At 45.7% G+C, this 144,179-nt stretch overlaps 1 protein-coding gene across 1 annotated transcript; it reads right to left on the bottom strand.

Annotated features, from left to right (window-relative positions):
* Positions 1 to 79,972: 79,972 nt before the first annotated feature.
* Positions 79,973 to 143,444, bottom strand: AQP10 (aquaporin 10). Its single transcript, XM_086946400.1, has 6 exons — positions 143,300 to 143,444; positions 107,676 to 107,802; positions 107,095 to 107,232; positions 92,028 to 92,146; positions 84,015 to 84,232; positions 79,973 to 83,799 (listed from the first exon to the last, which is right to left on the bottom strand). The coding sequence occupies exons 1-6, from the start codon at positions 143,396 to 143,398 to the stop codon at positions 83,526 to 83,528; spliced, it is 975 nt and encodes a 324-aa protein (XP_086802526.1). The 5' UTR covers positions 143,399 to 143,444; the 3' UTR covers positions 79,973 to 83,525.
* Between the last annotated feature and the right edge of the window lie 735 nt (positions 143,445 to 144,179).

The following is a 144,179-nucleotide window of genomic DNA, read 5'->3' as shown; positions in this document are numbered from 1 at the left end:
GGTGAATTGGTGTCCACTCTTGATGGTGCAAAATTCTTCTCGAAGTTGGATCTCAAGAGTGCGTACCACCAAATAAAGTTGCATGATAGTTGCAAGCACCTCACTGCTTTCATCACTACTGAAGGGATTTTTCAATTTACCCACCTTCCGTTTGGCCAATTTCAGCGGGCAGTGTATTCTAGCGTATGGTGCTGTGATTTTTAAAGGGATACGGAAGGTTGTGTATTTCCAAGATGATATTCTTGTCTTTGGTAACTCAGTGGCTGACCATAACCGTGTACTTAGAAAAGCTCTGCACAGGATTTGGGACACAGGTCTTACTTTACGTAGGGAGAAGTGTTCATTTCTGGTAGAACAGATTGAGTATCTTGGTCATGAGATCTCAGCTTCTGGAATCAAACCATAGAAAGATCTATTGGAAGCGATACGCTCTGCCCCATGTCCTGTAGACAAGGATCAACTTAGATCGTTCATGGGGTTGATAGAGTATTACTCTAAATTTGTAAACATTTTTTCAGGGAAGAGAATTTGTTTGAGAGCACTATTAAAAAAAGGTTGTAAGTTTGTTTGGGGTTCAGATCAGAAATCAACTTTCAACCAGATAAAAAAGGATATATGTGAGGCTAATGTACTTGCATCCTTTGATACTAAACGTGTTTCGATATTGATGGTAGACGCAAGCGCAACAGGTTTAGGTGCGGTGCTTCTACAAAAACACAGTGAGGGTGAACGTCCAATTGCTTTTGCCTCGCAAACATTATCCTCGTCTGAGCAGAATTATTCTGTAATTGAGAAGGAGGCATTGGCAGCTGTTTGGGGCACACAATATTTTCGTACATACCTTTGGGGGACAAATTTCATTCTAAAAACAGATCACAAACCCTTAATTCGAATTTTATCTCCTGGTGGTGCAATTAGAGGTTCACCGAGATTGGCGGGATTAGCTGCAAAATTATCATTTTGAGATTCTACATGTCCAAGGCTGGCAAAATTTCCAGGCAGACTGTCTTTCTAAACTCTCTATTAATGATGTTAATCCGAGTGATGATGCTTTAAACTTCAATGTTACGGATGAAAGTGTAGCTTGGATCCAGGATGTATTGTCAGTTAGCAAAGGTTCTTTCTCGCAGGATGAATGGGTCAAAGCTATGCAAAATGATCACATCTTAAAAGAAGTTATATGCATGGTTAAACAAGCTTCAAAAAGGGAGAGTTGTCTCCATGTCTCTGTTCGCCCTTATATCAAGGTTTTAGATGAATTATCTACTTACAGTGACAATATTCTATTGCGTTATGACAGATTGTTCCACCTTCAGAACTTAAGAATAAGCTTTTTAGTATTGCACATGAGGGACACCTTGGTCAGACCTTAACTCAACAAAGGTTGAAAGCAAATTTTTGGTGGCCAAGGGTAGACTCTCCGGTTTCATTGTGGGTTGAGAATTGTGAAAAATGTAAAGAAGGTAAAAAGAGACTGAAAGTTGCTGTTGGTACAACAATGGGAAAGATAGTTTCTCAGGATATTCCTTGGCATACCATTTGCTTAGATTTTATTGGGCCTATGGAAGAACTTAATTTGCATCAACGGTTTGCCATTGTATGTGTGGGTGTTTTCAGTAAATGGTTGTTTGTTGAATTTGTAAGAGACATTACAACTGAAAGTACTATTAAATTCTTAAAATCAGAGGGGCGTGGCTAGCAGCCAACGATGGCGGCCGCAGCTTAGGGAGGCTCCCGGGTAAAGACGGCTTTCCACATCAATCCGCACAAATATCCTGATCCACTCCGGCTCCAAAGGGGGAACCGGACCCAGAGACCGTGCAGCGACCGTCTCCAGAACTTTCCGGTGCGGCGAAAGCCCGAAACAGCACATTGCCGCAGGCCGAAGGCGGAGGAGGAGCCGGGCCTACACGCGGCCACGGGACCACGGAGCCACAGCCTGGTAGAACCCGGCCGGAAGCAGCCAGCAGTCGGGACCGAAAGACCGGAAGTGCCGGCTCAACGATCGCTTCCTACCGAAAGCCCGCGAACTCTCTCCGAAGCGTCCGGAGCTCGTGTGCCCGCCCTCCAATCACCTGTTGACCCTCTCCGGGCATAATCAGCGCTGCAGGAGACTCAGAAGACGACGGATCCTCCAGGTTCGTCGCCGCCATTACCCGGCGAAGACGACCGGGGAAGTCACTGTGCCGCCTCGACAAGAACCACGCCATGTCGCACAGAGGCCCCAAAAACACGACAACCCAGGCTAAGCTGGACAAATTTGCATACGACCGACGCTCGCCACCGCAAGACCAGCGCAAAACCGTTGGAGGGAAAATGGCGGAGGCTGAGGTGGGGAAGAAAGCCACACTGGACGATGTCCTGGCGGCGCTGGCGCAGGTACAAGAAACTGTGGGGGCCACGGCGACTGAAGTCACCTTAATCAGGGCGGATCTGCAAAAGATGAACGAACGGGTCAAGCAAGTCGAAGTGGTCACGAAATCATTGGTTGAGGACGTGTCCGAACTGCAAATTGCGATGGAGCGCCTGCAAACGGACAACAAACTCCTTAGGGACAAGCTGGACGACCAGGAGGGTCGCTCGAGACGCAATAATGTCCGTATTCTAGGCGTTCCGGAATCGGAAGACACGGGGGCCCTAGACCTGTATGTGGAAGATCTGGTGAAGACTTGGCTCCAGCCTAAAGGCCTATCAAACTTCTTCTCGGTCGAAAGAGCCCACCGAGTTCCGGGAGGGAAGCCCAGGACCGGAGGCCCACCGCGACCAATACTGGCGAGGCTGTTTAATTTCCGAGACAGAGACGCCATTTTGCAGGCTGCAAGAGTGGCGCCGACCATCCAGATCCAGAACTCCAAAATCGCTTTCTTCCCGGATTACACAGCGGAGGTATCGAGAAAGAGGAGAACGTTCCTGGAGGTTAAGAAAACCCTACGGGAGAAAGAGCTACCCTACTCAATGATATTCCCGGCCAGGCTACGGGTGGTAGCGGACAAAAAAGTATGGTTCTTTGACTCCCCTGACACAGCCCGGGACTGGCTGGAGGGCTGGCACACCGTTGGACGGCAGCGCAGGACGAACAGACAGGAGTCGGATCGCAGAGGAGGCAGCAGGAATGGCTCGCAGGCGTCAGGGCACGTGGAGGGTGCAGAACGCTCGCCTTCCCATGGATTTGAAGGGGGAGGCGAAACTGAGTGACTCCGGCGACGGCCACCGAACTGCACTAACTCGCCAACCACCGGCCTTAATTTGTCTTTCACAGCAGCACGTTGACTCTGGCATGGCAACCCCGAGAGCCTACAGGGGAGCCGCCAACCCGGGGAGGCGCTCTCCCCCTTACAAGCAAGTACTGTGTTTTTGGGAAGGGTATTGCACTCTGCTCAGTTGGGGTGGCGGGCAGTTGAAGGTCCGTTAAGCAGGGGGGCAGGGAGGGGGGATTGTTTTGAATGGTTTTTGGTAGGAATGGGTACAAGGGGTCGAGGACATTGTTTCAGGGCTTATGGAATTCGGGGGACACTGTTGAGAACAAACTGTGACACTATGCCCCCATGAGGACTCTGACCGCCTCGCGGCGGCGCAGCCAACAGATCAGTCCCATCTCTGGGGCGCTACAGCATCTGTCCCATACTCCCCGATGGCTAGTAATACTGTACAGACAGGGAGATTGAACCCCACAGAAGCACAGTGCCCACCGATGACCTTGCTGTCCTGGAATGTGAGGGGCCTGGGTGATAAGGTAAAGCGGGGATTGGTTTTAACTGCTATTAAGCGCCTGCGGCCTACTGTGGCCCTACTACAAGAAACGCACCTGATGGGGGGAGCTACTAAGGCCTTAGATAGGCGCGGTTACAGAATGTGGGCCCACTCTGCCTTCACGTCCGGCTCCAGGGGAGCCGGCGTCCTAGTGCAGAAGAACTCACGATTCCTGCCCCTGTCCACCAAAACTGACGACCAGGGCTGCTTCGCGGCCGTGCAGGGACGATGGGAGGGGAAACTCCTCAATCTAGTGTCAGTGTACATCCCACCGGCCTTGCACTCAGTGCACCTCCCGAGACTAGGAGAATTCCTCCTGACTCTCCCCGAGGGTGCGATCATTCTGGGGGGAGACTTCAATGCTGTCCAAGACCCACAACTGGATAAATACCCCACCCCAAACCAGACTGGGGGGGAAACATATTTCCGGCGCTTCACCACGGCCATGGGCCTGACCGACATTTGGAGACACCTACACCCAGGCATGCAGCAATACACCTTTCATTCCGCGGTGCACGGTAGCCTGTCACGCATAGACTACTTCCTATCACTAGGGGAGGCTCTTAGCCAAGTAGACACTTCAGTGATTCACCCCCGAGGTATTTCAGACCACTCACCGCTCACACTGACGCTTTCTCTACAGACGAGAACACGTAGGCGCATTTACCCCCTGCACGCATCTTATCTCAAGATCCCACAGGTTCGCAAGGCACTTAAACAAGCCACGAAACATTACTTCCTCGAAAACCCACAGTCGGTGCGTTCCCAAGCGACGCTCTGGGAGGCCTACAAAACGGTTCTGCGGGGCCAAGCCATTAACACTATAACCGGACATAAGAGGCAGCAATCACAAGAACTGGCAGATCTAGAGATCGCCTTGCAGGAACGGACCAGGGCTCATGAATCCCACCCTTCCCCCTCCACCCTACACGCACTTACTCTCCAGCAACAGCTCTACAATGACCACCTACGGACGGTAGTTAAGGGTCACATCGCCGACACTCAGAACAGGGTCTACGAAGTAGGGGATAAGGCAGGGAAGATGCTGGCGTGGCTCGACAAGCGTGAGGGCAGCTCCAGAGGGATCCAGAGCCTAAAAGATGAGCAGGGGGTGACACACACTGACCCGAGACATATAACGGAGTTGCTAGCGACCCATTTTGAACAAGTATACACCCCAACACGTCAGGTTACGTCGGAGGAAGCCAGGGCACTCCTGGCGCCGATTGCAGTCCAGACCCTGTCACCAGAGGCATCGAGCGAATTAGAAGCGGACATTACAACCAACGAGGTTCGGATGGCCATTGCGGCATTGAACCCGGGCAAGGCCTCGGGACCGAACGGGATACCGGTAGAATGGTATCAGGCAATGCCGGACACCCTCAGCACATACTTGTTGGGAATGTTCAAGGATTGTCTGGAGGGGGGCTCCCTTCCGCTAGACCAGCGTGTGGCGACTATTGTGACAATCCCAAAACCGGGCAAGCCGCCGGAGGATTGCTCCTCATATCGCCCTATTTCCCTCTTAAACGCGGAGGTGAAAATCCTGGCCAAACTCCTGGCGCAAAGACTCCTGCCCCATCTGTCCTCGATTATACACCCGGACCAGTCCGGGTTTATGCCGCACAGGAACACTGCTCAGAATCTGCGACGGCTACATGGTGTCCTGGCTCGATCTGACACTATCACAGAACCTGCGGTTATACTGGCGCTCAATGCCAAAATGGCATTTGACCTGGTGGAGTGGGAGTACCTCTTTGAAACGTTGAGGCGGATGGGGTTTGGACCTCGCTTCCTGGCATGGGTCAGATTGCTGTACACGGCCCCGGTGGCCCATGTAGTGGCAAATGCCCATATATCACGCACGTTCCCGTTGGGAAGGGGCACACAACAGGGTTGCCCACTGTCACCACTACTGTTTGCTATCTCGTTGGAGCCCCTGGCGACTCTCATACGGGCCTCTCCCCTCCTCAAAGGTGTACCCGGGACCGGGGGTTGGGAAGACCGCCTGTCTCTATACGCAGATGACATGCTAATATATCTTACAGAACCTGAGGAGAGCATACCGGCCCTCTTGCGCATCTGCGACACATACGGCAGGATCTCCGGCTACACGCTGAACTGGTCCAAGTCGGAGTTGTACGTTTTGCGAAGTCCGGCTCCGAATCTAGACGATACTTGTCCACTACGACTGGCGGGATCGTCCTTCAAATACCTAGGCATACACGTTACTAAAGATGCGTCGGAGTTCATGGATAAAAACCTGAAACCGCCCTTGGATAGGCTCAAACGAGATGTCGAGTTCTGGTCGAGCCTGCCGCTGACACTCCTAGGTCGGGCAGCCCTTTATAAGATGATGGCGCTACCGCGCTTCCTCTATGTCCTTGAGAATTCACCATACCCGGTGCCTCCCAAATTCTTTCAGAAGGTGGCAGCACTGGTCTCCAACCTCCTTTGGGGCGCCCTCCCGGCAAGAGTGGCACAACCCAAATTGCGCAGGGACTGGTATAGCGGAGGAATTGCGCTACCAGACCTAAAACTATACTACTGGGCGGCCCACCTCAAACCCATTAACCAATGGATCCACGCACCACACACCGAGCCGGCATTTCAATCCGACAGGGTGCAGCTGGGCACGGAGGGCCTATTGGGTCCGCTGTACGATCACCGCAAGGTACGGACCTTGGTCGGCCCCACCAAATTAACAGTACAAATATGGCACGCGGCGACGACAGCTCTAGGCTGGAAAGGGAAGATCACGAAGATGACACCACTGTGGGACTCCCGCGCACTGGGCAACCTTAGGAACACCAAAGGGTTCACACAATGGGACACAATAGGTATCTCTACGGTGGGCGATCTGTGGGAAAGGAACGAGGTGGTCCCCTTTGCCCGCCTACAAGAACTCTATGAGCTCAACGACAGGGAACTATATAGGTACATTCAGATCCGCCACGCCCTGCTTGCGGCCATCCCAGCCAACACACCACTACCAGAATCCTCACCCCTGGAGGACCGCTTACTCACAGACTGCATGATAGAACGGGCGACGTCCCTCACTTACCGTAAATTACGTAATAACACCCCGAACCCACGTCACAACTGAAAGAGAAATGGGAAGGGGAAATTGATGACATGGACGAACACGAATGGAACGAGGCACTTGGGTCCCCCAAAGATGTAGGCATCTCAGCACGCATGCGACTGGTGCAATTAAAGATCCTGCACAGGGTTTATTACACACGGACAATGCTGCACCGCATACACAGAGCACCACACCCCTATTGTCTGCGAGGGTGCGGGGAGGAGGGCACGTTCTTCCACACCATATGGGACTGCCCCAAGATCCAGGAATATTGGAAACAAATACACCGCACACTCTCACAGACACTTAATCAATCTATACTACCTAACCCAAGACGGTGCTTACTGAACATCTGGGAACCCACCGACTTGTCCCGATATGAGCAGCTTTGGGTCACGGCGGGGATAATGGTGGCAAAGCGGGACATAGCACAACGCTGGTGGGCAGCGGATCTCCCAACTAAATCTCAGTGGTGCCTTAACATGGATCGTGTGATGTTGACCGAACGGGCTGTCTACTCTAACCGAGCCTGCCCGATTAAATGGAATAAAATATGGCTGAAGTGGAACGAATATAGAGGGGACATTTGCGAGCCCTTGCGGGAGGAAGATCTGGATGACTCTGATGATGAGGGTGAAGAAGGGTAACTTAGACGGGATGTAGGGGTGAGATGGCGGCCCTACTTATGGCGGGAGGCAGCTTATGGGCACCTGCACTGTGGATCTGTGAGGGGGGAGGGGGGTCCTTGGGACACGGAGGCATGCAGGTATTAACCAGGGACACCGAATCTTCATGTTCCCGAGGGACGATTGTAATCTATACTGCACTGATTCACACCAGACCAAATGGCCATTCCTACCTGTTAATGTTCTGTGTTTGTTGTTTTCCAAAAAACGAAAAACTCCATCAAAACCTCAATTCCTGCATTGAATAATTGCTCAACATGCACTTTTACTATTCCAGTATGTCTTGTCATGACCTTAATATATCTATAACTTTGATACTTGTTTTACTGGACACACTCTATGCACTGACCCTTAATAGCGGCCGGCCCGCAGGGTTGTAGGCATTCCGCTGTGTACTATGCAAAGTGCAATAAAGGTTTTGGAAAAAAAAAATAATAATAATAATTCTTAAAATCACTTTTTCACGGAGAGGGTTATCCTAATGTTATCATTATTGACAATGGGACGCAATTGGTGTTACAGAATATGTGTTCTTTTCTCTCTGAGTGTTGTGTGTCACATCATTGTACCTCCCTATACAATCCACAGGGAAATGGACTCTGTGATAGAGTCAATAGACTTGTAAAAGGAACAATTCAATAAGCACTCTCAAAGGATGATAATGTTTTGGATTTTGTCCAATAATGTGTGGCAGAGTCCCAGGTACAAACTGAATCCTTCTTGGTTGAAAGATATGCTTACCAAAGATGTTACTTTGAGCTCAGAAGTTTGAGTAAGGAGTTAACTTCTATAATTTCTAAAGGTGATTACGTAAAAGTTAAACCAGGAAGAATTACAAGAGGACTATCCAAGTTTATGGGTCCTTATTGTGTTAAAGAAGTTTTCCCTCATTATGTTGTCCTCTCCAATGGTGAGAAATGGAACATGAGGAGAGTTGCCTTGTATCAGAAGTTGTGATGGTGGAGGTGATGTCTCTGATTCAAGTTTTTCAAATGTTCCAAGTGACATCACTAATTCCTCTACTTCTCAAAACTCTTCCTTTGATATGAATGTCAGAACTTCAAGGTATCGTAAACCACCTACCTATTTAAATGATTATGTGTGTAATTAATTTGTTATGCATTTCACCATTGTTGTTCACTTAGTTATGGTTTGCTTTCCTGCATTTTGTAAAGAAGGAAGATGTGTTGTAAATACTATCTGTATTTCATATCTCTATGATCCCTGTTCTCTATGTACTCCCCACATTCCAGAATATGTATTACTGGCACTCTACACTTCATGTTCTCTTTGTGGCAGTTTGGAGTCTGGTCAGCAGGCGTTGGGTCACTCTCTGCTGTTCTCCTGAATAAACCACTTCAACAAGCTACTATGCTTTGTAACTTATTTACTACATATCACTATTCTGCTGAGTCCATAAAAACAGACATCATAGCAATAAATACACTGATTCAAAATCCAGGTGGATTAAAAAGCATAACGTTTCCTAATGTTAAATGCCACTCATAAAATTTACCTGAGCATAACAAATGTCGAGTGAATCTAAAAGCTGCAGAAACACATCCGTATCTTTGTCTTTTGTAAAATAGGCAGTGGTGGGTCCTCCACTAAGGGGGAAGAGCATCGTCCTACTGCTCTGCAGCAGGAAACATAAAATGATAATAACTTGTGTTATTGTCATTTAAAATTTCCTTCTGCTGTACCAGCTTTCTGGGCGGGGCTGCTCCAAGGACAGAGGAGCAGGGGAGGAGGGTTTTGCACGCTCCTAAGTGCACATGACTGTTTGGTCTGCCTTCTCGGTCCGCCCAAAGCAGTCATGCGCACTTCCCATATTCTCCATGCAAGGATAAGCATATGAGCAACTTGCTGGATGAATCCTCTCATATCAGCATAATAAAGTACTAATACATGTTTGTTGTACTAATTTACACAAATTTCGTACACAATGTAGAAGCAGGGGATGCTTACCTATGTGTCTACTAACAAGTTACTGGATTGAGACTAAAATGGCCGCTAAAACACAGGAATTGAAGTGTGCATGCGCCAACTGCATGATGTCATAACGTTTTTGAGGGAAAGTTTTGCTTCTGTGCACTAACGTCCAAAATGGCTGCTTCAGAACTCGCATGCTAAGTATCTGCTCTGCTTGAAACTAAATTGTGTTTTATACTAAGTGCTAATGCATAAAGAATTATTTTGATTAAATGGGATTAGAGTAGACATAAGTGGTATGGAGTGAAACCATTTTATTTGAATCTAACGTCTTGTCTTTTAGATTTCTCTGTTAGTTCGTAATGGGCTTAAAATGAGTGACGAGGCTTAAACCCACGTGGGTAATGCGCGCAGTCACAGTGAGCAGCAACCCTGGAGTCATGATCTCAAGTCTTGGAACCTGATCAAGGACAATCTTTTCTTATAGGCAGAAAGATGATGGGGCATCCTGAAGACTCAATGAACAATTGTATAAATGTTATACAGTGTTTAAAAATTAAAATGAAAATGGGTGGGAATAAAGCTTGGGTGAAACAAATTAAATGGACGGGAACATAAGACAATGCTCTTAAGAAAAGTAAGAAACTTAGTATGGTGTGACGATCATTCCCTAGGCTTGCCCAATCAGAATATACAAATTACACAAATTTGAAACATTTTGGGGTGGAATATGCCACCTGAAGGTTTAATTGGGATAGTTAGCTAAATGAAGTAGCCTGATCGCTGCCAGAACGCTGAGAGATAGAGATGCTGTCCGATTGCTGTTCGATTTACTTGAAAGCAGACTTAGAATTTTACAAATAAAATTTAGGAACGATAGTGGGGAAGAGGACCGAGGAGGAGAAGGAACTAGGAGCGAGATGCGGAAGATAGTGGAGGAGGGAAACTAGTATCAGATAGGCATCAAATCCTGAAGAGGTGACCTGTCCGATCCTAATCCTGTCCTGAACCTGTTACCTGTTATTTCGTGGGGTCCAAACTCCTGGCTAGAGGGGTCTAATCTCACACCATCTCAGGTGAATATTAATGTGTATTGTGTCAATGTGCCTTTTCTCTCTGTCCTCTCTTCCTTAGGTACTCGTCATTAAAATTTATAGTCTAATTTACGTAACTGAATCTTACCTTTTTCAGAGTGATGGAGTCAACACTGTAATTTGTACTTGATTCACTAAAATAATTCAGATAAAACTTAAAACTGAGTCTGTGGTTATTCAATGAAATAAAAATAGGTAAATGTTTTAATGTCGTTAATTACCAACTCTAACTCAATAGATCCATGAGTAAGGAAGGGCTTAGTAATAAAATAGGTTAAATTCTTTAGGCAAATGGACATATACAAAAGCCCTAAATTTATTCCCGGCGGGGTTTCCATCAACCGGACACTGTAAGTGATAGTGGTTTGTGAGCCCGAATGTGTGTATTTTAGTAATACTTGTCCGCAGGTTGGTGTCCCACTGGATCAACAGTCTGCATGGAGAGCATGCCCAGGTCCCCATTCCCAGGCTGAGCGCCGATCCACAGGGCTCAGACCAATCAGCATTGTTATTGGTTATCAGGATCTGGGTGCTTCCTGCTGGTTCCTGTATCCTACTGGAACCGGAATCAGGAAGAAGAAGCCGGAGGAGAGATGGCCGTCACAGGTAAGTGTTTTTCAAAATATTTCTCACCCGACTTCCTTGCATCCGCCCCACACCCCTCCCGAGCCCAGTAGCAGCCGCTATTGAAAATAGGTGCCTAAAAAGAATGCATAGGTGATGAATACAAGTGACAGAGCAGAATTAGGTGGCTAGCATTCTGCAAGGAGACGTTATCGCAGTAACATTGGGAAAGATCATGCTGCCAAACCCCTGAGACAGAGAAGGCAAATTTAAAATGCAACATGCTTACCCTTAGAAGAGTGAAGAAATAGTGATAGGTAGGATCTGTAATTTGAACCAAATAGGGATCCAAACTCCCTGTGGTTGACACCGATGAGTAGTTTATTATGGACTCTTTAACCTGGGTTTGATCAAAATGAGCGTTCATAAAGTAGTTCAAATAACGCTTTGTAGTTTTTTACCAGAGCTTTATGTTCCAAACTAATTATTACAGGATTTTTTAATAGTTTGGGAAGTCCAATGTTCTCAAAGGTGTCCTCTGTATAAGAAAGCCACGGAATGTGGTGCACCCCATCTAGTGACAAGCAATCAGGAATACAAGTTCTGACCAGTCCTGCCACTAGGGTTCCCCAACATTTAATCCACTATAACAGGGGGGCTAGGCCAATCAAATCCTCCAGATAAGACATGCCTAATTCTTCATTGTATATAAAGGTGGCAGTCCCCCTAGGCCTGATGGTCTTCGCATACATCGGTTTTCAGCTCTCTGGATGGTTCCCACATTAGAGCAGCCCAATAGGCCAGCGCCATGAATCACCATTGAAGTGCATTTACTTTTATACAATGTCAGCATCTCAGCAATTGATTTGTTTTTTAGCCTGCCAGCAAATCTAAATTGGGACTCTATATTTCTCTTAAAATGCTGTTTTTAAAAAAAATTAATAAAGGAGTACAGTTAAAAGATGGGCTAAAAAGAATACCTAAATAATTTAAGGATTTTACCTTTGATAAAAAAAAGTCCTCCATAGCAAAACGTTTAGATTTCATGCTTGGTCCGCCGGATTTCATTTATGCCCCTTTCGTGGAACGTCCTTACCATTTTCCGACAGGAATGTATGAAATCCATTTATATAAAGCAGGAAGAGGTAAAAAGCCTGAATGCGCCCTTGTCTGACACCTCAAGTTGAGCTAATGTGGGGGGAGCATTCACCAGAGGGATCATAACGAACCCTTACAGAAGGGCCTTGGAGTAGGCGCCTGATAAGAAGAAGTAGTTCTGACTGTACCTCCACCCGGATCATCAGGTCCCATAACTTGGTGCAATTCACCAAGTCAAAGGCACTTGATAGATCGATTAATGCCAGATGTAAGGAGCCACTTTCAGCCTTTGCCTATTGCCCCGCAATGAGGTAAAGATTTGGACATTGTTGGACAGGTCCAATTCCAGGTCTAAAACCGTATTGAACTTCCATCAAAACCTTATTCTCTTCCACCTAATCTTCCAAGCGGGTCAAAAAAAGATATCCCAGAATCTTTACGCTAGAATCTAATAGAGATAGATAGCATAAAGGCTGAGATCTGTTCCCTTTTTAGGTATCTCCAAGCATTGTAGCGCATGCGCTGCTCACTTTGCGAGGCATGCTGTATTAGGGTATTTTTTAGAAGTTGTGTGGAAGCCCCGACTATATTTTTCATTGGCTGGCATTATTGTCCATGGTAAACGTTGGCTTCCGATTGAAAATGAGGCTTCTTAGTCTCTCCTTGATACCGCCCTATCTCCTTTTGGGACCACCCATCAGGACTGAATTGTTTACCTGCGGTGTTACACTGTCGACGTAATTGTAGTTGGTGAGCACTATATTCTTTCATGCGCACACTGCACTGGGGAGCGGTACAGGGCGGGACAGAGGCGACATGGCCACTTCACTGTGCAGCCAAAGCGGGTCTCCTCGTCTTCCTCCTACGGCTTCACCATGGACTCGCCCGTGACCCCCACAGAAGCCGGTAGGGAGCAGCTCCCCAGCGGTCCCCGCTCGGGCCCCTCTGCATCTGCAAGGGAGTGTGGCTGGCTGGAGAGGGCTTGTTTTAGGTTTCGAAGATCAACTGTGAGTGACAGCATTGAAGTTTTATAAATACAGTTTCAAGAGGCTTTATGGTAAATTGGCAAGACATCATGACATTTTCTTTTTTTTATTCAACTTTAGTGTTTTCTATTCTCATTTACGCCGTTTCGTGATTTTTGTCGGCAAGGCATGTTTTGTATTTTCTGTTGGTAGGGCGTGCACTTGTTTTGGTATGCGAGAGCGTGCCCCGTCTAGTTGCTGGTCTTGCAGCACAGAGCTGCTCTAAGACGTGTTCCACCCATGGCGCCGCTCATTGTAACATCGTCAGAGATGACAGGCAAAGCTCCACAGCGACGTCCTGTCACTTATAGTATTTTTCTGTAAGTTAAGAAGTGAATCTCCGCCCACTTCACCCTCCTGAAGCTTATCACAATGCAAAATAGAATTACAATCCTTTTCAAACCGCACCCCGAGGACTCACCGAACCCCATGTCCCTTCAGTATTTACTAGTACCTTATTAAGGCACACACATCTCCCCCATCTCCTTGCATTTAGCCACTATCCAATACACAATGTAGTAGTTCATTTACCCCATCGCTGCCGCACCTGAAATGCAGTCTCCCCTTAAGTGGGCGTGAATTGCACAAACTTAGCATCTGCCCCAAGGTCCAGCAATTGTTGCACCAGAGAACAAGGCGTCCCAACAGGCACCAGGCACAAAGGGCAGTAGAAGTATAGCTGTGTTTCCAGCATATCGCACACCTTCTAGACACCCTCGCTGTGTTTTTGTGCACCCCTTTGAGTTTCGGGCTGTAAATGATACGCTTCATTTCGCACATTCTATGAAACTTTCTGTGCACGACCCTGGGCGCCGGTACTCACGGGCGGCAAGCACTGCTCCATGTCCTCGGTGCCCGCCACAGCGATGGGCACTTTCTCTGAACTCTCTGCCATGGCTTTAGCTCTGGGTCTGGACCTGGGCCCCGCTTCCCGCAATGCAGCGAGCGGCACCCGCCCACTCCATCCACCCACTTTGGTCCCCCTCAGCGCCTGTCCGACAAAGCCCTACCTCCTTCCCCCTCCAGTGCACCCCCTGCCAGCAGTACACCTCCTGTCTTCCATGATTCCAGACGACCCACTGCCAGGCTTGCCACCTTTTCAAAAGAAACAAGCATTTGCAATGCAATAGGTCTTGCATTTATGCGAGTTTAAGCTATTGGCATTGTAAATGACAATGCCTCTTATTTATGTTTTAAAAACAAAAAGAAAAGGCATAGTTATAGCTTTGCAAGTCATGCTGTATTAGGGTATTTTTTAGAAGTGGTGTGGAAGCCCCGCCTATATTTTCCATTGACTGGCGTCATCGTCCATGGTAAACACTGGCTTCTGATTGACAAAGAGGTTTCTTAGTCCCGCCTTGGTATCGCACTGTCTCCTTTTGAGACCGCCCATCAGGACTGGATCATTTACTTGTAGCGTTACACTGTCGACGTAATTGTAGTCGGTGAGCTCTATATTCTTTCAGGCGCACACTGCACCGGGGAGCAGTAAAGGGCGACGCAGAGGATACGTGGCCACTTCACTGTGCAGCCAAAGCGTATCTCCTCGACTTCCTCCTCCGGCTTCACCATGGACTCTCCCGTGACCCCCATGGAAGCTGGTAGGGAGCGGCTTGCAAGCTGTCCCCGCTCGGGCCCCTCTGCATCTGCAAGGGAGTGTGGCTGGCTGGAGAGGGCTTGTCTTAGGCTTCGAAGATCATTTGTGAGTGACAGCATTAGAGTTTTATTAATACTGTTTCAAGAGGCTTTATGGTAAATTGGCAAGACATTAAGAATTTTTCTTTTTTTATTGGACTTTAGTGTTCTCTATCCTCATTCAAGCCGTTTCTTGATTTTTGTAGGCAGGGCATGTTTTGTATTTTCTTTTGGTAGGGCGTGCACTTGTTTTGGTATGCGAGAGCGCGCCCCTTCTGGTCGCTGGACTTGCAGCACAGAGCTGCTCAGAGACGTGTCCTACCCGCGGCTCCTCTCTTTGTAACATCGTCAGAGATGACAGGTGAAGCTCCCCAGCGATGTCCTGTCACTTATAGTCTTTTTCTGTACGTTAAGAAGGGAATCTCCGGTCACTTTACCCCCCTGAAGTTTATGACAATGCAAAATAGAACCACAATCCTTTGCAAACCGCACCCGAGGAATCACCGAACCCCATGTGCCTCCAGTGTTTACTAGTCCCTCATTAAGGCACACACATCTCCCCACATCTCCTTGCATCTAGCCATTCTCCAGTACACGATGTAGTAGTTCATTTACCCTGTCGCTCCCGCACCAAAAATGTAGTCTCCCCCTAAGTGGGTGTGAATTGCACAAACTTAGCATCTGCCCCAAGGTCCAGCAGTTGTTGTACTGGAGAACAAGGTGTCCCAACAGGCACCGGGCACAAAGAGCAGTAGAAGTATAGCTGTGTTTCCATCATATCGCACACCCAGCCTTCTAGACACCCTCGCTGTTTTTTTGTGCACCCCTTTGAGTTTCAGGCTGTAAATGATACGCATTATTTCGCACGTTCTATGAAACTTTCTGTGCACGACCTGGGCGCCAGTACTCACGGGCGGCAAGCACTGTTCCATGTCCTCGGGCCCTGCCAGAGCGATGGGCACTTTCTCTGAACTCTCTGCCATGGCTGCAGCTCCGGGTCTGAACCTGGGCCTGCTCTGCCTGCAGTGCACAGAGCTGCGACCGTTCACTCAGTCCACCCCCTTAAGGCCCCCTCAGCGCCTGTCCAACAAAGACCTACTTCCTACCCCCTCCAATGCACCCCCTGCCAGCCGTACACCTCTTGTCTTCCATGATTCCAGACGACCCACTGCCAGGCTTGCCACCGTTTCGAGAGAAACAAGCATTTGCAATGCAATATGTCTCGCATTTATGCGAGTTTAAGCTATTGGCATTGTAAATGACAGTGCCTTTTATTTATGATTTAAAAACAAAAATGAAAGGCATAGTTATTTGCAATGTCACTATCTCAAACTTGCGTAAATGCGAGACCTATTGTATTGCAAATGCTTGTTTAAAAATGGGGACGATAGTCGAACCCCGGAATCTGGGATAGGACCGTCCACCTCAAATCTAAAGATATTTGTCTGTGAGGGGGCCAAGATGTTCAGGTCAGTCTTAAAAATGTCAGCAGGCTTACCATCCAGGCCTGGAGCTTTTCCTGGTATGTACTTTTTGATGAATAGGGGCACCTCATGGACTTCAATAGGTTCCAAGCGGGTGTCTAACTGCTGAAGATTCAGACTGCAGTGTAAAATTGGACTTACTTCCAGACTAATTGGAGAGAAATGTTTTGAGAAGTGGGCCACCCAAGCACCAACTAGGATTAAGATTTCCAGCTTAGGTGTATTTGTCTCCGTGAAGAAGGGTCAGTTGATGACTGTAGGAAAGTAGGATCTGCTTATTATGGTTACCCCCACTTTTTGCTTGATGTTGCACTGTTTTTGACTAGTCTGACTGGGATCCTGCTAATCAGGACCTCATCCTATCTGCTTTCTCCTTTAAATTGACGTGCATTTACCTTGGTACATTCCAGATTGGATACTGGGGTAACCTTTTAAGTCCCTAGTACATGGTTATCATGTACCCAGGGCATAGGTACCCCAGAGGTCTCCCATGTGCTGAAACATGTATTATGCCACCCATGAGAGGCCATGAAAAATGGAACTACAGCTCTGCCACTGCAGCCTGTGTAAGCTGGTGCTTGCACCACTTATTTTAGATATAGGTTCACTATATCTATAGGTCACTATTTTTCAAACTTAAAAGCCAGTGCTATAGCAGGGCTTATCAATCCTGAAGGCAGGGCGCTGGGTTTTAGGTGAAAGGGTGCCCCTGCATGAGAAGAGCCTCTCTGCAGCCTTCGGAGACCATTCTCTCGGGTTGTCTGTGACTCAGCCGGACCTGTGGGTAGAAGTGCATTATAACCTCTCGGTAAATGCTATCTAGAAAAGGCCTTCATAGAATGCGATAAAGTAGTCCATACGAAGTAGAAGCTTCTGAGAATATTCATAAACAAAGTTACCAATCCATGATAAGAATGTACACTGAAAGTAAAATTGTTGATCACCACTGGTGGCAAAGCAGTCCGCTCGCAAAGAGTAAAGCCATTATTGTTTATGAATATTCTCTGAAGCTTCTACTTCGTATGCTGCATATATATATATTGAAGATTGTGCCTATTGGAGCGAGATACCTTGCGGCGCTCAGCAGGCAGATTGTTAACCAGTGATTCTTCAAGTTACTAGTTGTATACTATATCGCATGTGGATTTACGGGTAGACCACCGGATACACATAGGATACTTCCTATGCAGTCTGATGCACTCTGTGCTTACACGTCATTTGAATCGACTGTCGCCGCATCCCAATTCCGCCTTGAAAAAGTCTGAGCACAGACGAAACACGTGTCGGCTAGATCGTGTGCTGGGAATCTTTTAGAAAAAGAGCAAATAAAGACAAGGATCTGAAAATTGTTTGACTTGGTTTTTACTGTCTGTTGGTGTTGAACAACATTGATTTGATTCAATTTTCCTATATCAACTGGACCAATACATGAATTTTGCTAGTGTTTTGAATTCTTCCCCTACTAGGGTTGGAGAGATTATTGTACATAAGGGTGTGCTGTATAAGCTTTTTTTGTGTTTATATCGTTTTTGGTAGCAAACACCTTGGAATCATACCTCCACACTGGTAACCGGTATGAGAGGTATGATTCCACCCTTCTGAAGCGAGCTTCGTGGGGTCCCTGGTCTATCCAGTGCCAGCCTTCTCAACCCGGACAGCACAAAATGGATGCTGCCGACCAGAGACACATTTCTTCCCTCCTGCTGCTGAGCCAAGCGTGAGCAGAGGAAGGCAGCACAATAGGCATCCTGTCACAAGGAGGTGTGACCACCTCCCAGACAGGATTTAGTGTACTGGGGCTGGGGGGGTGCTCTCTAACAGTGCCTGAAAGTCTGCACCTGTGGCACATTTGGTGTCCCTGTGCATAGTCCTGCTCAAACCAGTTATGGGAGCCATTGGCTCCTGCTCTGGCATGAAACTGGACAAAGGACAGGGAAGTAACCTCCCCTCTGTCCTGCCTCTCCTCTAGATGATTCCCCTGAATCTGTCCAACCCTCTCTCGTGGGTACAAAAGGGCTTACCAGGCTGTAAGACTTTAGATTTTACGTGGACAAGATTCTACAAGAAGAAATCACTGACCTTCGACTGTCTGGACACTCTGGACTTCGACTGGGCCTCACTTTGTCTCCCTCTCCGTCCAAACCTTTGTCTGTGCCCTTGCTCCATACATGCTCCTTGCAGGACATGTGGTGCACTAAGGACAACTGAAGAATCTCCCTTGGGGTGAAGAGTTACTCCCCTGCATTTGCAGGCAACTCAACGCAACTGACCGGTCTGCTGATCCTGAGCTCCTGCGGACTCTGAAGATTTCAGTAATGCAGGAGGTAGGTTACGAAAGTACCTGAGGTTGAATTGCCCTCTGAGCAAGTTTGAGGCCAGTTTCCCTTGTGGGGACTGTATAACCCAAACCCCTGTGCATTTGTATATGCTTGTTGGTAATTCCCGAGCTTGTGCATTGGACTCTGTGTAGTCCTGACCCTGAGCAGTATTTACACCAAAGAACTCCGGCCTCCTCGCACCGAGTGCTCAGTGGGCTGGTGCTTTACAATCTTGCTCGAGGTCCCCTCGTGATTCCTGGTCATTCGGCCTGGTCATTCTGCCTGTGTGTCCTCCTGAGGGTCATATTGATTTATGTTGGGCTTTCTCTGTTGCTCCAGACGTGCCCTGACTCCCCATTGCTTGGTGAGCCCCCTGGACCTTGCTGGTCCACACCTCAACTTGCCTGCCCTTCCTGCATGGGTTGCTTTTGCCAAGGCTTGTTGGTGCGCCAGCCAGACATCAACCCCTCGGCACTCGACATCCTTCGTGGGACATCTGGCTCCTGGTCAACGTCTCCTGGTCCTCGTGGCTTCAGAGTCAAGCATCCCCTCTTCGCACCTGAAGCCCCCGACATCGGTGGGCATTCGTCTACCGAACCCCTGGTCCCTCTGAAGTGACCCAGACTCTGTCCCCTATGCTTCCAGGTTCTTCCCTTCTTAGAATTCAGGCTTCGACTCCACCAGACCCTTTTCACCTTCACGGCAGCCTTACGTCTTCATAGCCCTCCATTGAGAACGATGGCGTTTTCCGACACCACTCCAGACCTATGCGCCCGGCTCCTCTGGGATAGGTAACTCGGGAACTACAGTATCCACGGGAGGGGTGGCTCTCCAACCTCTTAAGTTCCAAAGGGTTTGCTCGAAGTCCTCCTAGAAGGGTCCTTAAACTATACAATTCAAAACAGTGACTTCCCAATAGAATTGTACGGAGCCCGCGGTCGTATTAGCACACTGCACCCGTCCTCCGTGGGATCCCTATCTACTCACCTTGGGTGGTCCCTTGGGGTCCCAGCGACTCTATGTGCTCCAGACCTTGTCTTGACTCAAGTCATGATTTTTATACCACTATTTTAGTATATGGGTTTGGTCTCCCCATTGAGCCCACTGTGTATTGTGCTACTTATAACTGTTCTATTGATCTTGTGTTGTGTGCGTTGTGTTCTATCCTCGTGTAGAGGATAGTAGAGAGTGTTATATTAATAAATACATATTTTTATATAACTACTGTGTGGTTCTCCTTCATTTAATTAATTCAGGAGGTGATATTCTGGTAAAACAAGCTGCTTTACATTCCTTCAAGATTAAGCCTCAAGGCTGCTCTCCACAGCTACCACTAGGATAGCTTTCAAAAGGTTATTTTGACCTCATACATCATAAGGGTCGTTTGGACTGGTGCACAGTGCCCACATTAGTGAACATCACCTACCAGGCAACTTCTCACAACGACTTCCCAAAACAATGCACTATCCCTTAACTTCCCAGCTGCTATAAGATCTTCCGAGGCCTTGTTTATGAGCACACCTTTCCTTCCCTCCAAGGTACACACAGATACATTTTCAAAGATGGACTTACAAATGTTCTTGTTTTCGAATTGGATCGTGGCAGGCTCTGACTCCTCCGTTAAGCAGACTATAAAGGAATCCAAGGTATCTTTCACAATATCATTACAAATGGCAGTGGGATCTACCTTGTCCCATTTTAGCCTCATTCCTTTATTTTTAGAAAACTCTACTTTATCCTTTCTAATTGAGTTCCTGCCTTTTAATCGAATGTTTCATGTAATAATAAGATGGTTAAGATCACTAGCACAGTTAATTATGTCAAAATCTAAAAGAAGTGGGAATAACTCCGCTGACAATAATATGTAATCGATGGTGCTCTCCCCACGATTTCCTACAAAAGAAAGGAAAAGTATGCTTTCTGGGCCACTAATATCACTGGTGTAGTCAAAGTTATTCTTCAATATTAAAGAATTTAAAGGCCTCACTGTAAACCGTGTGCGTAAAATGGGTAGCAGTTTCATTGTTTGAGTTACTAAAACCACACTCTCGATTATCATGATGATTACATAAAACAATATTAAAATGTTCTCCAACCCAGATTATGTGAACAATGTGTCTTACATTTAAAAAGAAGTCCCCTGAAAAATTCTCTAACTGGGCAATCACATCGCTTGTTGACTGATTAAAAATATTATGACAAAAGTTTAACAACAAAATAAAAGGTTCAACAGCAAAAGTTAAAAGAGTGATCAGAAATTGAGGAGAGGATCAGCACTTCGAAGCATGGAAATCTGAGCATCGAACTAAAAGGAAGGTGGATAACCAATCCCCCCCCACACCCCTGCCCCACCCTCCAAGCTCTCCCTGAGTTAGATGGCAGTGCTGGTTGAAAAAAGGAGGTGTGATAACCATTAATGTAGAAGTCTTCTGTCAGCCAGGTTTCTTAACAACAAGTAATTGACAAAGGTACTCCAATGGGGATTCGAGATCTTTAAATGTGCTCCCTCAATGTTCCATGAGATGAGGCTGAGAGGTTTCTCTACATAACTAGCTGGGGAATTTTATAGAGTGGTTCTATCGGGTAGAAACACACCTAATTTAAAATTGCTGTTAATGCAATCCAAGAACAACCTCTGAAAACACACAAGCAGGCCCTCACAATGAAAGAACAAAAGACCTGAGAACAATTAGTTGTACTTTGTATTTATGTGAATTAAATTCATTCAAATTGATGTTTCATACAGTATGTACCATGACTGTCAAGATGAGTTCAAAGTGTAGAGATTCTTATTATTTCTTTCAGTTGTGTACAATCCAACTGAAAGAAATATTAAGAATCTCTAGATACAAACCAGTACATGGCCCCCAGAGAGAAAAATACTTGTATATATTTGTATATATTGATTGTATTGGATTGACTTTTCACTGTATATACTTCTTCACCACATGATCACTATTCACCATTGTCGCGTTTTTGCACTTTGAACTCATCTTGACAGTCATTGTACGTACTGTATGAAACATCAATTTGAATGAATTTAATTCAGATAAATGCGGGAAACAGCCGTTACAACGCAACTATTACAACGCACACCGTTACAACCCACACCATTACAACGCAGGATCCTTTACAACGCATGCCTTTACAACGCATGATATTACATAGCAGATGCTATTACAACGCATGCCTTTACAACGTAAGTATAGGTAAGTATATCATTTTATTTAACCTTTTTTAATTTAAAAAATATTAAAAATAATTAAAATAAATTAATTAAAGTTATTTTTTATATATAGTTTGGGTTTTGGGGTACAGGGGTATTTTTAGGGATCAAGGTTGGGTTTGGGTTTTGGGGTACAGCGGTATTTTTAGGTTTCAGGGCTGGGTTTGGGTTATGGGGTACAGGGGTATTTTTAGGTTTCAGGGTTGGGTTTGGGTTCTGGGGTACAGGGGTATTTTTAGGTTTCAGGGTTGGGTTTGGGTTTTGGGGTACAGGGGTATTTTTAGGTTTCAGGGTTGGGTTTGGGCTTTGGGGTACAGGGGTATTTTTAGGTTTCAGGGTTGAGTTTGGGTTTTGGGTTACAGGGGTATTTTTAGGTTTCAGGGCTGGGTTTGGGTTTTAGGGTACAGGGGTATTTTTAGGTTTCAGGGTTGGGTTTGGGTTTTGGGGTACAGGGGTATTTTTAGGTTTCAGGGTTGGGTTTGGGTTTTGGGGTACAGGGGTATTTTTAGGTTTCAGGGTTGGGTTTGGGTTTTGGGGTACAGGGGTATTTTTAGGTTTCAGGGCTGGGTTTGGGTTTTGGGGTACAGGGGTATTTTTAGGGTTCGGGCTGGGTTTGGGTTTTGGAGTACAGGGGTATTTTTAGGGTTCAGGGCTGGGTTTGGTTTTTGGGGTACAGGGGTATTTTTAGGTTTCAGGGCTGGGTTTGGGTTATGGGGTACAGGGGTATTTTTAGGTTTCAGGGTTGGGTTTGGGTTTTGGGGTACAGGGGTATTTTTAGGGTTCAGGGCTGGGTTTGGGTTTTGGGGTACAGGGGTATTTTTAGGTTTCAAGGTTGGGTTTGGGTTTTGGGGTACAGGGGTATTTTTAGGTTTCAGGGTTGGGTTTGGGTTTTGGGGTACAGGGGTATTTTTAGGTTTCAGGGTTGGGTTTGGGTTTTGGGGTACAGGGGTATTTTTAGGGTTCAGGGCTGGGTTTGGGTTTTGGGGTACAGGGGTATTTTTAGGTTTCAGGGTTGGGTTTGGGTTTTGGGGTACAGGGTATTTTTAGGGTTCAGGGTTGGGTTTGGGTTTTGGGGTACAGGGGTATTTTTAGGTTTCAGGGCTGGGTTTGGTTTTTGGGGTACAGGGGTATTTTTAGGGTTTTTTAAATACCTAATCTATTTTTAAAATATATATATATATATATGTACAAAATTATTAGTTAAAAATAATTTAATTTATTAAATTAATTTAATTTTAAATAATTACATTTTTTAATAAAATAATATACTTACCTATACTTACGTTGTAATGGCATGCTTTGGAATAGCATCTGCTATGTAATGTAATGCGTTGTAAAGGCATTCGTTGTAAATGCATCTGCGTTGTAAAAAATGCGTTGTAACGGTGTGCGTTGTAAAAGTTTGTGATGTAACGTCATACATCCGATAAATACATAGTACAACTAATTGTTCTCAGGTCTTTTGTTCATTCACTGTGAGGGCCTGCTCGTGTGTTTTCAGAGGTTGTTCTTTGATTGCATTAACAGCAATTTTAAATTATTTGTGTTTCTACCCGACAGAACCACTCTTTAATTAACCATTAAATACCCAGGTTCTGAGGGACACAGAGTCACCCCTTTTTTCTTAATAAAGGGGGAATATTATAGGCAAGGCCTCTTTATGCTGTGGCTGCAGTAAGATTTCAGGTGCAATACCAATTGGAAGAGACTGGAGAGGAGATACGCCTTCATTGCCTGCAAAGTGTTGTCTTCTGTTTTTGAGCCGCCCCATAACAAGAGCTATATTGGGGAATCGTCAATCTAAATCTTCTAAGCTGGGTAATGGCTCAAACAAATTATGCGTTGGTATTATGAACAACGGGCTGTTCAAACTGTGCAGGGTTTTGCTCACTGCCCCATGTGCTCTAGGCAACATGGAGGGCCTATAGAAGTAATCCAGCTGTACCCCCTGAACACCGCCTGGTAGATGGCGGTGATGGTGGTGATGGTGTCCAAGGGAATTCAGGAGAAATGTTACCAGCAAAGGAGATCAGGAGTTAATGGTCACAGTCTACGCTGTCCTCCTTTATACCTGGCAGATCCAAGGGTTTCTCCTGACCATTCGATTCTAGGCATTTAATCCGGGACCCCCCCTCCACCTCCCACTTTACTTTAGAGTCAATAGGTTGATTTGTTGTTTAAGCTGTTGAATCCTCTTATGTATTTTCAGGGAGTAGCGGGACATCTTTTAACACCAACACATATGGTATACCTTCAGGGGTGAGTTGGAGAAAAAGGAGCTATTTTGTGCCATTATTAATAATGATTTCACCAGATAATCTGCCCATACTGCTGTCTTTGTCCATTCGGGCTTTCTTTGCAGCTCGGTCAGAGTCCGATAAGGTTGACAAAATCAGATTCAGAAGGATGTGGTCCACATGGGCCTATACTGGAAGAAATTGAAATGTTGTGTGGTGTAGCATTAGGGTTAAGACCTGTACAATGGGCAGCCTGTGACTCCAAAGTCCATTTACGGGCAGCATGGGGCGAGATTGTGTATTTAATTAGATTTTTATCGCCCCAATGAGCATAAATAGGTTCAAGCTTACTCTCCAAGAATTCCTTAAAATCGTTACAAATAATTTTCAATTGGCCGAGAGGGGATCCCCAACAGCTGTGTCCATAGTTGGCTTAGGGGCAGGATTTAGGGTACATGATCTCTAGGGCTTAGGGCCAGCAACAGCCCTCTTACTTTTTCCCACCTGGCCTCTGGTTTTGGGGCCACTGGGTTGGGGGTAATTACTTTCACTGGTGAAGCTGCTAGGGGAGAAGCACTAGTGACTGCTGTCTCAAAAAGTGCTGTGCAGCAAAGGAGATGGTTTTGACACTATAACCCAGGCTTTGGGCTTCCGTCAGGGGTGGGTAGGACTTGCAATTGATGAAGGAGGGGAAGAGAGTGAAATACGGTGCTCAGAAAGCTTAATTTATTTGCCAAAGGCTCCAAGCGCCCTTTTTAGGAACCCATCGAGTGTAGACTCTGGGGCCCTCGGAGGTATCACCGGGGTCTTACAATCTCCCATGTTACCAAAATGTCACAAGGAAGAGGGTAATATATTAATAGTGTCTTTGGGGCAGATGAAAGGGGGGTGACCTAGCCCAGCCTCTTCCAGGTGATGACAGGCGTGGACGAGCTCGCCCTTGGCCCAGGCTTTCTCAGGCACATTCCACGCAGAGAGTGTTGGTGCTGTAGGTAGGGTGACTCTTCCCTGTAAAACCGTTGGCACCTCCTGGCTCAAATGCCTTATGGGACTGGAAGTTCCCAACCTGCCCCTCTATATGCTGCAGTTTTGACTCATAAAGGAGCATATAGGGTTAATGTGTCTCCTTTAAAGCTCATTCTGTAATAAGCAGATCACCATTATTTATTTTATGTAGATAGGAAGGCGGCTTACTTCTTTGGACATATAGGTCCTCTTGTTACTGCAGACAACCCCAAGCCCTGTATTACCCTTAAAATCCTGACACTGTGTTTCTTCAAACTATGCACTCTTATCATATAATACAAGAGAGTAGCCAGAAAATTAAAATACCCCCCCCCCCCACCACTTTGAACCAAAGCTCTGATGGCACCAAGCATGCAATGCAAGAGAGCCCGAACTTACATAGAAAATCTCTGTTTTCACTTCCATACAAGCATCTATCCATCACCATTTCACCTTTCACCTACCTTCTGATATCCACCTTTCTGTCCTCCATTCTCTTATCCATCATTCAATCTTTCTCCATTTCATATATCCTTTAGCCATTCGTCCATCTATCATTGTTCACACATCCATAATCTATACATCAATCTACCAATACATCCATCATTTGACTTACCCATTCATCAATAAAGCCTTTCAGCCATTAATTGTTCTTTTTGCCCATCCATCCATCCATCCATCCTCTCAGATTTTCATTTACTCTGCCATCCAACCATCCATCTCAGATTTCCATTTACTATGTCATTCTTTCATCCACCCATCTACACATCCTTTCACTCACTCACCCACCCATCCTCTGACCCACCCATCCACTCAACTAGCCATCTTTTCACCCACTCATCCATCCTTTCGCTTGTCCATCCTTTCACATACTTATCCATCCTTTTACTCATCCATCCATCCAACATTTCACAAATCCATCCTTTCACCCACCCATCCATCCTTTTACCCACTCATACATCCCTTTACTCATCCATCCTTTCATCCATCCCTCCTTTCACCCTCAAGTGAACCAACTTGTTCATCTTTCTCTCCCTTTTCTAGCAATCCAGCTTTCCCTATTGGTTTTACTTAATTATGACCCCTTATCTGCCAAGTTGCCGATAAGAGGCCCATAAAAAACCTATCCCCGCTTTAGCTGCCAAAGCGAAGGGTTCACTACGCCCCTGATATAATGCCTTCCAAAAAAGATTTACTGTCAATTTATAATGTGTGCATGTGATGTAAAGAGCCCTAACTCTGCATATTGGGATGAGTAGTGCTATTAAAAGATTTAAACAAAAATATAAATATGTTCTATTTTAAATTGTTACTTGTGTAACTACTCCAACAGACTGATACATCTGACAATCTTGCAGTGCATGCATGTCTCTTATATACAGGAGTGGAACAAAGTAAAATAACTGCACCTCCTCCCTTGAGCTTCCACCAGTTTGCTGTCCATATGTGGTCATATTGTCCCTGGTCTAAGCACTATCAAAGAAGAAACCACTTCTCAGCTGAAGAATAAAGTCTGTCACTGGTTGACTCAATTCACGGTACCTAAGCCGCACGAATATAAGGATAATCTTTTTGTACGAAGAGTTGGGGGGATTGGTCCAACTGCTAAAACCAAGAATGGGGATTGTGTTTTCATCAATTGTAGATATCCAAGGCTTGCAGAGAGATTAAGGCTGAAAAGGGGTTATACAGATACTAGCTAGTGTCAGCACTGTCCCCATAGGGTTTTTTTATAGGCACCTAATCCCATCTCACTTGACATCAAATGCAGGAAGAGGCTTTGGTCAAGGCCAAGGAGTTAATGGATGACACCTTACTGTCCCTGTTTATAGCAAGTTGCAACTTCTCTCAGACCTCGAAAGCCCAGGCTGACGTTTAGAGAGTCATTAGTCTCATTTCGAGGCAGTTTTTGGACACCAAGAGATGTATATTTGGGTGAATGAAGAGAATAGAAGGGTAAGCAGAAGCATAGAGGTGCACTCATGTTTTGTTGAATGCAATGTAATAAACCCCACCCTGAGTTTTACTTCCCCCACTCAATTACCTAGACCGTTTACCCATTTTGGCCAGGTGCATCCTGACGCTAACATTATAGAGCAGTTATACCCCCCCATCACATTTTAACGATTTGGATGTAGTTCCTAAAGAACCCGGGTTTTCTATCCAGATTTTTTCATGGAACGTGGCTGGGCTTAAAGGGGAAAAAGATAGACCTTGAGTGGGGTGCCTTCATTGATAAATATTAAGAACAAATGATGGAAGGAATGCTGATCAATGCAAACATTCACACCCAGTCACGGATCTGGGTTTAATCCATCCTTTAATCCAAACGTTTTTGTTTACCACCCCAGTTTGGACCCAGCATATGCAAATCAGCCTGATCCTCCTGTGAACAGTTCAGACTGAACTTCCAGGCCAGGTCCGCGCTGGACTGGAAACAAGCATCTTGAGACCGGTTTCAGGGTATCACCCTGCATCAACCAGGCTAGCTTGAATCCAGTGACACAGTGAGCAAGGGACCCACGTCTGGGCATACCATTTTCACTTAGAGCGACAAAAGCAAAAATAACTTATGATGGACTGAATGCTAAACAATGCCAACAGTCACTGATCCGGGTTTAATCCATTGTCTTTTTGCTGACCACGCCACCGCAGTTTGGACACAGCCACATGCAAATTAGGCTTGACCATGCTCCTCATGGGAACAGTCTATCCTGAACATGCCTATGTTGATAACAATGACATAGGTATTTTACAAGAAACATGGGCTGTGGACAAATCACAAAGGCTAGGTTATTCGAACTTCAGTATTGAAGCAATGCCTTCTTAAGGCGAGCATCCATCCGGGGGCCTTTTAATTTGGGTCAAGAACACATTAGATCTATCAATAAAATAGACAGAATATTAATAGCAATGACCTCCTGAGAGTATCCCTAATGCGAGGGAAGGCCCCCCTGGGTGCACCTCTAATGTATACAACCGTACTGTACAGCAGAACAAACGATCTGCTACACTACTTTTGTTTGGTAAACAACCTTCATGCCGAAAAAAATTTCGGCATGAACGTTATGATTCTGCATACCATTACTCCGCAAGTCGGAACAATGACTTGCGGAGGGGGCGGGGGGAGGGAATGTGTTTGATTTAAAATCCAACACCTTCCATAGTGTCCGCACAGACTGGAGTTGGAGTAGTAAATTATACTATTGAATGAAGACGCATTTCCATAGCGCATGGCTACTCAAGAGCACCCAGCGCTTGAAGGGGATAACCATCAGAACATCCAGAGAAAATTTCAAGGAAAGTCTTAAGTTGTTTCCTGAATATAAGATAATCAGGTTGAGACCGAACCTGGAATGGAAGAGTATTCCACAGCTTAGAAGCATTAACCGAGAAGCGTCTGCCCCCAGCGCGATATCTCTTTACCCTTGTGAGTGCCAGCAGCATTTTGTCGGTGGACCTTAAAATTCTAGTGGTAGTATAGGGTACAATCATAGATTTTGTCAGCAGCGGGCCTGTACCATCGAGAGATCTGAAAACCGTACACAAGGAATTAAATTGCACTCTCTCTGAGAATGGTAACCAGTGAAGTTGGCTCAGAGAAGTCCTGGCAGACGATTGAGTGGGGAGGTTCAGAAGCAGACGTGCTGCACAATACTGCACCTTTTGCAGAATCATTAGGCTTCCATGGGGTGCCCCCAAGTAGATAGCATTGGAATAATCCAGTCTTGATAGAATAAGGGCCTGAACCATAAGACGTCGAGCCTCGAAGGATAAAAGGGGCAGGATAGGTCTCAGCATTCTCAGCAGGCCGAAACAAATTGCGGCCTCCTTGGATGCCTGTACTTTAAGGTCCAAGATAGGGTCTAACCATACTCCCAAACTTTGTATCTGTTTTTTGGGAGCAGGGGCGGACCCAGGCAGCTAGGCCAGAGATGGTCAATCTCCTCAGGGGCAGAGAAACCAAAAATCATAAGCTCAGTTTTTGATACATTGAGCTTAAGAAAGGATTGCCCCATCCACTCCGAGATTTTCTGTAGACAGAGAGGAAGTGCGGCAGAACTCGATGAATCAGGTTGATTGAGGGAGATCACGAGCTGGGAGTCATCAGCATAGGTCACAATGTGAATCCCCCAGGGCTCAACCACCTCCGCAAGTGGCTGCATATAGACATTGAACAACGTGGGGCTCAATGAAGAGCCCTGAGGGACTCCACACTGCAATTGCATCTGCCTCGAGGAAAATTCATCCTCAAAGACAGAAAAAGATCTGTCATTAAGAAAAGACTGCAACCAGCAAAGTGCATTCCCTCTAACACCCAGCTCCCTAAGTCTCTGAATCAGAAGGGAGTGGTTGACAGTATCGAAGGCTGCGCTGAGATTAAGTAACCCGACCTGACCTGGTCAGAGCCGGTCGCTCCTCCCGCCGCGTGGCCTACCCCGAGTGTGCCCGTTTTTCGCCTGCCGCCACCGCTGCCGCTGCCAAGTTGGTATCCTGCCCCCTGAATTGTGCCTGTTATTGTATCTTAGTCCGTTAACTGTTGTACCCCTGCTCAAGTTTGCTTTGCCCCCTGCATTGTGCCTGTAATCGTCTTCTTTTGTACCCCTGCTCAAGTTTGTTTCTGCCCCCTGCATTGTGCCTGTAATCGTCTTCTATTCTCCATCGTGAACTGTGTACCCCGTGCCCCTGTGCTCTGTTATCGTTCCCTTCGTTGTGCCCCTGTTCGTTCTGCGACCCCACCTCCGTTTCTGCTGCTGAACCCACCCCGCTTCCTGCCGCTGCTCCCCCGCAGCCCCACCCCCGTTCCCTCCAGCATCACGTTCCCCTCCCCACTCGCCACCCCGCTCCCGTCTCCCAGCTGCTCCTCCCTCCCACTGAACACAAAAGGTAAGGCCCGTGAGGCGGGGAGCTGTGACCCGACCTGACCTCCGACCTGACCTGGTCAGAGCCGGTCGCTCCTCCCGACACATGGCCCACCCCGAGTGTGCCCGGTTTCTGCCTGCCGCCACCGCTGCCGCTGCCAAGTTGGTATCCTTCCCCCTGAATTGTGCCTGTTATTGTATCTTAGTCCGTTAACTGTTGCACCCCTGCTCAAGTTTGCTTTGCCCCCTGCATTGTGCCTGTAATCGTCTTCTTTTGTACCCCTGCTCAAGTTTGTTTCTGCCCCCTGCATTGTGCCTGTAATCGTCTTCTCTTCTCCATTGTGAACTGTGTACCCCTGTGACCCTGTGCTCTGTTATCGTTCCCTTCATTGTGCCCCTGTTCGTTCTGCGGCCCCACCGCCGTTTCTGCTGCTGAACCCACCCCGCTCCCTGACGCTGCTCCCCCGCGGCCCCACCCCCGTTCCCTCCAGCATCACCGTTCCCCTCCCCACTCCCCACCCCTCTCCCGCCTCCCAGCTGCTCCTCCCTCGCTCCGCCCCCACCACTCTCCATTTATGGCAGAGTCCGCGCGTGTGCGCAGCGCTCACGCGCAGCGGGTGCGCCAATGGTGCGCCGAAGGCGCGCCAAAGGCAAGCCCATCTGCGCCCGTCCGCGACTGGACGGCGCCCAGCGCCAGACCCCATGGCCCCCGCAGATGCCATCCCACCCGCCGGACGTAAGACGCCGCCACCCTCAGCGCACTCAACACCGGACGCCTCCCCGACTGCCACCGAGCCACCCCAGGACGCAACCACGGACCCTTCACCTGCCAATCCTGCAAGTTCACCTGCATCAGGACCTGCAACCCACCCGCACCCACCAAGCCAAACACCAACAGCAACCACCTGAAGTGCATCCTGCTCAACACCCGCTCCGTCCACAGACACCCCGTGGAACTGTGGAACCTGCTCGACACCACATCCCCAGACGTCGCCTTCCTCACAGAAACCTAGATGAACGCCTCCTCAGCGCTCGACATCGCCATCCCGGATGGATACAAGATCACCAGGAGGGACCGCACCAACCGCACCGGAGGAGGCATCGCCATCGTCCACAAGAACACCATCCGCATCACGACCAACTCCGACGACACCCTCACAACCGCCGAACATCTTCACTTCCAGATTCACACCGACCCCAAGACCACACTCAGAGGCACCCTTATCTACAGACCCCCAGGACACGGCACTCAATTCAGCGAAGACATCGCAGACTTCATCAGCCCACACGCCCTTCCCTCCGCCGACTACATCCTCCTAGGAGACCTCAACTTCCACCTGGAGAACTACAACAACAACAACAACACCACCACCCTCCTGGACAACCTCGCTAACCTCGGACTCAAGCAACTGGTGAACACCCCCACCCACTACGCCGGACACACGCTTGATCCAATCTTCTCCTCCAGCAAGCACATCTCCTTCAGCCACTCCACTGGACTCCACTGGACAGACCACAGCTGCGTCCACTTCAGCTTCAGAAAGACCACAGCCCACCACCTCCCACAACAAGTTCCCCGCAGGAACTGGAACAAGATCACGACCGACCAGCTCACTGCATCATTGAACCAGAACCCTCCCGCCAGAACCCATCCCAACAGGCCCGGAAGCAAAAAAGCCCAGTGGTTCAACGACGACCTCCTGAACTCCAAGAAGAACTGCCGCACCCTCGAGAAAGCCTGGCGAAAGAACCCGACCACAGACAACATGACCGGCCTCAAGCAAGCCACCCGCAAACACCACCAGCTGATCCACACCACCAAGAAGACAGCATTCAAGGAACGATTAGACAACAATGCACACAACAGCAAGGAGCTCTTCAGCATCGTCAAAGAGCTCTCCAACCCCAGCACCGGTAACAACGACATCACTCCCTCACAGGACCTCTGCGACTCACTCGCCACGTTCTTCCACAGCAAGATCGCAGACATACACAACAACTTCGGCGGACAGTCCACGTACCCAACCACAGAACCGACGCCCCCCACCACCACCCTCCGCGACTGGGCCCCAGTCAACACAGAAGACACCATCCAGACGATGAACACCATCCACACCGGTTCACCAACCGACCCATGCCCTCACCACGTCTTCAACAAGGCCGACTCCGTCATCGCACCCCAAATCGGGGACATCATCAACTCCTCCTTCAACACCGCCACCTTCCCGGAGAGCTGGAAGCACGCCGAACTCAGCGCCCTCCTGAAAAAACTATTGGCAGACCCCACCGACCTCAAGAACTACCGCCCCATCTCGCTCCTCCCGTTTCCTGCCAAAATCATCGAGAAGACTGTCAACAGACAGCTGGCTGCCTTCCTCGAGACGAACGGATCCCTCGACCACTCACAGTCCGGCTTCCGAGCCAATCACAGCACCGAGACCGCCCTCATCGCAGCCACTGACGACATCCGAACCCTGCTCGACAACAGGGAAACAGCGGCCCTCATCCTCCTGGACCTCTCCGCAGCGTTCAATACTGTTTGCCACCGCACCCTAGTACAACGCCTCAGCAACGTCAGAATCCAAGGGAAGGCCCTGGAGTGGATCATCTCGTTCCTCGTCGGCAGAACCCAGAGAGTCCGCCTCCCCCGTTCACATCTGAGGCCGCCAAAGTCATCTGTGGCGTGCCATAAGGATTATCACTCAGCCCCACCCTCTTCAACGTGTACATGAGCCCCCTCGCAGCCATCGTACGCCAACACAGCCTCAACATCATCTCCTATGCCGACGACACCCAGCTGATCCTCTCCCTCACCAACGACCCGCCACCGCCAGATCCAACCTACACGAAGGGATGAAAGAGGTAGTCGAATGGATGAAGAACAGCCGCTTGAAACTGAACTCAGACAAGACGGGAGTCCTCATCCTTGGACCATCACCGTCTGCCTGGGACAACTCCTGGTGGCCCCCAGCCCTAGGCAGCGCACCCAAACCAACGGATCACGCACACAACCTGGGCTTCATCCTGGACTCCTCCCTGTCGATGACCAGACAAGTCAACGCTGTCTCATCTTCATGCTTCAACATCCTACGCATGCTCCGAAAGATCTTCCGATGAATCCCCACCGAAACCAGGAAGACGGTCACCCAGGCACTTGTCACCAGCCGTCTAGATTACGGAAACACCCTCTACACCGGAACCACAGCCAAACTGCAGAAAAGACTCCAACGCATCCAGAACGCCTCCGCACGACTCATCCTGGACATACCACGCCACAGCCACATCTCCGGACACCTGAAAGACCTGCACTGGCTCCCCGTCAGCAAAAGAATCACGTTCCGCCTCCTCACCCACGCACACAAAGCCGTCCACAACCTATGCCCCAGGAACCTCAACGACCGCCTGACCTTCTACACTCCCACCCACCAACTACGATCGACCAGCCACGCACTCGCCGCTGTTCCACGCATCCGAAGAGCCACCATGGGAGGAAGATCCTTCTCCTACCTGGCAGCCAAGACCTGGAATACACTCCCCATCAAACTCCGTCTTACCCAAGACCACCTCTCCTTCAGGAAGCAACTCAAGACCTGGATGTTCGAGCGCCTTGAGACCCTCCGGGTGAGTAGCGCGCTATACTAATGTCTTGATTGATTGATTGAGTAAAATGACAGCAGCACAGCCTCCGCTATCTAGAATTGTTCTAATATCCTCCATAACAGCCAATAGGGCGGTTTCTGTTCCATGCTTAGCCCTGAAGCCGGTCTGGGTAGGATGGAGAAGATTATTACCTTCAAGAAAAGTTGCAAGGGCAGTATTGGCATGTTTTTCTGCAAGTTTGCTTATAGCTGGGAGGAGGGATATCGGCCAGTAGTTGCCCCAGTCACCGGGATCCAAATTGGGCTTTTTTAAGAGAGCCTTCACTCTCGCTCGTTTCCAGGCCCGCGGGACAACGCCCGTCGTAAAAGAGGAATTGATCACTTCCTGAATCACGGGAGATACAATCGGCGAGACCAAATTCAGAACTGAAGGCGGGGCAGGATCGTCCGGAGAGCCGGATTTCAGCTGTTTAAGAAGGGCTTGTGTCAGAGACAGGGTAAGAGGAGGGAAGGATTCCAATAATGGCTGTTTTTTTAATATTGTAATGTCGGAGGGTTCAACATTCTGGGGGAATAGCTTATAAATGTTGTCAATTTGATTGGCAAAGAAATTAGCAGTTTCATCACATCTGCGTTGTGCTTCGGATTTGTTGACAGGCAGACTGGGAGGAGTAATGAGTGCCTTAACTATTTTGAAGATTTCACGAGGAGCATTCGCGGTCATGCTAAAAATCTCTTTGAATAGATTTTTATTCCTCTTTATACCTTCTCAGAGCCTCTCTATAAGCAATTTTTGGGGCTCTAAATAATTCTTTCTCCATTTTCTCTCTAACTGTTTGCAGGCCTGCTTTATTGTCTTGAGTTTAGATGAGTACCAAGGCTTTTTGGCCGTGCCTGTATGATGAGAAATAGTGGTCTTTGGGAGGACCACGTCCAAAGATGACGAAAGCCAGTTATTAAAATTTTCATACGAAATTCATTAGAGAGCGGGATGACAACATCCAGCGCCCACTCCGCAAGTCGTTGTTCAGACTTGCGGAATAATGGCATGTGGAATCACAACGACCACGTTGTAAATCCATGCGGGGGATAGGACTGTGGGACAAAGAGATATATTCCTTTTGTTCTCTCACCATCTCGCCAAGAGAACAGATAGCTATGCGCTCATAGCTGCGGGCAATTTTAACAACTCTTGAACCACAAGAGGGCCTAGTGACAGTATAACGTATAGAACAGTGATTCTCAAATCACGGCCCGGGAGTCGCATGCGGCCCTCCTGACCTTTACATGCGGCCGCCTGGACAGCAGCAGCATTGGGGTGCTGTTTATCCGACTCAGCGCTAACATGGAAAACATTTTTAAATATACAGCAATCACCTGTTTAAAGGTTAATTGCAGTTGGGGAAAGGAAGTAACTAGACCTTTAACAAGGAACACCTTCATTTTTAAAGACAGCCACAAGATATGCATGCTTTGCTTCCCCTACACCCACTTTACACCCCCGTTGGCATCAGTGGGGGCCTCTGTCACACCATAGATCAAACTTTGCGCCCCGGGAAAATGTTTGTGAGTACCCATGGTATAGAAGATGAAGCTAGAGGTATCCCTATGATGGAGCAAGGTTTCACACGTAAAGTGACTCCCTCGTACTCAACCCTCTTGATAATAATATTAATGTACTAACTAACATGGTTTGTCTTGTTAATATTGCATTACACGACATATTAGATATCTAGGGGAAGCTTGCCAATGTGCTTTTACTAACTATAATCCGCTTACACTAAAATGGCTGCTGCTACACGGGATTTTCTACTGCGCATGCGTCTGTCGTGCCCACGTGACATGCTTGGTGGGAAAACTTTTGCTTCTGCGCAATAGAACTAAGATGGCCGTTATGTGTCCTAATGTGCAAGAAGCTTGCATAGCTGCTTTGCTAAGCTGTTTGTTTCCGCTTAACATTTAACGCAAAAGTTAAAATAAAATAATGGGAATAGAGTAGAAAGAAATGGTATATAGTGCATTAATTAATTCTGCGTTTCTAAAACTGTTTATTTTCTATTTTTACATGTTATCAAAATTATGGACCTAAATGCTTTGCTGAACTCCATCTTTGGAGAAACTGCGCCTGTGCGACAAATGTCCTGAAGCCACAGAAGCTGTAGCCTTGAATCATGGCCAAGACGGACATGGAAGGCGGAGAAGAGGGAACTCCTTGCCTTGCCAGAGGAAGCTGAATTGATTAAATTGTTTTAAAATTGTTCATTGATACATTTCACTACTGGGAGGAATAAAGAACATGGGTAGATAAAGTTATGGGAGGGAACGACTTGAATACATGATTGACAAGTTGCTTCTAGAAAAGTATGGTGTGATGGCCACTCCTCCTTCTTTGTCCAATAAAACTGTGGGATTCACACATTTGCAACATTTGGGGGTGGTACATTGACCTGAAAAATAGTATAACTAGGGTAGGCTTAGTTAGTTAGATTGTCCGACTTGTCCGAATAGCTGTCCTGTCACTGACCCAACGCATTCAATAGGTGATCGGGAGCAGAGTTGCTTGTGGAGCACTTTGTCAGAAGATTCGATAACCCAATCTGGGTTCTGGGGAGGAGATCGATGACCCAATCGGGGTTAGACTGTTAGCTGCAGAGAGGGTTTACAATGCTGGCGTTTTGAATTTTAACTGTGGTGCTGGTCTTTGCCTGTGGTGGTCCTATCCTGATCCAATTTGGTCCGTAACCTGTCCTGATTCTGGCTTGCACCTGTTCTTTTCTGCTGGCACCTGTACTTTGGGATTCTAATTCTTTGACTCAGCCTATGGCCAGGGTTGGTCATCACACCGAAATAGGTAACTATTAAGTGTGGGTTTGTCATTGTACTGTTTTCCCTTTTTCTCTTACCCACCCTCTGTTCAAATGCTTAACGACAATTTCTCTCCAAGTTATTGCAAATGTTGTTTTTAAAATCTGCATTAGTCCGAATAGAATAAGAAATTAATTTGATTTTTATGTTTTATACGTTTTTCTTAAGATCTTACTTAGATAAAGATTTTAAACCTTTCCAGAGTTTGTGGTTATTTATGAAATGCTAAATGTTATTATTGCTACCTATTTTCTCTCTAACTCCCTTGATCCTTTAGGACTATAGGTATCGGTGACTTGGATTGGTAAGATAAATGGTAAAAATCCAAACGGTAAACACCCCAATTGATTTGAGTGTAGGTTTACCTGTTTTAATGTATATATAAACATATGGGCCCAGATGAGTATGTAGAGCAGGTGAGCCTGCGCTCTATCAGTTATTTTGGTAGCAGAGGATGGTTAAGGATTAGTGTAGATAGGTAGATAGTAAATATTGATTATTAGTTATTGATTTGATTGATTTTATGCATTAACCAAAACTGTTCGTACCTGTTTTTATGTTTTGTCTGGAAACCCTGGGGGCAGAATAACAGGTGGTAAATGGAAGCCATTCTGTAGTGAGGTCACTTGTTCGAGGTAGTAAGTGCATGGTTAGGTAAAACCGGAAGCACTGTTTTAGGGATTTTTTTGTATAAATGTGTGAATAATTGATAGCAAAGAGTTCGCTAGTAAAACTTTGGTGTGATATCACCTGTGGTAGCTACACACCTATTATCTATTACACTGAACTTTGGTGTTTGTGCGTGTAATGGGTGGTTTCTATCTGATAGGAAATGTGCCCAGACTTTTGCCCGTGGTTCTACACCTAGTAGAATCGACTATGTCTTTCTAGATCTTGACCTCTGCCATTTTGCACAGCATTTTGAGATTCATATGCGGACATATAGTGATCACAATGGGTTGAGAGAAACACAAAGTCAGTGGCAACAGATCTGAAACTATTGTAACTTTAGGTAACTACGGGAGGACGATCAAATTGCCCAAACTGAGCTTCAATAGGGAAACCCTAGTTGGTATCGACTCCGATTTTATTTCCATTTTGACTCAGTTTATAGACAACCCCGGTAACAATTAATCACTGCTTGACTGTCTTGCAGCCTTATTTGCTTCCCTGAAACAGCATTGCACTAAGAACTGTGTTGGGACAAAATCTCCGTGCACAGTCACCCGATGGTACAGTAAGGAATGTCATAGGGCAAAGGGCGACTTATTACGGCCATTAAAGGAGGGGTTCTAGAGGATGTCTGGACTTCTCAAATTAAATATGAATAGATAATCTCCTACTCTAAACAACGTTGGGTTGATGAAAATTGGGTAGCGCTTGTACAGGCATCTAGAAGTAGAGATCCTAAGACCTTTTGGCCTATTCTTCTATTCTTGCCCATGGCTGCCCTAAATCCAAAAGCCCAGTAGAGCTAACAATTCAACACCAACAATGGGTGGAACACTTTCCCATATATATTCTTCAATTAGCCCAGAGACAGGAGTCGTAGGGACATCAGTCAATGAGGTAGAAACTGTCACTGTAGCCAATCCTCTCCATTTCACACTACAAGAGACTCTCTGTGCTGTACAGGTTATGCCTTCAGGTAAATCCCCAGGGCCTCATAGTATTCCAAGGGACCTGTTTCATGCGGAACCTCTTGTTTGGGGCTCTTATTAAAATCAACTCACAAATGAAATAGCAGCACGAGGGGCTATTTTAGAAACGTGGAGTAATGCTGAAATTATACTTCTTTACAAAAAGGAGATACCACCACCACTTCACCGAACACCTCTACGATCTCCACTGGCCCCCTCATCGAAAGAAGAATAACCTTCAAGCTCATCACCCACGCTTACAAGACCCTCTACAACATCGGTCCAGCATACCTTAATGACCGCCTAATCTTCAACGCACCCAAGAGACACCTCCGATTAGCTGACCTCTCTCTGGCCTCCATCTCGTGTATCTGCAAGACCAGGATGGGTGGGAAGTCCTTCTCCTACCTTGCAGCCAAGGCCTGGAACAAAGTCCTCCTCTGCCTCCGGCAAACCCCCACACTTCCCCAGTTCCGGAAAGACACCAAGACCTGGCTCTTCGGATGACCCCATAATGCCACGGACTCCATAACCCCATACCGCCTTGAGACACTCACGGTGAGTAGGTGCGCTTTATAAACCCCTGATTGTTTGCTTGATAGAGGTATCCCTAATAACTACCAGCTGATATGCCTTATTAATCATCTTCAGAAGGCTTTCTGCCATCAGATATTAGCTAGATTACAGGATTGCATTGACAAAGCTACAATTCTTTCACCCTTACAAGCTGGATTTCTGGCAAGGTGAGCACTATTGACAAAATCTTCTGGTTTGCTCTTATAGAGGCAAAATAGCTGAGGCAGGCGGGGTTCATCTTTATTTGGCTTTTGTGAACCCCTGAACAGCCTCCTTTGATTTAATTCACAGGCAGCACCTGTGGTCCACTCTAGCTAAAATGGGCATGGATCACAATCTGTTGGATGTGTTGATAAGACGCCACAACAATAGACCTGCTCAAGCTAGATGAGGGATGAGTGGTAATAGTTCAGTTCAGAAAACTTTATTCGGTTATATTTCATAACCATAAAAGTACATAAAATCATGTTAACATTTTACAGTCATCAAACATCAGTTAACAATCAGTTTAAGAAAAAGTGAGAAAACATAAACAAATCTATACAAAATATTTATACACAGGCAAAAGTCATATTATCATCGTCTTACGCAGATAAAATACACTTTTAAGAAACGCCACCACGGAAGAAACGGTAAAAATGTCTTCAAGGGTCTGTATGGCCAGAAATGCAGGACGACACTGTCTCAAATTCATATATTTTAGAATTGGCATAATCCATCTCTTTCTAGATATCATGTAAAATCTACAAAAAAATAAGATATGAATGTCCGATTGGTCAGAGACATTGTCGCAAGGGCATATACACAGAACTGTGGACCAGTCGTTTGTAGCTGGGAAACTGAGTAATCTGTACAATAATCCAAATAAATCTTATCAATAATAACCTTTCATGTTCATTCATTTGTAAGTTAAGATAAGGCTGAATATTCCCTCCTTTAGTAATCATTTGTTGGGAAATCACAGTCTTTTTTACCATTTCAACTGATTTTCTTTGATTCACCATAAAGTCCAGGCACAGTTGTTTAAGTGTCTTCCTAGAAATGTTGAACATGGTTTCCGGCTCATCAAAATACTCCGGGTGCTTGATATTATTAAAAACAGTTTTTATGTAGCGTAACCATTTTATCCTTTTGGCCCCGTCCAACTTTAACACATCTCCTAAAATAAGTCGGTTTAAATGGCATCTCTCAGTAGTCCACACCCGATGCCAAAGAAGCAACGGTTGAATTTTAATTAAATCTTCCAAAAAGCAGATACCCAATTCCGTGTGGCAGTTATAGTTTGACGTGCTCGAAGGGAGTGACAATAGAAATCATAAGAAATTATTTTCACTTGTTTGCAAACTGTTAACATTTAGATTTCCCCAAATACCAGCCCCATATAATGCTACTGAGACACAGCTGCTGTTATAAATATATAACAGCTCTTTGACTGGCTTTTTGCCCATCTTTTTGCTAAAGGACTTAAGGGCCATTATAGCTTTGGAGAATAGTAAATTCCTGGCCTGTATTGCCCTGTTCCAGTTCCCAGTATGATCAAAGAGAATCCCCAAATACGAAAAGGTCAGGGTATGTTGTAGTGGGGTTGATCCAATAAACATTGTTTTCTTCTTTTGTCAAACATTTCCCCCACAATAATATAATAATATAACAGAGCATATTTCAGTAAAGTGGGGAGTGCGGCAAGGGTGCGTCCTTGTGCCAACAATCTTCTCATTATACATAAATGATGTGGTTATTTCGTTGAGTGAATGCATTCATGATTCCCCTAGGTTCCCTGGGCCCCTCATCCCTGCTTTACTTTTCACCAACAATACCCTTTTGTTGTCAAGAATCCCCATTGGATTCCAAAACCTTTTAAATAATTGTACACAGTTTTGTGATTCAAGTGGCTTAGAGGTTAATACTTCTAAAACTAAAATTATGATTTGAACCCTCAAAGAGCCTGCAGGGACAATTTCACAATTAAAGAAGAACCACCACAAACAGTGGACCAATTTGACTATCTAGGGATTTGAATTGATAAGCGCAAAACCTAGAATTCTCATATAGAAATGAGTAAATTGGTGCTAGTACACTCTGCTTCATCTTTTAGTAACAGATTTAAGGCAACCAATCCCAAATCTATATCTCCAGCAGGGGAAATATATAGGGTAAAAGCAAAGCTGTAGCTCTCTATGGGGCAGAAACTTTAGGGATCACCAACGTTAGGAGCCTGACTATTACAGAAACTAACTTTATAAGATCTCTTTTTGATTTGCCACAAGTACCCCTACTTAACCTCTATTTTTTGGTCCAAGGCTTAAAGGGGTGTGAGACCTGGTGATGCTAAAGCCCCTTTTTGTACTGGGTTAGGCTGGGATCTCCTAGTGAGCGACACCACTACGAGCAAGACCACTGACCTGGTCAGTATGACTGCGGTCCCCCGTGCAGCTCCACCACTAAGTGCTGCCCCGAGCTCTGTTGCATGGTGTTCGAAACTCTCCCCCACCTGCAGGCTTCTGCTTGCGCTCATCCCTGGTGGTCCAGTGGGAGAGCACTCTACTCTTCTGCTTCTTTGTCTCTGCCTCTCTTTCCTCTTTCCTTTTGTGCCCCTTTTCCTCTTTCCTTCTTTCTGCCCCTCTGTCACTTTTCTCCTTTTCACTTCCCACTCTTTCCTTTGTTTTCACTTCTTCTCTCTTTCCTTTGTTTTACCACACCGATGCTGCCCCTGCAGCCCTTACCCCCCTCCAGTGTGTCGTTCCCACTCCCGCCTCCCAGCTGCCTCGTCCTCTCCCCGATCCCTTCTTAATGGTGGCTACTGTGCAGCCGCGCCAAAAGTAAGCCCGTCTGCGCCTGCTTCGAATTCACAGCCAAGGTCTTCGAAAAGGCCATCAACACCCAGCTAGCAAACCTCATCGAAGCTAACGTCTTGGACAGACCCCAATCCGGATTCTGAAGCAACCAGAGCACTGAGACCACCCTACTTGCCGCCACCAAAGACATCCGCTCCCTCCTCGACCAGGGCGAAATAGCAGCCCTCATCCTCCTGGACCTCTCAGCTGTGTTCAACACCATCTCCCACTGCACCCTAGCCACCAGACTCCATGACGCTGACATCCGCAGCAAGGCCCTCGACTGGATATGCCCCTTCCTCACTGGCAGAACTCAGCAGGTCAGATACCCTACCTACCTCTCAGAACCGACGAAGACCAACTGTGGAGTGCCCCAGGGCTCCTCCCTCAGCCCCACCCTCTTCAACTTCTACATGGCCCCCCTTGCAACATCATCTCTTATGTTGACAACACCCAGCTGATCCTCTCCCTCACCAACGAACCCAATATCACCAAACACAACTTCCAAGAAGGGATGAAAGCCGTCGTCACCTGGATGAAGAGCAGCTGTCTGATACTCAACTCAGAAAAAATACAGAAGTCCTCATCCTTGGTTCCACCCCATGGTGGCCCTCCGCCCTCGGATAACCCTTACCCCGATGGACCATACACAAAACCTCAGCATCATACTAGACTCACCAATCACAATGAATTACCAGATCAATGCCGTATCCTCAACCTGCTTCAACACCCTCTGCATGCTTTGAAAGACTTTCAGATGGATCCGAACCGCATCCAGAAAAACTGACATGCACTCAATCATTAGCAGCAGATTTGACTGCGGCAATGCTTTCTACGCCGGAATCGACAAGAAACTCCTTTGCAAACTCCAGACTGTCCAGAACGCCGCAGCCAGACTGATCCTCGGCATCCCCCATAGCAGTCACATCACCCAACACTCAGCAATCTCCCCTGGCTTCCAATTGAAAGCAAAATAACCTTCAAACTCCTCACCCAAGCATACAAGGCCCTTCAGAACACGAGATCTGCAAACCTGATCAGCCGCTTTTCCTTCAACGCACCCAAAAGACACCTCCGATCAGCCCAGCTCTCTCTGGCCAACAAGTTCCGAACGGGAGGAAAGTCCTCCTACCCCACAGCCAAAGCCTGAAACACCCTCCAGCAATTTCCCACATTGCCCCAGTTCAGGAAGGACCTCAAGACCTGGCTCTTCAGGCTGCCCCAGAACTCATCTGAGCAACCCCACCTCAGTGCCTTGGGACCCTCATGGGTGAGTAGTGCGCTTTACCAACCCTGATTGATTGATTGATCACTACAGTTTGGCAGTGAAGAAGTTCTGAACTTGAGTAAATCATATCTATTTCCCTGGTTCAAGTTGGTAAAACATCATTTTATTGACCTTGGATTAATCTAACTTCAATTAAATCAGATGCCAAGAGTAGAGTTATAACTGCATTTTGGGAGAGGAATATCACCAGAAGGATAAGTCAGGGAGTGTGGTGGAGGATTTTTTAATCCATAAACTATCCCCAGTAATCCAATCTCCCGCACACTCTACATTAAATTTAGGTTGGAGACACTGCTAGTTAATACATTTATATGTAACTAGAAGTCCCAGCCATTAATGACAGCAGCTTGTAGGTTTTGTAACCGTGCCATTGAGGATATTGAACAAATGCTACTTCTCTGCTCCAAGTATCAAAAGCTGAGGCAGACTTGGCTTAAACCCTGTGAAATAATACTGGGGTGAGACATTATAGGTAGGCCCATAGTATTCTACACACAGATACAGACCAAGTCATTGTCTTTGGAGTAGGTTGGTACCTTCATGCCATAGGGATGCATAGGAATAGGTGGGAGTGATATTCTAATTTTGTCTTTTGCATCTCTGTAGATTTTTAATATGTATATACATTCTTCTGGATGCCTTGATGAAAATAACCTACAATTGAATTTATGTTTTTAGTGTAGTCCTGTTTATGTCTTTTAACTGCTTTATTTTTGCAATATGTATGTTGAATTTGTGGGTATCTTTTTTTAGAGGATTGCTATCGCTAATGTTTTTGAACTCTTTTAACATATGTAATTTTATGTTTTTGGATTATTTGATGTGTTTTATGGGCAGTGCCCGAAATAAAATTACTTGATGATGATGTAGATCAGTGTAATAGGGCGTAATAGCTGGCTGTCAAGCAAGTGGCTACATATTCCGAGATAAAGTCAGCTAGTCCTATTTTTTTCAGTTAACAGCACATTGCATTTAGAAATTGGAAGCCTGGGCTCAAAAATACTAAATCTAGGATGAAAGATAAGCGGCTAAAAATGCTCAACTAAACAATTAGAAGATTAGAAACGCATAGCTTCTGACTGATTGCTTATGACTGGGTTCAAACTGAGGTGGCATGGTTTGCAAAATAACAATGGATTGGGATGCAGCCTGAGTAAATGCCAGTGGCTGAGATTAATTCAAGCATTCCATCCATCACTTTTTGTATACTTCAGTGTGTCATCCGAAGCGGGACAGGTATGCCCAGATGTGGGTCCTGTGGACAGGGCGTCACAGGAACCAAGCTATACCTGGCCAATGAGCCCTAATCAGGGTGACACCAGTCCTAGGTTAATTGTGTTCTGGTTCAGGAAGGACCTGGATTGGCAGGTCAGGCTGGACTGTTCCCATTGGAGCAGGGTCAAGACTGAGTTGCATATGGCTGAGTCCAAACTGAGGTGGCATGGTGTGCAAAATAGCAATGGATTGGAATGCAACCCGGGGAATAGTCAGTGGCTGAAAATAATTCAAGGATTCCATCCATCAAGTATTGTATACATCAGAATGTAACATGGCAGACATCTTAGTAAATCAGCAATCCTAACAAGTTTAGAACTACAATTGAATGAGTTGTATCTTTGTTGGGAATAAGGAAAAAAATGGAAAATGCTTCTAATCTGAACTTCATCTGTTTAAAGTAACACCGAAAAATAAGAGGAAACTACTCCTACTTCAAAATGTCCCTTACTCTTATGTCATCAAATGAGTGTGTGTAATATGCAAAGGATACACTATCATAACAAAAATATATAGGGCCCAATTATGTTTTCGGGCGGAACCCCACCGACGAGCTGTTGGTGGTGGTCCGTCCGACATTTGGTGGCACAGTCCGACCGTCGAATTATGATGTTTGGATTTCGGAAGCACCAAGCATAGGATCCAACCGACTCTTCCGACAGGCTAAAGGAGAGCGTCCGCCCATCGGTCGGAACGTAATACCTTACAATGAGGCGGTGCCTGGTCAGGCACTGTCGTAGGGATTACAATGGCCCATTCCGACTACCTTTTATTGGCAGTTCGACCTCCATGAAAAGTCAGCTAGATTTGGACTTTGGAGGCCCCTAGTAGGGCCTCAGCCCCCTTTGGCCTCTGCTATGGTCCCAGGGGGGGCACCTGTGGTGCCCCACCCAAAATTCCGTGCCACATGTGCCAGGCACCACATGGTGCCTGGCACACAGGGCATGTATGTTTGCAAACATCCGTATTTCCATTGCAGCTTGTGCTGTGCCCCTTTTCGAGCAGCAGCACAAGCCGCAATATAAAAAGTTATGATTCCAATCCCCTACACAGCGGTCACATCATAATTAGGTGGGTGGGACCTCCGACTACTTGTTGATCAGTGCTACGATGTTGGTCGGACGATAATTTGACCTGCATTGTAATGAGCCCTATAGTGTAAAGTCATTGCTCATCCTAAGATATATACTTTGAACAACCATTTAAATAGACTTTTCTCAGAAAGCTCACAAATTTTTATTTGACTATAAAAGCTGGAGGCTAGAAATATGTCCTAATCCCTTTTACTTTTATCTGAGAAAGATGACCCCATTCTCTTGGTAGCAGCTCTATGACTCCTATCTTGTCGCAATTGGAGGGGAGAAATTTTCTCCTGCGAGAAAGCAAGGATTGTTGTTGCACAATTTGGAATAGTGGGTCAAAATATATATTACAGTATTGATTTAGATACCTTTATGGAATTGAGAAGGAGAACCAAGCAAATTCTATAGATCATCATGAAAATGATTGAGGGACATTTTGGGTCTCACATTAATGTAGTGCTGGAGCCACATGAATTCTTTGCTAGGACACATGCATCTACAGAGAATGCTGGCAATTATATTGCTAGTTTAAAAATGCTTGCACATGCTTGTGAATTTGGAGACCCTAATGACTATATGACAAGAAACCAGTTGGTAAAATGTACTGATGATCCAAGAGTCTAGTAAAATCCAGGAGAAATTATTGACAAGAAATAAGGGTCAGAAGTCATTTGGGTCCACTGACCCCCTTAACTAATGCTTGATTACAAACTCAATAATAGAATTGCATTTAGGAGGCACCATATATATATATATATATATGTGTTTGTCCTCATTTATGCGATCTTTATTGTTTAAGCAACAGGGTAACCTCACACTGAACGCCCTAGAGTGTGAGGTGGGAGCCATGTCTTAAAACAAACACTTTCCACAAGTTACGTATCACTGTTCCAGCCGCTATAACTCTAGAAGTTACGATCGCGTTTGTTTAAATCATTGGACGTCCCTTCCTACCCTACTGCCTATAATTATCCTATAATTCCCAGTGTTTTGTGCGCTTACAATCCCCTCTAGCTCTATCCAAATTCCTACATTTTTCTATTGATTGAACTCAGTCATCAACCTTAGGAGAAAAGGGAAGAATCCAATTTATACAAATCTCGCGTCTAGCAAGGAGTATGAATGTAAACAAAAGGTATTTCTGTTTTTGTGTCAAACAATATTGGAATCTTCAGAATCCAAAATACTAGTTAAAGCTCTTCCCTTAATAATCTTATTTAAACTCTTATCAATAATCTTACCAATTCCGCTCCAAAATAAATCAAGGTGGTGACAAGAGTAGAACATGTGAATATCATTTGCATCCTTCTCACCACATTTTGGACATTTTTTTGTCACCTAGGAGCTCATTTTTGACAACCTTTCGGGGGTCCAGTAAGATCTGTGCAAAGTAAACACATGATAATCCTAAGAGTTGTGGAAATTATAATGTGCCATAAATAAGTGCAGGATACTTGCCAAGCTTGTTGCAAGTCTTGAGCTGGAAAAATCTTCTTCCATTTGAGGTCTGGAGTGTAATAGTCAGCATCCTCTTTCTCCACCAAATCACAGTACCACTTCGATACTTCTTTCTTCCCAGTGGCTTTATGGAATTCACCCTCTACGTTAGCAACAAAGCCTGGCAAGTTGCTTGTTCTTTAGACAAGCCAAGCAAATGGTAACATTTAAATCTGGATATTTCATTCTTCGTCATTTCCATTATCTCATCCCATGCTTTTAAGTCACCAGTTTCCAAAAGATCTCCCCACTTGGAGATTCCAGCTCTTTCCAGAGGCACTGCTGGTGAATCTTTCAAACATTCGGGAGTTCCAGGAGAGTTCCCTATCGGTGCTTGGGGGCTATAGTATGGGTATTGCCTTATTTTCCTTATGTCCGACCATAGCTTAAAAACTGATTTTGGCACCTTTAGTTTGACTTTTTTGAAGAACTTTTGGTGGCCAAACTTGTGAAGGCAGTGATTATGTTTAGTTTTTAGTTACTGCTTTCCAGTAGGCGGGATATGACTCATAATCTTGAAACAGATGCCTTATATTCTTAAAATGGAAGGCTTTATAATACAGCCCTAGATCCGGACTAGCTATCCCTCGTCAATGTTTTTTCTGGCTCATTTTTTTCCAAGCTATCCTGGCCATTTTGGATGACCAAATAAAAGTATTCAGTTCACTTTGTATCTTTTTAATATGCTGTGACTTAAACTCCAAGGGGATTGTATTGAAAACAAAAGTGAACTTTGGTAGGATGAACATTTTTATTACATTAGCCCTCCCCATAAAAGTGAGAGAGATAGACAACTCCATGAGGAACCATATTTCTTGTACCAGAGGTACCCAGTCTCTTATCAGTTTCCCCTCCATGAGAAGCTTGATGTTATCTGGATGACCCTATCAAACGATGGGAGCCACACAAGTGTTCAACTATGCATGCCGAAATATGACAGCAACTGTCCAATGGAGCACTGGGTGCAAGAATTTTCGAATTGCATGAATCAGAGAGGACCCTTCTGACTACAATGGAATCAAATCCACTGACGGTGCTTCATGCTGCTTTGCAATCATCTCAAGTAGTGTGACAGTTACCAGTGGTGTAGCTAGGCATATTGCGGCCCGTGGCGGCCCCTGCGTTTGCCGCCTTGCTGCGGCCACATGTAGGAGTGGGGGGTGCTGGCGATTCCTGATTTTGCCACCCCGCGACAAGCGCAAGTAAGAGCAGGGGGAGTCGCCTCCCCCAAAACTCAGGGCGGACCTCCCCCCCATGCCCCACGCCCTTGCCACGCCACTTGCACATGCAAGAAAAACAGGATTTTTAAATGAAGGATGACCGCGCTCAGAGGGAATGAATACCAAGGGCCAGTGAACTGTTTATTGACTGGATTAGCTATTAGAATAAAGGGAACATTTAGATAGCTGAAAGAAATGATGGCAAATCTTTTCAGAGTAACATATAATTCAGGTGCAAATTGTAAATATGAGATAGGACGCACCTAATTGCTGCAGCAAGGTCACTCTAAGCACTAAAGCACACCAAAAAAGAGAAGTAATATTTATTTCTTCAGATGCCATTGTCACATCTTTGACTTCTGTTTTTCTTTTGCTGAATGCCCCTTCTGGTGGAATATTTTCACTCCAGTTTTCCATGACTGATCCCACCATACTAAATTATAATTATAGAGTATGAATGGCTTAAAATGTGCATACATTTTAGCATTAGTTTTAGTGGTATATTGCACCATTTTTCAAAATGTGTTTGTGATTTCAAAGATAAGTTATTTTACCATAACTGTTTAAAATACAATTTCAAGATGAATGTCATTTAAAATTTGGTAGAAAACAATTCAAGAACAGTATTTTTTCAAACTTGCCCTCACGTGCTTCTTAAAAGTTGTACATCTTATTCATGTCAGTTTTCTACAACGTTCGCTTCACTTCACACCCTGTCCTTCCCACATCATTTTGCTGAGAAACATATTGTTTTTTTATTTTTTTATTTCAGGAGTATTTTATTGAGCAATTTTTCATAAGCAAATGAACAGGGAGAAAAGGACAATCAGAGAACACAAGGGTCCAATTTAAGATATACAGTTCAGATGTGTAGAGTCCTGGAGGGTTTAACCGTGACCTGAGGGTCTAGATTACAGAGCAAAATCCAGGTAACAGTTGACAAGTGAGAGCCAAACAACATCTGTAAATTAGATAAACCTATAAGATGTATGATATGGCATTAAATGAAATGATAGGTATAAAGTGAAAGGAGAAGATAAGAGGAAAAAGATGGGGCACAAGTAGGTATAGAGATAAAACACATGCATCAGTGGGAAAATCAAAGGAGATCTTAACATATATAAATGCAGGTGCATTCCAGATAGTATGCAATACTCTATATAAGAGTTCAGCTCAGGGTTTTGGAAGATGGTGATATCAGTTCTAATTATCTCTCTTATTTGTACCCATGCGAGAAGAGAAAGGTGTTCAGGAGTATAGGGGGTGGAAGGAAGAGATTCACAGTGGTTTAGAGGTGGTGAAGTAGTTATCAAGGGAGTTCCAGATAGATAGATTGCGCATAATCTAAGGGGAGTTTTGTAAAGAAGTGTTATCTGCTCCTCTCAGAAAGGAGATGCAGTTTAGCCAGGGGCGGATGGAGGTGGAGGCTGTGTTCTTCCAGTTAGTTAACATAGATTTGCAGGCAGCAGTGGCAGTAAGAAGGATATCGATTAATAGACTGTCGTTGTGGAATCTGATGTTTGGGTCTAAAAATCCTTTGAGAAGTGTTAAAAAAGATTTTTCTAGAGAAACTCCACAGTTAGAGTGAATAAAGCTAAATACTGAGTCTCAACATGGATGTCCAGCTCTACTGTCAAAGAGAAGGTGAGGGAGGTCTCCCATAACGTCAATACGGTTCCAGCAACCTGGAGTCTCTCTTATAGAGAGTTTGTGAAGGCGTGCTGGGTCCAGAAGGTCCTGTGTAATAACCAGAATTTCGTCTGTGCAAAGGAGGGGGATATTTTATATGAGACCACTGACCGCCATATCTGGTGCCAGGAATGTGACGTAATTGTTTCATTGGGATCCCATTTAGTTTGGAGTTTAGAGGATGTGGTGGAGGACTTTGGTTGTATAAGATGGTAGAGCTTGGGGGCCTGGTGGCCGGGTTGATTAAAGGATAGGATGATCTTGATGAGGGAAGGGTTGTTGCTTGTAAGCTTTAGTTTAGATACAGCAACCTTAAGCTACAAAAAATTGTTAAAATCTATGTTTTGCAGGTTAAAGCGCATTTTCAATTCTCTAAAGGATAGTGGAGTTTGGGAGGGCCCTAGGTCTTTCAAGAAGTTAATCCCCTTAGAAGCCCAGGGAGACCAGCAGACTGGGGAGCCTTGGATTCTGAGTTTTGAGTTGTTCCAAAGGGAGATCATATCCGAGTTAGAGATCCGGATTTCTAGTTTTCTATCGATTTTCAAGATGGCCCTCTTTGTGTTGTAGAAAATATATTTAGCTGAGGGCGGGGGTTTGGGATTGCTGGATTATTATTATTATTATTATGTTTGAGCTTGTAAAGCGCACTGTTGCCCGGAGGTTTCCTGGCGCTGTGTAACGCTGGGGAACCCGTCCTGGCTTTCCCTGTGGGATGGTCCCTGCTGGGAGTCCCCAAGGTGGAGCCAAGCATCCCCGGCGTTGGAGGGGCTGTTGTGGAGATTAGGCAAGCTGATGCCCAGAGTTGCCGAGTGGGACCCCTGATTAGAGTAGGCACCGGAGCAAGAATTATCGAGTCCGCTGACCAAAGTCCACGACCCTGCCGCGTCGGGAATTGAACCCAGGTCCCGGCCGACTTCTGCTCCCGGGTCTGCCGCCTGTAACCAGTGAGCCACACCACTCCACTAAAAGAGAGATTGGGTGAAATTTGCGTAGAAACTCCTTTTCTACAAATAGCCATGTGAGAGTATAGTCCGGAGATTGAGTGAACCAAAGTGAGCCCTGTCTCGCCATGAAGGCGGTTTGACAGTTCTTAAAAATCCGCTAGATTAACACAGCCGAGGTGAACTGGGAGGCATCGTTTTTTTATTGAGATTCTTGGTCTTTTGTTTTGCTAAAGGAATTTATTTAATAGTTTGCGAATCTTTTGTATAAATTCCTTTGATAGAGTTAAAGGAAGCATATTTGCAAGGTAATTGATTAAGAAGGTGATCATCATTTTGATGGTCTCAACACGGCCCCACCACGTTAGGAATTTAGGATTCCAGCCCTCGAGAAGGGATTCAACCTTTATTAAAGTTAGTGCCTCATTATGTTTCAGGGATTCCAATAAATCAGAGTTGAACTCCAAACCCAGATATTTTGCTAATTTTAGTTGTCAGGAAAGACCTGTATTGGCGAACAGGTCCCTGGAGCAGGGACTATTCAGGGCAAGAATTTCAGATTTATCTTTGTTAAGTTTATAGTTAGAGACTTAGGCGTATTCTTCAATTGTTTGGAGTAGGGCAGGGATAGATTGGGAAGCCATTTAAGACATTATTGAGATATCATCAGCATATGCAGAGACTTTCACGTTGAGATTATTGAAGGCGATGCCATGATTGTCGGGATTAGATCTGATCTTGTGTAGTAAGGGTTCAAGTCTTAGGATGAATAATGAGGGGGAGAGGGGGCAACCTTGCCTCGTGCCACTTTGTTGGTTAAATGCAGAGGAAAATAAACCACTGGACCTGACCTAAGCTGATGGACCACTATACAGGGCCATGATCATTCTGGTTAAGGTATCTCCTAAATCAAATTTCTCAAGAGCATCACAGAGGAAAGTCCATGAGACCCTATTGAATGCTTTTTCAGCATTGAGGGTAACCGCTACTGTTTCAGAGGGGGCCAATTTAGCCTTTTCAATAATATGGCAAAGGAGCCAGGTGTTATCATTGGATAGCCTATGGTTCATGAAGCCAACTTGTGAATTCCCAATTAGTCGAGGGAGAAGAGGTTCCAGTCTCTTACAAAGTATCTGGGCGTAAATCTTTGCATCCAGATTAATTAGGGAGGTTGGTCTGTAATTCTTGACTTGTGTCGTGTCTTTCCCATCTTTGGGAATTACAAAGATTGTGGCTTCACTGGTGGTGCCGGATAAGGTGCCAGAGTCAGCAAAGTGTTGAAAGAGGGACAAAAGAGCTGGTTTAAATATATGAGCAAATGGTTTTTTAAAAATGGCCGTAAAGCCATCTGGGCCGAGGGCTTTGTTAGTTTTTAATGAGCTAATTGCTAAGTCTGTCTCTTCCATGGAAAAAGGAGATCTTAGCCTAGCCTTTTCTTGATCCGAGATGGACGGACGTGGGCTGTCTCTAAGATATTCCTCACAGGTAAGCATGGGCGAATTTTGCGAATCTCGCGTTCGCGAATTTTGCGGATTTGCGAACTCGCAATTCGCAAAATCCGCAAATTCTCGCGAATTTGCGGATTTTTTTTTGTGTGTGTTCGCGCGGGTTTCTGCCAGTTCGCGAGGGTTTTGTACAATTTCGCAAACGCGAACTTACCTGTCGGGTCGCAAGTTTCGCGAACTTGTTGTTTCTACGTGTCCAGCCTGTTTGGGACACTCTTCTTCATCACTGCCACTCTCTGTCACCACTGCCACTCTCTGACTACTCATGCCACCCTCTGGCCCACCCATGCCGCCCTCTGTTTCATCACAGCACCCTCTGGTTGTCCAGTCAGTGTACATTATTGTGGCAAAGCAAGCACACCTTCCCTGCCTCAAGTGACCTGAATTAATTTGGGGCTGATTAATGTGTCACAGAATATTTTTTTAGCTGGCACCTGCTTCCTTAGTGCTTCCTGATTAGTGATCTTTTGCACTTGCTAAGTGCTTTCATTGTTGCAAAATTAGTTACAACACCTGCCCTGCCCCAACTGACAATAATGAATTAGGGGCTGATTAATGGATTTGAACTTCCAGCCTGGCTCCTGCTTGTCTCCCTTAGCTGTAATTCAGGACCTTTGTGGCATATGTGTAACTATTCTGAGGTTCAGAGCAGGGTCACATAATAGTTGCAACTGGCAACTGAACTCTGGAGGGGCCCCTCAGGAAGCACTACAGGAAATGGCTACTAATGATGAGCCTGAACTTTTGAACCTGGTAAGTAGTTTCAGTTTTGCTAAGATCGTATTTCTGCAATTTTGAGCTTATTCGCGGGGCGCGAAGTTGTACTGGGAAGCCGCGAACTCACGCGAACAGTGCGAGCAAGCCATAAAATCCGCTGCTCGCGGATTTGCGGATTTTGCGGGAGATTCGCGAATCTCGCGGATTGCGAATTTACCGAAAATCCGCAAAATCCGCGAGCGAAACAGATTTTCCGCCCATGCTTACTCACAGGCGGAGGCGTTTATCTCAGAGTAGTCTGTGTTTAAAGACTGGTAAAAGTCTATTAGTATTTCTAGTATTATCTGGGGTCGGGTGTGTGTGTGATGTTAGATTTATCCGTGAAGGAATCAATTCCCTTGCGGTTTTGCTTATGTTTTAGGTAGGAGGCCAGAATTTTCCAAACCCTTGTTTTCATTGCACAGATTTAAGCTTTTGCATTTGTTGTCCCATATGCCCGCCATATGATGTAGGATTCTATTGAACTCATATTTCTTGTTGGTGAGTTTGGAGAGGGTTTGAGAATCCAAGTCAGACCTGTGGGCAGCCTCCAGAGATGTAATGTCTTGTTCTAGAGTTTGGAGATCTTTGTTATGTTCTTTGATGACCTTAGTTTGTATCTTAATAAGGGTGCCCCTTACTGTGGCTTTCACGGCGTTTCAGTTGATGGAGGGGTAGGTATCAGTGCTGACATTGTCTTCCAGGTAGTTTAAAATGGTTTTCTTGATCTTCTCTTTTGAGGCCGCACCTCTAATCGATTCATCATTGAACCTCCAGATCTTACTCGGGGTATTTGTATTGGTGCAGGTAAGGGAGAATGATATAGCTGAGTGGTCTGAGACTAACCTCGTTAGTATGTCTGTTTGGTCAATTAGATGTACAGGGGGGTTGGATATCATCCGGTAGTCAATTCTGGAGTAGGAGTTATGGGGGGCTAGAAAAGAAGGTGTAGTCTCTAGTGTCCGGATCCTGGAGCCTTCAGGAGTCGTATAAGCTAAATCTTGTTCATGGTTTGTGTAGTGACCTGTGTGCCCTAGAGGAGTTAATAATGGACCTAGATTGTCTATCGAGTATTACATTCAAGGGGAAGTTAAAGTCGTCTCCCATCTTCCGCTCTTGTCAGCCAACTATGATTTGGTGGAGAAACCTGCACTTTTGGAGATTAAAGTGGCAACACCGCCTTTCTTGCCTTCACTGGGCAAGCTAACGGTGTCAGCGATCCAGCTCTTGCCAAAGTTCTCTAGCCCTCCTTGGGACATCTTTGTTTCCTGTACCAGGATTACATCCTGCTTCAATTTAAAAAGGTATTTTTGCGGGGTTTTTTTCCATTTGATTGGGTGGTTGAGGCCCTTCACATTTACAGATACATTTTTAAAGTTATTTTCCAATGGGGAATTGTTCATGCAACGGTGGGGAATATGGCTAAATGAGTGTGAGGCTAACCTGTGGTTTGAGTTGAGAGAGAACCACTGGAAAGCATTAGGGAAGAGATTTGATAGCTGCATAAAGGCCCTGGGCCCAGTGCCAAAGAGAGTGGTCGATTGCGTGTAAGGGACATGATACGTTTCAGAAGTAGCATCGGAGTGTGAAAAAACCTGCAGTGTTGGTATACCAGCAGTGGGAAGAGAGCGGAATAAAAGAGAAAGGAAATGGAAATGGGAAAAAACAAGAGATAAAAAGGAGAACCAAACTCCCAACCCTCCTCATCCCTTTAACCCACCCATCCCACTCCACCCACCCAACCAAAACCTTGTAAGAGAGGGAGATGACAGCGGGTGAGAACCGTCATCACTGGCAGTGACAAGCAGCAAGTGATTAACAGTAACATGTAAAGTTACGAACGGGTAATGAAAACAAGCCATATAGGCTACCTTAAGGATAATACAAAGGTGGGCCATGGGCCAAAAGATTTCTAAAATAGCATAAGTAATAAGCTTGGTGCACCTCACATGTAAAGGGACCCCAAGTTCTGCATCTACGTAAAGTATAGATGAACAACCTAGTGGATTGCCGGGTTATGTGGTCTTGTTATGTAGATTTAGTATGGTGTGGATGTCATATGGTATTGTGATGCCGTATGACATAATGTGGTGTGATATGATGTGATGTCATGCAATGTTTTGATATTCGGAGTCAAGAAGGAGTAGTGAAAGGATATGATGTGATGCGTTGTGGTGTGGTGTGATGTGACATACAGTAAGAAATGTGATGTGTTATGCTGTGTGATATGTGTTATGAGAAATGTTCTGATATGATATGGTACATGTTAAGGTATGAAATGGAGTGAGGTAATAAAGCAGAGTAGACAACTGCTTCTAAGGTTTCATACCTTGTGTCAGTTTATCACAAGGTACAACAATAATGGCACAAAAATACAACCATGCAGTAGTACACAATCTTCAAAGTCTGTACAGAGTACATTAAATTAGGGACCATTAAATGCCGAATATGGAATTAGAAAAGGATATAGAGCGAAAACTCTGTAGTGACATAGGTTCATGATTTTGCGAAGGAAGCACTGGCAGATGCAGGAGCAGGTCCTGTGTCCATTGAGGTAGAGCTTTTGTCATGCAGAAATATCCGTAGGTCTTTTGGATTGGTGAAGATATGGTTTTTCCCATTGTCAATAACTTTAAATATTGCAGGACCGATGAACGAGGATTGTAGGTTTAAAGACGTGAGACTGGTTCTGAGAGCTAGGAAGCTGTTCCTTGTCTCTAAAGTGGATCTAGAGTAGTCCTGGGAGACGTAGATTTTCTGTCCTTGCCATAGGATGTGATTATTTTTGTGTACGTAGTTCAGAATAATTTCTGGATGTTGGAATCTCAGAGGGTGGCATGCGATTTGTTTGGTGATATTCCTGTGTTTTTTTCTAAATGCTGCTCTGAAGAGATCACCCCATAGCATATTTTTCTCTATCCAGTGCTTTTTTCTGCCCCACTGTTGTCATCTCTCCTTCTCTTCCCCCTTCCTCGTTGCCGACCTTGTTTTTTGTGAGGTGGGTACACCACCTACACCCCTCGTCCTGCATCCATTTATATTATTACATTGTTCTTTCCCTCCCCACGCTCCTTCTGTACCCCCTCTTGTTGTGGTGGACCCTTTCCATGCCATCTTATTCATTTTCCTGCTTTTTACTTAATCTTTTTTCAGCTTTAATTTTAACACTACGAACCCTAATCCGGAATTCATTATGTGTCTGCATTTAAATATTTTCCTTTTAAAAACTTTTTTATTTAAAGTTTATTTTCATAAAATTAATATTAGTTAATAAATTTTCATTGAGTTTCGCTCTTAGCGATTTTTTCTATTATTTTCCACGAAACTGTTTTTATACAAATTTTTTTCTTGCAAAGGTGTTTTTGATTATTTAGGTTCTCATAAATGCATTTGTATTATTATTTTTTTTCTTTTCTTTGAATATACATTACATGTTATATATACCATTGACTGTGGTGGTGTCGTTTTCTGGAGTACTGCTTTGCTTTTAACGCAATAACTCTACTTTTATTAATGTTATGCGACAATCTTAATGATGGTCAAAGCGTTTGACCTAATCTAACACAGCGCGTCATGTAGTGGAGCCGACACTCCAACCAACTTCCAGGCTCCAACCATGCTAGTTATCCCCACCCATGATATCACTTGGCAAGCAATCCCAGAATTCTTGGCGCTCTTTGATAAACAGGACCTTTGTTCATCAGTGCTTTTGTAATTCTTTAATATGAGATAGATAACTGCTTGAAAAGCATAGAGACCTGTTTCAAAATGATCATAAATTCCAAAGTGTTTTCCCAAGCGATCACCAGATGTAATGGGTTTATGGCTGTGTAGGTACAGATGCAGGCCAGCAGTGGTTCCAATCAATTTTTTTTATCTGTATAAGAAAACCTTTATCTTTCAAAGCACCCTGTTACCAGATAATTGGACAAAGTCATTTGCATAGTTATCTTTGTTATAAGGACAGATTGGACCCAATGGATTGAAAACTGCTGTCTGCAACTAGCATAAACAGTAGCCCTAATGATCTTTTAACTCTGCCAATTTTCCACAGTCTTTTTTTATTTAGAAATCACTGATTAGATAAGTATAACCTAGTTTACTTATGAACTTTAACATTTATTGAATAAGCTAACAAACATGGGACGACTGTATAATAGACAGCCTCATTCCTTGCTATTTACTTTCCCCTCCACCACCACATAGGTCATAAGACCTTAAATGTATTACATCCATGCTGCCCTATTCTGCTAATTTTGTCAAGCAGCTTGTGTGTTTCCTCTTATGGACCTCACAATCTATGAGTCCTTAGGATGTGTGTTTATTTTGATTCTCACTCAAAAGTTGTGCTTCCGTTCTATTGGTCAGTGAGTACACCATTATTTTACCCTCATCCACACTTGGCAGTAGCAACTATAACCTCATTCCAGGCTATAGATTCAGGGGTACAGTCCTTTTTACTTGCACCTGTGTTGATGGTGCAGTTTGCTGCCCACAGTGTAAAATCTGCAGTCAGCATAACTTATTTCCTTGCCTACCTTAAAGTGTGTATGGTCTATGTGCTGGGATTCACGTACTGATTGTGTGCTAGTGCGTATGTGTGTGTGTGTGACAGAGAGAGAGAGAGAGAGAGAGAGAGAGAGAGAGAGAACTATGGACTGTGTCCAGGGTGAATTGTGTCCACAGAGGATAAATCATGTTCATCATCTCTTCATACAATGGTGGATCTTCTCAAGGCTGCCTCCATCTTCTGTAGACATGATAACCTGCATGCCCCTCATGCCTGTGTACATGTGTACATACAGCACTGAAGATGAACAAGATTTGACTCATTTGCAGGTTGCCTCCATGTTGCATGGATGTGATATCCCTCAAGTCCTTTGTTTCTCCTCTGTCTTTGGGAGGTGTGGAATGCAGGTATGTCTCTTGGAATGTTATTTATGTAGGTGTTCTTAGGAGTTAGTTGTGACTGCACCTTGTGTCACGGCTGAAGTTCTAAAATAAATATCCATTGTTCCTGCGTTTGGATGAATGAATGATATTTGTTTTTATATAGCGCACTACTGCCCATGTGCCGTCTAGGCACTGCCAACTGCAGAAAAGAAAAGATGGAAAACATAGGCCTAAAAGCTGTAAAGAAAAAAAATCTATTGCTGAAAAAGCCATGTTTTCAGGGCTTTCCTGAAAAAGTGAAGATCTGGATAATTCTTCAGAGAAATAGGAAGAGAATTCCATCTTTTTGCTGTACAGTAAATGGAACTCCTTCCTCCCCAACAAGGTCACTTTATCTTGGGAACCGTCACATTAAAGGCTGAGGCAGACCACACAGTTCTAGAATCTAGATGGACGGTACCGGATGCCATACATTTGCGTTTAGAATATTCTGGGCCTAGGCTGGTCAGAGCTTTAAAAGCAATACATAGACCTTTAAAATCAATACACTTACAAATAGACAGCCAATGGATTTGCGCCAGGGGCGCTGCAATGAAACTTGGGAATCCCATGTATCAGGCGCGCAGCTGCGTTTTGCACCAGGCTTGGTCACCCCCACTCCTACGTGCCTGCCACCGCTGCCTGCCAGCTAGTCTTCTCGCTTCTATTTTTTTTTACGCTTCGGACGACCCAGCCGCCCTGAGCCGCCCGCCCCAGACTCTTCCCGCAGCTGCCTCCCTGTGCCCCCGCCCTCCCCCAGCCCATTCGCCGCCCCGCTCCCGCCACCCAGCTGCTCCTCTCTCCCGGCTCCTTACTTAAGGGGACCGCGACCCCGGAGTAGGGAGCGACTGCTGAGCCTGTCACCAGGCTAGGTCGCCCCCACTGCTACGTGCCTGCCACCGCTGCCTGCCAGCTAGTCTCCTCGCTTCCAATTTATTTTACGCTTCGGACGACCCAGCCGCCGCTGAGCCGCCCGCCCCAGACTCTTCCCGCCGCTGCCTCCCTGCAGCCCGCCCACCGCCAGCCCATTCGCCGCCCCGCTCCCGCTACCCAGCTGCTCCTCCCTCCCGGCTCCTTACTTAAGGGGACCGCGACCCCGGAGTAGGGAGCGACCGCTGAGCCTGTCACCAGTCTAGGTCGCCCCCACTGCTATGTGCCTGCCTCCGCTGCCTGCCAGCTAGTCTCCTCGCGTCCAGTTTATTTTACGCTTCGGACGACCCAGCCGCCCGCCCCAGGCTCTTCCCGCCGCTGCCTCCCTGCAGCCCTGCCCCCCGCCAGCCCATTCGCCGCCCGCTCCCGCCACCCAGCTGCTCCTCCCTCCCGGCTCCTTACTTATGACGTCCTCAAATCGAACACGTGCAGCGGGCGCACCGATAGTGCGCCCAAGGCGCGCCAAAGGCAAGCCCGTCTGCGCCCATCTGTGCCTGGACCGTGCCCAGCGCCAGAAACCCTGGATCCCGACGATGCCACCGTACCCGACGAACCTACGACGACGCCACCCTCCACGCACTCAACACCGGCCGGAACCCCACCTGCTACCTGGCCACCCCGAAAAGCACCCACGGACCCTTCACTTGCCAGGAGTTCAAATTCACCTGCATCCACCCAGAACCAGCACCCGCCAAACCTACCACCAGCAAGAATCACCTCAAGTGCATCCTGCTCAACACCCGCTCCGTTCACAAGCACGCAGTTGAACTCTGGAACCTCCTAGACACAACAGCACCGGACCTCGCCTTCCTCACGGAAACCTGGATGAACGCCTCCTCAGCCCCCGACATCGCCATAGCCATCCCGGATGGCTACAAGATCACCCGGAGGGACCGCATCAACCAAACCGGAGGAGGCATCGTCATCGTCCACAGAAACACCATCCGCATCACCACCAACTCAGACGACACCCTCACCACCGCCGAACACCTGCACTTCCAGATTCACACCGATCCCAAGACTACCCTCAGAGGCACCCTAAACTACAGACCCCCAGGCCCACGCACTCAATTCAGCGAAGCTATCGCAGACTTTGCAAGCCCGCACGCCATCCCCTCCCCAGACTACATCCTCCTAGGCGACCTCAACTTCCACCTGGAGAACAACAACGACAGCAACACCACCACCCTCACAACCTCGCAAACCTCGGACTCAAGCAACTGGTGAACACCCCCACCCACTACGCCGGCCACACGCTTGACCCCGTCTTCTCCTCCAGCAAGCACATCTCCTTCAGCCACTCCACCGGACTCCACTGGACAGACCACAGCTGCGTCCACTTCACCTTCAAGAAAACCACTACCCACCACCACCCGCAACAAGCCCCCCGCAGAAGCTGGAGCAAGATCACCGCCGACCAGCTCACCACCTCCCTCAGCCAGAACCCTCCCATCATCACGACGGACCCCACCGAAGCAGCTCGCAACCTCGCACACTGGATCACCGACTGCGCCGATTAACTCGCTCCACTGAAGAAACCACAGAGCGGGCCCCACAGCAAGAAAGCCTCATGGTTCATGGACGACCTCATTAACTCCAAGAAAACATGCAGCTCCCTGGAGAAATCCTGGCGCCAGAACCAGACAACAGAGAACATGACAGCCCTCAAGAACGCCACCTGCAAGCATCACCAACTGATCCGGACCGCCAAGAGAACCACCTACAAACAGCGCCTGGACAACAACACCCACCACAGTAAGGAACTCTTCAGCATCGTCAAAGAGCTCTCCAACCCCAGCACCAGCAACAACGACACCACACCCTCGCAAGACCTCTGCGACTCACTCGCCTTGTTCTTTCACCGCAAGATCGCCAACATACACAACAGCTTTGGCGCACAGACCAACGACCCAACCACCGAACCAGCGCACCCAACCGCCACCCTCTGCACCTGGAACCCGGTCAGTACCGAAGACACCGCACGCACCATGAACACCATCCACTCCGGCTCCCCTACCGATCCATGCCCACACCACATCTTCAACAAAGCCGACTCCATCATCGCACCCCAACTCCGCGACGTCATCAACAGCTCCTTCGCATCAGCCACCTTCCCAGAGAGCTGGAAGCATGCCAAACTCAGCGGCATCCTGAAAAAACCGACTGCGGACCCCACGGACCTCAAGAACTTCCGACTCATCTCGCTCCTCCCGTTTCCTGCCAAAGTCATCGAGAAGACGGTCAACAAACAACTCTCCGCCTTCCTCGAGACAAAGGGATCCCTCGACCCGTCACAGTCCGGCTTTCAAGCCAACCACAGCACCGAGACCGCCCTCATTTCAGCCACCAACGACATCAGGTCTATGCTCGACAACGGGGAAACCGCCGCACTCATCCTCCTGGACCTCTCAGCAGCCTTCGACACGGTATGCCACCGCACCCTGATACAACGCCTCAGCGACACCGGAATCCAAGGCGCGGCCTTAGAATGGATCACCTCATTCCTCGCCGGCAGAACCCAAAGAGTCCGCCTCCCCCCGTTCCGGTCAGCAGCTACCGAAGTCATTTGTGGCGTCCCACAAGGATCCTCGCTCAGCCCCACCCTCTTCAACGTCTACATGAGCCCCCTCGCAGCCATCGCACGCAAACACAACCTCAACATCATATCCTACGCCGATGACACACAGCTGATACTCTCCCTCACCAACGACCCCGCCACCGCCAGAGCCAGCCTCCAGGAAGGAATGAAGGACGTCGCGGAATGAATGAAGCTCAGCTGCCTGAAGCTTAACTCTGACAAAACGGAAGTCCTCATCCTCGGACCCTCGCCCTCCGCCTGGGACGACTCCTGGTGGCCACCTGCCCTGGGCACCGCACCCAAGCCAATGGACCACGCACGCAACCTGGGCTTCATCCTGGACTCTTCCCTCATGATGAACCAGCAAGTCAACGCCGTCTCATCATCCTGTTTCAACACCCTGCGCATGCTCGGAAAAATCTTCCGATGGATCCTCACTGCAACCAGGAAGGCGGTCACCCAGGCCTTCGTCACCAGCCGCCTGGACTACGGAAACACCCTCTACGCCGGGACCACAGCCAAGCACCACCCCCTTTTGTCACCACCCCATTTTGTACCCCAGAAAAGACTACAGCGCATCCAGAACGCCTCGGCAAGACTCATCTTGGGCATCCCCCGCCACAGCCACATCTCTGCCCATCTGAAGAACCTGCACTGGCTTCCCGTCAGCAAGAGAATCACATTCTGACTCCTCACCCACGCCCACAAGGCTCTCCACGGCGCGGGCCCCAGATACCTCAACAACCGCCTCGCATTCTACACACCTACCCGCCAGCTCTGCTCCGTCAGCCTCGCCCTCGCCACCGTCCCACGTATTCGCAAAACCTACGCCGGAGGAAGATCCTTCTCCTACCTGGCAGCCAAGACATGGAACTCCCTCCCCACCCACCTCCGGCTGACACAGGACCATCTCGCCTTCAGGAAGCAACTCAAGACCTGGTTGTTCGAGCAGTAGCGACCCCCCTCAGCGCCTTGAGACACTAACGGGTGAGTAGCGCACTCTACAAATTCCTTGATTGATTGATTCGTTTTTGCTGTAATTTAACATATAATCCATAACAGTAATCTAGTTTTGACAGCACAACCACCAATTTCTGCAAATCTTGGTAAATAAATGAAAAACTTTTCCTCAAGCTTTTAAGAAGATAGAGCAATGAGGATGTTAGCGCATTGATGTTTTTGTTGAATTACTATTTATCATCAAAGATAATACCCAAGTTTCTAGCTTAGGAACTGGTTTTGGTAGTGGTCCGAGTTCCTGTGGCCACCAAGTAGGTGATCAAAATGAGGTATTGTTGCCCAACACCTCGGCTTTGCCAGAATTAAATTTTAAGCAGTTGTCAGACATCCAATTACTAATCCCCAGCATACAGCGTTGGAATCTACTAGCAGTATCTTCTGGGTTGATCTCCCCTGACACCACAATCAGTGTGTAGTCTGCATAGCTGATGACAGAGTCCACATGTTTTGATAAGCTTAACCAAGGGGGTAACATATAGATTAAAAGCGTTGGGCTAATAGATGAGGTCTGCGGGACCTCACATGGTAGCGAAAAAGTACTGAAAGAGAATTTATCCAATGCCTGAAATTGCGTTCTTTCTGACACAAATGATTTCAAGATGGCCAGGGCTGAACCCTTAATTCCTAAAGAATAGAGCTGGACAATCAGTGGCTTGGTTGACTGGATCAAATGCAGCTGAAAGATCCAACAGGATCAAGGCTGCATTGGATCCTGAGTCCAGAGAAATTCTCAACTGTTCCAAAGCAGCTATTAAAGCTTACTATGTACTGTGTTCGACTCTGAAGCCGAACTGTGAGTGATCCAATAACTGGTTAGTCTCTAAGACATTCATCAATTCTTTGTTAAGCACCTTCTCCATGATCTTAGCAGGAAAAGGCAGGCGGGAAATTGGCTGATAGTTATTATGGTCAGAGGGATGCAGCTTCAGTTTTTTAAGAAGGGGAATGACAGAATCAATTTTGCATGCTTTTGGAAAGTAACCCTGACTGATCAACTCATTGAACATACTCATCAGTTGGGTGACTAGTACAGTAGGAGCCAGTTGTGCAATCATGATAGGACAGGGGCCCAAGGGGGAGCTTGGCTTTATAGACAGCAAAAGATCCTGAACTTGGTCCACTGGCAAAGTAGAAAAGAATGATAGAAGTGTTGAATCAGGACTGGAATTTCTGTTCTTATCATAAGGCCCTACTGGGCCTATTAAGTCCCCCTCCAGGTCATCAGACCTTGGGAGTCGGGGAGCCGAGGGGCTTTTAGCAGTAAAACCTTTATAAATGTCTTCCATGTTAGTCACAAAAAAGATGCCGTAGAGTTGCATAAAGATTGTCTCCTATCTATTTTTTTTAATCTTCTGTGTTTGATAATTTTTTAACAATAGTAAAAATTAACCTTAGTTGAATTTTTTGCCATTTTTGTTTTTTGTGTAAAGTAAACAATGTTTTACTCATATGTATCAGATACGACCCTTGTGTTTTAATACTAGCAATAGAGCCTTGGACATGTAACTTGCCTAGGGTTTTTTTTATGCTGAGAGTAGATCTTTGACTGTATGCTCTAGCTACTTAGATTTTGAAGCCCACAAGGTTAGGTCGCTTGGATTATTTTAAAATAACCTGTTAATTTGGCTGTACAATGATGGCGCCGCATCTGCTATCAGGCGAAACTTTGGCCTGGGGGTATTAAATATGTTTAGAGTAAGGGGAGTACAACCGAGAGGGCTCTGCCCAGGCGTTCGGTGGAGACATCAATTTTAATGAATGTGACAGGTCACCATAGTTCCTGACCAGTTTAAGATTCTGGTTAGACTCACAGATTGAGATAATTTCTCAATGCCACTCTCCGAAATTTCGTTTTTTCTAGGCGTGTATATCTAAGGATGACCCTGTGTCCATTTTTAAGGAGTCCAGCTCCTGCCCCATCTGTGTGGCACTAATGCTGATTCTTACACTCCCGTACATCACCTTTGTTCTTGATGCCATGCAGTAGGGATTTTGTAGGTCACCCACTTACATTTCTAGCACCTATGGCAGCAGTGAGAAGTACCATGTGGGTATTGAAGAACGCAGTAATTTACTGGATGTAATGATTTGTCAGAGAGCCTATTCTAATTTCACCATAAGATCAAGGTGTGTCCCTTCTTTGAATGGGATCAAACTCAATCCATTGTGGCTAAGTTCTAAGTCTTTCCTTTCCTTTCCTTTCCTTTCCTTTCCTTTCCTTTCCTTTCCTTTCCTTTCCTTTCAAGAGTTACCTACTTCAGGACAATACACTCTATTCAAATTGTGACTCACGAAGCTGCTACTCTCTTATGGTTTGATCTTCTGACCATTAGGTGATTCTGTCATTTGTAATCAATGCCAGAATACCAAAAGCCTATGCCACTGACTAACCTTGCAGTGATCAGCCTGAAGATCAAGCTCACATTGTCCTGTTACAGTTCAAGCTTGTATTCTTCAATTCTAATCTATTATGTCTTTCCGGTTCATTGCTCATAAACCTAAAGATCACTCTCATATTGGGCCGTCCAGTCAAATTCATGAAGCATGAAGACTTTACTATGAGAACTGGTCCAGTTCTAAAGTTTACTGGCCAGGAGTATTTTATACTGCAGTTGATTTGTCCTTCTAGTGCCGTTTGTAAGTGGTTTTCTTGGGCATGGTGATGTTTTTGTCATAACAGACAATTTGCCTTCTGGAGGAGTAAGGATGGAGCCCTAAAATAGTCCATTGACAATGATGTACTTCCTGGTTAAGAGTTCTAAAAGTGTGAAACCACTTGATGTGCTATGTCTTGTAACAATAAGTCACTCTCTGCTGAGATGCCACTTTCCATACAAGTGCTGGGGTAGTTTTGTGCTGCATCTCCTGGATGAAGAGCTTCTCTGAGCCAGGACGATTGTCCTTGTAATGGATAACATTTAGATGAGGTAATAAATTGGCTAGTGGCTTCCAGTGAACCAGATCTTTCACAAACAAGGCATTTAGGTTCATGACAACTTCCTGAAGCCTAAAATGTAATCAATTTTAGGATAGAAGACATGATTTGTGTCTCATGTACTTAGTTGTAACTTAGGGTCTGCTTCACAAACGTTCTTGAAACAAAAGTCTGGAATATACGCCTGAAGGTTAATTCCTAGGTCTGGAGTACACTTTAAGTATAGATGTCCTGAAAAGCTTAACCATTTCTCATATGGAAATGTAACTGGTGTAAATTTCCGCATGTAGAAATGTAGCACAAAAAATGCAAATTGTGAGTGAATAGCAGAAACTAGTGAGCTTGTGATGGATTTTGGATTGTTCCTCAAGTCATATCAGTGGACCCACCTACAAACGCACCCCTGCAACTACATTGATCATCTGGAAATCCCAGCATGACATGTCGCCACGTAAGTACATTCAATTTGTGAGGTTAAAATCATTTGGATACTGTGATTCAGGATTGGGATTTTACTGTGGCAAATGAAGTTTTGAAACACTTTTTAAATTGAAAAACAATGTAAGAATAAGGACTTGTGTGTTTCCTCTGTTGGTACGGGGGCACTTTTAAAAGGATCTGGCCCCAAAACCACAAGACAGTTCACAGATAAGTACCTTTTGACAGAGTAGTTTGCCTGAAATTTGTGGGTTGTCTTTGAGCTTTAGAATGGCTTCAACTACCAACACAACTCAACCTACTACAATGCAAATGGGAAAAACATCAAGAGATGAACAAGACCAAAGTACTCTACTCCACTTTAACAGTGCGTACAGAAGAACCACCAAAACCACAAACAGCACACTACACCACACACATAACTGAAGCAGACTGCCGTCTTATGAACTTCACAACATTCTAGCAGAAATCTGCAATTCTGAATGTGCAAAACATAGAAATACCACAATTGCAAGACTTCTGGGACACAGCATCGTTCTAAAAAATTAATTACATTGAAAATTACCTTAAGGAACACATCGTTAATACCACCCCAACACATGACCCAACTAACACAAAGAGACAAAATCAATCTTCCTCCACTACATACTTTCTCATACAAATATTTCCCTGACATTATCATTCCAAGCAGACCACCAGGTCACCTTCAGCCCAACTACTTCAAAGTATCATTAAAGATTTCCTTTATACAACCTGTTCATGGGAGGTAGTTTGGTGCTTACTCAACAATCCCTTTGAACTAGCTTAATTCCCACTGAGCTGAAAGCCTCCTACATGAGACCATTCCTCAAAGACAAACTCCTGACTACAGGCGTATATCAAATTGAAAATCCCTTGGAAAAATATTCAAAAGAGCAGTGTTCACTCAACTTTCAAAATTTACAGATGAAAATAATTTATGTCAGACCAGCAGTGTGGCTTCAGACCAAACAGAGTCACAGAGCCAGACATCATATTTATTTGGGAATCCCTCTAACTTACAGTGTAGAATAACAGAGTGGTCTCATTTGTATTTATCAGCTGCATTTGACAATGTCCACCCCACTCGCTACTACAAATACTTCATCATTTTGAGATATGTGAAAATGCTCTAAAATGTATTGCTTCTTTCGTCAGAGACAAAGTCAATTTTGCCTACCACAATTCAGATCACCTCCTCACACTCAACACTTTGGCATCCCTCAGGGGTACAACATATACCCTCTATTATTCATCATCTACCTAACCCCTTACCAAACCTGATTAAATCATTCAATCTCACCTGTTAAAATTATGCAGATAATTCTCAAATCATTCTAAAAATTGATGACACAGATAACCTTTACAACTCGAAAATGACTGCCTTCCTACCATAAACACGTGGATAATGAGTAACCTCCTAAAGCTTCATACTACAACAACAGTAACCATGACCTGTGAACAGAGGCAACATTAACAATTTACTGCCTTATGTCCCAAGGAACTTGTGGCACCACCAACAATATGAAGAGAAGTCAGAAGCCTAGGTGTAAGTATGAATTCAGACCTATCCTTGATACCACATGGCAAAGTCACAAATAGCACTTCTACACAATGAAAAGACTCTGTCACATCTTCTCAGATTCTGGATACCGACAAACTCTAAAGCCGTCCTCACTCTCGTAAACTCAAAGCTTGATTATGCAATCACCCTATACCTTGGAGCGCATAGGCTCATCATATGCAAAATACATCTAATCCAAAATAATGTGCAAAGACTCCTTCTCCTCCTTTACCCAAGACAATGTAAGACTTCAGTCCTGCAAACACATCACAGGTTACCTACAGCTAGAAGGGCAATGTTGCAGTGCAATGTTGAAGGCACTCTGCATTGTCCACTGACCCCCCCAAGGAAAAGGATCACTATACCTTCAAGTCAAATACAAGAAATACAAACAAAACACGACACTGAGCTTCAGGAATGCACCATGAATGGTCCTACCACCTTACCGTATGAAATCCATAGGAGGCACTGCTTTCTCAGTATAAGCCGCCAAGCTCAATATATAATTTAAACTCCACAGATATGGAAGAACACAACCAGCACACTGCTTTCTTTATCTAAGTAGGGTGAGAAGGGCTGACCTATGGTTAGCGTGAGTATTGTATTGCAATGTCAATACATGTATATCCCTCTGGCACGCACTGATACAATAACACAGTGATCTGCAGCTGACTATAGCTAATTATCTTGCATTCATGTAAGACATATATGCTATGGATTTTGTCCATCTCACAATACTGTACCAGCCAATAAATCAGTGATCACTAACTTAGTAGGCATGGAAAAACCGAAAAGATCTATCACATACTACTGTTCGACCCGAGGACTCTAATTTTGTCCATCACTGAAGCTTCGAACTAGCTACACACTATGCCCATTTTTAACATTTCACAATCACTTCCAGACATGGGGTGACAGTAATAAAGCCCACCCCATCATATTTACTCACGATTTCTCTCTCCAACCATGCCTGTTCAGGACCACCTTTAAACAAAATATAAGGTTGGCCAACCCAGTGCAGTACCCAGCGAAGTATAATATGATCCTAAAAAATACAGCTAATAGACATGTGGAGCTGCTTAACCCCTTGGCTGCTGGGGTCATTCCCCTGCTGAGCTGGGGGGGGGGCGGCACGCACAGCGCCCCAGTGCTCATGACGAGCTCAGCTCGTCATGAGCCACGGTGGTCGTGGGCTCACCACACCCGTTGGTGTAGAACGTTCGCAGAGCAGGGGAATTTGCCCAGTGTGCGAGCGTTCTAACGGTCATGACGAGCTCAGCTCGTCATGTGCACACGAGAATCGTGGCTCATGACGAGCTGAGCTCGTCATGAGCGTGGGAGGGGTAAAAGCTGCCAGCCTAATGAAAACCATAAACTGCATGTCTGACTCTAAACCTTTGCCCACCACACTGCTAAGTGTCGCGTTTGATAACATGATAACTGCACATCAGTGGTCATCACGCACAATATGGAAACAATTCCCACATAAAATCAAAAAACACAAACACAACGGCCTTTCAACCTCACATCCTACATGGCATAGCCTGCTGCTAATGTAATCCAGCACTTCAGTGTCCCACATAGGGGAAGTAACCATTATATACATTCTGCAGCACAATACAACAGAAACTGCCACACAGGTTTATGAAAGCTGTACTATAGAGTGGTTAGAGTACCCATTTTAGAGTCAAGTCTTTGAATGGATTGAATCACCTGTTGTATATGGAATTGAGTGGCTCCTCTGACTTTCACTCTCCTATACTCGGATGGAAAAGCTAATAAGACACCAGAATCATTTTTATGCTCTTTTGTAATTGAGCATCAAGATAACACATATGTTAGCACTTCCATTCTTTTCTAGTAATAATGCTATGGATGACTCCTCGCTGAGGTTTACTCTATTGTCCATTGAACTACAATAAATATTCATCAGTGTTCAAATACAGCCCAATAGTTGCAATAGGAACACATTGACTTTTTCTTATTACATGCCAAGTACAAAGAAAAAGAATATAGAAGTATGCAGAAGAGGAAATCAGTTCCATATTACTAGGCTGGAGAAAATGGTGGTTTAGCATTAAAACAAATTACCTACTCCTGCGTCCCATCAGAAATTTCAGTCGTATTTTATGTGTGCATGGATGATAACTAGGGCTCCCAGTTTTATGGTATTTATTTTTTTAACATTTCCGTCTGTGTTTATGTATATTTATTTTTTGGCCATCTTATTGGTATTTATCCATATTTATTTTGTGTTTTAATAATAAAGAGTGGTAACTTGGTATATTTCCACATTTATTTAACTGATAAATATCCAATCATACTTTGATGACTGTTGTGTTTTAGCAAATTAAACAGCCAATATAGCAAAACACTACCCTACATAGAAATATTAGCATAATATACAAATATATGTCAACATGTGACTGTGTTTAAGGAAATGTCATCCTGGTTTTTAATTTCCCCTGCTATCTATCCGCTCAAAAGATGGCCTAGAATTCATGAAGGACAGGGTGGAAAGTCGCTTACATGAAGCATAATTTTCAGTATTTTTCTGCCTTTTTAAATAAATATAGACAGCAAAAACATTGTTTTCTGTCTGTATTTATCTGTAAAAATGGAAAACCGGAAGCCTTAATGATAACCAAAAGGGCTAATGCTAAACAAATTAGAAAGTGTATAGCATTTAAGATTTCATGATTCTTTACTAACACCTTCCAGGTCCAAAGTATTTTGCCAACTCTTCCTCTACATACTGTTGGAATCCCTGAGCTGGAGGTGCAATAAATTCTTAATTCACAGTTTTCACATGCCACATTTATTGCTTGATTGATTGGATGGTAAATTGACCTAAAGATTATTAATCAGAGTTGGTAACTGAATTCATAAGAAAGGATCAAGTGCCTCAATCACAGTTTGGACCTTCGGTGCTCTAAAGGGACACAGAGAGCAGCAGCTCCATTTGCAGCACAGAGGTCCCACCACACATGCGTGGCGCTCTAAATAGGGCGTACGATCCTTAGTTTGGGTGTAGGACCTGATCTTGACCACCTTGGACATCTGGAGGATAATCTGCAAGGGTCTATGTAAGGAAATAGCATACATGCAAACATTTTAGGACAGGGACGTGGGAGATTTAAAATAAAAAATCGGGAGAATGAAAATTCCCCATTGACTTCTATTTAAAAAAAAGCAATTTGAGGCGGGAGACAGCTAAAAACAAGCACTGGCGTTGCCAATAGGTCTCGCAGTAGGAAAGTTGGAGCTATTACAATTGCAAATAACAATGCCTTTTATTTTTGTTTTCATTTTAAAAACATAAAGGGCTTTGTCATTTACAAAACCAATAGCTCCAGCTTTCCTACTGCGAGACCTATTGGCAACGCCAGTGCTTGTTATTTCAGCAAGCTATGCACGCTTTTGGTCAGGGGAGATGTCATTGACAGTGGTAAAGAAAATGTAATGTCTTTATTTACTCCCATCCTGGTTATGAGTAGGTCTCTAAGTGAGGGAAAGGGTGAGGTCCTCAACCCATTCACAAGAAAGAATCTACACTTTTAGGGAATCCATCACTGGCGTGTTGCCAGTCATGCACAATCAGAGAACATAGCTGCAATGTTGGACTTTCTGAATATGCTCAGTGCTGCCAGTTTTATAAAATAACTATGAGAACAAATATGGTCCTTCTGAGTTGCCCCTAATACATATTCTATGGTGCTCAGGTGAACGATGGGTCAGAAAGTCCAAGCTTCCCACAGTATATCACAGCTACCACGCCCCCTCCCTGCTACGACCAATCAGCACCGCTGTGGATACTGCATCCGTGGGCGGCGGTCATGACGTCACGGACTCAGCACATCCACGCTGATGTGTTGTTTTCTGTGAGGAAGTGCACGCCCGTTCACTTTGGGTTTGTGTGAATTTGCTTTCCTCAACATGTGTTGCATATTTTGTCTGTTTCAAATATGCACATTGTTCTTTTTCTAAATAAAGCACTTTGTGGCACAAGTTTAGAATATAACGAGGTCTTGATACTACCTTAACCAGTGCGTTAAGGGGCTGCCACCTGGCAGCGCTTTGGGGTAGAATTGAGAAATGTTTTATTTCTTTATATAATTCTGTCCTCGTGAGCTTCTGCAGAACGCAGGCATCAAACGATTGAGGCAGAAGTAAAACATGTCAGTCGCTGGTATTGACCTCTTTGACCTCGAGTTCTACCCCGTAGTCTGGTCGGTTCGAAGCTACTGTGAATAAAGTACACATTTATCGGTTAAGAAACAAAGTAAAGTTTATCATGTCTTATGTGTTTGGATTTGTTCACGGCGGGTGCTTTTTGAATGCGCTATAATATTCCACGAGTTCCTTGCTGCGCTTGACAGCAGCGAGGCAACTACTGCGTACAACAAGATGTGGGAGCACTGTGAGAAACGGGCATTCAGCAAAATCATGAAAAAATAAAAAATTGGCTTCTCTGCAAAATAATGTTCACAGTGTATGTAGTAAAATGTGCCTGCCCAAAGCCATATATAGGGAGTACTCAGCTTTCCGAAAATGAGTGTGATTAAGGGACTCTCAGAGGAACGTCGGAGCAGACAGCGGGACAGTGAGCCGCGTGCTCGAAGGAAAGTACACAAATACACGTTTAAATGGATATAAAGCAAGGGATAGCGTGCCAAGGGGCACACTACCTCAAAGGGAGGGTAATTGGCTTGCAGATGTCACCAGAACGCTGCGATGGCTTCGTTGAACAAAAATGCCCTTTTTCGGTAACATGTTACATTTTACACTACATGCCTAGTTTCCTTTAATATTTATGAAAATGGTCCGTCTTTTTAAAACTTGGAAAAAACTAAAGCAGTAACTTGATTATTTTAACTAACTGATTGGTTGTCGGTGGCTTTTAACAACAAACTAAAAAGAGCGAGGAGGGGTGCGAGGGATGAGTGAGGATGGGGTAGCAGGGGAGGGAACACGGCCTGGGGGAAGCTGGCTGGGGAGGGGGAGGAGAAATCCAAAGAAGGCTGTGTGCGGGGAGAGAGGGGAGGTGCTGAAGCTGGGGAACAGATGGCCTGGGTGAAGCTGGCTGAGGAGGGGGAGGAGAAATCCAGACTTGAAGCACCGGGAAACTGAAAGTACGGCCGGCCGGCCATCCAAGAATAATTAGGGGAGGAGAAGCGGAGAAGCCGCAGAGCGCACGCTGGGCGAAGCCCTTTGATGTGCTGCTAAGATGAGCGGCCGCAAAACTGAAAGTACGGCCGATAGGAGGGAGGGAGGCTGATGCGTGTGCTTGTTTGGTCACGTGATTCACGTGAACTTAAACAAAACCGCACGAACGAAACCCTTGGTTTCACGAGCGTTTTGAGGACATGAATTCTCGCTCCGCTCGATGCGCTTGCGCGCATTGATAGGTCGCGAGGCCTAAAAAGCAGGCGTAGCAAGGGGGGTGCGGTGGGTGTGGACCGCCCCTGGTCTCATCACTGAGGGGGGTGGCAAAATGGCAAAAATATGTGTTTTAAAAACATATTTTTGCCTTTTTGTCAAGCCGGGGGTGACACGAAATGTTCTGCACAGGGCACCACCTGACCTTGCTACGCCACTGAAATAAAGCCACTTTTGGCTTGAAAAAGCGGTAGTCTCCCGCATAAATCGGGTCTATTGGCATGTATGGGAAATAGGTAATTAAATTTACAGGGCCCTAACAAAGCAGGCTTTTTCATGACCTATGAGAGCACAGGGCCTTTGAAAGGGAATACCGTCGAGGGTCTAGGGGGATTGCTGGGGTGGAAAAATACCCCGCCTTTTTCTCTGGAGAGCATATACTCCTGCCTTGAGTTCATCATTTTGGACGACTGTCTTTTTGTTTATTTTGGTAGGCCTTCCCGTCCAAGACAATCATGGCCGCCACGACACAAATGCTACCTAGAGCAGGGCTCTCTAGTCTGCAGAGACACACTACCTGCGCCCTTCTTGTCTGAGCGCGACTACTGTAAGTTCTTTGGACTGTGGGGGAATGGTAGTAGAGTAGTGGCGCGGTAACAGATTATAGTAGCAGGTCAGACCTTTCTATTTTCACCTCTTCTGTAGCGTTGCCTCTTTTTTTAAGTTGGCCTGCCAATCCCTTGCAACCAGATCGTTGGCTCCCTACGTTTGAGACATGGTTGACGTGTGTATGTGTAAATTATGTGTGTGCGGTAGTGTGTGTTTGCTACATATTTAGGATTTTATTTTGATTTCTTGAGCTAGGGTGGCAATTAAGAGGGAAACTGGAAAGAGCACATAGAAATGTTGATTGCAGACCTTCCTCAAAGCGTCCTGAGGTTCTTTGTAGTGCATCATAGTGTATAAGGTAGGAGACAGAAGGCCCATTTGAAGTGTATGAAAAACCTCAAGCACTCTCCTGCTTTATTGTTCCTGGTAAGTGGTACCTACGCAACAGGTTTGAAGGTAGTAAAATGGGGTAGCCTCCATCTTCTGGACTTTTGTTTTGGGTCTCCCTCTGCCAGGGATCTTCTAACTCTACCCTAAGTTCAGGTGGGTTAAACTCCTTTACACTGACCCGAGTGCTCAGGTGAGTCCATGCTGCTCGGAGAAGTGGATGCGTGGGCGGGGAAGGAGTCAGGGTTGCCCGCTGTCACCATTGCTTTTCGCTCTAGCCATTGAACCGCTCACTGTCTGGGCACGTAGGGACCTCTAAGGGTGGGGTATAGATATTGAAGGGATCCCGCAAGTAATATCTCTAAGGGTGGGGTAGAGATGTTGAAGGGATCCCGCAGGTAATCTCACTATACGCTGATGATGCCCTGTTCTATATCTCCTCCCCTCACATAGTGACACCATGGATATTACAGTTCCTGGAAGATTTCAGAGCATATTCGGGTCTACGGCTAAATAAGCACAACTCCTTGCTCTTCCCTCTGGCTGATTTAGTTGCGTTGCCACTGGAGCGACTTCTGAATCTTGGGTTGAGATGGGAATCAAGATACTTGAGATATTTAGGAGTGCAGGTAACACACGATGACTCGCAACCCCTTCGCCTCAACGTGTCCAGGGTGGTAGAAGCGCTCAAAGGCTCAGTAACTTTTGGAACTCACTGCTGCTCTACCGTATGGGTAGGCTATTGGTCTCTAAGACGATGGTGCTGCCGCAGTGCATATATGCGAACCAGAACTTGATGTGCCAATTTCCCATGCATATATTTAGGCCACTGAACTCAGAGTTGGTCTCTCTGCTCTGGGCGGGCCATCGTAGTAGAGTAGCCATGCACGTATTGACACAGTGGTATGAGGAGGGGGACTTGAAGCACCCAGAATGGATCTATAATGCTATGCAGTACAGATGCAGCATGCGTCCCGCTGGCTGGATGAGGGGGCCAATTGGGAAAAAAGACATATGAAGGGGCAGGTCCAACCAGACAGACTCCAAACGGCCCTGATGGCGGGTGCTGGGGTCTCCGGGGACATGCCCTATGTGGTCAAACGGACCGCAAAGGTGTGGCAATTGGGCGTAGAGCGCGCATTAAAACATGCACCATCTATAGAGAACTCTCTATATGGATACTCACTCCAGTTAGGAAAATGTGGATAGAATGTCCTTTCAAGCATGGCTGTCAGGTGTTGGCGGACCTGTATCCAAACAAAACCTTTATCTCCTACGAGCAGGCTTGTGACTGTTTCAGGCTGGATGAAGTCCAGTTCTTTCAATATGCTGGGCTCTTAGATCTGGCTGAGGTGATGTGGCTCACATACCCAACTACCCCACCTACAACACAAACACTGGACATAATACAAACGTGCGGCTCTGGTCGTAGGCTCATCTCCCTTCTTTGTAGTGCCATGAGATCAGACGTGATAGTCCCCCTCCAACGGCCCGCTCAGTCTGGGCCGGGGACCTGACGGACCCCTTGACTGATTCAAAGTGGAAAACGATAAACACACTCACACACACAGTGTCCTGCAATGCGCGCTTCAAGTTGATACATTGCAACTATTTACATTGCACCTATATGACCGCGGTAGCTCTGAGCCGCATGGACCCTGCATGCTTGGATGCATGTCCATGGTGAGGCGCTACAGAGGCAGACTTTCTGCACTTGGCCTGGGGCTGCCATGAGGTACATGTCTTCTGGACTCTGGAGGTGGAGTCTGTGAAAAGGGGTACGGGGCTGACGGTACAGTCATCCCCGCTACATTGTCTACTCTGACAAGTCACAAAGCCCAAGAAACACATATTGGAGTATAAATTGCTATAGCTCCCCCTGGCCCTGGTTAAGTGCAAGGTGGCGATAACCTGGATGGGGAAGCGCTCCCCATCGCTGCATGACTGGATGAGAGATGTCCGTGAGAGGTCTCTGGCGGAAGAGGTTCATATGAAGCTAGCAGGAGGGATGAGATGCTGGAAGAGGTCCTGGAGGAAGTTATGCCACATTTCTAAACCCTGAGGTGCACTTGAGCGATCAGCGTGTAACAGACACAAGCGAATGTTCGGCTGAGGAGGATGCCTCATGATATGCTGATGTCCTTACTATGAGCTTAGTGCTGTCGGGTGACTGGTATAGTGATTGGTAACCATGCAGCCTTTTGTAATCTTGCACTCAGGCGTAGACCTTTCCAAGCTGTAAACGTTTTACGGATAATCTCTACCTCTGTTTTACTGTCTATGTAAAAAGAAAAAGAAAGGTTTAAAAAAAATGTCCAAAGTTCCTGCTGACTCTGTGAGGCCAAGACTTTGGTTGGACCAATCTCAGAGAAATTTGCAAAAAGCAGGGAATTCCTGAAACCAATCCAAGAACTGATCCTGTGGAATACACTAACTCAGTCTGCAAGATTGGTATAAGGGCAGAAACCATCAGTCAGTGTACCAAGATTTATCATTCACCTGGAACTGTGGGCCCACACTAGTTAAAACTGAGAAACTCTTTTGTGCCCTAGGGTTCGGGTCACTGACTGCCGACTTCCCTTAGCGAGGTTTGGGCCCGGAAACTGGAGAGTTCTGCAATCGCCCAGGAAAAGCTGTTCCAGGCCAACTTGAGGGAAGGAACTGACTGACTACTTAGGAGGGGTAGTGAAGGTACCCTTGCATGAAGGAGAAGCTGCTTAGAAAACGAGGACTGCAGGGAGCTGAAATAGAAGAACTAAAGAAGCTGGTTGAACCCAAGAGAGGACGTGCACTGCCAGACCGGGTGGTGAGCGTTTAAGGCGGTGGTGCCCCTCGAGCGTGCTGAAAACTCAGTACTCCTGAAAAAGTTCCCACAGGGAGGATCTATAGTATAAAGACCCCTTCCCAGAGATTATTTGGCAGGACGGATGGAGTTTATTGCCTTCTATGACACTTTTTAAGTGCAACAAGTTCTCATAGAGTATTGTAATTTGGAGTCAGTTCTGGTGGAACCGGGCGTCAATACAACCTTCTGTCTTGATTTGATTTTTTGTGACTGTGGTTGTGGGGTGGGCTACAGAAATCAGCACCTGGGCAGGTGTGTAGCCACATGGTGGTCCAGCTTCACACACAAAGCCAAGTACAATGGGTGCTGCTAATGGGGCTCAAGAGGAGAGATTTGTAGGATATATGACAGCCTCTAGGTTGTGAACATTTGCAGCTGAGTTTGTTCTCTTCAAACCTTTAATATGAAGTTATAGGAAGGTGTTTGGATGTTTACATGGGTTTGCCCATATGTAAACATTAAAACTAGAGTAAATATAGGCAGAGCTCAGTGGCTTATGCACGTTAGTGCTTCCAGGTCAGACACAATGTTTGACGGCCTGACCCCCCCAATCGAGCCGTGAGACACGGAGAATGCAGATGAACTGTACTCCTGATCCTTACTGATCCTGTCTTAGTATCAAATTATTTAATTTAGAGCAGGCGGTTGAGAACTAAGATACCTTAATTTGAACTGAGACTCACATCTTACTGAGGGACAGGCCTGAGCCTTGTTTGTCTGAGGGCTGTCAGCAAACCAGATCTTTAGAGCCCTGTTGGGCATCTAGGGTAAAGACATTATTCCAACACGCTTTCAGCAAGCGTTCTCCTCAAGGAGTGCAGTCCAGATGTGCTTGTGGCCCGGTAGCATGGCAGTGCTCTGTGATGCGACCACCCAAATTCTTCAAGACGTGCCAGATGTACTTAGTGCCATGTTTCAAAAAACAGTGGTCCCTACTCGTGGACACAATGGTATACTAAACTGATAATCAAACACCCGATAAGTGTTATGTCTTTTGTCCAGCCGGACAAGGAATTTATTTAACAATTCTCTTAATAAAACAGAATGAGTACATTAATAACAAGTGGGCACAGCCGTGACCCACAACATTCAGACAAAACAACAAACAGAATGGTAAAAGGAGCAAAGCAAAAATATGTCTGTGTACTTGTAGTCAGTGTTACAGACTAAGATTGTTATAACCACACCATTGCATTTCACAATATTTTAAATGTCATATTGCATAAGGGGTTTTTTTGGTCGACGACGTTTTGATGCCTTAAGTTAAATGAGGGGCATCATCATCAGGACAAGATTATAGTCATTGTTGTCTTTAAATATTACATTGACTTTTAACGCAATTGTGTATTACAACAGGCAATGCATCGGATCAGCGGATACCGTGAACAACGGAGGAATCGGTACTGCCTTGTCCAGCGAGGGGAGTCATCTGGATCGGGAGCGTAATAGCTCGATATGCAGAAGTCAACGGCGCTGTGGCAGATAGTGGGGTTCTGGTCAACTATTGCGTTAAAAGTCGACCAAAAAACCCCCTTATGCAATATGACATTTAAAATATTGTGAAATGCAATGGTGTGGTTATAACAATCTTTGTCTGTAACACTGACTACAAGTACACAGACATATTTTTGCTTTGCTCCTTTTACCATTCTGTTCGCTGTTTTGTCTGAATGCTGTGGGTCACGGCTGTGCCCACTTGTTATTAATGTACTCATTCTGTTTTATTAAGAGAATTGTTAAATAAATTCCTTGTCCGGTTGGACAAAAGACATAACACTTATCAGGTGTTTGATTATCAGTTTAGTATACCATTGTGTCCACGAGTAGGGACCACTGTTTTTTTGAAACATGATACTGCCCAAGGTCCCTATGGCATACCTTCTGGGTTCCCTTGTCTTTCTTAAACAGATGTACTTAGTGCAGCGCAAAGACACCGTTTGCAAGAATTCCCCTAAATTCTCCCTCAATGCTACTCATGAGGATGGATTTCATCTGGGAATCCTTGTAATGAAACTGAAAAGCAGGGTGGCATGCCCGAGAGGGACAGCAGAGCTCAATCTCTGCATGCACATTGGCAGTGTGCTGAACCTGAGAGACATTGATCACATTGTCCTCAAAAAGTGAGCAATGCTAAGCCACATTACGAAGAGTATCCTACCTGCTCCCCTGAGGCGCGCCGCTGTCACTTGCACAGTGGAAGTTCTACCTCACTGACATCTTCCATTTTGCAAATGTTTACTAATTAAAAATTGCAGTTAGTAACAATTCAATGATTTGCAACTCTTGGAGTGGTTGCAAACTAATGATTAATTTCCTCATGAATTACACAATAACCTCCCTTTGCCTTAAGAATCACAAGAGTTGCAATGTCTGCCTGTGAGTCTGAATGACTATTCCAACTCTCAATGCACCTTAATAGTGAGGTATCAGAACATCGCTGTCAGTATATTGTCTGAAGTAAATATTGTGCTCTAATTATTGTCAGCAAAAATATCGTCACACTAGGGATAAAAATAAAAAACCTATATCCAAATGGACGATAGACTTGAATGTATATTTAGGACACAATATTGCTGTCAGTCAATAGTTCTTTATGAGATATGTTGACATGGAACCCTGCTTCCCACTTTGCCATTTGTGTTTTTCCATTCTTAAAGTCTGACACTTTCCAAAGTGCTAGGTTTATGAAGGTATAAGCCCTGTGGTACCTGTACCAAATGTAACTTTATCCACTTGTTAATTGAGGCTAAGTTAGTGCTTCTCTTACTTTGTGTTCTAGGTTGGGCCCTAGAGAGGATCAGGGCCCCAACATGTGCAAGGCTCAAGGTTATAACGTATTCACAATCTGGTGTAAAACTTAGGCTAATGCAGTGGGTACACCAATCATCTTTTGTGCTCAGCCCTGCCAAGTACCACACATCAGGGGTTAGACTAACGCAAGATTGTTGCTTCCGGCCCACACTCTCTAGCAACCGCCTAGTTTCATACAGAGTGCCAGCATGCTTGTTATACCCTTCATCTTTCCTGTACGATGGACCGTATTTCTATGTGAACATGTATCTCATTGTAATGTAACCACAAGCCCTTGGAATTAAAGAACAATAGCATACTGTGCCCATGCACAGGTCGTTGTTCAATTTTTCAATTGAATGAATAGTGAAAGTATTGTATATTGGAGATAGGTTGTGTCTACCCCACCCAAAGAAACCTTCTTACAGAAAAATACCTGCATGAGGAAATAGTCGATCGATATAGAGATATTGTGGTTAAATATCGAAAATACATGATGAATACAAAAATACTGCATCTTCAATATCTATTATCAAGTTACCACCAAGGTAAATACATATAGGGGTTTATAGATTTACTATTCTGAACTTAACATCTACTTACTTTGAAGATGTTTTACTAGTCCACATTGCAGATTTGATATTTGCACCAGGATGTAGTAACCCCCCCTCAGCCGTAGGACAAATTTGGTTAGCATATTATACAAAGCAATAGATTTGCCAATTGAAATGAGTAGCAACTACTGATGCAGCCATTGCCTAGAATCCTTGAGCAAGGGATCGCTTAACTGCTTGTTTATAAGGAGTATTTTCACAATACAAATACTTGATTGCAATGTAACCATATTTTACCACGCATAACATATGCCTTCCCCTTACAAAGCCACGGAGATGATGTAAAAAACAACATTGTCATTTACAACGCCAATAGCTCTAACTTTCACAAATGCGAGACCGATTGCATTGCAAATGCTCGTTCTCTATGTGTTTAAAGTGTTTTCTCTTAACATTTTATTGAGACAATAAACATATTTGCGCATTGATAGGAATAACTTACACGGTTCTCCCTTGAATGCACCTTGCAGCTAACAACAGCCAATGACATTCAAAATAATTCCATGTTGGAGTGACTTATGTGTGCACTTTTTTGTGACCTGCTCAATCACTTTGAGGGTCTTTGCTGCTGGACCTGTTTTAGCTTAGGTGGCGCCTGATACGACAAGCGTTGGGTTCCACACCCCCCATGGAATCGTTCGGCACGGATTCCCCCACTACCACCTTCCAAAGATGCCCCTCATCTCCCCATAGCCACTCTCTCACATTTATTTAATTTCTTTTATGGCGCTACTCATCCCATGTAGGGTGTCAGAGCGCTTTACATCACACCTACATACTGCACAGAGATAATTAATTATGTAGGTATGTAAACCAATGTACAGGAAATATTATATAAAACAATGAGACCTTCAGGGCGTAGGAGTCGCATGGCATCCAAGCTAGTAGAAGTTATATGATAAGGGTGCTTGGGCTACAAAAAAACACAAATTCCGGATATAAAATCTGACAACAGTAGTGGGGGTTGTCTGCAATAATAAGAATGAATCACTACCCAATGTCCCCCTTTTTAGCATTCTTAAGTAACGAAAGACAAGGTTTGGTACATGCAATAGGTTTCACCTATGTGATTAATAATATCCTGTTTTTTGTTACAAGTTGTAGCTTGCTGAGTAGTTGTAGAAAATAAGTTACAGAAAGTCTGTTAAAGTGTTATGACTTGCGTACGTACAAAAATACAATATATTGTGCTGCTACTAGTGTTATAGTGCGGGTAAGTAATAGCAAAATGTTGAAAAATGAAATGAAAGAGGAAAATATTTGATGAACTAGCAATAATGTGTGTTTAGAGAAGTTCTGACAACTTTTGGGCCTGGTGCCACTGCACCTGCTGCATCATTCCAATCATGCCCCTCGTGCCTGCAGGATAACTGCATTTTTGATTGCCTGTTTAGTAGTAAAATATAGCACTATTTGGTGTTTTGAGGAGTTATGACAACTTTTGACCCCGGTGCGACTGCACCTGCTGCATCATTCAAATCATGACCCTATTGCCTGTAAGGTAACTGGACATGTGACTGCCTGTTTAGTAGTAAAATATTCAAATATTTGGTATTTAGAGGGGTCCCTAGAGCTTTGGGCCCCAGTTTCACTGCATCTGTTGCACCACTGAAATCATGACCCTAGTTCCTGCAAGGTAACTGCACTTGTGACTGCTTATTTAATAGCAAAATTTAACAATAACCTGCGCTTATTGGGGTCACTAGAGCTTTTATTCCCGGTGCCACTGCACCTGCTGTACCATTCAAATCAAGCCCCTTTTAACTGAAAGATAACTGCAATTGTGTCTGCCTGTATAGTAGTAAAATATACCAGTATTAGGTGTTTAGAGATGTTCTGACAACTTTTGGGCCGGGTGCGACTGCTCCTGCTGCACCATTCAAACCATGACCCTATTGTCTGCAAGGTAACTGCACTAGTGTCTGCCTGTTTAGTAGTACAATATAGCTATTTTAGATGATTTGTGGGGGTGCCCAGAGCTTTTGGCCCTGGTGTCACTGAGCCTGTTGCACCATTGAAATCATGAGCCTGTTGTCTGCAAAGTAACTGCACTTGTGACTGCCAGTTTAGTTTTACATTTTAGCAATAATCTGGGTTTAGTGGGATCCCTGGAGTATTTTGGCCCCAGTGCCACTGCACCTGCTGTACCATTCAAATCAAGTCCCTTTTAACTGCAAGGTAACTGCAATTGTGACTCCCTACTTAGTAGTCAAATATGGCAACATTATGTGTTTACAGCAGTTCTGACAACTTTTGGGCCTGGTGCTATTGCACCTGCTGCACCATTCAAATTATGGCCCTGTTGTCGCAAGTTAACTGCATTTTTGGCTATCTGTTTAGTAGTAAAATATAGCATAGCTCTTGTATATTAACTTTCTTTTTAGCACGCAATGTTCATTACAACATTTCAAAATTGATCATAGTGACCAAATAGATTATGTTGAAAAAATCAATCCAACAATACCTACAAAGTGCAAAGAAAGGTACTTAGGTATGCATAGGAAATGCCACTAACGTTCTAAGGCTAAATCATCTGCTTTACAAAACTAAGTAATAAAAAGCAAGCATTCCAACATACTGTTAGAAGCTGTCTGCCTTTTCTGTGGGGAGAGATCTTACTTTGACAGTGAATGGGGCTTAAACAGTGTGAACAGCTTTAGTTGAAGTATTGTAAATGCGCGCAGCCAGGGGAAGTTTAAAAAAAACATTCCACATAAAAGCAAATGGACACAGTAATTCAGCAATGGGAACTGAGAAGAGCCCTTTTTTAAGATATATTAAATACAAGAGATTTCACAAGCACAGCGGAAGCAATGTGCAGGCGAAACCTAAAAATGGAAAATACGGTTTCAAACCTTTCTTTTGCAGTTTCCATACAGCTCTTAGATGCCTGAAAATAGCTCACTGTGCCATGTTAGAAGGACTGTAACTTAGGAAATGTAAGTGACAAAAAGATGCCTTGGACAAAAGCAGCAACCTACTGAGCTGTTTACTGTTGATGACTTACCAATGCAGAGGCAAGACGGACTGGCCAGATTTACCATTAAAACTCAAGTCCAAGCATTTAGGCGGTACAGCCATGCAGATCACGAAGTAAGGTCTATGGTTGAAAGAATCGACCATCAAGGTAAAGCTGAATTTTTAGCAAGAATCGAAGTAATGGTAGTCGATGTAATGGGGGTGCACCCTCAGAACACATTAATGTTGACCTGGTACTGTAGTGGTTCTCCAAGGTGCTGTGAATCTGAGATGGACTTGCAGACACCTCCAGTTAGAGGAGCTGCCATACTAAGGACTAGATGTAGAATGTGGAGACATGAAATAACGCATTACCATCATCTAAGAGTAAATCTGCTACGGCTGTGACTATTCAAGAATGCCCGTGAGTTGTGAAGACAGGATGGGGCTTCCTGAGGGACATATTGTAGATTAAGCGATTTGAGTCACGCCAATTTTCTATATTGTTGAAGTGGTGGCTGCACACTAACGACAAATAATGAGAACTGGTACATGTGATAGCTCATTATCTACCACGTAGGTGAACCATAAATATCATTATAACCCTTCCCGTAATGCTGGAGTGAAGGAAAATGTAGGCTGTGATATCACAAGTCCATGTGTTCTTCTGTGGATCTCAGGAATGCTGCAGGTTCTTTCCTGGTATTTTCAGGGTGGAATACCACAGCGTGCCTGGTGAAGTTCCTCAAGGTTTTATATGTCATAACCTGTGGCTCAAGTAGCCTTCTGTGTCTCTGGGATGCTCAGTACATCCTTCCATGTAGGTGTCAATGGCAAAGATTGGTTTCACTTCCATTGTCTTGTTCTTGGACTCTGGCATCGCCTTCTCCATGTCCTTGTTGACCGAGGATGCAATCTGTTCATTGAGGTTGTCAAGGTGGTGGAACTCCACAAAGACCTCATACACTATGGACCCAAGGACTGCCCCAAATAATGGCGCCACGACTGGTATCCACCAATAGTGGTTCCCGGCACTGAAACAAGCACAAAATCTATTGTTAATACAGTAAGAGTTTAGCACAATTTCCAAATACATTAAATGTATTTTTGTAGGAGAACATGATCCAAAACATGAGCTGTGGTAGTAGTGTGGTATGAACCAGAGATTGTGGCTTTTATCGTAAGAGAAGAGGAGAAAATAGAGGTGAGAGAGCCGCAATGTAGGTAGATATGGAACTTTTTCACTCACCTGAAGACTTCTGCACCCCAGCCTGCCACAAATGTGAATAGTCGTGGGCCAAGGTCCCGGGCAGGGTTGATGGGATAGCCGCAGTTGGAACCCATCGAGAGGCCAATGGAGAGAACCAGTAACCCTACAATCAGGGGTTCCAGGCCCTTCGGTACAGGTTTATTCTTGGAGTCCACAATTGCCAAGATGCCAATAAGAAGCATGGCTGTTCCAATCACCTGTTGAGAAATGAAGTGATGAGTACCAAAAAGCAGGAGAGCGAGAGGACCTGCTACGTAAGTCGATAAGTCGATACAGCTTTAACGCCTTCTTTCCCGGGGAATGCTACACTTGACCATCCTGGGTCACTTAACCGCAGGAAAAAAGACAGCCTTTATACTTTTATTTTGAAAAAAAGAAGAGCTTGGTCTGATGCTACTGCCTCTCTATCACTCAATTAGAGATGAGCAAAGTAGACGAGGTACTTGTTTCCTACTGGGTTATCCTTTATCTAGGTATCAATCTCTCAAGTAAAGTTTAGCCTAAAAACAGTAGTACCCAAGATTTTGGTAAAGGAAACATAGGTTTATACCTTAATATCTGGATCACTGTAGTTAAAAATGAAAGCAAGGCAGTTGGGTTTTACCAATCATCATGTAGGTCACATATTAAGCAGTCCATAGTTTAAGGTTTCCTAGACTGTGCTTGTTGGAAAGGATTTGTTATGTTATGCTATGGTTTGTTAACCATAGGTAAAGCGCAGCTGCAACCAAAGAACGTATCCTAGTGCGCGTAGCAGCCAAATATACTGAGCCACATTCATCTCAGATGGTTAGAGGGTACAGAGCCAGGTCTTCAAATATATGAGAAATCACAAGAGATATGTGGTGGATCAAAGGGAGGCAGGCAGATGGTTCTAAAAGCGAGAAGGTTCTTCCTCCATCATGTGTGCAGGGCAGGCTTTAGCGCTGGCAGCGCCCGGTGCTATAATCTGTTTTGACGTCCCCCATAACCTCCTCCTCGGATTCCCTATCTACCACTGGGTAAAAGTGCCTTTTATCTCTCCATAGCCACTCTCTAACATACATTTCATTTGTTTTAAAGCCCTTGTAAAGGCTGACTTTACTAATAAGAATGTGTATTTACCCAAATGAACCCTTTTTTTCAACATTAGGAACAGATAATGAAAGACTGAGGAAAAAACAATAACATCCAAACTATTTGGTACAGTTTGCATGCAGCTTTTTTGATGACAGTTCGCAACAGTCACTGTTCTATATTAGGGATGTATCTTATGTACTGCGATAACACAAGGATCTCTGTGACAAAAGCAGTAATCCACTCAGCTATCCATACAAAATACAGATTTGTGATGCGCACGGTATGTGTCCTTTGCAGCAGGCATATTAATCCTCAGGGCTACTTTATGCCACTAGGCAAAACTCCAATCTCTCTCTCTAACAGGAACAATAATCGCAAGGGTTATCTTGACATTGATATTGCTGCCTTGAAGCTGGATGCACAATGAACAATGCAGAGGTGTTTTGAAATCGTAAGTTATAGCTAAGCACAGAGCACCCCCCTCCGAGGTCAGCGCTGCCTATCCAAGTCAGCGCCCAGTGCGGCTGCACCAGTTGCACTGTCCTAAAGCCGGCCCTGTGTGTGTGACTGAACTGTGGTATGATCAATAAATTAGTGTCAGCAGATCACAGCGGGCTAGCAGGATTACAGCGATGGACTTCATCTTAGAGATAAGGTGTATGGTTTTATGCAGAAAACAAAAGGATTTGTAAAAAAAAATTTAGGCACTGGGTGTCAAAGCAAGCAGTTTGTCCAGAGCAACAGAAGCTGATGCCTGACGCAGAAAACAGTGGCGGTTCCTCAACTAAAGCGGAGGAGCACCGCCCCACTGACTTCAATATAAAATATAAAATGATAATAAGGTATTGTTATTATAATTTTATTTTTACTATTGAAGTGAGAGGCGGGGCAGGCCACAGCAGGGAGAGGAGTGGTTTGTACTCTGTAAGTGTGCATGACTGCTTGGCCGGGCCCCTCGGGCCAGCCAAACAGACATGCGCACATTGCATCTTCCCGACCAGGCTTGCTTTACACAGCCTGACGAGGAACATGCAAAGCCTCCTAGCACCGTCTGAGCGCTGGGGTTTAACACTCAGACCAATCACAACGCTGCATTGCAGTGTTGTGATTGGCTCAGGGGACCTTGGGCGCTTCATGCTGCTCCCTGCTGCTGATCCGAGCCAGGAAGAAGAGGATGGAGGAGAGACACAGCCGGCTGTAACAAGGTAAGTGGCTTATTTTTCTCCTTTTTTTGTTCCCTTCCCCGCTCCCCCATCGCCCCTCGCCCTCCTCACCCAGTCCCGTAGCAGCCGCTACTGGCAGAAAAGCTAGAGGCAAGTGGGTCGCCGCCTGTTGTGTAGTGGCCAATGATCAATTTGGTACTTGCAATTGTGTAAGTACCACTTGTTCAGAGACTGGTAATAACGACACAGAGATATAGGTTGCTTAAAGCGGTATCGAACTTCAGGGGGTCTCTACTTGACCACGCCTAGCTGAACCCTCCTTTATTTCCTTGACCCACGTGGCCCCTGAGGTCAAACTACACTTGCATCTTCAAAGGGGGGATTACACAAAACCCCCATTCCTTTTGACTCTTTAAACAATCCCACGCCCCAGTTACGACACTGGGGCGTCACAACAGCCACCGTCTGAGTCCTGTACCCACGTTTGAGCAGGTAGTCAGGCAAGTAATTAGAGAAGTCTTGCAGGTTGCTAAACCTTGATTTTATTCATAACATAATATCTTCAAGTTTGGCACTTTGTTATTTCCGATAGCATAAATCAAGATGTTCCAACTGCATAATATGTGACTTAGATGTATACTTTGTATATTTCAACTGTCTCAACATTTTGCATGAGTATTTAACTACTTTAACTACAATGATACAAATAGTAAGGTATGATTTTCAAAAGAAATCTCAGTATTTCTCTCTTCAGGATACAAATTAACCTTCACACTGGGCTGACAGGTTATACAATATTCTTTTCCTTATGAAAAAAGTTAGCCACCAGAAGACTACAATGATGTACGTGTGCTGCCTGGAAGGAGGAAGACCAGTGCCCCAATGGATAGTGAGAGAAGCCTGGAAGGAAGAGCAGTGCCCTGCTGAATAGTGAGTACAGATTAGGAGCAGTAGGAGGTGTACTGTGCCCTACTGGATAGTGAGACAAGCCTGGAAGGAGGAAGAGCAGTGCACCACTGGATAGTGAAACACGCCTGAAAGGAGGAAGACCTGTGCCACACAAGAGAGTGTGACAAGCGTTGAAGGGGTAAGAGCAGTGCACCACTGGATAGTGAGACAAGCCTGAAAGGAGGAAGACCTGTGCCCCACAAGAGAGTGAGACAAGAGTTGAAGGGGGAAGAGCAGTGCACCACTGGATAGTGAGACAAGCCTGGAAGGAGAAAGAGCAGTGCACCACTGGATAGTGAGACAAGCCTGGAAGGAGCAGGACCCGTGCCCCACTGGATAGTGAAACACGCCTGAAAGGAGGAAGACCTGTGCCCCACAAGAGAGTGAGACAAGAGTTGAAGGGGGAAGAGCAGTGCACCACTGGATAGTGAGACAAGCCTGGAAGGAGAAAGAGCAGTGCACCACTGGATAGTGAGACAAGCCTGGAAGGAGCAGGACCCGTGCCCCACTGGATAGTGAAACACGCCTGAAAGGAGGAAGACCTGTGCCCCACAAGAGAGTGAGACAAGAGTTGAAGGGGGAAGAGCAGTGCACCACTGGATAGTGAGACAAGCCTGGAAGGAGAAAGAGCAGTGCACCACTGGATAGTGAGACAAGCCTGGAAGGAGCAGGACCCGTGCCCCACTGGATAGTGAAACACGCCTGAAAGGAGGAAGACCTGTGCCACACAAGAGAGTGAGTCAAGCGTTGAAGGGGAAGAGCAGTGCACCACTGGATAGTGAGACATGCCTGGAAGGAGAAAGAGCAGTGCACCACTGGATAGTGAGACATGCCTGGAAGGAGATAGAAAAGTGCCCCACTGGAGAGTGAGACAAGCATGAAAGGAGGAAGACCAGTGCCCCACTAGACAGTGAGACAAGCCTGGAAGGAGGAAGAGCAGTGCCCACTGGAGAGTGAGACAAGCCTGGAAGGAGGAAGAACAGTGCCCCACTGGATAGTGAGACAAGCCTGGAAGGAGGAAGACCAGTGCCCCACTGGATAGAAGAAATTCTTTATTTGTTTTTTTACAACCATAAAAAATAAAACTTAAAATGTATTACAATATAAGTTAATAACAAACTTTACAATAAAATACATCATTATATCTGGATATGTGCAACATAGATTCCTACTCATTAATAACCATGTTCACAAGTTCACGGTAGAGTGCACCATTAAGACTAGCTCTGTACAGGGTTTTCCAGCTCATTAGTAAAATATTCACAGGTTCAATGTCCGAGAGTGTGCCAATCAAGGTTAGTAACTTTACAACACGACAAATTAAAAGGGTTGATGATCTCCCCGCCCAGCGGGTGATGGTCTGCCTACATGTAAGAATATTAAGCTCTTTTACAATTGGTTTTAAAAGCGTTCTTCTTGCTTCACTGACTGTAGGACAAACACACATCACGAGGCATAAAGACCCCTTATGATATCCACACAGTCTGCAAGTTGCATTGTGATAATTCCCTTTCCAACTTGGTTGCAGATCCTTTGTTTTGTATACTCCAAACCGATTCAGCATATACTTATTTTTTAGGAACAATCTGAAGTGAGCTGCTAGATAGTCTTGCGGTTTTAGTTTTACATAAGAATTTATCACTGTCCAGGAATGACTTGTTTTTGCCACTACGTTTTTGTAGTCTAGGAAAGATAGTTTTTTTGCAGCGCCATTGCACACTCTATTAAAAGCCACCCCTCCCTCTTACCGTCCCATGCCTCTTCAATGTCCTATTGCACCAGAGCTGTTTTTAGGTTTACACCCCATGAATACGGGGTTTTTTGGTCGAATTGGGCCATTATTTCTGTCCAGCATAGATTATTCAAGGTACCGGGTTCCGAAGAGCGAAGTTTCCAACACAATTTCACAAAAACAGATTGCCTCTGGAATTTCTGGTTTTGAAGTCCAAACTCCAGGCGAATCTGGGCTGGTGACACTACTCTAGGGAACTTAAAAATGGCTTTATACACTTTTGTCTGTAAGTCATTTAAATTTTAAAATTCCCGGCCATGCCATATTTCCAACCCGTAGGCCATAGCGGGGAGTAATTGTGCTGCCATTGTTTTTAAAAGAGGACTATAAGACGGGCAACTCAATTTTGTTTGTAGCTGTTTATATGCAAAATTTAAGGTCTGTGCCTTTGCTTTTCTTGCATTTGTCTGACCCGTAAAAGACATACATCGCCCTAAATTTATGCCCAAATACAGGATAGTGAGACAAGCCTGGAAAGAGTAAGACAAGTGCCCACTGGAGAGTGAGACAAGCCTGGAAGGAGTAAGACCAGTGCCCACTGGAGAGTGAGACAAGCCTGGAAGGAGGAAGGGCAGTGCCCCATTGGATACCAAGACATGTCTGAAAGGAGTAAGACCAGTGCCCACTGGAGAGTGAGACAAGCATGGAAGGAGGAAGAGGAAGACTGGTGCCCACTGGATAGTGAGACAAGCATGAAAGGAGGAAGAGGAAGACCAGTGCCCACTGGATAGTGAGACAAGCATGAAAGGAGGAAGAGGAAGACCAGTGCCCACTGGATAGTGAGACAAGACTGAAAAGAGTAAAATCCGTGCACTACTAGATGGTGAGATACCCTGAAAGGAGTAAAAACAGTGCACCACTGGATACTGAGCACAGCATAGGAGGAGTACGGGCACCTTTAGCTAGTGAAATCAGCTGGGAAGAAGTAAGAACAGGGACCTTTTGAATACTGAAACACAGCATCTTCTTGTTGGATGAAGTGACAGGGCTGGGAGGAATAACAACAGTGCCCAGTGAAGAGTGAGAGGGTCAGACGTGTGCAGGTCAGAGCAGTACCTTAGAGGGAGTAATGCAGGTTACGGGTGAGTAAGTGCAGTACTACCTGTAGTAGGGTAACCGGTGAGGAGTAGGATCTGGGTCCCATGGGAGAATCTTCAGGCCAAGAAGAGCGAAACCAGTGCCCCATGAGGGGTGGTGTCACAGCCGTGGAGTAAGAGCAGTGCCAGCAAGTCCTGCTAAAGCCAGTGAGCCACGAGTGAGCCAACTAAGCACTGATAAAACCCATTAGAAATCACAGCTGTAAATGCTGACATTGAGATGAGCTTGTCTCCCGGATGCTGCGATAAGGCCAGTTCATTTATGGAATGTGTTGATTTGGGTGTAACACCATTGTCAATACAATGTGCTAAACAGCCAGGTCAACAGCCCCCCACCCCCTTATCTATGTTATATTAGCATTTTTCCTTATCAGTTTCCTACACTGGGATTGCAAAATGTATAGCAAATTATCAGTCTGCAGACTGCCCCTCAGCTGGGAAAGAAGAGAGTCCTTGCAGGGAGCGTCACTTGGGGTTTTCGAGGCAGAGTGATTCTTTAGAGACATCTACATATTGCCCTGTAGCCCAAAGACTGTGGCAGCCTGACGAAGAGGTCACAGGTGCCACTAAGATGGCACACTGAGCAGTTATTTTGTCATGCCAACTCCTGTACCCTCTTCACCGAACACCCCTTCATTATGTCCCCAACCTACAGGTTACACCTCTAGGGAACACATCGCAACAGAAAAAGATGTCTCGAACCCTGTTCGTCAGCAGTAATGAATTTATTTTAAATGTTAAAAAGAAAGTTTATTAAGTAGTAAAAAGAAGAGAAATAACAAAGAGGAGGTTGACAATATAATATAATAACAATGTACTGAAAACGTTTTAATAATAATAAGATAGAACAGGAGAAATATTTGCAATTATATGTAGGAAGGCAGTAAAAATGTATGTGCTTTTCTTAAATTCATGTAATATAAAGATTCACATCTATCCACCTTCTTGTGCTCTTCCAAGGGCACAGCTAGACAACCCAAGTGCTAACACAGTGACTCAAAGATTCCTAAAAACTGCTGATTTGACTGAGTAAGTCTACCTCTCCAATGGGGATGTATGTCGTTACAAAGCATTCTTTTACAACGCATGCCATTACAATGAAACTTTTACAACGCAACATCCATTACAACGCATTCCATTACAACGCATGCCATTACAATCCATTTCACAAAACTACCTTTACAACGCATTCCATTACAACACATACTACCTTTACAACGCATACCATTACATCACATGTATGGTAAGTATTGGATAGTGTAGGGGTACAATTTACCATTCTAACTCCAGGGGGGTGCAACAGTAGGGTTAGTGTTGGATAGTGTAGGGGTAAAAATTACTATTCTAACTCTAGGGGGGTGCAACAGTTGGGTAAGTGTTGGATAGTGTAGGGGTAAAAATTACTATTCTAACTCCAGGGGGTGCAACCGTAGGGTAAGTGTTGGATAGTGTAGGGGTAAAAATTACTATTCTAACTCTAGGGGGTGCAACAGTAGGGTAAGTGTTGGATAGTGTAGGGGTAATAATTACTATTCTAACTCCAGGGGGTGCAACAGTAGGGTAAGTGTTGGATAGTGTAAGGGTACTATGCGTTGTAATGGTATGCATTGTAATGGTATGCGTTGTAATGACTGCGTTGTAATGGCATGCGTTGTAGTGGTATGTGTTGTAGTGTCATGCGTTGTTATGGTTGCGTTGTAATGGCATGCGTTGTAATGATGTTGCGTTGTAAAACTTTTGTTGTAATGGTAGTGCGTTGTAAAAGTTGCGTTGTAAAGGTTGTTTCCCCTCCAATGGCACTCTCTCTGTAGATGAAGATTACTACTCTCTACTCCGAGCTCAGCGCTCATGGGTGGTTACAAGAGCGAATTTGAAGCTATATAAATACAATCACTCCTAGATAAGGACTCCAGTGCTGTGATATATCACTTACCTGGTCCAGGAAGCCATTCCAGATGGTGAGGTATCCTGCAGGGTAGGTGGCGAAGATGGAGGCAGTCTCCATGGGGCCGGTGACGGTCAGGTTCCCCTTGCAGTAGTGTTGGATGGCGTCTGCAGTACAGAAAGTGGCAGAGTTTGAGAGGGCTCCAGAGTGCGCAGAATGCGAGAGTACAGAGGCAGAGGGAGGTGGGAGTCTGCAGTTAGTGGACTCCAGAGTGCTCAGAATGCAAGACTACAGAGGGGAGGCGGGAGTCTGCTGTTAGAGGGCTCCAGATTGCTCAGAATATGAGAACAGATGTAGAGGTAAGGTAGGAGTCTGCAGTTAGAGGGCTCCAGAGTGCTCAGAAAGGCAGACCACAGAGAGTAGGTGGGAGTCTGCAGTTAGAGGACTCCAGAGGGCTGATAATACGAGGACAGCTAGCTCTACAGTGCCACTATCACCCCCCTGTATTCTACAGCGGTGTTTCTGGCAACCTCTGAACATGACAACCCTGATTCCTCAAGTATCGTGGAAAACAATAAAGTATATTTCGCTCAATCCCTCGTGCTTACTTTTCTCAGAGTATAAATAGAATGACGATTGGAACTGTTTCAATAAGTATTTATTGGTCAAGCGTCAGTCTAGTGTGAAACATATTAGCTGCGACAATCAGAATTCAGGAGCAGACAAATGTGATCGCTAGCACCAATATCGTAAAAAGTAGATATATTTCTACCATAGTGCTAATAAGATGAATACAAACAGATTTTATGAAAAACAAAAGCATTGGCGTACTCCTACGATGCGTGGCCTACCTAAATTTTCCTAGCCTAGATATGTAGGTGGATCATGTGTATGTAAGTGCCAGGATAGATCCTGATGGAGCCAAGAATCCCCCAGGGAACTACTAACCCCTCACCTGATGGTTCTGAATAAAGGACCCCCTCTCTGCGTCGAGGATGGCACCCCACATGGGATGTCAGGTCTCTGCCTGTCGAAGGATCAGCCTGCAGAGTCTCGGTCCTGCCTGGAAGGAATTCCCCTCTGCTCTGTAAGGGGGAGTGAGGGTCTTTTATACTAAAGTGGCCACTCCAGGGTTTCTTCTAGAATCGATATGTTTTGAAAACATTCACTAATCCTCTGCTAATCCTTTTATAAACAAACATGATCATGCACAGCTGGCTGTTGGCCATGGATGAAAATAAAAAAGTGGTGATCCTTATACAGAATAAATCTACCATGTGTGAGGATATGTTTATGTACATCGTGTACAAGGATTAAGATATGGTGCCAAGAGCCTGATGTCGGAGAAACAGAAGTAAGATACTAGGGTAAAAGGTCACCTGTGTAGGACCAATAAGCCGTGTGGATGGGACAAAATGTATGTAATTGGTATGTACATCATGGGACTATCCTAAAGGACATGACAGCCTGTAGTAGGCATTGCTAGTGGTCAGCTTGACCCTTCTCTTTAGGATGACCTTTTGCTAGTTCTGTTTTTTTAGCCAATAGTATGAATCATGCTAGAACTTATCATTTCAATTTTCCTGTCATCAGTATGGGCCAACACGCATTTCAGCATGCTATAAAAGCAGGACTGGCATGAAATCAGCTGGCAATTATAGGCAAGATCGCCAAAAGGACTCCTAAGATGTAAAAGGGACTAGCTAGGTCAGAGGGATGACTCTAATAGGAGCACAGACAATTAAGCATGGAAGCTATCCATGAGTTTGTAGATAAGGTTAAATCATAAAAGAAGAAAGAGTTGCTCTGTCACCCATGAACTGCAAAGACACTGGAATTATGCAGCAAAGGAGGACCACATTTTGCGCCACGGTTGAATAAATTATGAAGCATAAGACGTTTTGTTCTGCGGTAGTTTACTTTGAGTAGTTTACTCACTTCAGTATATATTTATGCTGTTTGTGCAAAACTTTCAGATTGTTGGTACCATTTTAACGTATGAATACAGCAGCCAGCAACTGAAAAGAGAACTGCAAATATGCGCAGAGTCTGCCTCTGCACCACACGTGGCACTCTTTTGCTTTATCTGTGTGAACTAGACGCATTTTAGTTTTTGTTGAACTCTGCAAGTTATGCATTAGATGGTAGACTATAAGACAAATTGCGCAAAATCCGCTGCAGCCGACTCACTGCAGAGTTCTAGTGGCTATTAACTAGATCAAACAAGCATTTTTTTGGCATTGTAAATGACAATGCCTTTTATTTATGTGTTTTTTAAAGCATGTATAAAAGGCATTGTCATTGTTAATGCCAATAGCTCAAACTCTCATAAATGCTAGAACACTCAAATGGTGGCAGCACCCATTTCTTTAGATGCTGCTCGCCGTATTCAGGTTACAGCGAGCAGCGTCTAAAGAAAGGGGTGCGGACAACATTAAAGTGAAAGCGCGTATGGTGCGCTTTCACCTAAAGCGGAAAAAACAAAATTAAGTAAAAAGTTTCTGTAGCACGGCCGCTAAAGTGATAGCGTCCCGTGCTGTTAATTATAGCGGCTGCACTCATTTAATGATTTAATTTACAGTGCAGGCCGCTTTCAACTTTAGCGCCTGTGCTTATTTATTTAATTAAAATAAATAAGCATGGCCGCTAAAGTTGAAAGCGGCCTGCACTGTAAATTAAATCATTAAATGAGTGCAGCCGCTATAGTTATAGTGAATCGAGCTATAATTTAAATACAAATAAGTTAAAAGCAGGCGGCCTGCTACGATGTTGCGGTTGGAATAGGGGAAGTTCATTAAAGAAAATAGTGCTCGCCGACTTATAAAGCAGACCAAGTAACAACACACGTAACAAATCCAGTTGTTATGGGAGGATACAAATGCAGACAAGGCACTATGCCTATCCACAAATGAAAAGCAACCATTTTGCAAGGACAGAAAAAGGAGCCAATGGAAAAGATGGACGTAGCTTCTATGCCGTACCTCAATACAGCATGCCTCACAAAGCAACGCATGCGCTGCTCGGGCTCGACCTATAAAAGAACCTGGTCTTTCTATTAAATGCACAGGGCATGGACCAATTATGCTCATCATAGCCCTACCCCTCCTATTGGTAAAGCACTGACCCCAGGGTGAACACTAACATAGAAACTGAAAATGACACATGCCCTGTGCCCACGTTTTAGACAAGACCATACTCCTTGTTATGCATGGTACTGGAGCAGTTGCAGCTTCATCTGTGCCCCAGGGCCACTAGTTAGAAGGTGGACCTATTTTTTAGCATTGAGCTACTGTCTTACCCTGGTGGTAGAGTGGGCAGTGTCACTTACTTGCAAGAAGAAGGCTTGGTTTGAGATGATCTGCAGAGGGGTACAGGAGTGTGCATTACTAACTGAATGGGCACGTACATTACTAAATGAATGTCCATTCGCAACTCACACCCCAAGATAGAGGACTATAATGTTCTATCTTGAAGTATTGCGGGGCTGGCAGAGAAGATCGTAGACACACTATGGGTGCAGTTCATCAGGCGCTTCTCCGTGATCTGTCTCCAGGAGACTTGGATGGTGAACTGTAACCGATTTTTGGAGGGGTATAAAGCTTTTTTTGTCCCTGCATCCCCAGCAACTAGTGGAAGAGCCAGGGGTGGTTTGGTTATTTTTACATCACTGTCCCTGAAATGTAGGATTAAGGATATCTCCTCTGCCCATAGCGATTTCCAAGCGATTGTTTTAAGGTGGGGGAACTCCAGTCTATGTCTGATCAATTTCTACAATGCAGTGTACAGACAGGGGGTTTGCAAGATAACTCAGCTGAATAGCTTTGTTAAGCAGTCTTGTTGCTTCTCTAGAAACAGCCTTTTGATAGCAGGCAATTTTAATGTTCATCCTTGTGGGGACCCTGTCCCCAACAGTATGGGTGATATGGGCTGTGCTAGGATCCAGGGTCTCCATTTTGAGCACTCCCTACAGGGAGATACACTCAACGAACTGCTCAATGAATACGATCTGTTTTCCTCCATGTGTTTTGTAGCACCATCGAGTAAACAGATGGTTCCGTCTTTTAAAGGTGTAGCGGTGGATCTTTTATAGATCATATTCTGATCTCTACAAGTATTCAGTCCCTTTTATTGGGGTTTACAATTTAAGAGAGTGCCTTTAGCGATTATAACCCTGTGTGCATGCATTTGGGGGGCAGCATATTATTAAGGCAGGCAAGGTTGGTAGAACCAGGTACGCTGAAGCTTATTGATGGTAGGCGTCGCCTTAAATGGGCCCAAGTAACCCCATCCCTTTTTCAAGAAAAGGTTAATGAATCCTGTGCGGTAGAACTTACCTATTGTGTGGAACCTGACTCTACTGCCAAGAGTATTCTTAATGCTTCTAAAGGGATTGTTTACAAGGTGGGGGTACTGTTATCAGTCCCGGCACAAAGAAGGTTGGTCGAAGATCCCAAGTGGTTTAATCCATCATGCTTTAAAGCCGCTAGAGAATTAAAGGCCGCACTGAAAGCAAATCCTACGGATCAATCTCAGATTCATACTCTTCGTATTAACTATAAAAAGATACTGGCTGATCGCAAAAAGGAACTGAAGGAAGCCACTTGGCGGGAACTTTTAGATCCTTCCACATTAAGCAACAGCTCCAGATTTCGGAGCATTTTTAATAAAACTCTTTTTGAAAGGGACAGGGCTGAGGATTTGGGCACTAATATTACAGAAGAAGAATGGGTGTCACACTTCAGCTGTATTTTTAAAAGTGCCTCAACCTTACCCCAGCCGTAACCGAGAATTCAGAAAAATGACGGGTACGTATTTACTCGAAGAGAAGTGGAGGAATGTATTGCCAGTCTTTCGTGTAATAAGGCACCAGGCCCGGATGGTATTCCACCAGACCTTTTTAAATCTAATCCCTCATTCTGGGCATCAATTCTGGTGGCGGTACTTAATGCTGCGGCGAAGGAAGGGTGTCCAGCATGGGTATCTCCACCATCGGACCCGTTTTTAAAAAGGGGGGTCATAATAGTACTATGAATTATAGACCGATTTCCCTTATCGACTCCGTGGTTAAGGTTGTAGGTGGAGTTGTTTTAAACAGATTGGCGGCCTGGACGGAAGAAAATCTGATTCTTTCTTATATTCAGTATGGGTTCCGCCCAGGTCACTCTACCCTGGCACAATGCCTTAACCTCTATTTGATCCACGGAAAGTACACTGTTGCCCGGGGACAATCTACATGGCCTTCATGGATATTTCCTCCGCTTTTGACTGTGTCAATCGGGGGAAGATGTGGCAGTCCATGAGGGCCATGGGGGTGGAGGCAAATTTGGTGGACTTTCTGATGGATCTGCATAGAGACACTAAGGCAAACATTAGATTTGCTCAGGACCTGAGGGTCTCTAGGGACTTTAGTACAGAAAGGTTTAGATAGAAACTGGGGCTGATTTTCCATTTGTGGGACGCAGGGGACTGCCCGTCTTGCTTCATGCAGACGATGCAGTTCTCCTGACCCACACCCCAAAAAGCTTACAGACTTTGCTGGACACCTTCCGCAGGTTTATGGCCGATCGAGATCTGGCCATAAACAACTCTAAATCCTACATAATGCAAGTCGGGTTGCGCCAGAGGAGGCAGTACTCCTTTAAGGTGAACAGATAAAACCTACCTATATCATCGACTTTCTCCTACTTGGGTGTCCTATTGGATGACCGCCTGGATTGGGGCCCTCTACTTAGAAAGAAAAGGGTGAAGTGTCTAGGACTAATACAGCGAATTTTAACTTCGCTACATAAATAGGCAAGCGCCCATTAGCGCCAATGTTAAAAATTTATCAGGTAAAGAGTATAGCGGTTGCCAGTTATGGTAGTGAATTGTGGGGTATACAGGTCTGGAGGGCATTCAGTTCATAGAAAATAACTTTTTAAAACAGTTGTTGGGGGTTCCGAAAGGGACTTCGAACTTAATAGTTCACGAACGGACTGGACTAACATTCATCTGCGATATTCTGGCTATGCGCCCACTGCTTTTCTGGCTCAACTGTTGGCTGAATGAGGATCTTGGCCTTACTCAGGAGTTCATTAAAGACATTTTGAGCCTGGACCATATGATTAAAATACCATGGTTAAAATACCTAAAGGGCTGCTTTGGAGAGCTGGGGTGTCCGGACCTTTTTTTAAGACATGATTGTATCACTAGAGCAGATGTGGCTTCTGTGAAACAATCTTTTATCTTGCGAAAGAAACTAAAAAGAGAGGGGATGGAACTGTCTAAAAATAGCGTCCGCAGGTACGTGATGCTCAAATCCACCCCTTACTAATCAAGCTTCGATTGGATTATTTCCATCTTCTACTTGCTGTACCGAAGGGGTGTCACAAAGGACAAGTGTTAGCAACCTGTGGCTGCGACAGTTTGTCTCCACAGGATTTGCTGCACTTTGAGTTTTTTTTGCAGTTTTTATGATGCCCCTCGGAGGCTCTTTTTAAAACCACTTTAAAAAAAGTTACATTTTAGTCAGGTTCGCCCCGCTCTTTATTTTTTGCAATTATTGAAGGCAGAGTGTATCCCATTTGTGGTTGATTTTCTGAAATCATCTTTAAGGTACAGAAACTATGTGGATTCTTAAAAGTTTGCTGCTGTATTTTATGAAGTAATTTTTTTAAATATCAATGATTTTGTTTCCATATCTTTTCATATTTTTATATATATTGGGATATTTGTATAGTATGTCTGGATATGTACATTTGTGTTTTGTATATTTTTAGGATGAAATGCAAATTTTCTATGGTTTTCTTTCATGTAAACCGAATAAAGTATTTTGAAATGAAACTCACACACCTGGAACTGAATCGCCTCTACACATTTTCAATCATGGTCAGGTAGGAGAACCTAGGTACTGGGAGACACATTTTCTTGCTCCAAAGTTTGATTCAGTCAAGCCATTGATGTAGCATAGTAGGCATATTTGCAGAGCGCACGTCCACACAAGCAGAGGTTTCTTGGCACTACATTTCCTAACTCAGTGATGCTTGTTTCTCGAACTCCAAGGATGAAAGGCGGAGTGAGCCCTAAAAAACAGCAAACCTTTATCAAAGGGTCAAACATTGGAGTGGATGCACTAGTCTAATGAACCACCCATCTATGAGGAGGCTCTCTTTGCTGACATAATCAATTCATATATAAACTTCAAACTTGCACTGGTTAATGTACAACGCTCTGACGGCTCTCAAGGGCCTAGTTTGCGTTACATACCAACACATATTAATAACTTAATCAGCTCTGGATCACATGAATTCGTAGAGTGGGAAAACTGGGATTCCAACCCAGATGCCCTTTTTTAGGGTTGAGCCTGCAAGAGAATGCACTAGGGCATGCATCTCACTTGCGAAACGTTGTTGTTATCAAAAAAAGGCATTAGAGCATGTTGCTTACCATTTGTTGGCTTGCGTTGTACTCTTCTTTACAGCCTCATAATTCGTCAAGGCAGGCCTCAACTCATTTTCGTTCCTCTCTGGGGAGCAAGGACCAAGCACTGATTGAATCAGCTTTATCGGTGCCTGTCACTGCTCCTGACATGAGTGAGGTACTCATTTGTTCTGTTTAACTTTTAGTACCCTGCAAGCAGAAGGCGAATGACTGGCAAAAATGTGCCCAGCAGGACAGATATAATTGCAAAGATTTATGTTCTATAGTTAACTTTCTTTTATTTTGCCAACTGTTCTTTTCTCACTTTGCACTCATGTTTTCTTTTGTTTTTTTCTCTTGGGGGCTGTTCTCAAAAGATAAGGACCAATTTATTGCAAAGCAACATTGTTTAATTTCTGAAATGATGCTTTAACACATAAACATGGAGTACATCCCAATCCACCCAACTCTAATTTGCCCCATTCCAGTCCACGCCAATCTACCTTACCTCACCCCACACAAATCCGCCCAACTCAATCCAACAGACCACAGACCAATTCAATACACCTCACTCCAATACAACCCACTCACCTAATTGCACTACAGTCCACCCCACTCCAATCTGCCCCATACAACCCACCCTGCTCTAATCCACACCAATCCATCCCACCTCACCCACACCAATCCCCCATACTCAATCCAATCCATCGCAGACCAATCCAATCCACCCCACTCCAATCCAGACCATTTACCCCAATCCAATCTACTCCAGTCCACCACACTCCAATCCTCCCAACCCATCCCACTCTGCCCCACTCCAATTTACCCCACTCCAATCCAAAACAATCTGCTCTACTCTATTTCGAAACAATCTGCTTCACTCTAAGCCGCCTCACTCAAATTAAAACAACTCAACCCAATCCACAGCACTCCAATCCCGCAACCCAACCAAACCCACTCCAATCTATCCCCCTCAAATTCGCCTCATTCCGATCCAAAATAATCTGCCCCACTCAAATCCAAAACAATCTGCTCCACTCCAATCTACCCAACTCCAATCTGCCCCACTCCAATCCAAAATGTTCTGCCGCACTCCAATCTGCCCCAATCCAATCCAAAACAATCTGCCCAACTCCAATCCAAAACACCCTGCCCCCTCCAATTTACCCCACACCAATCCTAAACTATCTGCCCCATTCCAATCCAAACACTCTGCACCCGCCAATTTACCCCACACCAATCAAAAGCAATCTGCCCCACTAAAATCCAACACAATGTGCCCAATTCCAAACCAAAACACTCTTGCCCACTCTAATCTAAAACACTCGGCCTCACTCCAATCTGTCTCACCCCAATCCAAAACAATCTGCCCCACCAGTCGGACCCACTCCAACCCGCCCCTTCCAATCTACCCATTCCAATCTGCCCCCCTCCAATCTGCCCCACATCAATCCAAACCAATCCGCCCCACTCCAAGCTAAAATAATCAGCCCCACTCCAATCTAACACAATCTGCCCCATTCCAATCTAAAACAATCTGCCCCACCTCAATCCAGTCCGCCCCATTCCAATCCAATCCACCCCTATACTTTCCACCCTACTCAATCCAATCCACCTTACTCAAGCCAATCCACCTCAATCCAATCCAATATACTCCACTCCAACCCCACTTCACCCCACTCCAGTCCACCCCACTTCAGTCCATCCCACCTCAATCCAATCCACCACACCTCATTTAGCTCAACCCCAATCCAATTGAATCCGCCTCAAGTCCACCAGCCTCCTATCCACCCACTCCACCACAGTCCAATCCACCTACTCTACTCCAATCCACCCCACACTACCCCAATCCACTCTACCTCAGTTCAACCCACCCCTTCCCATCGCACTCAGTCGAATCCATCCAGCCCACCACATTCCAATTCACCCACTCCAGTCCACCCCATCCAACTCCACTCCAATCAAATTCGTCACACTCCAGTCCAATCCACCCCCACCAGTCCAATCCACCCCCACCAGTCCAATCCACCCACTCCACTCTAATTCACCCCACTACAAACCACCCCATGCAATCCTATCCACGTCCCCCAAACAAATCTAATATACCCTGCTCCAATCCACCCCATTCTAATCCACCTCACCCCATTTCAATCTGCCCCCTCCAATTTAATGCACCCCATTCAGTACACCCACTCCACTTCACCCCAGTCTACTCTTCCTCAATCCAATCCACCCCACTACCTCAATCAACTCCAACCCACTCCACCTTATTCCCCCCACCCCACTCAAATCTAACGTCACTCCATTCTACGACACTGCACTTTACGACACTGCACTCTATGACACTGCACTCTATGACACTGCACTCTATGACACTGCACTCTATGACACTCTCTGCCACTGAACTCGACTCCCTTCAACTCTACTCCCCCACCTCCATTCTACGATACTCTACTCCAACAAATCTAGCCTACAACACTCTACTCCACCCACTCCACTCCAGGACACTGCACATCACTAACTTTTAGCCATGCAGAACAGCAGCCACACTAGTGTACAATGTGGCAAACCCACATTGCCAAAGCCAATAACTCTGTGTAAACAAGACCTATTGGCTTTGCCAATGCTTGTTCTAGATTCTTCACAGTACCATCTAAACCACAACTCTTCCTTGCTTGAGGCAAAGGGCCTGTATCTGACTGTAATAGAAACGTAGACAGTGACTCCTCACCGAGACCTCTGGTCCATTTAGTTGCCTTATTGACTACCAGATCAAATCTTACCTAGCTTTCTGCTTAATGCAGACTTTCTTGTCACCTAATAACCTCTGTGTCCGTGTCCTTTTAAAAATCATTTACTGATTTAGTCTCCACCAAGTGTGCTGGAAGGTTCGAATGATAGGGGTGCAACTCCCACGTAAGAGAGGAAAGGTGGCTGTCAGATATGTGCAATAATTAAAATGAATTAATCCAGCACTATTTATCATAAGGGTTTGCCAAGATAGCTACTGGGTATGGCACAAAATACTTCTTGGAAGCACCAGCTGGCATACTCTCTGTGTTAATCACTTCAATAAAGTGTGATCTAATCTAATCCTGCCTGTTCAGACACTGGGACATCAGGTGGTGCCAAGTGAGAACTGCAGGTGTGAGTATTCCGCAATGGAGGAAATCAGGTGATATCCCAAAAGGCTTCTGCTTTTGAAAGATCAAGTTTACTGTGGTCTGTCATCTCACATGCAACTAAACCTGTTACAGCTGAAACCTATGAAGTGAGTGGCCCCCAAACAGTGGAACGAACTCCCGCTACATCTTCGTATGGAACCTTCGGAATCTAGATTCCGGGGTAAACTTAAGACATTCCTGTTTCCCATTATGTAACTTTTCCCTCCTATGGCTCTACTAACATCTGCCTCTTGAAATCCTAGCAGCAATTAGCGCGGGAACACACTGTCTTCTGTGTAACCAGGCGCTCAATAAATGGTTTATTATTATTATTATTTATTATCGCCTTCTAACACTCTTGAGCACAGTGCTTAATTTGAACAGGTGGTTGCAGGTGCATACATTTTTTGGTACCATGACTTATTTTTTATCATCAGATTTTGACCCAGAACAAAAGAGAGAGAAGAAAAGTGACAAAGAAGGTGGAAGAGAAGGATAGGAGAAGATTGGCAAAGGGAGAAAGAAGGGATGAAAAGGAGCATGCATGAAAGCAATAAAGAGACAGGAAGGGTAGGGTGATGGAAGAAAGAGGGCATGAGCTGAAATCAAGACAAGACTATGGGCCATTATATCCTACGGGATCTATATTTCAGCAGACGGGATATCCGTTACCATTGTGACGGAGTAACCCATCCGCCACGATCTATATCACGCCCTATGTGTCTCAGTGGACTGACATCTGCTCCAGAAACCTGTGTTTGATCTCATGGCCACAGGTTTCAAATCCCAAAGATCCAGTCAGCCTTTCATCCTTCTGAGGTTAAAAAAATGGGTACCAAAATATTGGGTATCAATAATCACCTATTATCCAGTGCCAAGGTGCCCCAAGGGTTATGCGAGCTTTACAAGAACGTTTGATGTTAAGACTAGGCTGCATTGGTCTTCAGCATAACTTGCGGCACGCCCCTACAGAAGACACTAAACGCCGTGCGCATATTTGCTTCCACAAGTTATGCAGTGGCTGTGTGCCATAGCCCTACTTTCTGTGCTACAACAAACAGATAATAATAATCTGTATCATGAAGATTTCCTGGCAGCTCTTTCAGTGGTTTGGTAAAAGCACTCGGTTTGTGGGCTCAACAGGTGCAAAACTCAGGGTCACATCTTTTTGTAGGCTCCAGGCTTGAATGAACCTTCACTTGGTTGGTAGAGGAGAGCAACAACCATAAAGCTACTTCTACAGTCTATGCTGGATGGCACTATTTTGCCCTCTCTTCAGACTATCTTTGAAATGCATATCTCACACATCTACCCTAATGTGGCTTTTTTAGAGTTTAATTAGGAAATATACCATAAAGGTGCAATACACGCACAGTCATATTAAAATTTGATATCAACAGTAATGACCATTTTTGAACTGCCGAACATAATCTCCACCGACTTCCAGTCCAGCGGATGAGCCGGAATGACGTTTTGTGGTGAATGGAAGGATCTTTCGGTGGTACACCCATGGAACATCAACGGCATACCCAGAAACAACCATCAGCTCCAGATCGAGTAGTCTGACATCTTTGGCAAATGTAATCTGCTAGGATTTGGAGGAAAAGAGGGATCGAGCTGTGGAATTAAGTAAATGGCATACAGTGATAAAAAGTCAATTAAATGAGCACATACATCTATGAGGTTTGTAAGTGTTCACTTAAGCCCAAAGTCCTGGTCTGGTGATAACCTTGCACCATCAGCTGTTGAGTCTGTGCTCTTTGTTACATTTTTGCTGAACAGGGCCTCACACACCTTTTCAGCAGAGATCACGTAATCAATATTATATTTTGTAAGATAGGATACTTCACTAGATTATAAACGGTTAATCTCAAAACACAATGAATGCCTTGGAGAATGCCCTGAGAACATGACTTCCCACCAAATGTTCTTACAGGGACTAGCTTAGTGTTGCCTCTTAAATCCAAGCAACTACAAGCTATATTGACTTGAGCATTTTAGTAATTAAAGCAAACACAAGGAGATGATGGACGGAGCACTGAAACTTTTCAGACACTCACCCCCAGTCACAGATCTGGGTTGAATCCATCATCATTCTTTAACTCACTTCGCCACCTCAGTTCAGACCCAGCCATATGCAAATCATTCTTGACCCTGTGCCTCATGGGAACAGTCCAGCCCGAACTGCCAAGCCAGGTCTTCACTGAACCAGATCCTGGGACCGGTTTCTGGGTTACACCCTTCATCAGCCAGGGTAGCTTGAATCCAGGGGCAAGGTGAGCAAGGGACCCACATCTAGGCATATCCTACCAACTTAGGGCGAACAAAGCAAACACAAGGAGATGATGGACGGAGCACTGAAACTTTTCAGACACTCCCTCTCCTCGTGTTTGCTTTGTTCACCCTAAGTTGGCAGGGTATGACCAGACGTGGGTCCCTTGCTCACTTTGCCCCTGGATTCAAGCTAGCCTGACTGATGAAGAGTGTTACCCAGAAAACGGTCCCAGGATGCTTGTTTCTGGTTCAGGGAAGACCTGGCAGGGCAGTTCTGGCTGGACTGTTCCCATGAGGCACAGGGTCAAGACTGATTTGCATATAGCTGGGCCTGAACTGAGGTGGTGAAGTGAGCTAAGGAACGATGATTGATTCAACGCAGATCTGTGACTGGGGGTGAGTGTCTGAAAAGTTTCAGTGCTCCGTCCATCATCTCCTTGTGTTTGCTTTAATTACTAAAATGCTCAAGTCAATATAGCTTGTAGTTGCTTGGATTTAAGAGGCAACACTAAGCTAGTCCCTGTAAGAACATTTGGTGGGAAGTCATGTTCTCAGGGCATTCTCCAAGGCATTCATTGTGTTTTGAGATTAACCGTTTATAATCTAGTGAAGTATCCTATCTTACAAAATATAATATTGATTACGTGATCTCTGCTGAAAAGGTGTGTGAGGCTCCGTCCATCATCTCCTTGTGTTTGCAGTTTAGTAATTACACATAACTTGATTGCTGTGTGTAAGCAAATGGTGGGAGATCAACGAAGTACTCCACATCACACATCGTGGGAACCATGGTCCTCTTGTTTTTGTCAATGTTTCATTGGCCTTTAATATTGTGGACCTTAGTAAGCACCCTCTCCACCAAAGGGCCTCAAAGGAAGCATACTACATTGCTCAAGACATACCCACTGAATAGCCCACCTTAGTCAGATGGGCACTTTCAAGTTAGAAACCATCTCCAGGGCCTGTGACATAACCAACGGCTCAATTCTTTCTAAGTCGATCGTCAATTTCTATATGGAGACACATTGAACAGTTCTGACAGACAAGGACATCAAATACATAAGTGCAGTGATTACACTGAACTGTGCCTGAAAATTCAATGAATGCGCAATGTTGACCTTATATGAACGGTGTTGCACCCTTCCAAGCTAGACAGTCCAAGGGTTACCTCAAACTCAACGCAATGAAAACCAAGTTCATCCTTACTCTGCTGAGACTAAACAGCAACAGACTCAAGATATCCTTCTTCATGTAAACATATATCTTGTTCAATTTTAATTGTTGCAAAGTGGGCTGATACCCACTTAGATTTGGTTTGTGTGATATAAAACCATAAGTAAAATTGCAAGACTGCAACTAAGATGCAATCATCTATGCATCAAGATGGCTTCAGACCTCCGACTGCCAATCAGTGCCAGGTCGCTTGACTTCAATTTTGACACTCCCCGCAGATGAAAGACCCATACCATTGCGAAGATGAAAACTGCATGGCAAAGTTCTTCTTTTCCTGAAACAGTATTAAGAACTACCATTGAAGGTCTGGGCCTCTTGTATCTTCATGGGAGCAATGCACTGCCAAGACGTATGTCGGAATCCCACCACGACACTCCAAAAACCATTCTCCACCAAGTGACCAGCCCCTCATCTTGAGTCTTCAGAGGCTCTTAGTGAACTCCATCGGCTCTCTCTGTCGGCCTTCCATACCTTTAAAAAGTGTTGTATCATTTGCAATACACTCTATACAAAGACGCCTCATTACCTGGACTCACTGCAATACTAGAATTCAAGAGTTCAGGAATGAGAAAACTTTCTCCGGATCCCCCCAGGATCTGGAACAAGAGCTAAGTCGAAATTAGACAACTGATGCCCCCTCCATCCTCATCTTCCACAAGCCCTGAAACAATTGAGACACCTCCCTACATACATCTTGCTACATCCTAATATTTCTACACTGACAACTCCGCTTGACTTACACACCAGCTACAATCCTCTGTCGACATGCACTCCGCCTCACATGTTATGGTCACCTAGCATGGAATAGCTCCCTGCCCCGTTTATTTTGTACCACACTCCCTTGCTTTGTACCTAGATTGACATCCCATAAATCCCACTGTACACACCTACAAAGCAGTGGGAGCAGGAACACTTGGACTAAGTGATGGGAGGACAAATGGAGTAAAGGAGGCAGCAAGAGGCAAAAAGAAGTGAGGAGACAGTAGAAGGAAGGAGATATAGGATAAAGCGTGGCAGCAATATAAGTGGGGTCTGGGTTACCACACCGTAATAAAGAGCATAGGCAGTTCCGGCAGCGGCAAATGACGCAACAATCTGTATGACCACGAAGAGCGGTAGTTTCCTCCACTGGAAGCGTCCTAGAAGGCACATGCTGAGCGAGAAGGCAGGATTCAGGTGCCCTCCTGGAGAAGACCAACAAAAGAGATCAGTCAGTAGCCCTGCCTCTCACATCTTTCTGGTGCCACATTTCCACACCACCTAAGTCTATCCCACTTTTAGCCACCATAAAGGACCGCTGTGGGCACGGTGTACCCATGTTGGATCAATGTGTCCAATGATCAGTCTTAACAGCAGAGGTTCTGTTTTGGAACATTTTGTAAGCCTCAAGTCTCCTAGAAGAACAGCAGTGAAGGAAGAAGAATCTGTCGCAAGAGTACACTCTAAAGATCATGTGAGGGTGATCCATACATAGATGATCGAAGTGACAGAAAGAGGACAAGCTGGTCTAGAATTATTCAAGATATTTGTTTTATTTTGCAGTAAGAGAATAAGGAACCTAGTGACAGCCAAGCCCTTCCTGAGAAGGCCCCATCATGTAAAGAGGTATGCATTTGCCACACTGTACCTGAGACGCCGCCCGAGATGTAGATGGCCATGGTGACCGCCAGCGCGCCGCCCAGGTACATGGTGAAGTAGCCTCCTTTTGTGTGGTAGCTGGTCACAGCCTGCGCGGTGGAGCCGTTGGTCATCAGCTGTAAGGAGAATCGAGAAAAGAGCCATGTATTCATGGAAACAAAATACAGCAAGGCCGTTCTTCACTCATCCTCCTAAGCACACAACACGGTTTTGGAGACATCTTCTGGTGTGTTAGGGAGCGATTAGTGAGAGGCTCAGTGGCATCAAGCAGATGACAGGCGGCAACATTTCAATGAACAACCCAACATTTTTCTACCATAACAACATAACAGTGCCAGTGTCTTTGTGCCAGTGTAGACACGGTCTTAGCGTCTCTGTACCAATGTCCTAGCGCCTGAGTCCTGGTGCTAGCGTTCACCTGCTTCGTGTCCTTGCACCAGTGTTTCAGCTTCAGTGTGCATGCATCCGTGTCAGTGGCCTGGTGTGAGGCTCCCAGCGTCCGTGTTTGTGTCCCTGTGTCAATGCCATGTCCTGGCGTCAATTTCCCAGTGCCAGCGTTGGTAAGCCTGTGACAGTATGTGTGTGTGCTCTGCTGTGTCCTTTCCTGTGTCCAGAAGTCACTGTTCCAGCTTCAGGCATTTTATCAGTATCTCAGTGTCACTGCCCTGCCCCCGGGTCAGTGTCCGCCTGCTGCCACCCCAATGTTCCTGTCGGTGATCCATATCAATACCCAGGCATCAGGGGTAATCATTGTCAACTATTACAGGATGGTGCCCCTCTGTCAGCGACTTGGTGTCTGTGCCCTACGGCCAGTGTTTGTGCACTGCCAGTGTCCCCCTGTCAGCATTAGTGTTCTTGTGTCAGTGTCTTACTGCCGCAGGATGGCTCAGTGAGCTGTTGTGATCTGTAGGCCACACATCTAAACCCAACCAGGGCTGGCTCAGCATTGCACCCTTTGAATGCTTGGTGAACTGAGTACCATTACAAAGGTTTTTTGGAACACCTTTTATTTAAAGTGCATCGAAATGGCAGATGAGTGATATGAAGCGCTATAGTCTTCTCCCGAGCTCCCGCAAAACAGCTATATAGTAATGGCGCTGATGCGCAGCGGACACGCGCCAGCGCGCGCCAAAGCAAAGCCCGCCTGTGCCCGTCTGCGCGCTGGTCACGCACAGCGCCAGCCACTCTGCTGATTTTGGAAAAGATAAACCTGCTGCTCCTACTCTTAGGTACTCGAGTACTCTTCTACGGGCAATAGGTGAGCAGGGTGGTGTTGGGGGGAACCTCAACCAGCGGCTACGGCAGGGACTGTAGCTACCACCACTAGAAGGGGCTCCTTAAGATGGGGTCTGCTCAACGGTATGTCCCTCTGTAAACATTATTTGGAGACGCAGCTGTTGCTTGAGTCTCATAACGTAGATGCCTTGGTGCTGGCTGAGACCTGGACTCACCCCGGGTCTGATTTGGAACTGGGCCTGGGGTGTCCTGAGGGCTATAAAGCCTTTCACAAGCCACATTCTAGCAGTAGAGGTGGAGGGGTTGGGATTTTATTTATGGAGGTGTGGAACTTTCCTCCTGTGGATATTGACGTGGTTGAAGGGATCGAGCTTTTGGGCTTTGCTCTCAAAGACCATGGGCACCAGGTGCTGACGGGTATTATTTGCTACAGCCCCCACCCCCCCCGGGGCATGGCCAGCCTCCTTCAACAGAAAAACCTGATTGATGTGCTTAGTAATATGGCTCTTGCACATGCTAGACTCCTCATAGTAGGGGATTTTAACGTATGGGCTAACGGGAGCATGGGCCCAGGGTACAATAATCTCCTACAACTGTGTATGTACCTGTCTCTTCCACAATGGGTGGTAGAACCTACACATACGGGGGACATATTTTGGACCTGACTGGAAGTAGTGAATGTTCTACCAGTTGGGTGGTCCGATCACCACCTGATGAAATTTGATGTGTTTAACATCAAGCAGAACGAACCTGCTACGAAGGAAACAAGATGCTTTCTTAGCAGGGACTGGAAAGGTCTTTTGAGGAAAGCCAGTGCTTCCCCAGTATTCCACCTTGAAGGTTATTTTGACCCTGGGAAACAGGTGGAGGATAACTATGCCACCTTCTGCTCACACATTAATGACCAATTTCCCCAGCGTGTCCCTCGAAAGATGGTCAAACAAGTTGGCAAACCCTCAGCGCCCTGGTAAAATGCTGATTTGCAAAAGTTAAAACTTGGCTGTAGACAAGCAGAACGAAGGTGGATGAAGGGGTATTTTGATACAGATAAAGCTATTTGGAAAGAGAAAATCTTTAGCTATAAGAAAAGTATTGCCTCTACTAAAGCTGAGTATTTTGCAGATGTAATCCCGGGTGCCCCAAATAGCTCCAAGAGCGTTTTAAAAATAATGAATGATATTGCTAGCCCTGCTTGCACTTAAAATAAGGTTCTCCCCATGCAGGAACTCTGCAGTAGCCTGGCCGCCTTTTTTGATAATAAGATCTGCAAAATTATTGAAGGGCTAGAGGGGGACAGCACAGTTGATGGGGCTATTGGCCCCTCACAGGATAGGCAGGAGGACTGGAGGATGATAAGGAAGGCCTCGGTTCAGAAGCCTCTTCTAGATCATTTTGACATTCCTTCCGTGGAGGTTTTTCATCAAACAGCTCTTGGGGTTTCCTCTGGTTCACCATTGGACCCTCTTCCCCTCAGGGTCTGGAAAGCATTAGGTTCCGAGCTGTTTCCTTTATTAAGGCAGCTATGCATTCAATCCCTGTGTAGCGTGTAGCGGGGTGGTCCCCTCCTTATGGAAGCAAACGATTGATTCCCAATTATTGAAAAAACCTTCGCTTGACCCAGCCTGTCTCAAGAGCTACAGGCCTATCTCACTCCTTCCATATCAGGTGAAGATAATCGAGCGCCTAGTGAGCAGGGCACTCTCCCAGTTCTTGGAGGCAAATGATATACTGGATGACGTACAAGTCGGCTTTCGCCCAGGACATGGAACGGAGACCGCCCTGTTAACTGTGTTGGAAGATCTTCGTTTGCGTGCAGACATGGGCCAACATGCCATTTTGATCCTGTGTTGCACAGCCAAGTGGAGAACTGTCCCATGCACTGCCTGAGTGGCCAAACAGGACACTCAGACCAATCACAACGCTGTTGTCATGCTGGTGACAGGAGTGTCCTGATTGGCTTAGGGAAGTCTGGAGTTTGAGAACCTGGGCGCTTCCATGCTGCTTGTGGTGAGGGTGTGTGGGTAGGCCTAAGCGACCAGCATGGCCACGTGCGCAGGGGTGGAAGCGCGGAGCATCAGCCAGTAAACCACACACTCGTCTCATTCGGAAGTGACGTGCCCGAGCGCGCGTCCTTCTTTTATTGGACCCCGCAGGCCACGCCTGGCCTGCGGATGCGTGGATGCGTACGTGCGTCTGCTAGAGTGCTAACCGCACTACATCTCTATCAAACTTTCAACAATTTCAAAATGTTCAGTAAACTGTTCATGAAACGAATATACAATGATGAAAAGGTACTTGCGTGCTCCCCGGTTGCAGAGTTCAGGAGCTCAGGTGGCAGACATAGTCATTGAGTTTCTGGTTGGGGCGGGGGTTGGGCCTCAGACTGTAACGAGGCGTGCGGCCCGAGCCTCGATCCCCGTGGTGGGCCTGGCTCCGGACGGGGGTGGAGTGTGTTGGTGCCTCAGGCTCTGGGGTGAAGCCCCCGCCGTCTGCTGCAGAGCTACTCGCCGCTTCTGGTGCTGTCGCTCCGGGTGTTTCGGGGATGTCCTCCTGGGCTTCAGCACTTGCATTGCCGGCTGGAGTGATTATTTTGAACCACGACGAGTTCCTTGACACTTCTTCTCCCTCCTTATTGGCGGTCACCATGGTGCCCTTCGTGTTGGTGACCGTCCACGGCCCTGGTTCATAGAAGGTCCGAAACTTTCCCCCGGGTCGTCGATTCTTGATGATGACCCGGTCTCCTCGATGTAGTTGCCTTGGGGCGGCCCTGCGGCGGCTGCTCGCCCGCATGTTATTCCTGCGCCGGCGTCTTTGTGCGCGTTCCTGCATCTCATCCAGTTCCTCATCTTCCCGCCTTGGCCCCGGCGGCACGGGGAGAAAGTCCCTACGTTGGCCTTGAAACATCAACGCCCACGGGCTTCTCAGCGTGGTGCAATGGGGCGTTCCACGGTACTCTCTCAGGAATTCGTGCAGTCTCTGTTCGGGGTCGGCCTCTTCGACCACTGCGATCCTGAACATTTTGTTAAGTGTTCGCATGAATCGCTCCACCTCCCCGTTGGCTTGTGGCCACTGGGGAGTGATGCGCCGGTGGGTGATGCCTCGCGTCGTCATGAAGGTGGCAAACTCCGCTCCCTGGAAGGGAGGGCCGTTGTCGCTTTTGAGTTCACCAGGCAGGCCGAATAGGGAGAACATCTTTTCAAGTGCTGGCCCCACGTGGGCAAAAGCCGTGGATTGTATCTTCTCTACGAGGGGGTATTTGGAATAAGAGTCTATGACCACCAGAGTATGCCCCTCACCGGGGAAGCTTCCAAAATCCACACTGACCTTTTCCCATGGAGCTGTGCAGGCTTCCTCCGTGATGATGGGGACTGGTCGTTCCGGGTCGCTGGTTAACTGGCAGGACATGCAGTTCTTGACATACTCGTCCACGGTGTTTTCTAGTGCGGGGAACCACACCTTCTCGCGCATGCGCGCCTTCATCTTGGTGACCCCTTGGTGACCTCCGTGTGCCAGTTGGGTGGCCCGATGTCTGAGTCGCCTTGGTATCACGAGGCGCGTCCCTCTCAGGAGTGTACCCTCCTCCGTGGCGCTGAGTTCATGGCGGATCTGCCAATACTCGGTGAGGGTTTCTTTGTTCGCCGCCGACCAACTCGGGGGGGGCCGGAGATAATCCGTCCAGGACCCTTCTTGCACCGCCTGAAGTGTCCGCATGTAGGGGAGGTCTTCTGTGGCTGCCTCCTTGATTTCATCTAGAGTCATACACTGGGGGCAAGAGGTGAGAGCCACCCATTGAACATAGCCATCACACTCCTCATCAGTGGCTGTCAGTTCACGCGGCAGTGGGTGCCGTGACAAGTAGTCGGCTGGATTTTTGGCTCCGGGTCTGTAGATGACCTCCATGTCATAAGTTTGGAGCTGGATCACCCATCTCTCGATTCGTGGCGGTGGATGGGGGGCAGTGCCCTTGAAGAGTGGCACCAAGGGTTGATGATCTGTGACCATGACGAATGCTTGTCCGTGTAAGTAAAGGTGGAAGTGTCCACAGGCCCACTTGATAGCTAGCGCTTCGCGCTCAATCTGGGCATATCTAGCCTCGGTGGGAGTTAGGGCTTTGCTCGCGAATGCTAGGGCGGTCCATTTCCCTGGTTCATGTTCTTGTGTCAGGACCGCCCCGAGTCCCACGGGGCTGGCATCCACGATTACCTCAGTCCGCTTGGTCGGATCGAAGTATGAGAGGGTGGCGTTTTCTAGAAGCGCTTCTTTTATGCTCCGGAAGGCGTCTTGTTCTTTGGGGCCCCAGGTCCAGGCGGCATCTGCCTTCGTCAACGCTCGGAGGGGCTCGCTGCGGGTGGCCAGTCCTGGGATGAAACGGCCGCAATATGTGGCCATTCCGAGGAAGCTCCTCACTTCCGTGGGCGATTGGGGTGCTGGAGCGTCCTTGATGGACTTCGACTTTCGCGGGTCGATCTGGACTCCCTCCTGGTTGAACACGTAGCCAAAGAACTCAATCGAGGGCTGGAAGAATTGGCATTTCTCCTTGTGGAGTGTTGCTTCATGTGCACTGAGTCTCTTCAACACATCCCGCAAGTGCTTGTAATGTTCGGAGGCCGTGGCTGAGTGTATGAGGATATCATCGCTCACGTTGATGACTCCTGGCAGTCCTGAAAGCAGCTCCCTGATGGTGTTTTGAAACACCTCGGCGGCCGAGGATATTCCGAAGTTGAGTCGCTTGTACCTCCGGAGGCCCAAGTGGGTGCTGAAGGTGGTTATGAAGCGGCACTCTTCAGCGAGTGGCAGTTGATGGTATCCCGCATTAAGGTCGATTTTGGAAAACCACTTCGAGCCATTCACATCGGCTATGATGTCATCCATCGTCGGGGTCAGGTGTCTTTCCCGCTTGATTGCCGCGTTCAGCAGTCTCATGTCTATGCATAGCCGGACCTCGCCCGGCTGCTTGGGTTTTTCGACGATGACCATGGGCGACACCCACGGGGTGGGCCCGGTCACCTTTTCGATGACCCCCAATTTCTCGAGTTTCACCAGTTCCTTCTCCACCAATGGCCGCAGGTGGAATGGGATTCTCCGATGGCGGAGAGAGGTGGGAGTGACGGTTTTGTCGATGTGCAATTTGATCGGTGCGCATTTGATGCACCCAAGACCTTTGAACAGCTCGGGGAAGCGTTCCAGAAGTTCTTCTACCTGGTGGTTCCGTATGTGGTTGGCAAAAGCAATGAGCTTCAGGTCCTCCGCCGTGTGGCTGCTTATTAGGGTGTCGGCCTCTCGATCAATGATATGGATCGTTGCGGTTATTTCCACGTCGTCAGCCCGTATGGGTGTGACTATTTTCCCTTTCAGGGGAAGTGGGGTGTCGGCGCCATACGCAAATATCTTGGTCTTGGAGTTTAGGACTTCCGGGCGGGGGCGCAGCTTGTTGAATTCTTGTAGGCCCATGACATTGACGGTGGCTCCTGTATCAATGACGGCCTTCACTTCGCTCTCACCTACGTGGATCACACATGTTGGCTGCGGCCGTCGTCTGATTTTTAGTTCCCTGGCGAAGGAGACCACATACGCCTCCTCCTCGTCCTCGGAGTCTGATTCAACCTGCGACGTTGGTAGGAATTTGTCTGTCCTCCCCGGAGGTGATTCTGCTATGGATAGTTGGCGGACCGCTTTAGCGGTTGTCCATGATTTCTGCGAGTTTGGGGGTCTGTTCCTCCGGCGGCAAACCGCTGCGAAATGATTTGGGATTCCGCAGTTCCCGCAGACTTGGCCTTGGGCAGGACAGTCTCTGGCCGCATGGGGTTCGTGTCCACAGTATCCGCACCGGCCCTGTGGTGCGTCTCGCCGGGCTCCTTTTCTTCCTGGGCCACGTGGTCGTGCCCGTACTGCGTCAGCCCGCTCATTCCTGGTCGTTTCCGGTTTGGCGGGAATCTTATGCAGTGCTTGCTCCATGGCCGTGGCCCTGGCATCTGACAGTTCATGAGCTCTGGCCAGGACAAGGATGTCCTCGAGCGAGATCCCGGGCTTTCTTAGGATGTGGCCCCTCAGCGTTTTGTCCCGACACCCTTGTATCAGTTGGCGCCTGATGGCCTTGGTTTGGTCTTCGTCCGTGGAACTGGCCAGTTCCCGGACGCGAGTGTGGAATTGATCCATCGATTCACCTTCTCGTTGGCGGGCTTGTCCCAGCTTAAAGACTTCAAAGTCTACATTCAGTTGCGGGTCAAAGTGGTTGTTCAGTGCGGTGACCGCAGCAGCATACGTGGTTACTCCCGCCGAATTGGGTAGGTGTTTGAAGAGTCGGAATACCTCGTCCCCCGCGTAGTGAAGGAGCAGCGATCGTTTCACCGCGTCGTCCGTTTCTCTGGTGACCACGAAGTAATTTTCAAGTCTCTCTAACCACACCTTCCACCGGGGTGATGCTGTGGATGGGTCACTCGCTTCGCTGAAAGGCGGCAGCACTCCAGCAGCAGCATGCTGGAACGGGATGTTGATGACCGGTGCCGCTGCAGGAAGGGAAGAGGACAGAGGAAAGGCGGCGCAGACAGGTAAGTGATCTTTGTTTTTTTCAGCCCGCCTCACCACCCCCGTTCAGTAGCAGCCGCCACTGTATTAAAGCACACGAACAAAAGCAACATGCAGGAGAGCAAGCTGGCAACGCACGGCGAGAAAGAGCAACACAAATGCATGAATAGCAATATGGAGAAGGGGAGAGGAGCACAAAGGCAAGCAAGTGCAACATGAGTGCACAAACCAAATCACCATGCAGGTGAGCAGGGTTGCCGCACATGGGTGGGAAAGAGCAACATAAGTGAACAAATGAAAACAACATGGAAGAGAACAAGGCGGCAGCACATGGGTGGGAAAGAGCAAATGAGTGCGAGTGGGATAAGAAGCACAAGGCTGAGAGAGACTGACGCAGAGGGAGAATTAGAGTTTACGAGGGAGAGCACATAGTGTCTCCTGGAATGCTTGATCACAAAAAAAGAAAGCTCCAAAATAAAGCTGTGGTAGAACCAAATACTTCAATCGCGCTCCTGGGGAGGGACAAACACAAGAAGCAGGAGGAGAGCCCACACATGCTAACGAATGACAAGCGAGCAAGCAACAGTGATAGTGAAGCCAACCAATGGGCTCTATGCCTATCTAAGCCATGCACTTTTGTATGTGAGGCCTAATAAGGTGCCTTCCAACTAGCAGCAGGATAGATTTTTAAAAACCTAATAGAGGCATACCAGATGCACCCTTTCCAAATACATGTCTGAATGCCAGGGCTATTCTGCTAAAGGGAACAACTGGGGAAGTATTAACAGATACAATGGGCAATCTTACCATGTTCTCTAATTCCCCCAATAAAAGCGACTTATCATGAAAAAAGTAATCCTCCCAAGCCACCTGCAAAAAACACACAAGAGCTGCCAAACAGGAGAACATTGAGCATTTCCCTGCTTTCTGACTTCTTTGGCATTCTCTAAGTGAGCAAATAAGTCCCCTAGCTCTAAATAAACATGAGAACACCTCTATTGTTGGAGCAGAGAAGGTGACAATCATAGTGTTAAAAGTGGAAGATTATCTGCAGCAAGCCATTGCAGAGCCAACAGATCTCAATGCTTGTTAATGATGCACTGGCTTTCCCTGTTCTATGGGCCTTGGGGAGAGAGGATGGTTGGTCTTAACCATTGCTTCCAGGTTCAGGGGCATCTGCCAGGAGTCCTGCAGAACCCAGGAAAAAGTATACACGCATATTTCAGGTCATGAAGGGGAGTCTTCAAACCTAAAACAGGTTCTGAGAATACATTTGTTAGCTACGGCTCTGGCAGAGAGACTCCATTATTTAGTTCAGTCAACAGTTAATAACAAAACTTGTTACCTCCTGTTGCTATGTCGTGAAGGCCTTGCAGGCCAGGCTGACAGGGCTCTCTGAGGACCTGTCAGTACAGTGCTGCTTGTCTGCTTTGAATGAAAGCAGAAATCACAGCTGCAGGAGGGGGAAGGAAAGCAGGAAAAGTGTCGGGGACTGCTTAAGAATGGCAGGCATGGTTTTATTTCACAAATGTAAGCTAGGGAGGGGAGGCCATGTTATGTATGGCTCCGCCATTACTCCTCTGTCTCTGAGTGCAGTTGAAAAGACGGGCAAATGATTTGGGGGGCAACGCATACCATAAAATTATAAATAAGTAAAATGTGAATTAGGGAGATGCTTTTCACATCAAGGTCCTGAGTGAAATTAGACAATTCGAGGTTAGTTCTAGTTGTCTCTTTGATGACAATCAAAACTCTTAGGTGAAAAAAATCCCCCTAATTCATTCTAACCGATCTATAATTCTATCTGTGTGATATGGCTGCCATTGAAAGGTTTTGTAGTGAACAAATGAATCAAATAATAATTCCTGGGTCTCCAGAGACCCAAGTGTAATGGATCTCAAAGATGGGAGAAAGTGGGCTTTGCTGTCTCTGTGCCAACTGCCTTCTCCCCGGTCAACGCAGGTGTTTATGGGGGAGAAAAAAATAAAGCCTGTATTGAGAAGCGGCTCGCTGTCAGTGCGGTGCCACCTCAAAGTGAGACCGGAGACCAAAAATTCAGGCAGGTCAGGGGTGGGAATGCACAGAGGGAAGTATGTGGTGGCAGGAGTGGGGCAGATACTTTTTTTGCCATGTGGGTGGGAAAGAGTTTTGAGAGGGTAGTGGGGATAGCTTGATGGAGGCCAGGTATTTTTCTGGTCCAGTTTGTTTGCTGAGGGTGCGTCAGAGATGGCATATGTAGAGGGTGTTGTGAATAGGCGGCAGAGGCTAGGTATTTTTTTTTTACATTTGGAGATATTTGGGTAAGTGTTTTTGGCAGGAGGCCAGGTATTTCTATTTTAATTTGGGGGAGAGTATATGTTGAAGGTGGTGGAAGTGGAGGGCGGGTGTCCACACTTTTTTTTGGATCAAACTTTAAAAAATATATAATATATGATTCCTTCATTACACCTTACATGCCTGAAGCAGGGAAGTAGATTCTAGGCGGCCATAAACAACATACAATTATGGATGGCTAAACCTTGAAGTAAAGTTTCACACAGAGCTTTACTCTTATCATCTATTTGATGTCACTCAGAAACCATTGGTGGATTAATAATTCACGTCTACCGATCTGTAATTCAGTGTTTTAACCCCTTGGGCGCGGCCGCAATTCTGCGCCTGTGCGGCACATTCCGATCGCGGGTGCGGTCATGACGGCTGGGAGCCGTCATCAGCACACGAGCACTGTGCTCCCGGCCGTCATCAGCATGGAAGGGGTTAAACTGCATTTGGAGTATACCGCCCCCTATAAATACATACCTACATTCCTGAGAATGTTTTCAGTTGCAAATGAGCCTTTTTCATAATCTGACAGCAGGGAGCTGGTACATATTTTTGCATAATAGTCCCCAAGTTTAATAGAACACCATCTTGGGGATGAATGGCACATTGACATCCATTGTGAGTACTAATCTTCTCACTGAACACAGACCCGCATAACATTCTCAGCCATGGGAACGCATGACACTGACACACAGACCTTAATTTGAGACACAGCCCACCAATCATGTGGTGGACCTTCACAAACAATCAACCCTGGCACCCACCTTTGTGGCTCAATCTATAGAAACCCATGTACATGAATACACACATCCACTGGAATACACAGCATGCTGCAGACAACAGTCACAAGGACAGATATCTCAGGAACAGTGAGAATGCAAATACACCACTACTACAAATCAAACAGGTAAAGGGGAAAAAGAGTAAATAGAGAGCAGAAAGGTGTTGCTCACTTGAAATATCCTAACATCATCCACAATAGCCCCAAGAGTATCGGCGTCTCGTAGTACATGCGGTCGCATAATTCAAGAGACCCTGGCTATAATAAGTAACACGATATATCTTGTTATACATTGATTTTATATAGCACGTATTACACCCTGAGAGGCGTTGAAATATGTTACTGTCTCTTCCCCAGTCGAACTGGCCTATGGAAGGCATAAACTGGCCTTGGGGCAGCCTCCCGTTTTTCCAATGGGCTAGCTCAGCCTTGTTCTGGTCTCTTGTACCTCAGGAGTAGGGCAGGGTAGAGCACACCTCTGCCATGTCATGAAAACACACAGAAACTTTGTAACAACAGTCCAGTCTGGCTCACAAGGAGCAAACCATCAAGATAATGGGACAGATAGGAATGCAAATTATCCTTATCAGACTGATATGGCCAGGTTTAATGCTTATAAAAACAAAAACCACGCCGTTGTGTTGCCACCCAAACAGAAGGTGTAAATAACATGTAGCTGGATCTGGTGGCTTAGTGGACTAATGCCTCCATTGTAGGGACCTGTGTTTACTCTCATGGTAACAGGCTCAAATCCCCGTTGGTCCACTCAGCCTTTCATCCTTCGAGGTCGATAAAATAAGTACCATTGAGATGGGTAACAATACACATCTGTTATTCAGCGCCAAGATACCCTTGGGTGAACTTGCACTTTATAAGTACACATTATGCTATGTCCACGTATGCAAGCTACATGCTTACCACTTGCACCTAGTTTCTCTTTACCAGTGGGCCTCAGTGACATTCATGGAAGACTAACTAAATATTTATTATAGATATCAGTACCAAGAAGACACCCAGAGGAAGTCCTTAGAATAAACGATGACATGTTAGCAAGTTTCACGCGCTCTTCCCTTCTGCAATGCATTCAAGTTAGCAAAGCTTTTTTTGGAAACCAGGCTGTTCACTTTAGAGGAGTCCAGGTCAGGAAGAGGTTAGTTTATATCTCAAAACCTGCAGTAAATATACATATTTTTTATGCAACACTTTGGCTCAATGGAAGAGCACCATGTCCTTCAAAGGCAGAATGCCTCTTAATCAGGGTCACAGGAATTACGCGGCAGTGGAGGGCCAAACTTTCTTGCATGGTTGAGTAAAATATGCAGCAAAAAAAAAAATGATGCCATTATTTTGTCATGCTTACACTTGTTAACACTGTCTTGTTATTTGTTGTACCTTATTAGTACAAGATGAATACCCAAATAAAGTAATAAGCAATGGAAAGGTTTGAGCTAGAAGCAAAAGTCGTTTTGTTAAAATCTGCAGATCATTCAACAGATGATGGATTATGTGGAAAATGCGGCAAATCTATAATTATGCGAAACATGTTGCAGCAGCACAATCGCACAATTCCAGTGGCCCTGCTTTTTGAGAAGGAAAATAATACTTTAGGCCTCAGAGATTTGTTGGAGGGCGGCACTACCAAAGAAGTTGCCAAAAATGTTGTGGATATCTCGTCAGTAATTTGTATAGTGGCAATCAGTAGCGGCTGCTTCCGGACCTGGGTGGTGGGCCGGATTCCGAATATTAGTTGCACGGCATCAAGTGGTCTAAGCGAGTACGCTCTGAAAACTGATGATAATGATTTGAGACAACAGCATTGGGGTTGTCTGAGCATTTATCGGACTTAAGAAATGATGGGACACCGGGAAAGATGTAAAACCGGTTTAAAGATAGCCACAACTTACTAAAGCAACAGCCCTGAGGAAATCACGGTTACTTACCCTTGGCGACGAAACACGTGTTGGCTAAAAAAGAACTACAAGAATAAATCAAAAAATACAAGAAAAATAAGAATTGTTGACATCTGTAATTTATGTAGTGTACAATAATATGATTATATGTTGATACTAGCGAGTGCTGGGGGAGATATTAACTTCTGAAGTTGTTTGACCTTGGTCATCTAACTGGAGAGTGGGTGATCTCCCTACCTCAAAGCACCGCACAGAAGTAGAATTACAATCATTTTATGTGTACGTCATTTAGAGCGCCACAAAACCTTCCACAAATTTAACCCTCGTTACCATATCTCAACTGTAAATCATGCCCTTTTTTTGGGAAACACTTTTGACATCAGGAAACTAGGAGCTTCATGTAGGAAGCCGGGGTCGTAATACAGGTAGTGTATTTTACACAGTTTGCCTCTTTCTGCTTGTTGCTGACCTTTATTTGGTCTCTTTCTGCTCTTCTCACCTTTATTTTGCCCCGCTCTACTCGTTTCTGACCTATTTCTGCTCCCTTCTGGCCTTTATTCTGCATCTTTCTGCTCGTTTTTGACCTTTATTCTGCCTCTTTTTACTCATTGCTAATGTTTATTTTTCCTCTTTCTGCTAGTTTGTCACCTATATTTTTCCTCTTTCTGCTGGTTTCTATCCTCTATTTTGGCCCTTTCTCTTCATTTCTCAATGTTATTTGACCTCTTTTTGCTCGTTTCTCACCTTTATTTTGCCGCTTGCTGCTCATTTCATACTTTTATTCTTTCTCTTTCTGCTAGTTTCTCACTGTTATTTTGCCTCTTTCTGCTCGTTGCTGACCTCTATTTTGGCTCTTTCTGCTCGTTTCTTATTTCTAATTTGCTTCCTTCTGTTTCCTGCTGACCTTTATTTTGCTGCTTTCTGCTCATTGCTGACCTTTAGTCTGGCTCTATCTGCTTGTTTCTCACCTTTGGTTTGCCTCTTGCTGCTGGTTTATGAACTCTTTTTTTCCCTCTTTCTGCACATTTCTGACCTCTATTTTGCCTCTTTTTGTTCGTTGCTGACCTTTATTGTGCGTCTTTCAGCTCATTGATGACATTTACTTTGCCTCCTTCTGCTCCTTTATCACCTTTATTTTGCCTCTTGCTGCTGGTTTCTGCCCTCCATTTTGCCTCTTTCTGATCATTTCTCACCTTTATTTTGCCTCTTGCTGCTCTTTTCTGACCTTTATTCTGCTTCTTTCTGCTTGTTTCTCCTCTCTATTTTGCCTCTTTTTGCTCACTGCTGACCTTTATTTTTCCACTTTTAGCTTACTTTTCACCTTTATTTTGCCTTTTGCTGTTGGTTTCTGACCTCTATTTTGCCTCTTTGAGCTGATTTCTCACCTTTATTTAGCCTCTGTCTACTCATTTCTCACCTTTATTGTGCCTCTTTCTGCTGGTTGCTGACCTTTAGTCTGCCTCTTTCTACTTGTTTCTCAACTTTATTTTGTATTTTTTGCTTGTTTCTGATCTTTATTCTGCCTCTTTCTGCTCCCTTCTGACCTATTTTCTGCCTCTTTCTGTTTGTTTCTCACCATCATTTTGCCTCTCTGCTCATTGCTGGACATTATTTTGCCTTCTTCTGCTAGTTTCTCACCTTTATTCTGCCTCTTTCTGCTAATTGCTAATTTTTATTTTGCCACTTTGTGCTCATTGCTGACCTTTTGTTTTGCCTCTTTCTGCTCGTTGCTGACTTATTCTGCCTCTTTCTGCTCGTTTCTGACCTTTATTCTGCTTCTTCCTGCTTGTTTCTCACATTTATTCTGCTTCTTTCTGCTCTTTGCGGACTTCTATATTGCCTCTTTCTTCTCTTTTTCCCTGGGAGTGAGGGGGAGCCTCAGGCCCCTGCAGTCCCAGCCGGCAACCCTTTTTCTGCAAGAGCCAGCATTGCTGCTGCATGGAAGGAGCAGCTTGAAAGGCGGCTCCCTCTGTGCAACAGTAATAGTTTCATCTCTTTCCCAGCCTGCATGTCTGCAGGAAGAGCAAGAGAGGAAACCTCTGCTTCCAGTGGGCGGGAGGACTTTGACAGCTCCCACCTGCTGGAACCAGATTGTTTGCTTTAGCTTCATGGGAGCCGTCTGCTTCTGCCAAGCTGAAGCAAACCACTATACCCGGAGTGAGCAACCCGGGACATAGCGGAGCCAGCCTTGGGAGCTTTATGGTCCCAGGGCCATGTGTAGCTCAAAAAGGGGGCCAGCGCAGCCCCCATCCGTCTACCAGCACGGGTCGTCCAGGGAGGTGGTGGTCCCCATGGCTGTATATGCCCAGGGAGCGGGGCAGTGCGTCCCCCTCCCTCTTTTTAAAGTTAATTGCCCAAGGGAGGTGTGGTCACCAGGGCCCAAGGGGGTCCAGGAGGCACCCCCCCCATTACCTTCAAATTAGTCCCGGGAGGTGGTGGTCCCCTTCTTCTGTACCGGTTTTTCTTACATAGCAAGTTGTGGTTCACTGACTCCCCTATGGGGCATCACTCTCCCAACTTTTGGGTTTATTTACCCCTCTCTATATTATTCTCTCAATTACATCCTGGGACCATTCTGGGTCTTTGTCACTCTAGAGTTCTTATGGGCCTTGAATGTGGTACTTGATCACTGCTACATGCCTTTTACACAATCTGCTACTAATGGACAGTCTATTATAGTTTTGATATGTGCAAGTTTCATGGTAGGTTATGTCTTTTTACTCAACCGTAGCGCAATCTGCCCACCTCAGGTTCCGACTGCACCAATAGGCAGCAAGACGCAACCCTTGTACATTATATGTAATACTGCTAGCAGATTTTAATATAATTGTTTTAGCAGTAGGTTCTTTATGGCCGTCTCCCTCATTTATCTCTTACAGGTTGGATCCCCCTCCTGCAGCATAGCAGGTGCAGTATTAGCCTATATGACTGGAGGAACTACACTATTTCACTTGGCCCCATTCCTCAGTAGGGTAGGTACTTACCTGGTCCTGATGAAATGCCGCTGAAAATCCAGGCATAAAACATGTTGACCTTACTCAACATGCACTAAAGCTATGACAGTACATTATTACCCATGATAGCTATCTTGTTTTTACTGTGTCAATGAACCACCATCCCATTAGAACTCCTTTTGGAGTTCCTTAGACTTAGACCCCATTAAAGGGTCAGTCGGGTATTGCAGCGCAGGCCCTACGAGGAGTGCCCTATGTTGAAGCATGACACCCTACCGGGTTTGTGAGGGCACTTTGATTTGATCAGTCAGATCCCCCCCATCCTGGGATCCCGTTGTCCAGGACAATTTAGCCACCTGTTAGGGTTCTCTCTTCCCTTGAGACTGAGGATCCGCACCCCTTTGTGTTAGTTATTGATCTTGGAGGAGTATGGGTGCTAGTCCTCTCTAAAGAATCGCTCCTTGTCCCTCCCTTGATTATCTGACATTCGAAACCAACAGGTTTTAGTAGGGAAGATGATTTTAGCTGTCTTAAAATAGCAGGGGCTGGTGGGGAACAACATTAGTTTATTTAATAGGGATAACATGCTAGTATTTGAGAACAAAATAATGAGTTTACTAAAAAAGTACATGTATGTATTTGGAGATAACTAACCTGTGGAGACTACATAGACGTGAGCTCCTGGTCTGGGTATAGGGGCAGGGGACCTTTCAGCAGCCACATCGTGTCGTGGTGAGCGAAGTAACATTGCCAACTGCCTCCACAGCCATAGTCAAGGGAATCTAGGACAGAACACCTGCACCACACAGCTCACTGACGCCCTGATTGCCTTGGGAGTGGCCTTGGTGTACCCTTCCTCTCTTTCACATAACCGGGCACAGAGGTGCTCCTATACACAGTTCAACATACTGGGGCAGGATAAGCTGCCCCAGCCCTCGATGCAGGGCAAGATCGACAAATTTACCAGGCCCACCTCTTCTGCGGCGGCCCGCGTGGATGGAACACAGGGAAGAATCTCTCATACACTGGAGATGTCCCCATCCTACGAGTTATAAAGGAGCTATGTTCCTCCATTGAGGTAGGAAATTGGTGAACTCACAACAGACCTCTCACTTAGGCATCAAGATCTGCGCAACACAGTGGCGTGGTAACTGCAACTGAGAAAAGGTTATCTAAGGTGGAAGGACCGCTCCAGACGCAATTACATCAGTGTGGTGGAAATCCCGGAGGAGACGGGAGGGTCCAACACAACTGCTTTCTTAACTGCCTGGCTTCTGTCCTGGGTGCCACCTGATTCTGTCTCCTCATGCTTCTTCTTGGATAATGCCCACAGATCTCTGACAGAGAGACCCATCATCGCCCGCATATTGAACTATGCAGACTGCGATGCTATACTAAGGGCCTCTCGCTCGTGTGACTCCCTGCATGGTGAATCCTCGCAGGTTATGATCTTCCTGATCATACCCTCAAAGTACCGCAATAACTTTGTTCCTTCCAAGATGTCAAGAGGAGACTGAGGGGCCTGGGACCACGCTACATGCGGCTCTTTCCTGAGCACCTCAAAGTGGTGTTTGGTGTCCAATCCTTATTGTTAGACACCCCCAAACCCACCTGGGAATAGGCAAAAGATAGGCCTCGTCTGAAGGGCAAGGACATGCCGATCAGGAAAGACTCCACCTTGGATCAGAAGCCTACCCTAGAGAGACACACATTGGGACTGCGACGGTTTAAGCCCCCCCACACACAAGGCTACCAACAACCAGAGACGTTGGACTCCTTCCTAGGGCGAAGCCCCTTGCCTGTCATCTCCGAGGCCAAGCCCATCTAGACCCCCAGACCGTCCTGAGTCCTCCTGCTTTCGAGTCTCCTTTGATGGTGCCTCTGCATTTTACTAACTGCTTGCTTGCTTTATGCCATTATTGCGTCTATTGACTATGGTGAGATTCCCTTGCATTTCATCCTTGCTTGTTGCAGGTCTAGCTTTCACACGCCACAGGAGTGCTACTAGACCATGCTCCTCAGTTCATGTGCAGAGTTTTCGTTGGTGTACGCTTCGGATGACAGTCGGGGGAGGAATGGACTCCCGTCTGCCTGGTTGGCAACACCCTAATGTTCTTACCACAACAGGTACTTCAACTTTTAGAAGTATAGTGTGGGGGGTAGGGTTCTTAGGTTTAGATTTACTCACAGACTGCTTCATTCTTGTTTACACTGCAATGATGCCACCCAAAATTCTGCTCATGCTCCACGCGCGCCCTCACAGCTTCCACCCCTGGTGCTGTTTGTTCCGAGATCCCCATCATGGTCGACACATATTTGTGAGACAAGCCCAGGTCCTTGCAACACCTCACTTGGAATGTAAATGAGCTGCTCAACAAGGTTAAGCAGCTCCTTGTGGGTTGCCCCTAGGGCGGGTCCAGATATTCTGCTTTTGCAAGACACCCACTTTATGGGTAATAAATGTCCTTTTCTGGCACAAATGGGGTTCGCAAGGGTGTTTCACTCTGGGTTTCATGGGGGGGGGGTCTAGAGAAGTGGCTATACTCCTGAAAGGGCACATCCCATTCCACCATATTCAGACATGCACCATGTGCATGACAGATTAGGATGGTATGTCATAGTCTCTGGTCTTTTTCAGGAAAAATCCTTCATCCTCAATATATACGCTCCCCCCTTTTTTGGAGGCATTTTTGCAGACCATAAGCAGTGTCATTTTGGAGTTCCCACCTGAGCCTTGGATCATTGTGGGGGGACATGAATTGTGTTGCTCACACTCAAACTGACTGCTCCTCTGGGGCTCGAGAGGTCCCCAGATGGTGCTAGCTCGCCTTATAAATACAATGGGCTTATTGGATGCCTGGCGTTTATGCGATCCCACAGACAGGGCCTACACATTTTTTTCAGGGGTACACAAGGCCTTTTCCAGACTGGATTTTTTCCTCCTCCCCAAACCTCAGGTCTACACAATCTGTGAGGCACACATCGGGCACATGGGTTGTCTGACCATGCACCAGTTGAAATGCTGGTTGCAATGGGGAGAGGGGCATGGCAATGGGGGAGAGGGGGCTCACTCCGGGGGCATTTGAGTAATTGGACCCTCATGGATGCTGAATTTAAGTTATCCCTACATAACACTGTATGTGAATACATGCATCATAATGCATGTTCAGTCGCTCGCCCAGGACTCTGAGGGAGGCTTGGAAGGCCACTTTACCGGGCTCAATAGTTACCATGTGGCCTACCGTGTCCATATTGGTGTTGAGGTTGGGCACCTGGAGGCAAGTCTACTTGAGTTAGAGGCTCAATAAGTGGACTCCTTGACCCGGCGACCCTTCGGGATTCGCTGCATACCGGTGCCGTCATGCGTCAAACTTTGATGGAAGAGGCGTGCTCGGCCTGGATGCTGAGCTACGGAAGACCCAAGACCTACTAACCTTCAGGAGTCTACTCAAGACCTGGCACTTCAAGCAGTAGCAGCCCCCCCCCCACCCCCCCAGCGCCTTGAGACCCTCACGGGTGAATAGTGCGCTCTGCAAATTTCATGATTGATTGATTGAGCGAGAGTCGCATCTATCAATGGGGGGACAAATCTAGTATAACCCTGATCTTGCTTTGCTCCATTGCTTGTTCACGAGATCTCATTCCCCATGTTTTTGATGCTCCAAGCAAGTGGGTGGTGGGTAAATGGTTTTTCTCTGGTGCCTTTGCATCGTACTATAGAGCGTTCTACGCTCATCCCAAAAAAAGTGCTTCTCTGAAGTGGAGAGGTTTACACATGATCTTCCTACCAGAGCCCTCTCGGGAGGACAGTGAGTCACTGGAGCTAGACATCACAGTAGACAAACTGGGAAGAGCGCTGACGCATCTGCAACTGTGGAGTCCCTGGGACCTGATGGGTTTCTGGATGAGATCTATAAAGCCACTTGGATGCTCACAGGTCCTCATCTGTTGGGGGTCTTTCAGGAGGCTCTAAAGGGCAAATTAGTACCCCTGTATCTTATGACGTCTGACATAGTTGTCATTCAAAAAGTCACACTGGCCTTCGGAGTGCTGTGAATCTCATCGGCCAATTTCTCTTCTTCACATCGAGGTCAGGGTGTGGGCTAAGGCCCTAGCTGACAGACTGATTAAGCTCATCTCCACCCTCAACCACCCAGACCAGTCAGGATTCATGCCTGATCGGACAACAAGACACAACATACAACAAGTCTGCAATGCTATTGTGCTGTCCAAGCACTACCTCAAGCAGAGTGAGCGGCTGCAAGTGGACTTTTGAAAGGCCTTTGACTCAGTTGGCTAGCAGGGTTTATTCTCTCTCCTGGCCAAGATTCATTTTAGACCCCAATTTATCAACTATGTCCAGCTCCTTTACACAAACCTGTTTGCTCAGGTTAGGGGGTACGGGTCCACCTGTGCTCCCTTTCCGGTTAAATTTGGAACACGTCAGTGGTGCCCCCACTCCCCACTCCTTTTCACACTGGTTATTGAACCCTTGGCAAACTGGTCCAGGCAGATGTGCAGCTGAGGGGGTTTGAGTGGGGACCAGGGGCGAATGTAAGAATTGTGTTATACGCAGATGATGTGCTCATCTTCCTGACGGTCCTCCGGGGCTCGGGCCGCGTGCACGCCAGATACGGGACATCTTCGTGAATTTATTGGGACACCAAGTACACTTCATAAAATCCATGATCTACCTAGTGTTCGAAGACACACCAGATTTGCTGTGAATGTCAGAGTTCACGGTCCTCAGTCAGGGGTTGTGATACCTGGGGTGCATATCATAATGAATGTGGCTTTGGCGTGTGCCTGAATATACAGCCACACATAGACTGACAGCTGACTTGAGACCCTGGGCAACACTTACCCTCTCCCTCCTTGGGAGATCAGCTATTTTTAAGATGGTGGCTCTTTCATGGCTCTGTACCAACTCCAAAATTTCCAGATCCCTGTACCCATGTGCCTCTTTTCCCTTATCGACTCCCTTCTACCAAGTTTCCTGTGGAATGACGGTCCACCCAGAATTGCCCTCTCTAAGTGCTATAAATAGACCTATGATGGCGGTATTGCCATGCCAGATGTGCGGCCCTCCTACAGAGCAGCCCAAACTGACCGTCCTGAATGCTTTGTGATTCAGGGAGTTCGGGAACCTCACCTATGCATCTGAGGGGTGGATGCTAGGCACATAGTCCCTCCTTCACTTGTTGTACAGAGGGCGAACCCCCGGGACTTCCCTAGGTGACCGGGGTGGTCCTCATGACCTGGAGGGAGGTGGGAGCATTCACAGGGTGGAAGGGTCGGCCGACCAGGGAGACTGCTTTGTGGGAAGGCATGGCCCTGCACCTGATGGCTTGGCTACTGGCGTTTCAGTGCTGGGACCTCATAGGAATTTACCGATTCTGGATGTCCACAAGGTGAACTTGCTCAAATCACTTGCTGATCTTCAGGAGGAGTTCCAGCTCCAATGGAACCAGTTTTATAAATACCTGCAACTCTGCCACGCCCTCATACTCTGCATCAAATATTTAGGGTATATCCTGGAATTTAGCCCCCTAGAAGCCATAGTGCTTCTGATGAAGATCACTCAACAAAGAACTCCGTCACATGTCAGTCTCTTGTGCTCAGTGCTGCAGGTCATTTTTGAGGCCCTCCGAGAGGCTTGCGCTCACAACCGCGGCCCCCTGGAGGAGGAAGACTGGAGGGAGGGACTGGCTGCTCCCCGCGGGCGGCCATTGCCTCCCAGTACTGTCTTATTCAGGTGTGCTACTTACACAGAGTTTATTATACTGGTGAGAAGCTGTGAAGGAGGAGGTTTAGTGCATCAGCCGCATGTCTGCGATGTCAGGCCAAGACGGGTGACTTCTTACAGGGAATCTGGAGTTGTGCAGTTCTGACTGACTTCTTGACTGGGGTCTTTGATTGCCTTGAGGGAGTGCTGGGCCTGACTCTGCCGAGTACCTCACAGTGTGCACTGTTGCACATCTCGGACGAAATTGATGGGAACAGATATCCAGGGCCCTGATATGGCTGGGCCTTACCATAGCCAAACTTGATGTTGCAATGGTTTGGAAGGAAGCTCCTGCCCACTCACTGGAGGTTTGGAAAGGGGGACTGGACCACTGCTTAGGTTTGGAATGTCCTATTTATACAGCTTGGGGTTGCCCCAAGAAATATTATAACGTTTGGGAAGGGCAGGCTGGCTACCGTGTGATACAACTGGAGCTGTGTCCTCGGCAGGGGGGATCCCTGGAGGCTGAAATCAGATCGTTCTTGACTTGAGTTCCATTTCCTGGGCGGGTGGGGGTGGGGGCACTGGGATGAGTGGGGCTATCAGTCTATAGATCACTATACTGTTTGTGGCTACGAGTGATTGTATGGTTGTCATTTTTGTTTTATTTATTATTTTTTCTATTTTGCTTTATCATATATTGTGAATACCGGTCATACAGCCAGGTTGAATGGCCGAGCTATCCTAAATGTGTGACAGGTTGGTTAATATAAATGTCTGCTGGCTGTCTATTTATATTGTAGAACATTATCTGTCAAAACCCAATAAATAGCTTGGAAGAAAAAAAATCACAATGAGTTCTTAGGCCCATAATTGTTTTAAAGTTGTATTTCAATTTTTATCAGAGGCATATATAATAGCGACTACATGCACACAAGCATTAACTTCAAATCACACTTCAAATCACACCTCCGCCCACTGACTCCCCAAAGTCAATGTGGAAAGCTTTGCAGACCAGGTTTCCAAATCATTAGGCAATTTATCAACAACCTGGTCCATTTTCTTCCTGATTTTCAATGCAATTGCCAATTCTAGGAGATCTTTCTCCCGAGTGGCCATTGTTTGATCTATGTGGTTTAAGCCTCAGAAAGGCAATATGAGGTTTTGCTAACATCAGTCCCAGTAGTGCAAATTTATTCTTGATTTCTTAGACTTAGGTATAGCATTAAGAAGACAGTGTTTGACAGATATTGAAGAAATTAAAGTGGGTCAATCTAAACTTGGCAGAACTGGAGATCAACTGGAAAAGTTTGACTTCACACCCCATCTGTCAGTAGTGCTTCCAGTTTGTTATCCCACATTTGTCACGCCAGCAGCACCTTCTTTTTGATCAGCCTTCACCGCCTTATAAAGTTGGGATTCAGCAAAGGAAGTATGGCCCATTTCTAAAAGCTCTCATACAACCACAGAGGTGGCACGAGCCGCCGGGAAACCCAGCAAGATCCCGCTTAACAATTCTAGATATATGTGCACATTGAAGGAATGATTCTAATCTAAACCAAAGCTCGAGTTCTGCCTCGTCAAACGTCAGGAAGTTATTCCCATTGCAGATATCTGCAAGAGTAGAGCACCACCACTCCAGCCACTGAACCACAGACATGTCTCTGGCAATCTTCCTAAATGGCTTCAGCCACCATATCGCTAAAGATTGTGAGAATGGGGAATGTCTACGCACCCTATGTACTGCAGTGTCCCACGCGACAGCAGTAAGTCAAACAACATATGGGCAATGCAGTGGTACCCACACTCCCCCTCATTAACACGATGGGGAGTGGCTTCCACTCCCAGCTCCCAGCATCTATTCAATAACCTCTTCTTTCACTTCTCCTCTACCTCAAACCACTGCGCCAAATCTTGAAGCTGGGCAACAATGTAATACAAATCCAGATCAGGGAGCCCCAGATCTCCCTCCACTCCATCTAATTTAATGATGTCTATGCGGACCCTACTTCTTTATATATTTTCTAAATTCAATACACAGCGGAGCAGGAATACCATTTCCACAAGTGCGACACAGCCACTACCAGTTAGAGGATGGGTATTCCAAAATCAAATCGATTTCCACAGTCCCTGAATAATTCTACCTATATTGTTGGCATACTGCCGCTCCAGAGTATGAGCCATCTGAAGGAACAGCAATCTAAACGGTTCCATCGCCAATCGTATGCCTGTATTTGGGAGTACATCTGGTAAAATGCCACTCAATCTACGCAGAGGAAAAGGCACTGATTTTACCCAAGTAATTCGCAAACCAGACGCATCCTCATAACCATTCAGCTCAGCTAGCAGAACCGGAAGTGATGCATGCGGTTCTTTCAAATACACCAGTGCATCATTTGCATACATTGAAACAACATGCGTCCCCTCCCTCTATTTGATCGCCAGGAGCTACAATGCAAACGCAATGAGTAGGGGTGACGAATGAGCAACCATGGTGGTTACCGTACTCAATGTTCCATCTGGTTCACACTGCATAACGCAGGCACACCCTAGGTTTTGTATAAAGGAGTTTAACCCATCTTTACAAAGTCAAGCCGATGTCCATTTACTGCTAAATTGCAAACATATGACCCCATTCAATAGTATCAAGCACTTTTTCAATATCTATTGCCACTATCACGCCATCCATGTCCATGTGTTGCGCATAGCGTAGTGCATAAGTCTACTGATATTTGCAACATACTTTGCCCTGGAATAAAACTGCATTGGTCATCATGTACCAGTTTTCCCATCACAAGGCTGAAGCTGTTAGCTAAAGCCCTGACAGGCAGTTGACAAAAATGCAGAAACGGGCCGTGCAGGTAAGAGGGGTGGTGCGGGTGGGGTGGTGGGGCTCGACAAGATGACAAGGGAAAATTAAATAAATATTCAATTTTCCCTCATCATCTTTCAAGTCGCCACCCCCCGCCCCACAGCTCTTACCTGCAAGGGCCGCTCCTGCATAAATGCATGGAGACGAGCCTGTAAGACCTCACTGTATTAGGATCTCTATCAGGCCTGGGAACCATTACTATAATCGCCTCCCTCATTGTTTCCAGGATTTGTCTCAAAAATATTGCCTCTGATACGACTTCTAGGAGTCTGTCAGGGAGCAGACGTACAAATGACTGATAGAATTCTTGGGACAGATTAACAAAAACGGGGTAACCCTGTGTCCCTCAGAACCTGGGTATTGGGGGTTAAATAAACAAATGGTTCCGTTGGGTAGGACAAATCAAATTGCTTTGAGAAATGCTAATACATGCAAGTAAAGCAAAACAATGAGAACTCTCTGATACACATATGCTGTTGAGAAATCAATGCTCAAGCATAAAGAGCAAAATAAATGATATAGCCAGGTATTGAATTCATAAGCGTTTATGTTTAGAATTCAATTCTGTTTATGCTGAATTACTACATAATACACAGACTCAAAAGTGGTCTTCCTTTGAAAATTGCTCTCTTTATTCATGATCTTCTCATTTCTACTAAAAAATGTCATCTCTTATTAGCCACAGCCAATGTGTTTTGCCCCATCCGAGACTTCTTCAGGGCTTGTATGGTGATTCTGTCTGTAAATGTATGCAACCGAAATAGTCTTACCAGCATGAAAATACAAATGAAATCATACACTTAAAATCTCTCTTGATCCTTTCTCAACAAACCTTGGTGCGTTTTTCTTCCGTCACATGTAGGATGTGATCCTCTATCAATAAATCAATCAACAGAATTTGTATAGCGCGCTACTCACCCGAAGGGTCTCAAGGCGCTGAGGGGGGGGGGGGGGCTATTGCTCGATCAGCCAGGTCTTGAGTTGTTTCCTGAAGGAGAGATGGTCCAGGGTCAGCCGTAGGTGAGTGGGGAGGGAGTTCCATGTCTTGGCTGCCAGGTAGGAGAAGGATCTTCCTCCGAAGGTGGATTTGCGGATTCGTGGGACGGAGGCGAGGGCGAGGCTGGCGGATCGGAGCTGGCGGGTGGGTGTGTAGAATGTGAGGCGGCTGTTGGGGTACTTCGGGCCTGTGTCGTGGAGAGCCTTGTGTGCGTGGGTGAGGAGTCTGAACGTGATCCTCTTGTTGACGGGGAGCCAGTACAGGTCTTTCAGGTGGGCAGGGATGTGGCGAGGGATGTCCAAGATGAGTCATGCTGAGGCGTTCTGAATGCGCTGGAGTCTTTTCTGGAGTTTGGCTGTGGTTCCAGCGTAGAGGGTGTTCCCGTATAAACAGACGGCTAGTCCATTCAGGCTCTAACAAAGTACGAGACAAGAGGTGCCCTCTCTCCCCTTTCCTTTTCATATTGGCACGCAAAACCCTATTTCTAAAAATCCATTCCAATGACCAAATTTGCGGTATTAACTTCAGTATTACTATTGAAAACGTTTTGGCATATGTGGATGACATTTTGATTATCACTGAAAACGCTTGCTCATCTATTAATGCCCTTATAAACACAATTGACATCCCTGCCTCAGTATCAGGCTACAAACTTAATAGAGATAAATCGTAAGTCAAAGGTCTTAGTGCATTAAGTTCTAAGGCTATCCTGGGAGATACAGGTTTAGGGTGGCAGCTTCACCATTTAAAATACTTGGCTATAAAATTTGGCTCTGATGCAATAGATACTATTTAACACAATGAAAAACTCACACCAAAGCAAGCAACAAATCTCCTAGATAGCTGGAGTCCTACATTTATTACCTGGTGGGTGTGTATTGAGACAAATACGATGATGGTAACCCCTGTTGTAACCTACTTAATCAGCATGCTTCCCCTCACATTATCAGACGATTTCCATCAAAGAATTGATAAGCTTATATCAGACTTTACTTGGCAAAATAAACGACCTATGATATCATTAAAAATCCATTGTCTTCCAATCAATTTAGGTGGTGTTAATTTAGCTAACTTTAGAAATGACCAGACTGCCTTCCTGGCCAAACAGCAGTCCCTCTGGTTTTTATCTCCAAAAGAGTAGATTCCCACCTGGCTATCAGTTGAAAGGGTCATTCCAGAGGTATAAATCCCATTATTAAACTACCCACCAAAATCAAATTCACAACCCTCTAAATATGTATTAAAAAATACTAAGAATGCTATATTACAGATAGACAAACTTTTAGACCTTCCGATAAAACATTCCAACTTGACCTCAATTTGGCAGAGCCCAAATGTTAAAATAGTAGGCTCTCCTCTGCACTGGAAATCTTGGACAACTTAAGGCATTCATTTTTACAAAAACAACTTGGCACACACACCTTACCACTCACTTTCAATAACCTACAATCCCAATCCAAGCTAGAAAACATTGAATTCTATGAGTTTCTCAAACTCAAATCCTGTATCTCCAAAGCTAAAACTAATCTCATTGACCCAACACTACCTTACATAGCTAAATTCTGGATAACGATTGGAATCTGATATAGAGATCAGCCGTCTCCCGCAAAATCACTCCTGCCTTGTTCCAGACTAAATATTTGCTACTGAACAGAACATGTTGCGCATCTTCGCACCTACACAAACTGACTGAAAGAGAGTTTTTGATCTGCTGAAATTGCAAAGAAGAAACCGGTGAGATAGTACGCCTTTTATTATTTTGCCATGCAGTCTCCCCATTCTGAGATAAGATATTCAAATGTATCTTAACACCTAGATCCACATATAATATCCACTAATGATAGCCTTACTATTAGACCTTCTCCTAATGGTGGCTCGTAAATCTGAGATCTGTAATTGGAAAAATACCTCCTAAACCTCATTCACATAATAGGGGCAAATAACATTGCTCTCCAACACTCCCCCTGGAGACCAGAGCACAGACCCATGTGGAAAACTTTGGACACCTCTTTTAACAATACAAAACCTCCCTGACGTGATCCCAATCCTATAAAATCTACAATCTTACACTATTATAATCCTGTACCTGCCTACAATAGATTTTGCAATTTTTCCTACAAAAACCTTACTATCATATATCCTTCACACTCATGCCATTATTTTCCCCCTCCTTTTCACTTGCTTTTATCCTCACGTAACCCTTTTCTAGGAGTGTAGATTGTATTTTGCAGAACATACTGTGTAACAGCTTTTATGGACAAACTGCTTCCTGGCTCTTACAACTTTTAATGGGTACCTGCTTCCTGGCACTTTACTTCACTAAAATGTACTTGATGTACGGTGTAGAATTTTTGTCCTGATTACTCTTCCCTGTTACTGTGATACCTCTTTTGGTTTCATCTTTCTGTAAAATTGATCAAGATTATTTGTAATTAAGAATATGTTGAAACTGCTGGTTATCACTTTGTGTTTGAGGCTGGTGGTGGTTCAGAGATGTGTCCATTGTCTTGCTTTTTCATTCGTTCAAGGGCAGAGTCAGCTTTGTCACCAAATAGTTTGGTGCTATCGAACAGTAAATCCATAAAGAGAATCCTGATGTCCTGAAGCACGCAGGGTGGTAGATTGAGATTGGAGTGCGTATTGCTCTCACCAAGGAGTCAGCGGTATTGACGTCCAACTTAACAATACGTCTGGAGGCATTCTGTCCATACTACAGCACTTCTTCAAATGTTCTCTGCGATTTGTGGTGCAACGAGCTGGGCCATATCCCATAAAACATGAGCATAACCGGCAGGCAGGCATTTGGCATTCAAAGAGTTCAGTGCCATACTGCCTACAGAGAAGAGTTATTCCCCCATGCCTCCATTCGTATCGACTCCCTGTCTAACGGAATTGTTGAGAATGTGCTTTGTGACTGGCCTGAGGAGCAGGATGCCTTGATCACCATACTCTTTAGGGAAGGATGACTGGAGAGGTAGACCAGGTTTCAAGGTGCCACCAGCCTGAACATGAGAAGGCAGAAGAGCATTATAGGTCCCAAGGGTGCTACAGATGGGTTTGAAGCCCAGGTGAGGATGCCCATCACTGCTTTGAGGATCTCTGCTGGGTCTGTACCTGGCGCCAGGAAATTAAGAAAGGGAGGCTGCAGCATCGGACAATCTGGAATTGATCCAAAGCCATGATGGGGTCGGCTTGAGAGTCAGATTTGAACAGACTCGGAGCCAGCAGGAACAAGGCTCACCACAACTAACGCAGGCTCCGAGGATAAAGATCCTGTGAGAATCCGCAGTGTCTAGGTGTCTCACCTTGTCCAAGCTTCTTGTGCTTCCTGTGTGAGGAGGCTGGATCTGACCTTGGTCTCTGCCAACGATGACCTTGCATTTCATAATGGGCCTGGCCAATGAACAGTATGGCTTTGTGCTCCTTGATGGCCTTAAGGTTCATGTTCAACAAGAGCTGGATGAGCGGGAATTATGGCCAGAACCTAAGCACCACAAACAGATGATGTGTGGGTCAGAGATGGACATCTGTCCCTCGCATCTCCTACACAGCTTAAATCCCCAACACTTAGGGGAAGACATATCACTACACTAATTGTAATTTTTTAGGTGAAGGAAAAATCACAACTCTCAGGAGAGAGTGAGCTTTCAATCTGCGCTGAAACTGCAGAAAAAAAGGAACTTATTTTGTTGGGCGGGAGTGGGCGCAATATGGCTTCAGTGACGTCACATGACACCACTTCCGTCATTGGTACCAAGCAAGCAACCTCTACCAGAGACGTGACATATTTGAAGTTTCTGGATTTAGCCTGACACCTGGGATTATTCTATAGTTGAAAAATCTACAGGTAGAAGTAGCTACCAGAAACTTTGCTACTTGGCTCATATTCTTGGTAGGCTAATCATGTTTCTCAGACTGCCACGGCCCGTGCAAAAGGGAAGAGAGGCGGGCGGTGGGGTTGGGTGAGGGGGATTTCGACAGACGATGTAGAGGGAAAATGAAATAAGTAATTAATTTATCCTCGTCATTGTCTGGCGAAAAGCCCCCACCTACCCCCAACCCGGTCCCACCACTTTTATCTGCACAGACCGCTGCTGTTCTCAGATTTCACACACCACTTTACAAACTTCTGGAAAAAAACATGTCAGAGCATGGTCATGAACTGATAGGCAGTAGGAGATGGGAATGGGAGCATGTCTGACCACTGACACATTTCTAGTGCTAGAATTTCCATGAAAAAAATGTCTCGTACACTTACATCTTGAATTTCATATATATATTTTTTTTGGGGGGGGGAAACATGTTCTAATTAGAAGGATTTTCTCTGAGAAAAAAACATTTCGGGACGACTCACAAAGAGGTTGCTCTAAGCCAGCTGTGAGATATACTCGGAGCACAGCATTTGTGATAATAGCAGTAAACTGTGTGTTGAGTATGGAAATTGCTCAAGATGAATTCAGGAATTAAATTTGTGAATGGCCCTTTAAGAAATGTTCTCGGTAGTGGCAGGAAGTAAACCTGGATTGCCAGAGAATTGCTCTGGATATTCCAGTTTATAGAAGGTGTGATAAGATTCCAGAAGACGTCAATAAAAAATCAATTTCCAGTCATTTATAAATCAGTTTATGGCCGAGTGTGTTTACCTCCAAGGATCTTATTTTGTTCCAAGTATTAATTAACCGATAAAGGAAATCTTTGAGTGCAGTAACGAGCACTAACTCCAAAGTCCTTTTTTTAAATACTGCTAGTAATCCAAATGGAAACTGGCAAAACAAATTGCAACCTAGAGTTTTTGAGAACATAACATGCTAAGTGTTAGGTTAAACCTGGAAACCAATTAAGGTACGCGTATTATTTTAATTACACCTATATGCGTAATATTACGTGTGATCACAATTGCTTGCAGAGACTAGAATGCCCTGCAGAGTAGATGAACACCGACCAAACTTTCCATATTGCAGGTACTCTTAAACTTGTATTAGGCGTATTCCAACCCAAGCAGTAGAGTAAATCTTTGTCTTAGGTAGAACCTTTGCCCCTCTTTAATATTCTCTGGTAAATCTTTGCTTGAAGGGACGTTATGATCCAAAACCTAAAGAAGACAACATTTTCCCCGTTGATGCTGGGCACAGGGCCTTCGTTGGTGCCTTGGAGTCATTCCATGGTTCCACTGTCAAATGCTAGACATGGATGTGCCCGGCAGATACTGGTGACAGAGAATGACATTGAACAATGCCCTGTGCCCAAAACTATCGCCCGATGGGGTGGCAGCTTGAAACGTTCAGAGGCAGCAGCCTGGCTGCCGGTCAATGTCAAAGGTGTTATGTTATATTTATTTTGATAGCTCCCCACCCACGACCATATTCTGGAGCTATGCCGGTCTATGGAGTTTGCCTCAAGGGGCTTTACTTGAAGAGAAAGGTCTTCAGCTTCTTGTAGAACCGAAGCAGTGATGAGGAGGCTCTGATGTGATGTAGGAGGTCATCCCATGCTTTAGGAGCAATGTTTGAGAAGACAGGACCTCCTGATCTGCTTTTGCGTATGCACGGCATGTGTGCCAGTGAGAGTCCGGCTGAGCAGAGGTGCCTAGAGGGTTGGTGGAATTGCGTGAGGTCGTTCATGTCGGCTGGACCTGTATTGTGTGGTGATTTCTAAGTGTGAGGAGCTTGCACTGTGTGTAACTGATTTTGCATCAAAATCATAGTATAGATTGCAACCAATTTTAGTAAAGTTACGCAAGTCTTCCATAGGGAGGCTCAAAATGTAACTGATTTTCTGAGTATTTAAAAACATGGATTCCCGAATCACTGCACTGACCTTCCCCCTTCCATCCTCATGGCTCACTCATGCTCCTTCATGCACCCTCAACAAAGACACGCACTCTTGGGTCCAAGCCTGGTCAGATCCACCATTGTTAATGCACTAACTGAAACCAGACAGCGAACTGCCAGTGAAGACACAAAACTACCCTGGCCCACGGCAGTATCTACAGCACACACATCTAGCAATACGCGCCTAGACTGATCTGCAGCACCTTACACTGTTTTATTTCATGCATGCTCTCTCAATGCAACGCAGTCTTGGCTCAACCTATCCATGATAAGTGAAATAATTTTACCAAGGTCAGAACTTTGACCATGTATCTGACACTAGGCCCTACATCACCTCATGTTATTACGGCGCTGGGAATAGAGCCACTGAAACTAAGGGCAATGAATATCCAAATTATGTCCATCATTCAATCAGTGGATTTATAAAGAGCTATTACTCACCTGTGAGGGTATCCAGGCACTACATTGGCTAAATTATGCAGCAGCAAAGACTAACTTACTTTGAGAAATAAGGCAAACTATGCAGCAAAGAAGGAGGGGCAAATTGCGCGGTGTATTAGCCGCCTAAAGTTAAGTTAGGCGGCACATTTTATGCCATTTTTGGTGCTATTCTAATACTGTAACAAACTTGTAAACAATTTCTCTTCAACACTAGACAAGCATATGCAAAGCCAATAGGTCTCGCCTTTGCAAGCACTATTGGCGTTGTCAATGTGTTGAAGCCATGCTGTACAACCAGCGTGGCTGCTGTTCAGCATGGTTGAAAGTTAGAGGTGTAGACGAAAGTGGCATGGCGAGTCATAGAGTGGAATGGTGAAGAGTGCAGTAGAGTGTTGTAGAGTGGAGTTACACAGAGTATTGTGTATTGAAGTGACATTGAGTGGAGTCTCATAGAGTGGTGTACAGTGGAGGGGTGTAGAGTAGAGTGGACTGGCGAAGAGTGCACTGGCGAAGAGTGTTGCAGAGTATAATGGTGTAGAGTGCACTGGCTACAGTGCAGTGGCATAGAATTCATTGGCGTACAATGGAGCATTATAGAATGTAGAGACATAGATTAGAGTGTTGCCTAGAAGAGTGCAGTGAAGTAGTGCAGTGGCGTGGAGTGGAGTGACAGAGTGCAGTGGCGTAGAGCGGAGGGCTGCAGAGTGCAGTGGTGTAGAGTGGAAGGATGCAGAGTAGAATGGGGTAGAGTGCATTGGCATAGAATGCAGTAGTTCAGAGTAGAGTGGCATGGAGTTCAGTAGCATAGAGTGCAGTGTTGCAGAGTAGAGTGGCATAGAGTGCAGTGGAGTAGGGCAGCGTAGAGTGCATTGGCGTAGAGTAAAGTGGCGCTGAGTGGAATGGCATAGAGTGCAGTGGTGTACTGTGCTGCAGAGTAGAGTACAGTGCAGTGGCATAGACTACAGTGGACTAGTGTAGAGTGCATTGGAGTTAAGTGTTGCAGAGTACGGTGACTACAGTGCAGTGTTGTAGAGTGCAGTGGCTCAGATTGTAGTGGTGCAGAGTAGATTAGTGTGGCATTATGTGGATTGACATAGAGTGCATGGACGTAGAGTTGAGTGTTACAGAGTAAAGTGCATTGGCATAGAGTGTACTGGCATTAGGTGCAGTGGCGTAGGGTGCAGTGTTGCAGAGTGGCATACAGTGGAATTGTGCAGAGTAGATTTGATTGGGGTAGACTGGAGTGTGAAGAGTGTAGTGGTGTAGAGGAGAGTGGCACAGTGTGCATTGGCATGAAGTACAGTGGAACAAAATAAAGTAGAAAGGTTGAGAGTGAAGTGGCATGGAGTGGTGTAAAGTGGAGCAGTGCAGAGCAAAGTTCAGGGATGTGGAGTGATGCAGAGTAGAGTGGAGTGGCATAGAGTGGAGTATGCATGATGTGGTAGGACACTTTCATTACAGACAACACATTTTCAACTGAAATGACCATTCCATTTGCACGGACATACAGTTTTACTAATAAAACTATGCAGGGCACAAACGATAATGTGTGAAAATAGCATCACCTAGTGTATTGATTTGTTTTGATCATATTAAAGTATTTGTTTTCGCCACACTTCAGAATTAACAAAAACTGTGCTTCATTTGTTTGTTCCTAATTCTGATATATTCTGAAATACTTGCAGAGTCCATTTAAATGTTTTTTGCTAGAAAGAAACCTTTTCCTGTCACCAGTATTCAGCAAGATTGTCACATAAATTCTTTCCATTTTAAGTAAATGAAAGAAAAGTAAACAGCAAGCTCTCTCATAGGAAACAGCCTGACATTTGATTTGTCTTTGAATGCACAGAAAATGTGACGAGATAAGAATAAGATTTACAGGCCTGTTTACAGTAAGGAGCATTCGTGGAAGAATGCAAGGGGAGTTGGCATGAAAAGACTTTGGTCCTTGGGACAAACAAACTCACCTTGGACAGCCTAAAACAAATAAAGCCAGCAAATAAAAAAGCCAAAAAATGTGAGTTACAAACAGGGGCGTTACACAGGCCCCCGCTGTGCGGGGGGCCCCAAGCTCCAGGGGGCCCCCTCGGCGTTGCACTCTGGCCAGAGAGCTCCTGATTGAGCCTGGAGGGGGCCCCCTCTTCGTACCGTGCAGGGGGGCCCCCTCAATTTTCGTTACACCAGTGGTTACAAACTATAAATCCAATGGTAAGCAACAGGCAGAATGCATTCCCAGGGAAGCTTTGGAATGTCCCCAAGATGTCGTTAGCAAACTGGTTTCGACCTAAAAAAACAACATGGGTTTCTAAAGAAAGGAAACAATATACCTCTAGTATATTCCTATTTACTATTTAGAGGGAAATTTGTCTTGTGAGGATATGCAGGAGCAGGGACATTTTATCATGGGTCTTTTTGGCTTTCCATGGGGAAAATATTTTGTATAAAGCATATACATTGTTGCAGTCAGTAAAAACTTCTTGTAATGTAAAGTGTGCTTCTATTGTCCTATGCATTCCAGTTATTTGAAAACGTGATTTTTTGTTTCGGGTTTACCATACTTTCACAATAGAAGACATCAGATAGAAGAACGCTTTTCCAACTCAAAGGCGTCCTGAAGAACAGAATTGAACATTTCTTATTTCTTATTTCCCCATCTCACTGAGAGGCCGTCTAAGGATCAAGCCAATGGACATCAAGAAGGATTGGCAGATATTTCTGATTCTTTGACGCGCCTTCCTTAAATAACTGCTAAGTTGAGGAGTGCCTTTAATGTAGCACAATTCGACAAAACAGTTTTAGGACAAGAAGGATTCAATTTTTTTTTTTTTTGCTGCATGAATCTTTTTTTGTTTAAACAAAGTTGCATTTTTTTATTTTATTTTATTCTATTTTATTACTCATTGTTTCAACCCAATCTGAATTACATGCAAGAGTGTATTATTTTTGGCTCCCGTGGCATACAAATAGCTTTCACACTCCATCAGGTGGGGGTAGTAACAGCTATTCCTAAACTGTAAAACAAAATTTCTCTAATAACTACTCATCCACCAATCCTAAAAGCTCGTTACCGTAACTAAAAGCTACCCACTCCTGGACAATAAATAATCCAAACCACCTCTAAAAACTACCCATCCTTAATCCCTAAAATCCCATTGCCACCCTAAATTCTATACTTTCTTTTTTTTATTAATATTTAGTTTTGAAAAAAGATATACCATATATTAAATATTGTAATAATAGTGTAATTATTATTAAACATTACATTTTTTACGTTATACATTATTTTAGGAATACTTTAATTTAAATTGAATGAATACATTATTTTAAGTATATACTAAACCAATTTCCTGATTATTTGTAAATACACGAATTCGAATATCTAATTTTTAAAATAAGTATAAGCCATCTTTCCTTTCCTTATCTTTATATATGTGGTTGTTTTAAACGTGTGTGTGTACACACACCCACACACATATATGTATACCTATACAAGTGAATACATATATTTACATAGATATCCACATATATAAAGCATGTACCTGAGACGTAAAAGTCTAAAATTTAAAACACCCAAAAACATACATGCGATGTAAACACTCCTGACGTACTTGCCTGTGATGTAATGACACAGGAAGTAGAGATCTAGAGATAATGGTTTGAATACCGTTCAAGTCCTTGAACTCTGGGCAGAGCTCTGTCAATGCTCCTCAATCCTGAGATTCTAGTTCTGGGACGTCAAAGTGGTCTTCCAGCAAAACGACAACATGGGCCATTTATAAAACACGCAATACCAGGTGGGTTGTCTGCTGATTGATACTAAACTACGCCTGCAAAAATTAGCCAACTCGATGTCATCAGCCTCCGAAAGATGAAAGTCAGAGTCAGCTGTGCTGGCATTAGAGCCTATAAACTCCAGGTTACACGGGGACCTCGCAGCAGGCGCGTTAACACGCTGAGGTATGTTCCTGGCTTAGTTCACACCCCTCCTGCACAGCTCTCACCTCTTCTCTTTTACTTACAATCAGGACGAAGACCCCCAGGAACTCGGCCATGCACTCCCGGGCGAGGGGGTGCTCTATGCGCAGGAGGGCCCTGATGCGGCCTAAGGCGCGCGCCATGGCGCCGGGTGAGGAATAGACAGGAAGGAGGGCGACCCTTGGAAGGAAGGGAACAGAGGCCAGAGGGGGTGCTTTTATAACCCACAATCGATGGCAGAGGCGGAGTGCCGATAACAGGTCCTGCCTCCGCTGTAAAGATGTTTATTAATAACCCGCAGAGTCGCAGCCGAGCAGCTTTGCGCGCAATGCTGCACAAGGGCACTGTAGGCCGCGCGTGCCCACGTTGGACTGGCCTGAGAGTGAGAGGGGAGGCGCGCGAGACCCCGTCGGATTGACCTGAGAGAGAGGCGCGCGAGGCCCCGTCGGACCGACCTGCGCGGGAGGCGCGCGTGGCCCTGTAGGAGGGGCCCGCACGCCAGGCGCGCGAGGCCCCGTCGGACTGGCCTGGGAGGGAGGCGCGCGTGGCCGTCGGACTGACCTGGGCGGGAGGCGCGCGAGGCCCCGTCCGACTGGCCAGAGCGGTGAGGGTCCACAGGTTTATTTATTTATTTATTTATTTATTTATGCATTTTTATATAGCGCGGACTTTACCCGAAGGCGTCAGAGCGCTTCACATTAGGAACAGAAATGAAACATAATGAGAAACATTACAAAAGAGCAGATTACTAAAACATACGTTACTTACATAAGGTAATAGTGACAATTGTGAGCAAACAAAAAAACATGAGGTAGTAAAACAGGTGGCCCTAGCGAAGGCCTGGCGCGAGAGGGCAAACCTTTCTCTGTTTCCTCAGCGGCGGATATGCGATAGGCTACCAATACCCTCTCCTCCGCGGGAATA

Source organism: Lissotriton vulgaris, chromosome 12 (genome assembly GCF_964263255.1).
Source record: "Lissotriton vulgaris chromosome 12, aLisVul1.2, whole genome shotgun sequence".
NCBI lineage: Eukaryota > Metazoa > Chordata > Amphibia > Caudata > Salamandridae > Lissotriton > Lissotriton vulgaris.
Note: the sequence above shows the minus strand (reverse complement) of the source record. Positions and strands in the feature narration are given on the sequence as shown.

Coding starts and splice junctions, on each gene's coding strand:
- AQP10 (XM_086946400.1), bottom strand. CDS start 143,398: ATGGCGCGCGCCTTAGGCCGCATCAGGGCCCTCCTGCGCATAGAGCAC. Junction 107,803..143,299: donor TGGGGGTCTTCGTCCTGATT/GTAAGTAAAAGA, acceptor TTCTCCTTACAG/CTGATGACCAACGGCTCCAC. Junction 83,800..84,014: donor TGGGGTGCAGAAGTCTTCAG/GTGAGTGAAAAA, acceptor TGCTTGTTTCAG/TGCCGGGAACCACTATTGGT.